General features: G+C 43.1%; 1 protein-coding gene across 2 annotated transcripts; it reads left to right on the top strand.

Annotated features, from left to right (window-relative positions):
• The first annotated feature begins 31,294 nt into the window (after positions 1-31,294).
• Positions 31,295-126,692, top strand: RDX (radixin). Of its 2 annotated transcripts, none has more exons than XM_030561241.1 (14): positions 31,295-31,383; positions 49,679-49,753; positions 71,170-71,253; positions 79,345-79,440; positions 96,466-96,740; positions 102,070-102,153; positions 102,614-102,760; positions 104,323-104,419; positions 105,616-105,779; positions 110,210-110,340; positions 120,409-120,569; positions 122,475-122,567; positions 122,986-123,237; positions 124,289-126,692. In XM_030561241.1, the coding sequence occupies exons 2-14, from the start codon at positions 49,742-49,744 to the stop codon at positions 124,451-124,453; spliced, it is 1,761 nt and encodes a 586-aa protein (XP_030417101.1). In that variant the 5' UTR covers positions 31,295-31,383; positions 49,679-49,741; the 3' UTR covers positions 124,454-126,692. The 2 variants fall into 2 exon arrangements, with proteins under 2 accessions (XP_030417101.1, XP_030417109.1); XM_030561249.1 differs by lacking the exon at positions 31,295-31,383 and adding an exon at positions 44,288-44,404.
• Positions 126,693-144,179: the final 17,487 nt, after the last annotated feature.

Below are 144,179 nucleotides of genomic sequence, written 5' to 3'. Positions count from 1 at the left end.
TTTCACAGGCCTTGGGTGGCAGGCCAATCCTTGCCCACAGACAACCTGCCAACCTGAAACATATTCTCACCAGTAACTGCACACCACACCATAATAACTCTAGCTCAGGAACCAATCCATGCAACAAACCTCGATGCCAACTCTGCCCACATATCTACACCAGCGACACCATCACAGGACCTAACCAGATCAGCCACACCATCACTGGTTCATTCACCTGCACATCCACCAATGTAATATACGCCATCATATGCCAGCAATGCCCCTCTGCTATGTACATCGGCCAAACTGGACAGTCTCTACGGAAAAGGATAAATGGACACAAATCAGACATTAGGAATGGCAATATACAAAAACCTGTAGGAGAGCACTTCAACCTCCCTGGCCACACTATAGCAGACCTTAAGGTGGCCATCCTGCAGCAAAAAAACTTCAGGACCAGACTTCAAAGAGAAACTGCTGAGCTTCAGTTCATCTGCAAATTTGACACCATCAGCTCAGGATTGAACAAAGACTGTGAATGGCTTGCCAATTACAGAACCAGTTTCTCCTCTCTTGGTTTTCACACCTCAACTGCTAGAACAGGGCCTCATCCTCCCTGATTGAACTGACCTCGTTATCTTTAGCTTGCTTGCTAGCACACATATATATACCTGCCCCTGGATATTTCCATTACATGCATCTGAGGAAGTGGGTATTCACCCACGAAAGCTCATGCTCCAAAACGTCTGTTAGTCTATAAGGTGCCACAGGATTCTTTGCTGCTTTTGTGAATGTAAGAACAGCCATACTGAGTCAGACCAAAGGTCCATCTAGCCCAATATCCTGTCTTCTGACAGTGGCCAATGTCAGGTGCCCCAGAGGGAATGAACAGAACAAGTAATCATCAAGCAATCCTTCTGTGGCAAACACAGGCTAGGGAAACCATCCCTGCCCATCCTGGCTAATAGCCATTTATGGACCTATCCTCCATGAATTTATCTAGCTCTTTTTTGAACCCTGTGGTAGTCTTGGCCTTCACAACATCCTCTGGCATGGAGTTCCACAGGTTGACTGTGCCTTGTGTGAAGAAATACTTCCTTTTGTTTTAAACCTTCAGCCTATTAATTTCATTTGGTGACCCCTAGTTCTTGTGTTATGAGAAGGAGTAAATAACACTTCCTTATTTACTTTCTCCACACTAGTCATGATTTTATAGACCTCTATCATATCCCCCCTTAGTCGTCTCTTTTCCAAGCTGAAAAGTCCCAGTCTTATTAATCTCTCCTCATATGGAAGCTGTTCCATGCCCCCTAATCATTTTTGTTGCCCTTTTCTGAACCTTTTTCAATTCCAATATATCTTTTATGAGATGGGGCAACCGCATCTGCACACAGTATTCAAGATGTGGGTGAACCATGGATTGATACAGAGACAATATGATATTTTCTGTCTTCTTATCTGTCCCTTTCATAATGATCCCCAGCATTCTGTTAGGTACTGCCGCTTCACATTGAGTGGATGTTTTCAGATAACTATCCACAGTGACTCCAAGATCTCTTTCTTGAGTAACAGCTAATTTAGACCCCATCATTTTATATGTATAGTTGGGATTATGTTTCCCAGTGTGCATTACTTTGCATTTATCAACATTGAATTTTATCTGCCATTTTGTTGCCCAGTCACCCAGTTTTGTGGGAAACTGTGGTACTTAAGAGCTCTTATGAGTAGAGCGGTATCTTACTAGGGTGGAGAGAATCCTTAACTTTTCAGTTATGCAATGAAAAAGTTAAAGGAATCAGATCACAGAATCCAGAAATCAGATCACAGTGATTTTTGTTGTCGGCTAGCATTTCTATACCTTTCTCATCCCATTTCACCTTGAGTACCTGTTTATGATTTGTTAGGGTGTAGACCAATAAACGTATCTGTTTGGCTATTTAATAGTGGATTAGGTCCTACTTGAATTGCAGGATGATTATCAAAAAATGGCAGCTGAGTTGCAAACAGACCATGGAAAATTGCAGAAAAGTAATAATGAACCTTATTATATGCAGTAATAAAGTTCATTATTATTTTTCTGCTGTTGACTGCCCAGGGCTCAGAGCAGGGACTTGGGGCTGCCAGTGGGAACACAGGGCTGAGACCAGGGCTCCCACTGTCGGCCGCCTGAGGCTGACATTGTCCACCTGGGGTGGAGAGTGGGAGCCCCTGCTGTTGGCCGCTGAGGACTGAGAGCAGGGGCCTGGGGCTGACAGCAGGAATGCAACAACTCGTCCTGTTGGCCACCCAGGCTGATAGTGGCTGACAGCAGGGTTTCCAACTGAGAGTGCCAATTCAGGACAAATCGCTTAAACAGGGCAGTTACAGCCCAAGGGTGGGGTTTTTCCACCCTAAGGCAAACCAAATCAGCTGGACAAAGAGGACTTTGGTTTCACCCCACTGGCTAACCACAAGTCACACGAGCAATTTCCTTAGACACTCCAGTCTCCCAGTATCACCACCAGTCTCACTCGTCCTGGGGATGAATGGTTATGAAAACCAACACCCCAATAAAAGAATATGGTTCTCTCGATCCCAAAGAATCAAGCCGCAGACCCAGGTCAATATACAAAATCAGATCTTACCCACAAATCACGCTGTTGCCAATCCTTTAGAATCTAAAATCTAAAGGTTTATTCATAAAAGAAAGAAGATAGAGATGAGAGCTAGAATTGGTTAAATGGAATCTATTACATACAGTAATGGCAAAGTTCTTAGTTCAGGCTTGTAGCAGTGATAGAATAAACTGCAGGTTCAAATCAAGTCTCTGGAGTACATCCCCCACTGGGATGGGTCATTCAGTCCTTTGTTCAGTGCTTCAGTTTGTAGCAAAGTCCCTCCAGAGGTAAGAAGCAGGACTGAAGACAAGATGGAGATGAGGCATCAGCCTTATATAGACTTTTCCAGGTGTAAGAATCTCTTTGTTCTTACTGTGGAAATGTACAGCAAAATGGAGTCTGGAGTCACATGGGCAAGTCCCTGCATACTTTGCTGAGTTACAAGACGTATTTGCCTTCTCTCAATGTGTCAGTTGTGTAGCTGATGGTCCTTAATGGGCCATCAAGCAGGCTAGGCAGAGCTTAACACCAAGTTGTCTGGGGTGTCACCCAGAAGCACAGCACAAATTTGAAATACAGACAGTATAGAGCCAATACTCATAACTTCAACTAAAAAATGACACATACACATACAGAGAACATAATTATAACCTGCAACCGATAACCTGGTCTTAGACACCTTAAATGACCTCCTTTACATAAGATTTGGTGCTACTACAGGACCTTGGTTGCAACTATGTTCTGTGTGGTCCCAGATTATATCAATAATGTCACAGGCTCCCACTGTCAAAATTGCAGTGGAAACCTAATATTGTGAAAAGTTAAGTAGGGCATTAATAGTGGATTAGTTTCATTCCATATCTTTTTGCTGGGTTACTGGGCTGGCAAAATCTTTGTCTTAGTTTCTCCGGGACATTTGCAACCCGTCTGTCTCTTTTACTTGTCTCTGTAGAGATCAACGGGGGGTATTTGTACCAGGCCAAAGGCTTGATCATAACTAGATTAAAGCAGTGAATTTCAAGCAAAGGCGATGCATGGTGGAGAGGGCATCAAGTGACCCCCCCCAGACTGGCCTACTCAGGGTGGGGAGAGAGAGGGACTCTGACAACTTCCATTCGAGACATTAGCAAATTTTCATGATTCATCTATTATCCCCACTTACACCATCTTATTTTAAGATTTGCTTTTGTAAATGTTGTACATTGGTATTAACTTTATAACATGCAGTACTTATTAAGACTGAAGCAACTGACTGGTTTCCTATAAACCAGCTGGGATATGTCTGCTCTTGTCTCAATACATTGTGTCTCCCCACCCAAACATGCCTTCAGATATGTGAATCTGTCAGATGACACTTACTATGATTCCTGATCCTGGCTACTTCACATTTTTATCTCATTCATGATTATAATTTTTCTGACAAATGCTAATTGTCCTAAAGTGACTACATTATTTATAACCACAAAATGATGTTCAGGTGCATAGCACTGAAATTAAAGTCACTGGCTTAGAGACATACAGCATCATTGTGAGAGTAGTCAGATCAAATATGCCATACAGTTATTTAAAACAGAAGACAACTGCATGTTTAAGTTCATACATTCATAGACTTCTTTAAACATTCAAGCACTTAGTGACAAATAATACAATGAAGCAGAACTAAAGTAATAGTGAGAATAAGGTTAATTATAGCTATTAATTCAGGAAGTATACTCTTTGGAGGAGGCTACTTTCTTACGTGAAGAAAGGAAAAAGCACGTGAACAAGCTGTTAGTGTATCCTTTCCAAGCTCCAATACAAAATCCTTATAGGTAACGCACAGTGTGCCTGTCCAGGCACACATGATAGCATTATAAATGGGACAAAAGTTTTGTGAATAAGCAAAGGCATCTTTAAAAAAGAAAAACATCAATCCACTCCTTTACAGTGAGTCAGTCAAGATATGAGCATAGGACTGAAGTCCTTTAAAATCTTGACTACTGTAAATATCCTGGAAGGCAGAATCAAGTATATGGAGTCCAAAAGACAAAGGGAAAGTGCAAGAATGCCCACCTATAAATCATTTCAGTTTTTCAGCCAGGTCATATTGGGCAAGGCTTTGTCTGGATCCCTTTATTCCTCTGAGGAAGTATATGTCAGAACCATAGGGATTCCCAAAATGAGAGAATCAGCCACCTTTTCTTCTTCCTAAGTAGAGCAGTCAAAAAATGCACCTTGTTTTAGTTGAAAAGCCATGTTTAGTTCAAAAAAATCTTCCCAGAAGTATCTGACAATTTTTCCCCACTAGTTTTACTCCTGAGCTACAACAAGCACAGCACAGAATCTGCTCCATGAACACACAAAGCTGCTCTGAAGAATACAGCTGCAGTCTGCAGAGCAAAAAAGATCCTGTCATGAATACTTGCTTTATATTAAGAAACAAATAAGTAAACGTAGGGTACCCAACTGTTCTGATGTAGTATGGCTATTTATACCTATGTAACTTCATTGATTTCAGTGGAGTTACTTCTGGTTTCTGCTGGGGGGATTCTGTGCCACTGCATGTGCACAGAATTCATGTCCCCCTCAAATTTCTTTCTGCAGAGGACTTTCTGACAGGGAAGCAAAGGGAAGCTGCAAGAGCAGTCACACACCACTTTCTAGCAGCACAAGTACATCATTTCAGGCACCCGGAGCAACTGTTGGAGAGGTAAATCACAGCGGGGTTGGGGACACCTCAGCCAGTGGCTCGTACCCTGAGCCAAGATCAACTGCTAGTCCTGGCTGGGCTGGAGCCAGGAGAGGACAGGACTTCCTCTTCCCCTGCAAGGAGTGACTGGGGCTGTGTTAGGCCCACCTCCAGAAACTTCCCCCAGCTGCAGGAAGCTCAGTAGCCTCCTCTGCTTTTTTCTCCCATCATTCCTCAGCTGTGTGGGTAGGAGTCACTGTATGCGGAGCTGCTTCCCCATCCACCCAACCCTCGGGCATCCGGATCTCCCACACGCAGACACTCCTGCCAAGCCTCACCCAGTACATCCAGGTTTCCATACCAAAACCTCACCCCACTGAATCTGAACCCCTGCATCTGAGCTCCCCTGCACCCAGACCCCCTGCCTCCAAACCCCCACCCCTGCACCCAGACTACCCTCTATTGAGCTCCCTGCACGCAAACTCCCACTCTGATGTCCCACCCCCTGCACCACCCTGAACCCCCACATTCAGACCCCAATCCCACCAAGCCCCACTCCCCCAGCACCCAGACCCCACCCCGCTGAGACCTCCCCCACACACCCAGACCCCTCTTCTGAGCCCCAACCACCTTCACCTGGAAGCTCCTACAGAGTCCCATTGCCCCTGCACCTAGAACCCCCTCAATGAGCCTCTCTGCATCTAGATTCCCCCACACCTAGATCTCCCACGGAGCTGCCTGCACCCAGACTGTCCTGCACAGAATCCTCTCACTCCACACCTGGATCCCCCCACACTGAGCCCCTCCACATTTGGATCCTACCTGGTTGAGGCTGCCTGCCCCACACCTGGTGCACCAGTCCCAGAGGGGCATGGCCCCAGGGTGTTTCTGGGGCAGGTCCAGGCTTTGTGCTGTGTCAGGGTCAGGTGCAGCCTCGCTGCTGAGTTCATGCCCAGGGAGTCAGGGGCTGCAGGGTGATCTCCCGCCTTCATGCAGCCAATGGCCTGTGCTCTGCACTGCCATGCTGGAGCCTCTGCATTTATTTATTGACAAATGAAACTTGCAGAATTTTTAAAATAGTGTACAGAAATTTAAGAATTTCTTCACAGAATTTTAATTTTTTTGGTGTAGAATACTCTCAGGAGTATCTGATGTATACTAATGAAGATTAAAAATCTTAAAAGATTAAGTCATCAAGCCTGGGTGTTATTCCTCCAAGAGTTCTGAAGGAATTTATCAATGAAGTGGCTGAGTTGCTAACAAAAGTATGTGTTCTCACATTAAAATCAGCTATTATGCTATTACTGACGTGAATGCTCACATGTCTTTTTTGACTTCATGAGCATAGTAAGAGAGAGGTGTACCCAGAGATTTCTTTTAGAGAGGCCTGACTAATCCTACAAATTTGTCTTAGGCTGTGTGATCTTTTACATATCTGTGTGCCTCCAGTTTCAGGACTGGAGCTTGAGAAAATAATTTAAGGCATGTGTTCACGTGTCAGTTGTCAATGTGTTGCAATTTTACATTATCAAAGTGGATCATCCTTGATCAAAGTTCAATGGAAAAGAGAAAACAGCAGCGGGGGGAACGGTAATACCGTTTGCTGTAAAAATGTTGAAAATGCAATTTGTGATTGAGTAAAAAAAAAAAAAAAAAGCAGCCTTTTCCCCCCTCATGTTGTATAAAGAAGTCCTGAGAGCTCGTCTTTTTACCTTTTTTAAAAAAAAAAATCAGTTTTTTAAAAGTTAAAATTCAGATCATTCGTATCCTGCAAGAGTGTAGATGGTTGAAGAACCACTAGATTAGTATATATAGTTACCGAAGTAGTGGAACCAGATTAACTTGACAACCCTGGAACCACAACCCTGGAACGTCTGCAGTGGCAACAGATCAAGAAGTTGATGCACTCTCCCGTGAAAGTTTCCCAGAATCAACTGGTTAAAAATTGTCCTTGCAATGTGAAGAATTTTGTAGTTGTACGTAATTAGTAGCATATGTAAGGGTGCATGTGTTTATTAATCTGTTTATTCTAGAGTTCTAGGGAGAAATCACTGCCAGTGTGGTTCCACAGTCAGCAATTTGGGGGGCGTGTCATAAACAGATAAGTAAGAGTTAATAGAACAAAAGTGCTTCATATCTCTTTGACTGGAAAGGGTTAACAAGAACAGTGAGCCTGGCTGTCACCTGACCAGAGGACCAATCAGGGGACAGGATACTTTCAAATCTTGAGGGAAGGAAGTTGTGTGTGTGCTGTTAGATTTTGGTGGTTGTTCACGCTGGGGGCTCAGACGTGCAACCAGGTTTCTCTCCAATCTCTCCGATACAGGCTCTTATAGATTCAGAATAGTGAGTACTAGGTAGATAAAGCGACTTAGGCTTATGGTTGTTTTCTTTATTTGCAAATGTGTATTTGGTTGGAAGAAGTTCAAATGTGTATTTGGCTGGAAGGAGTTCAAATTGGTATTTTGCTGAAAAGATTTTAATTTGTACTTGTATACTTAGGCTGGGAGGGTGTTCCCGGTGTCTATAGCTGAAAGACCCTGTACCTATTCCATTTTTTTTAATTTACAAAGATAATTTTTACTGTTTCTTTCTTTAATTAAAAGCTTTTCTTGTTTAAGAACCTGATTGTTTTTTTATTATGGTGAGATGCCAGGGGACTGGGTCTGGATCCACCAGGGAATTGGTGGGGAGAAAGGAGGGAAGGGGGAGAGAAAGGTTAATTTTCTCTCTGTGTTAGGATTACTTTCTCTCTCAGGGAAAATCTGGGAGGAGGAAAAAGAAGGAGGGGGGAAGTTGGATTTTCCTCTCTGTTTTAAGATTCAAGGAGTTTGAGTCACAGCAATCTTCCAGGGTAACCCAGGGAGGGGAAGTCTGGGAAAGGCCACGGTGTGGGAAAGGGTTTACTTTCCTTGTGTTAAGATCCAGAGGGTCTGGATCTTGGGGGTCCCCGGGCAAGGTTTTGGGGGGACCAGAGTGTACCAGGCACTGAAATTCCTGGTTGGTGGCAGCGCTACAGGTTCTAAGCTGGTAATTGAGCTTAGAGGAATTCATGTGGTACCCCATCTCTTGGATGCTAAGGTTCAGAGTGGGGAATTATACCATGACACCACAATACACCTCTCTGCATCTTTCCAATGGCTTCCCTTCTCTATCCTATCAAACATAAAATGCTTGTCTTCATTTTCAAGGCCCTTCATGGCCTATCCCCACCCGGCCTGTGATTTCTCATTCGCTATCAGCATGTCTACTCCCAACTCTGGCCAGTGATTTCAGCCTTCATCCAACATTTCAGGAAATCTTGTAACTATAGAAAGCCACACCTTCTGATCAATTAATGCTTCAGAAGTTAGTTTATATAATAAACAGTTTCAAGTGTTATTATACAATTGACAGAGCTTGGACCTATGCTTCAGAAAACCTTGTTAGATATGCCAAAATACTGAAACTTGAAAAAACTCATTTGGATCCAAACTTGCAACTCTACTTCAGAATTAACTGCATCACAAAGTTTGAAGTTTTACCGGCTCTTGTCAGTACTCCACCTAGGGTTGTTTAAAGTTAACTATATTTGAGAAGACAGTTTTCATTCTCCCAACCAGAGATATCAGAAGCGTTAAAAGCCTAGATTCAGCCTCAAGAAGCAGTTACAAATACATCACAGGCTGAAAGAAAGTCACAGATATATGGGTTATTTTGTAAATCAGTGTCTAACTGGTAGTTGAAGTCCATATTGTGCCATTAGGTGGTGCCTTCTTATATCCTGTTTAGGGTGTCCTGCTGGAAAAATATAGATGGAAAAACAGGCCATGAATAATATTTTGGTAATTTGTCTGTTTCTGTAGTGGTACAAAAAGCAGTAAGGAATATTAAATATAAATTAACTTAATTTACACATCAAATGACCAAATTCCTTAGACAAACATACTAGACTTTTAGATTGTAAGCTCTTTGGTCCAGATACTGTCATTTCTCTATATGCAGCATCTAATGGAGTCTTTACCTGGTTGACTCTAGCAACTACTACAATACTACACCTTTGCATAATAACCATCAGCTTTCACTCATTTTTGTTCTGACTTTAAATAGGAAAACAACTTTCATAAAATATTGCGCGCGCACACACACTTACTTGATAGGCTCTTTTAGGAGTGCCTCAGCCAGTCAGTTTTTCTAAGGTATGCAACAACTGACGCGCATGCCTTTGGCAGTCCAAAATGGCATCCTCTATGCAGCATGACCATGCATGTTCTACAAAATGGCATCCTCCACGGGGGACAGAAGGAATCATCTCATGGACCAGATGTGGCCCATGGGCCACCAGTTGGACAACACACAACTGGTTGAGCATGCAATGCATGCCTTGTATACACAGATGGCATGCGACTGGCTAAGGCTCTATACCCGTATCTTATATGTTGGCATAACTATTGGCTCAGGTGCCACTATTCCAGATGTACATTTGTGCAAATAAGAGGAAAATAAAGCATTTTAAGGTAGTATGTTGTTTTTTCAGCAGTCGTGTAGTTACACTAGTGCTATTAATAGTGCAAAACTAGACACTGGCATTTTTCCACAATGTCTTATTAGTATTGTGGTAACCTCAGTTATGGATCAGGGCCATACTGTGCTAGACATGATAAAAAACACATAAAAAAACAAAACCAAAAAAGAGAGGCTGTCCCAACTTGGATTGTAGCCTCTTCCCAAAGAGGCTATAATCCAAGTAATTTCACGTGCTCTATTCAGAGAAAGTTTAAAAGCAGTAAAAATCCTCACTTTCAAGTCTGGATCAGAGCTCACATCATTGATTGTGTGATGCAGCTGTACTGTTGAGAAGAACTGCCAGTAAGAAAATTCCTCATCTAGACAAGAGCACAGGGAGTGACCCTAAGCAAAGAGGACCAGCCTCTGTTCCAGGTGTTATGATGTACCAGGCAATTTGTCAGAGTCTCTAAATAAGCCTTTATTTTGATAACATTTTACTCCATTTTCCTGTTAACAAGATCATCCAGGACCTGCAAACTTGGATTTAAACTTATCAAGAACTGTCACAAAACTACTAGCTAGCTAGAAGCCGTTTGTACAGCACCTAGCACAAGCTAATCTTGATGGGCCTCTAGGCACTAATGCAATACAAATACAACACTCTGAAAGTCCAATCCTGCATACTCTTAAAATTACACAAGTAGTCCCTTTAGTTTCAATCAGATTTATTGAATAACTAAATATTGCTAAAGTGAATTATGGTTGTAGGACTGGCAGCCTAGTTCTTACAGGTTTAGTTTGAATTCAAGCTATTTAACCAGTATTCAGGCTATTTTTAAATTCCTGTATGCAGTTACACACTGAAGCTTTGTATATACTGTTTTGATGACTCAGAGAGCCTGCTGGGCAACGCAATTATAACAAATCTTAGTTTATTTTTCTTATCTCTATCTAAAGAACAGGTTCTCTTTGTGCAAATAAGATTAATGTAATACAATATTAAGAGTATACTTAATCTATGGTAAACAATATGTCATTAAAATAACATCTCTGATCAAATTTAAGCACTCAGAGTTTCACTGAACCAATGGAAGATCTGGGAACAGAACCCAGGATTCCCAACCATTAGCCCCACAAAGCCCTGCTTCCTACATAGCAGAAAGGCTGACTTTAGGCCCTGATCCCACAAACAATGATGCATGTGAGTAACTTTACTCATGAGAATTCCCATCTTCTGTTGTACCATCTAATTAAAACATAAAATCCTGAAAATTAAAGCAAGCCTTGTTTTAATATTTGCATCAGCCCCTGTATGATAATATCTCTCAATCAAAGTGATTGTCCAGATCATCTGTTTTTTCACACAATGAAACCAGTCATGTGAGTAAAGTTGTCCACATGCTTAAGAGTTTGCAGCATCAAAGACTTTGGCCTTTTCTACACACACGGGTTTGTACCAATTTAACTAAATTGGACCAATTTATGAAAGGATGTGATGAAAGGATGATGTTGACCTTGTCACAAGCATAGTTTTATTGGCTTCAGAAGAAAGATAAATAAGATCGGTAGTGACATGCCTACTATTTTATCCCTCACCAATATCTGTCCCTTATGATAAAGGGCAGAAGATAAACCTGTACTTTAGTTCACAAGAAGAGGAGTTCTTAGTGCTTGAGCCTCAGCTGATGTAAGTCAGCAGAGCTCCATTGATTTCATTAGGGTTGGGCTCACTTAGGAACTAACACACACTGAAGTATTAGTACTGAGGATCTGAGGGCAGTTTATAGTAAGCAAACATTTGGAGGGGACAAGCAATGGCTAGGATACTTGTAGAAAAAAAACACAGCAAGATAATCCCGCATGCAGTCTCTAACTACACTTCACTTACCACACCCTGAAGTTAGTTGTACTGCTGCCTTTAAACACGTAGGAAGAGAAAATGACAACATGATCCTATGTTAGTTTGAAGTAGTGTTCGCTGTCCACATTTACTGCCCATAGCATTCTAATCTCTCAGATACTGGTATTGTTCATCTGGAGCATACAGACATTATATTTCTTCTGTCTTTATGAGTTAACAGTTGAAGACAAGGGAAGAGATCTAGCAACAGGTGAACTAGCCAGCTCTCCACAGACCACCAGCAAGTGCTCTACAGCAGCGGTTCTCAACTGGGGTTCTGCGAGCCCTTTCAGGGAGGCCATGGAGCCCCGCAGCTGAAACCCAGTGCCCCAAGCCCCAGCGCTGAAGCCGAAACTGGTGCGGGGCTGAAGCCGGTGCCCCTCCTCAAGCCTGGGGGAAGCACGAGGCTGAAACTTGTGCCCCCCTAAACCCCGGGGTTGAAACCAGCAAACCTCCCCACCACTGGGGGGGGGGGGCTGAAGCTGGGCGGGTATTGAAGGTCACTTAAAAGGGCCAGATTCTGACACACTTATCCTGAGTGGTGCACTACTCTAGAAATGGTCCACTGACTCCATGGGACCTCTTCTAGCATAAGAGGCTACTCAATGTGAGTAAAGCTAAGGTTGTGTCATGGATATTTTTAGTAAAAGTCATGGATAGATCAGGAGCGATAGAGAAAAATTCATGGAAACCCTTGAACTGTCCCCTGACTTTTACTAAAAATATCCCTGACAAAATGGGGAGTCCAGTTATGGGGTCCCACACCACTTGCAGAAGTTGGGCAGCTGCAGGGGCTGCTCCAAGCTCTGGGTGCACCCAGCATGTGTCGCAGCTTGGAGCTCCATGGTTCCTCAGTTAGGAGCTCCAGTGTTCCCCCACCACCTGTAGAGACTGGGAACTTTGAAGGACTCCCGGTGCCTGTGGCGGCTCGGAAGGCTGCGGGGTGGGGGTGGACGGCACTGCTGTGGCCAGGATCTGTGACCCCACCGCCCGCGGCAGCTCAGAACTCCAGGGGGCCTCCACTGCCCACGTCTGCCGGGAGCTTCGGGCAGGGCGCCCACTCCCTGCGGCAGCCTTACTGCCCAGGGCAGCTGGGAACTCTGGGGGGCCCCAGCACCCGTAGCCACAGGGAACGGCGGGGGGACCCTCCAGCTTCTGTCCGACAAGGTTGAATTCACAGAGGTCACTGGAAGTCATGGATTCCATGACTTAAACATGAGTAAAGGTGTCAGTCTGAACCTGAAGTGGAAATAGATTATTATGGATAACTCTTGCAGCAGCAAAAAGCAAATTCCTTTCTTAGAAAAGAATGAGAACAGAAGTAGGACCCACAGTAGCTTTGGAAGAGGCCATATGGGGAGCATGGACAGATGGTAAATTTTATGGCCCATTCAGTGTCTCAAATGGCTACCCTGTAATGGGAGCTCATCACAGCTCCTAGGATATGCTAAAACAGAGAGTAGTCAAAGTGCAGGGTGTCTTCCTGTCCCATTAGGGACAGACATACAGAGAAGAAAGGTCCTGTCCCTTTAAGTATTTCTCACGCAACAGACCTTCCCTGGACCTTAACCTAAAATGCCTGCTAACTGCCTTTTGAGTCTCAGCTCTAAAGAGAGGTTGTTGGACAGCAAAGAGGTTATTTCATCTGCTCTTGCCCAGAATTTCTGACTGGACTGTAGGTTCCTGAATCACCCTTCCTATACTTCATTTTTTCTTTAACAGGAGGGAGAGTTTGTTTTCCTGTACCAGTCCCCAGTTCAGAGCTGCCCCCCACTCATAGATACAGAGCTGGAGACCTTGCCATCCTCAACTGGAGGCTCTGATAGGTTCTTCTGGCAAGAAGGAGAGGAATAGTTTCTCTTTCTTCACCTGTGGGTTGTTAGTCTTTTTCTGGCCTAAGTGTGTGTGTGTGTGTGTATTTATATATCTCCATCCATCCGTCCCACAATTTAATTCACATAGGTTTTACTCCTGTAAGTGTCTTAGGCCCTGATGCTGCAATTCACTGTGCCCCCTTGTTACCCACACACTCTAGGGCACGCCACATTTACCGTTCTGTGGGCTCAAGGCATAATCCAGTTAATTTAGGCACCCTCACCTTTCCCAGTTCCTAGAGCTCTGGGTGAAAGGCACCAACTCGTACCCAGTTACTATGGCTCCAGTCCACCGATAACCAGTTCCTAGGGTGTAATCTTCTGTGTGTTTGCGGGGCTTTCTACCAGTGAAAGAGTCTTATACAGTAATATCCTTAACTTCTATTTATTAACAGCTACCAAAACAGAATATGTGTGCTAAGCACACAATGCTCACCACTCCCAGTAAAGCAGATGAACTTTTCTCTGTGGTCCATCAAGATTTAGATCCTCCGGGGACTGCAGCTTCTGCACAATATGATAGACCTCAATGTCATGCCAAGCAGCTCTGATCTTGGGCTGTGTCCTGGAGCTAGGTTCCAAAGAACTGCCTTTTGGACGCCACTTTATACAGTTAAACTTGACTCCTGCTTTTATATACACCTTAACCAATCATTTTAAACTAAAGTATTAAAAAAACAGTATTTTTCAATCAATCCTAGCCCATTCTGAAACAAGTATTTAAACAATCATATCCTACACCTTAGTTTATTTAATTCTTGCAAAATTAGTTATGCAACAGACAGAAACAGAGAATCATACAGAGACCATACAGATAAACAATAAAGAAGTGGAGACCATAAAGACAAAATAATAGAAGTATAGATTTCACAATCTCAACTGTTGATAAGTGGTTCCTTGCCGAACAGAATGTTATAAAACAAAAAGTTTTCCTAAAGAAACAGATCTTAAGATGTTTAATAGGTGATGCTAGGTACTATTGGGGCAGGAGCAACTTCTTAACAGCCTGATATTACACTGTTTTGATGGAATGTGAGGATGTGACTTTCTGCTTTTTAACTCATGGCTGCTGCTGCTGCTTACTAAAGAAAAAGCACTCAGTTTACAGTCCCCTCCTTAATGACACTTTTTACTAAAGCTATCATTACTGTTCCAGGAGTCTAATATTCAGACCTGATGAGCATGTGCTTGCCTCCTAGGTATAATTAACAAGGGCCTTATTCAGCTTTGTATGTCAGCTTCCTGTATTCTCTGAACAGTTCTCTTCATCCAGCAAGCGAAAGCTATTATGCTTACAAATAAAGCCAATTGAATTGCAGTGACCACCACAAGAGGGTGAACCATTATATTGCGCTTACCATTTGCAGAAGACCACCACCCTAATAGTATCAGAGGGGTAGCCGTGTTAGTCTGGATCTGTAAAAGCAGCAAAGAATCCTGTGGAATGTTATAGACTAACAGACGTTTTGGAGCATGAGCTTTCGTGGGTGAATACCCACTTTGTCAGAGTGGGTATTCACCCACGAAAGCTCATGCTCCAAAACATCTGTTAGTCTATAAGATGCCACAGGATTCTTTGCTGCTTTTACACACCCTACCAGTGTTTCCCACCAAAAGCATTGTCCTGCAACAGCACGAGTGATTTCTATAGGATCATGTACTTTAATATGTATTTGTTCTCCTGTCTGTGCAATATATTGTAAATGTGAATGGAACATAGCATGGACCAACAATTTTCTTATCATGGTCATATTCATGCCTACGCTTACAGGTGTTACAGTGTGATACAACTTCAGTTTAAACTTCAAGTAGTTTACAGTCCATGCAGGTATGTAGTATTCAAAAAAAAAAATCACAATTTTTAATCTTTGTAATGCAAAAACATTATTAACTAAATAAGTCATAACATACTAGTCATTATCATCTACTATTGGACAATGACTCCTAACACAAAACACATCCCCTTCCTGCATACACAGCCAGTTTTTGTTCAGTGAATATATCAAACATATATCTTTGGATTCCGTTGTCTTTAACATAAAAATATCCATCTCTTTCTTTTAAATTTTAATCCTCACACACACCTCAAATTTTCATGGGCCACACACTGAAAGATTTCAGTAGTTTTCCATTGTTGATGTTCCTTATATGCCCAGGAATGGTAATCAGCAGAATATATAACCAAATTTTTTGTTAGCTGGATTCCCACAGCTAACACCGGATATATATCAATAGTGAGACTGGATGTATGAGTCCTACGTATGCTTGTAGAACCATTTGGTCTTTATTTAGTGTAAAATTTATTTAGTGTAATATTTCTCCACAACAACTTTATTTCCAAAGGCAAGTTTCCTTGCATGGTTTCCCCGAATCATTTGAATGACCAATTCCTGACTAATATCTTGGGCCTGTGTACAGGCTAATGCTAAGGACACAATTTTCTTGCATTGTTTCCATAGCCCCTGCAAAAAATAATAAATCTTTTTCACCTTGCTGTTGCCATACTGGCTGTATTTTAAAAAAATAATTGTTGCCCCATTCCTAATTTGACAAGGATGCACTGATGGGCTTCCCAATTTTTGTATTTCAGCTGTAACATAACTTTGTTTGTTTGTCAATACCTCTATGTTAGTAGCATCCAGTATTCCAACTCCTAATCCAGTTCCACCCAAAGCAGTTTTCAGTACACTCCTTGGAGGCTACCTACCCCTCCTGACTGCCACACAAATGCAGTAATGTTCAGTATTTCATACTGAGATAGTGTTAGAGCAGCTACACCTTTGCTGGGCCTTTACTGTACTGCCCCTTATAGTAGTCAGGGAAGGTACTGTAATGGCCTTCCTTTCCTTACATCCATAGGCACTAAATTCCCCTCTTTCCCATGGGTGCTTGTCCTTCCTTTTGCCATGACCCCACCCCCACTCCACCCCTTCCATGAGGCCCTGCCCATTTCCCAACCCCTTCCCTAAAGACCCCACCCCAACTCTGCCCCCTCCTTGCCAATATTCCAACCCCTTCACTGGCCCAGCCTTTTCTCCCCACTCCTCCCCCAAGTGCGCTATGTTCCCACTCCTTCCCCCACTCCTAGAGCGTGCTAATGCTGCCAAACAGCTGTTTGGCGGCAGCCAGGCGGGCAATGCTGGGAGGTACGTGGAGAAGTGGGGATACAGCATGCTCGGGGGGGGAGGAGGTGGGGCAAGGGGTGAGGGGAGCTTGGCTGCAGAACACCCACTGATTTTACCCCGTGGGTGCTCCAGCCCCAGAGCACCCATGGAGTGGGTGCCTATGCTTACATCCAATTTTATACTACATCTAGATGTATTCAGCGGGCTTACATGCTGGAGGTTGATTAAGACTTGCCAATTATTACTGATTTTTCCCCCCCAGCAACCAATGTTTTCACATGCCCTTTCTTTCCTTTCGTAACTTCACTTTGTGCTTAAAATACTTATGTTTATCCTTTCATTCCCACCAACAGATAAATCTTGTGTCCCTGTCATAGTATGATTCCCAAATCTGGACCTTAGTGTCCAAAATATGGGTACTCGCATGAATTCCCCTAAGCTTAGTTACCAGCTTAGATCCTGTACTGCTGCCACCAATCAGGACTTAGAGTTGAGCGCCTGATAGACTCTGGTCTCCCCCAAAACCTTCCCTGGGGGCCCCAAGACCCAAATTCCTTGAGTCTCACAACAAAGGGGAATAAACCATTTCCCTTCCCCTTCCTTTCTTCCTCCCAGCTTTTTCCCGCCCTGGGTACACTAGGAGATCACCATGATTCAATTCCTTGAATCACCACACAAAGAGGAATGATACCTTCCCCCAGAGGCAATCCAGATTCAAGCTCCGTGAATCTAAAACAAAGGGATTCCACCCTTCCCCTCCTTTCTTCTTCCCTGTTAAGTACAGACTCCATTCCCTTGAGCCTCAACAAGGGGGAAAAAAATCAGACAGGTCTTAAAAGCAAAACTTTTAACAAAAAGAAAGAAAAAATAGAAGGTCTATCTCTGCAATTTAGATGATAAAAAGTTACAGGGTCTTTCAGCTTATAGACAATAGAAAGAAAGCTTTCTCCAGCAGAAATACAATTTAGAATACTTTCACCCAAATACACAGTAAAACTCTACCAGCCAGATACACAGTTGCAAATACAGAAAAACAATTAATAAGACAAAATTGTCTTTCTACTTTTGTACTTACAAAACTGGAACAGAAGATTAGAGATCCTGTAGGTATGTGTGGTCACTCTCAGAGCCTAGAGAGAACAAAGCAAAATCCAAAAACTACAAACAAAGGCTTCCCTCCACCGAGATTTGAAAGCATCTTGTTTCCTGAATGGTCCTCTGGTCAGGTGTTTTTGTGGTTCCGTTTGTTAACCCTTTACAGGTAAAAAAGACATTAACCCTTAACTGTCTGTATTACAGTCCCATGCATATTTTGCCTTTAAACATGCCTTCACCATCTGTGGATGTTTCCCTGTTAACAGACTGGCATTCCTTGACTCTGTCCTTCTGCAACATTTGTTTCTGTAACTACAGTTCAAGTATCCATTAATCCTTTTCTGCCTAACACAAATAACACAAAACATGCATCTGACGAAGTGGGTATTCACCCACGAAAGCTCATGCTCCAAAAAGTCTGTTAGTCTATAAGGTGCCACAGGATTCTTTGCTGCTTTTACAGATCCAGACTAACACAGCTACCCCTCTGATACAAAACACAGAAACACAAAACATGATGTTTGTTGTGACAGTACGTCCATGGTATTCTGGGCTGCTCTTCAGCTGGCACAGCTTTTCCTGAAGTTCTGAAAGACAAAAAGATTTTTCTACCTCCATTAGGGGGCAGCAGATTATTGCTTAAAATACCGCTTCCTTTTACAAATCTCCTTGCTGATTGCAGGCAAAACAGAGGAATTACCCCCATACTTTCATGTGTTTGTCTTCTATACGCAGGCCAGGTTTTAATGGCTACCACCTTTTGAGGGTTTAGGGCAGTGATCAGTAACCTTTGGCATGCGGCTTGCGAGGGTACGCATCCTGGCAGGCTGGGCCTGTTTGTTTACCTGCTGTGTCTGCAGGTTCAGCCGATCACGGCTCCCACTGGTTGAACCTGTGGATGCAGCAGTTAAAAAAAGTGGCTCTGCCCACCAGGGTGCTTACCCTGGCAAGCTGCATGCCAAAGGTTGCCGATCCCTGGTTTAGGGTGAATTATCTCACTGTTCAGTCATGAAATTCATGAGGTGGTATACTTCAGTTTCCCTTTTTTATACAGCAGCCCTGGTTTGTAATCTTTTCTATGCTGTGCCAAGTTTTAAGTTTATTCACAGGTAATAGCTGAGAAGCATTATTACCATAAGGCTTTTTAATATGAGATATGTTTCCAGTGACCATTTCTAGCATGCTTAAAGGCTTTTCCCAAAAATCACACACATTTTACATTGTTACAGGGTTACTCATTAACATTTAAATTTATCCCAATGTTTAATATTAACAGTAATATTAGCATCAAATCTATTACAAGTGGGCATTTAAAAGTATCTTGTTATACCACGCCTTTTATTTAGACAATTTGTCTCTGAGGCCAGTGTGTTCAAAACCCTCTTGGAATCTTTGCATGGACTTTTTAATTTAAATTATATCCTTGGGGTTTTGGTGGGGTAAGTTCGTAAGGGACACTTGCCTTCTAAGGGTTAACCTGTCTCTCAGGGCTTGTCTACATCAGAAAGTTGCAGCGCTGGTGAGGGAGTTACAGCGCTGCAACTTTGAAGGTGTACACATCTGCAGGGCACCACCAGCGCTGCAACTCCCTGTTTGCAGCGCTGGCCGTACTCCCGTTTTGTCTCGGGTGTAGAGGATCCAGCGCTGGTGATCCAGCGCTGGTAATCCAATGTAGACACTTACCAGCGCTTTTCTTGACCTCCGTGGAAGGAGGAAGCCTCTGGTAATCAAGCTGGTCTCCTTTCCCGGTTTGCTCTCTCGTTCCCGGAACCCCGAGCAAGCAGGTCTCCTTCCCTGCGGTTTGCTGGGTGGCTCCGGGAACGCGAGAGCAAACCGCGGCGAAGCTGGTCTCCTTTCCCGGTTTGCTCTCGCGTTCCCGGAACCCCCCTTGAAGCCGCCCAACAGCGCTGCAGTGTGGCCACATCTAACACCACTTGCAGCGCTGGTTGCTGTAAGTGTGGCCACTCTGCAGCGCTGGCCCTATACAGCTGTACTAATACAGCTGTAACAACCAGCGCTGCAAAATTTTAGATGTAGACATGGCCTCAGTATCAGGACTGACTTGTTTCCCACCTCCCTTTTCTGGAGGGTCATAATTTGAGCCTTCTTGTTTACACAAATTTGCATGCTGGCCAGGTGTGTCCCTTATCTGCAGCCCCTTTGTGCTACCATTTTTGGGCAGTTATCACCTTCCCCTATCAGCTTGGTAGTTTGCATCAACACAGATGCCACTGGCTGTTAGTTTTTCCTTTGAGATTTTGACAAATAAATAATTTTCTAGCCCTGTTCCATGCTTTCGGTTATGAAGAATGGAACAAAATTAACCAGCGCTTGTTTTGTTTCTTTGACAAATTTATTTTTACCAAGTATACTGTTGGGCTGGTCTTTTTCTACAATGTTCACTGGGCTCATTTAAAGTATAGGTTTTACCTTGTTTTCTTTTTGTTTGTTTTTAAAGCACACAGCAATCTGAAAAAGAAAACATAACCTATCATGGCTCTTTTTAGAGCCCTTGCAAGGAACAGGTTTTGTTTAAAGTGACAAAGAGTCCTATGGCACCTTATAGACTAACACGTATTGGAGCAGAAGCTTTTGTGGGTGAATACCCACTTTGTTTTGTTTACATTTCTTTTACTCCTTCTACAGTATATACTGCATGTATCATGGGAAAATGCACATTTCTTACATAGTTTAACTTCCAAAACATTATATTAACCATATCAATTTTTACATAAGGTGTAACTGTTTATTTAGTGCTTACAGAGTATTCATGTACCCTTATTAAAGTGACATTCTGATTACTCAGAGCCACCTTAAGGCTCAGTGTTCCTAACATTACTTTTTTGTGCACTTCACCCATGCTGTTGTTCCAAAGAGGCACTGTCTTTTTAATTTTTTATTCGTTTACTGCAGCTCTTATCTGCTATTTTGTTACAAAAAAAGGATCCAGAATCTCTTCTTATTCTCCTGGTGCTGGCTTTCCCTGCCACAGTCATGGCCACATCCTCTGGTCCTTATTTAAAAAGATATTCAACTTTATAAACCATAGAAGTACCAAAGGGTTAAATGCTAAATAAAGCCAAACAACACTAGCTGCTTGTGTCAGGAAAAAGTGTAGTGTTGCAACTTTGAATGAGAGATTCAAATGGATTTTTAATGGCATTATGTTAAAAAAAAAAAAAAAAACAAAAAAAAACCAAAACCAATTCATCTTAAACCTACAAAACAGAGTTTTTACAAACAAGTAGTGTTGGTTTAGGTTCTTAAAACCTCACATATTTACACAATATATTTACACACACACACACAAATTCTCTTTTTCTTAACATCTCTTGCACTGCTTTAATTATCTGTACACAGTTGTACACAAATCACATTCTCTTTTATACATCTGGAGGCAATTAAGTTCCAATCGAAACCCCCGATGTTCTTTTTAGTGATTTTGACTAAACTGTCCATATTCAAATGATTTAAATCAGATTTTCTGTGTGTCTGCAGCAATTATTAACCATTGATTATTTACAAGGGCCCATTTTCCTTCAGAATGGCTACAAAGAAACCAAAAATTCTCCTCCTATAACACTTTCCCTCTTTAACATTTCCACAACTTAATTGTTTAATTCCCTCCAACCTCTGTGGTGTTTAACGTCTCGCTCTTTCCTTCAATCACTTACTTATCTCCCAAAATGAAACCTTCATCAGCCCAGATATTACCATTCCAAGTATCATCCCAGAGGTCTGTGTCCCTGGTGCCTATACTTATTCCTACCACTATGCCCCTCTGGGCTCCCAGCATGTTTTTGAATCTCTTTATCTGTTGCTTGCAGACTGAATGCTGCTTGTCGGAGCCTGATTCTGCTTTCCTTGTAGAACCATCCCTTCCCATGGGCACAGGCCTTGTTCCACTACCCATTTAACAAGGAGGGTAGGCTCCTCAACTAGCCCATACCTCTCCTGGTCCCTTTTCTTTGTTCCCCACCCCTCTTGTTGCTCTGGGGTGGAAATTCTACCAGCTAGCTAGCGATCCTTCCTGACAGAAGATACAGGTATTCTGCTATTATTTACTGAGTTAGGCTCCATCAGTTCAGTCCAAACAACTGTAGGCTGCCTGCCATCTTCACCAAATCTGTTACCCGCATGTTCTAGGACCCCTTTATGCCTTTACCCTTCTGTAGGCTCAAGGCATAACCCAACCCTTTCACAGTTCTTAGAGCTCTGGGAAAAGACACCTCCCTTGCCCAGTTTCTAGTGCATAGAGGGTAACCCTGGTTAATTTAAGTACCCACCCTTAACCAATTACTAGGGCTCAGAGCATAATCTTCTGCAGATTTGTGAGGTCTTTTACTAGTGAGAGTCTTACACAGTAATATCCTTAACCTTTATCATATTAACAGTTACCAAAACAGAATACACACAGTAAGCATACAATGCTCACCACTCCCAATAAGGTAGAAGAATTTTTACTGGTGGCCCGTGAAGATTAGATTGTCTGGAGACTGCAGCTTCTGCACAATATAGTTGGCAGGACTTTGAGGTTTGGCAGCTCTGATCTTGGGCTGTGTCCTGGAGTTAGGTTCCAAAAAACTGCCTTTTGGACCTCAGTTTATGTAGTTAAACTTGACTCCTGCTTATATATACCTTAACCAATCATTTTTCATCAATCCTAGCCAATTATGAAACAATTATTTAACCAATCATACTCCACAACCTTAGTTGATTTAAATCTTGCAAAATTAGTTATGCAACAGGCAGAAACAATTAAAGAATCAGAGACTATACAGATAAATAATAGAGAAGTAGGCACCATGAAGACAAAACAATAGTGGTATAGATTTCACAATTGTTGGTAAGTGATGCCTTGCCAGACAGAATGCTCTGAAACAAAGTTTTCTTCAAAGATATGTTTCTTTATCTGGTGATGCTGGATAGTATTAGAATAAGAGAACGTTCTTAACAGCCATCTAACAACCACCATCCCTGTATTTCTGTTGTCTTCTGGAATTTTTTAAAGTAATTTTTTTTCCTTGTAGAAAATATAAACCAGGCCAAGCACCTATTAATTTAAACATTTTATGATTCTTTTAACATTTTAATAAAACACTTTAGTTTTAAAGCATGAATTTGCTAATGGTATCCTAACACTAGTATTGTAATAGTTTTACATGACTGGGTCAATTTCTGCAAATATTAAGCACATTAATAGATCTCTGTATATAAATTTAGTCATGTGGATAAATATTCCCAGGATGAACAGTTAGGACTCCAATCTTGCAAATATTCAAGTACATGTGAGACTTTATTCACAGAGTAGCAGGGTCAAGGTCTAAACTATTAACACAGTAAACATTCCCATACTAGTCAAAGGCATAAATTTTGGATAACAGGATAAAATAAACTTGAAATTGTATACAACTCTTTTTGATATGACAAAACTAGGAAATGCTACAAAAGCTGTAACCGTTTACAAAAGCTGTCATCTCCAAAATGCCTTCTCCAATTTCCCTCATTAAGTCTCAGATCATACAGTAAAGTGTCAGATGAATATATTTAGTTTTAGCAAAACTAGGTCCCAATTCTGCAATGATCTGCATGGACCAACTGTTATACTTGAGCAGAGCCTCCTTAAAATCAGTGGGGCTCTGTGTGGGCACAGGGGTCTATACTAGCAGCTATGATTGGGCAAGAGTCCTCTAAATCCATTTTATACTGTTTTTTAACTGTGGAAAGACAAATGTGTTTCTTATTATCTTTATCATCCAATTATAGCACAGTAACTTCTGTTAGTACTTGTAACGTTATCTTTATAACCTACCTCTTAAGAATTGAGTAATTAGACATATATATCTGAAAGCTTTCTGTAAAGAAAATAACATGCAGTAACCACAGCCCCTCAGTAGTTTCACTTCTACTGCTAGGAAGAATGCAATCTGACTACACTTCTAATGCTTTATTGACTATAAACTGTTTTTATAGAGATATGAATGCAATTTTACAGCCCTGGAGGGTGGGGGAAGTCACTATCATGTTTACAAGGTAGATAAAACTACTTTATATACCTTGTTTATCTTTCATTAAGGGGTAATACAGCTATAAACATACATTATGTAATCAGACAGGATGTAAAGTATAAAATAAAAAAAATGACAAACAAATGTAGCTTTTTTGAAAGGAACCTATCACTACCACTTTCTATTAATCCACATAATGATGAACTTCAACTAATTCAATACTTGAGGCTGGCTCAGTGGGCTATCTGGAAGCAGCATTTGATGCAGTAGCTTGTCTCTAAAACAGCCAACCAGAATGAACACATTACACCTGTGTGCTGTTGTCAGTATTGGGTGACTGTAAAATTTTGGTCCAGTTCAAACTTCTTGCCTCCAAAACCCTGAATAGGCTAGGGTCTGGTTAGGTAAGATTCCATCTCTTTATGCTCCCCATCATACCTGCTGTTCTCAGCAGGGACACTTCAGTGGATGGGGGAGTGGGGAGCAGATCTTGTACTGTGGTGACTAACAATAAAGAAGATTAGTGAAAGGCCAATGATTTTAGAGCATGCTGCTGCAGAAGCCCAGCATTACCCTAAATTATTAGTGTAGTAATGATGTCAGATATTGGAGAAACTGATCACCCTCATTCTTTCACTGTAATGAATTGGCTCAAAAGCGGGGGGGGGGTGGTGGAAGAGAGGGCAGGAAAGAGACTTCAGCCTTCTAGAGGCAATTTAATGTATTTTTTGTAGTGTGAGGGGCTCACATTCTATGGCATTGAGTGCCAGAGAAATATCTATACAAAATATGTAATCTAAAATGCTTATTAAAAACTTTATGGGCTAACCCCCTTTACCACCTGGACTCTACAACACTATTCTCTCACAGAAATTGGATGGAAGAGACCTATTGAACTATCTAATACAGTGGTTCTCAACCATGGTCCCTTGCGGGTTTCAGGGGATCCACCAAGCAGGACCAGTGTTAGACTTGCTGGTGCTCAGGGCAGAAAGCTGAAGTCTCACTGCATGGGGTTGAAGCCTGGGGTCCTGAGCCCCACCAACTAGGGATGAAGCAGAAGCCTGAGCAACTTAGCTTCATGGTGCCCCCTGTGGCATGGGGCCTTGGGCAATTGCCTTGCTTGCTACCCACCCCTTAACGTTGGCCCTGGCCTTTATATGCAGAAAACCAGGTATTGTGGTGTAGGTGGAGCATGGAGTTTTTATAGCATGTTTGTGAACCACTGATTTAATACAGTGGTTCTCAGCCAGAGGTACACATACACCTGGGGGTATGCAGAGGTCTTCAAGGAGGTACATCAGTTCATCTAGATTATTTGGCTAGTTTTACAACAGGCTATATAAAAAGCTCTAGCGAAGTCAGTACAAACTAAAAATTCATATAGACAATTACTTGTTTATATTGCTCTATAAACTATACACTGAAATGTAAGTACAATATTTATATTCCAACTGATTTGTTTTATAATTATATGGTAAAAATGAGAAAATAAGCAATTTTTTAACGATAGAGTGCTGTGACATTCTTGTATATTTATGTCTGATTTTGTAAGCAAGTAGTTTTTTAAGTGAGTTCTAACTTGAGAGTACACAAGACAAATCAAACTCCTGAAAAGGTAAAGTAGTCTGGAACGATTGAGAGCCACTGATCTAATGCAGATCCCTCCCAGCATACAGGAATGTTCTTTACATAATAGCTCAGGGGTCAGCAATCTTTCAGAAGTGGTGTGCCGAGTCTTCATTTATTCACTCTAATGTAAGGTTTTGCGTGCCAGCAATACATTTTAACATTTTTGGAAGGTCTCTTTCTATAAGTCTATAATATATAACTAAACCATTGTATGGAAAGTAAATAAGGTTTTAAAAATGTTTAAGAAGCTTCATTTAAAATTAAATTAAAATGCAGAGCCTCCTGGACCGGTGGCCAGGACCCAGGCAGTGTGAGTGCCACTGAAAATCAGCTTGCGTGCCGCAGGTTGCCTACCCCTGTAATAGCTGTTTTGTCCAGACCAACTTTAAATGACTTAAATGATGTGGCTTCCATAATTTTCCCCAGGGAGATTATTCTACATGATTTCACTGTCAGGAAGCAGTTTGCTGCTGGTGCTGCTTCTTTTTTTGTCTGTATGTTTCGGTGTTTTTGAAAGCTTTTTTTTTTTTTTAAACTACTCTTTGAAGCAGCAGCTTTAATTAGAAATTCCTCTCTGTTCTTCCCTCAACCTTTCCTTCTTTATCAGACAGCCAGAGGTCAAGGTATATTAATAGCTGCTGCATGACTCAGAGTTGTTAACTCAAGTGGATCCCTTCATACTGAGATCTGCTGGTTGATGTTCCTGGCTATACTATTGCTCTAGGAGAGAGAACCTTTCCTATTAAAAAAAACCAGAATAAAACAGCAAAACAGACGAGCAGCTGGGTCTCCCTCAGTATTTTCATTCCCATTTTTCTCCAGAAGAATTCTCTTTTGCTCCTACTCCCTCTGCTCGCTGTGGAAGCAGGAACTGTATACAAAGAATAATATTCAACAATCGCCATCCCTACTTGAGGATTAGTCTGAGGCTCTCCTCCATACCTCATGAGTGATAGAAAAGGAGTTAGAGCCTGAGCATTCCTTTTCTTCCCCCCACACCACAAAATCTCAGAATGTGTGAAGCAGCATCCTAGCCCCTTTAGCATGTGTGTGTTCATATGTGGCAAAGAAAGGGGTAGGAGGACAGAGCAGTGTGACCTTGAAACAGTTGTGTTTTTAACCTCTGTGTTTGCTTTCTGAACCTTCCCTTTCTCCAAGAGGGATGATGTCCTACCTCTTTTTATGATGGGCAACGCTAACCAGACCATGAGGTTAAAGTCCTCACTGGTCCTGTGGGTGCTGGCTGAGGCTGGTGCACATTGGAGATAAGGAGATGGCTGGAGTATAGTGTCAGAATCCTCACTCACTTTTTAATCAAAAATATGTAACCTTCCTGCCTTGGTCCAGGGCAGTGATTTTTAACAGGAAAAATCTGTGTCAAATGACTGTCTTCCCTCCCCTTACCCAAAGTAAGTTATGTATAATTAGGGCTCCGTGTCTGTCACACGACCTCCATGATTTCTGCAGCAGCCAGTGTGGCTAACCCCAGGGCTGCCGAAGCAGCTGGCTCTGGGGCCAGCTGCTTAGGTGGCCTCAGGGACAGCCACACCAGCTGCTGCTCGGGCAGACCCCTGCAGCTGGTGCTGCTGGCCCCAGGTGCCCCCACTTTCCCCTAAGCTTTACTCACAGTTATTTTTAGGAAAAGTCATGGACAGGTCACGGGCAGTGAATTTTTATTTATTGCCCGTGACTTGTCCATGACTTTTACTAAAAATACCTGTGATTAAATTGTAGCCTTATTTATCATTCTTCTCTCATCTGTCTATGCTGTCTGTGTAATATGTTTTCTAAAGAAATTATTGGCCTGCCAATTGTCCCCTGGGTTAGGAAGTGTTAAAATTCTATTCTTCCCCTATGCCCTTAAATCTCACTTTCCCTTCTAATCTTCCATCAATTGTCTTGCACAAAGCTTACTCGGGATAGTAACCCAGCCGTATTTATATAGTATTTGAATTACTCTTTTCCGGTATGGTTACTTGCATGAGTTTCAGTTTAGTGACTAGGAAGAAATTATTTTCTCTGTTTCAAAACATATTTCATGTTGAACAGAGTCACATGATCATGGCTCTAATTCAGCAAATACTTATGCACGTGCATGACTTTCATGATACTACCCAGGTGAATAAAGTACCATTGGGCCTATGCCTTTTTTAAGGCAGTGACTTCAAATAGAAGATAGTGTGAAGTAAAGCTACAGCTTCCTATGAGAAACTACTCAAGCATGATTGTTAACAATGCATAAAATATGGTGGAATGAGAAAAATACTAAAATAAGGATATGAAAATGTATTCTGTTGAGACCACAATTTTACACTTTTTCTAGAAGCCAAAAGAATTTGTGTTCATGTGTTTGCATGTGGTCAACAGAATAGCTGTGTCCTACAAAGACTTTCAGGCCTAACTTTATACTGAAATCAATGGGACTACTCACAAAGTGTTAACCGCAAAAGTACTTGGGGACCTACATGGCAGAGTTAGTATCTGCTAGTTCCCAGTTCTGGCTCCACTTCGATCCTCAAAACTCCTGATGAATCCTGTCAGCCCCTAAACTCACTCATGGCCTAAGTTTTCAGAGTAAAAGTTCCCTCGGAGCCTGCGTTTGAGCCTCTAAGCATGCACGCTGCTGCCTCCCTTTAGGTATTCAGATGCCTATCTCCTGCCTAAGCCCCAGAGTGATCCACAAACCAGGAGAAGACAGGCATTCTGGATCCTAACTTCTATGCAGAGCCCAATGTGATAGGTGTGCTCTCTACCAGAGGGGGAGAAAAGATTTGAATAAGCGTCTTCCACCTCTCATGAAGGTGCTCTCATCACAGAGCTATGGGCTAGTCTACTGTGGAGCTTCGTTTGTTACCTGCACACTCTAGGGCACCCCATCTTTACCCTTCCATGAGTTCAAGGCATAACCCAGTTAATGTAGGCACTCCCACCCTTTCCTAGTTCCTAGGGCTCTGGGTGAAGGCACCTACCCATCAACAGTTCTTAGGGGTTAGGGCCACCCATACTCAGTTCCTAGGGCTCAGACTGTAACCTGGGTAATTAAAGTACCCACACTTACCTGGTTAGGGCTCAGAGTGTAATCTTCTGCGGGTTTGCACCTCAGGGCCTTTTACCAGTGAAAAAGCCTTACACAGTAATATCCTTAACCTTTATCTATTAACAGTTACCAAAACAGAATACACACACTAAGCATATAATGCTCACCACTCCCAATAAGGCAGATGAACTTTTCCCGGTGGCCAGTTAGGATCAGGTCATCTGGGGCACCAGCTTCTGCACGATATAGTTGGCAGGGCATTGAGGTCTGGCAGCTCTGATCTTGGGCTGTGTCCTGGAGTTAGGTTCCAAAGAACTTCCTTTTGGACCCCAGTCTATATAGTTAAACTTGAATCTTGCTTAGCTATACCTTAATCAATCATTTTAAACTAAAGTACTACAAAACAGTATTTTTCACCAATCGTAGCCCATTACAAAAAAATTCTTTAACCAATCATACCCCACTACCTTTGTTGATTTAAATCTTGCAAAATGAGTTATGCAACAGACAGAAACAATTAAAGAATCAGACACAGACCATACAGATAAAGAGTAGAGATGTGGGGACCATATAGGCAAAACAACAGAAGTATAGATTGCACAATCATAACTGTTGATAAGAGAGGAGTAATTGAATGTGAGTCTCTGATATACTTGGAGACTGCTCTAACCACTGGGCTAAAAGTTATAAAATGGGCATCACACCTGGCTGTTTTGTGTGGAGTACGGCAGGTGCCTAACTCATTTCCACAAGAAATGCTATACCTGTTGAAGTCTAGGAGGCAGGCAGGCGCAAGCCCACCTGTGTCTGAATGACCCTCTCCAGCCTAAGAAGAGGAGCTACTGAACCTGGGATTACAGGGGACAATGAAAAAACAACAAGGTCAGAAGTGAGGGTCACACGAACAAAATCAGGGATCTGGAAGGGGATACTAGGCAGAGAAACTTGGACAGCACCCACTGCTCCTTAAAGGTGTCTAGGGAACCAGTGGACAAGAAATGCTGCAGGTGCCTAAACTGTCTGTCTCCTGGTGGTAGGAGCCTGTTCATGGATTGCTAAACCAAGTTAGGGTCTCCTTGTAGCCTGGACTTTTGCCCCTATCTCAGAGACAGAGTGCTCAGCCCAAACCTCTGTTTGGCATCTCCCATGTATTAGTGCAGGTGGCTCCCTGCTAGTGTGCTAGATTTTGTAGATCGCATTCTTAGTCACCTATCTCTCCTGTTCGTTGTATAGGGAGCCTAGGGTTTTGTGGATTGCAGTGTTGTTCCTGTGATTTTCTAGGCACCTAAATGTTAGGCCCTATAACTCTTAGCTTTGCAACACCTAAGACTTTGTGGATTCCACCCAAAGTGCTTAAAGACCTGAGTCTTTGTAAGAGCAGGGTCTAAGAGTGTTAGCAATGCCCCTCCTGTACAACCCAAAGGGAACTGTGGCTTCATCTTCCACAGGCACCAACTTTCTCATTTCCCTGGGATGCTTGACCCCTACTCCACCCCTTCCCCCAATGCCCCTCCTCCACCCCTTTCTGCCCCTACTCCACTTCTTCCCACCCTGTTCCGCCCCCCACCCACAAGCATGCCCTGCCCTTGCTCCACTCCCTCTCCCCAGCACCTCCACTGAACAGCTGATCCACCATGCCTGGGAGGCAATGGGAGGGAGGGGAAGGAACTGATTGGCAGGGCCCACTGGCAGGTGGGAGCTGGTTGGCGGAGCACCTATGAAGTCGGCACCTATGCCACCCTCTTCTTGAAGTCCCTGCCTTAGAGGCAACAGCCTTATGTGACTGAATCAGTAACTCAAGTTGAGACTCTGCAGAGCCCCATTCCCTTCAAAGTGTGTGCATGGGGGGGAGGGTCTGCCTGCACAGAGTAAGTGCAGAGCAGGCATGGGCTCCTAAGGAGTAATCCAAAAAAATAAACAGATGCTTGTAACAACCTTTCCTATGACAAAGTGCTACCAAATGGAGCACTCTAAAAGACTTCGCTCATGAAACAGGTTTGTCAAGGTACACCTATGAGAGAGGAAAAATAAGATCTTTTACTGGACTAATCTGTTGGGGAAAGACATGCTTTCAAACTACACCAAGTTCTTCTTCAGGGCCCAGTAGCTTGAAAGCTTTGTCTCTAACCAACAGAAGTTGGTCCAAGCAGAGATATTACCTCCCTGACTTGTCTCTCTAACATCCGGGTCTAAACACAGCTCCTGGGAACCACCTATGCAGCCAGCTATGTATGACACAGGCAGGGGGGCAGGAACAATTGGTATAGTGGGGGTGCTCAGAACCATTCAACCGAAGGGTGAACCCTGTATATAAGGGAAACCACTTCAAGCCAGGGGGTGTGCCAGGACCCCCTAGCACCTCTGGACACATAGGCATTAGACATGTGAAAAATTAGTCTTACATCAGCTATGTAAGCCGCATCCACACATGCCAAGAGCCTGCTGGATAAACAAGGCGAGAGGAATGAGGGCTCACACGGGCTAGTCACAGCAAGGGCATCACACGACACCTCTTGCCCTCTCCCCAACATTACTTCTCACAGGGGCTAGCCCCCCCTCCGCCGCTGTGTACTTGCACGCCGGGTCTCCTCGTGCTCCCCACCTCTCCCCTACGCAACACACACACGTACTCCCGCGAAACCTCCTTTCACACCGAGGCTCCGCTCGCTCTCAGCCCCCCGCGGCGAAGAGTTGAGGGCAGCGACTTCGCTGTGACTAGTGCGCATGCTCCATTACAACGCGGAGGAAAATCTAAACGGCGGCCGCCGCCGCCATATTGAATAGCTGTCAGCGGCGCGTTGCGCGTCTCCTGTCTCGACCCACCAGCGAACAGCCCAGGGCGGCCCCCAGCGCCTGCTGCCCGGCCGCGGAGGGGCCTGCGCGGGGGCCCGGCCACAGCCGACCACCGAGAGCGCGTCGGAGACCCGGCGGGACCGAGTCCCCTGGCAGAGGCCCCCGCCGGGGAGCGGAGCCGCCGGTGAGGGGGACGCAGGGAAGAACTGGGGAGGGGGCTGGTGTCCGCGCAGTGCCCGACCGGCCGCTTACCAGGCCGCATTCGGCCCGCCCCCGCCTCCGCTGCTTCCCGCCAGGCCGGGGCCGAGGGGGGCAGGGGTCTCGGGAGCTGTCAGAGCCCGTTATCAGATTACCGGGGGCTGCCTGCCTGGTCCCTCCTCCTCTTCCCCGGGGCGGTCTGGCTCGTGCTCCCCTCGGGGCTGTGTGTGTCCCCCCCCCCACGCTGCTTTGGGCCCGGGACTCTATGTGCTCCCCCCCGTGGCCCCTCGGGGCTGCCTGTGTCCCCCAGGGCTGCCCCCCTCCGTAACTCCTTCCCTAGAGCCCCGTGTCCCCCGCAGCGCTTGTCTCTCCCCCAGGGCTGTGTCCCTCCCTGCCACCGCCAGGCTGCTTGCCCCCCTCTCCCGGTGCTGTCCCGTCACCCCGCGCTCCTCTCGGCCCCCTTCTACACTGGGTGGTCCTCCCACAGCCTCCTCTCTGCCCGCCCCCTTCGGAGACTGCAGGAGGTTATGGGGAGGAGGAGTTCGGGGGCCTGGGGGGATCAAGCCGCTGCAGGATGGGATGGGAATTGATGCTTTTCTTCCGCTCGCTCTGTCTCGTCCGCTAGCATCTAATCTTGGTTCTCGGTGCCCGGAGCCGGCGTAGCGGCGCATAATCCCGACTCGCTCGAAGCCCTGAATTGCGGGGAGGGGGTTGAGCGAAAGTGCAACTCGAAAAGGCCCCTCGGCTACTTGTTGCAATGAGGATGATACTTTGTAACACATTCCTCACGTCAGAAACAAAACACCCATCCACCCCTGTGCAGCACAGGAGCAGGAGGCGGCCCGGCGCCGTACCAGCCCGACGAGGAGTGCAGAGACGTTTTGCCGGCGCGTCAGGTTCAGCTACATTCCCCCACTGCCTCCAGGGTTTTTTGAGAGTTGAGGGGAAGCTCTGAATTTGTAAATCGCTCCAGCTTGAAACTAGAGCTCACTCCTCAGTTTTAAAATAAAAGTTTAAAATGATGTAGTCCGTAAAGCAGTCTTGGGGAGAGTGTTGGTCCTTTGCAAAAGGCAAGGTACAGCATGTAAAATTCCACTGCTATGCAACCGCTTTTCACTAACAATATCTTAAGGCTTTTTAACTCTTGATGTTCTTGTAGAACATCAGCTTGGATCAATGAATGTACAAATATGGAAGGATAATAAGGACTTACTTCATAAACAAGTGCCATGAAGCATCTGTTGCTATTGTTTACAACAAATGTACATTTTAAAGCCTCAGTCTAAATACTGATCTACATAATGGTTGCAACAGCCCTGTGCCATTGTACATTATATTATGTTGGATAAATGTCTGATATAAATAATGCAAATTTTTGTTTTAATCCTTACCATTAAAAACTAGCTAAATCAAGGAAATTTAAAGCATGAAAATATATTTCTTAACTACATCATTCCCTTGCCCTTGTTTATTATCAGCTTGGATGTTTAAAAATAGCACTTTCTCAGTGCTAATGTAACTGATTACACTAATTTTATTTAATGAACTGTGAAGCTGCATTTGTCAAACTGTAGAGCATACTGATGGAGGATTTAATATTACTACTTACAGTACATGTTCGTTGACAGGCATGTGTTGGTCTGAATCAACAAGTGCAGGGTGGGGAGACAAGAAGTCCTGAGGTGTAGTACTGTGTAACTTCAGGCAAGTCCAGTTCACCTTGCTATGCCTCATTTTCTGTATTGATCAGTTGCAGGTATTTGCCTGCCTACCTGTGTCACAGGAATGCAGTACACGTATTCAAAGTGTTACATAAGTGCGGATCCACAAAGGGGACTTAGGCTCAGTCTTGTAATGTTCAACATATAGGTGCCATATTGTCTAATGGAATTCACAGCCCCACATTAGGTACACAGGCTCCCCTATACAATGGATGGGGCGAGGTGTCAAAGAGTGGAATCCACAAAAGTCAGCAAGCTGAGCAGGGAGCTACCTAAGTTAGCCAGTAGACAGTGCTAGGTCTAGGGAAGCCTTTTTCTGTCAACCTAGCTACCATCTCTTGGGGAGGTGGCTTACCTATGCAGACAGCCTAGGTAACGTAGCATTTTAAGTATAAACAAGCCCTAAGATTCAAAGGCATAAACTCTCTCTTGGAGTTAGGTGCTTAAGCCCTCTCTTGCAAAAAACAGGGTGGAGGTGCCCCCCCCCCTTACATTTTTAGCCTGACTGATAGAGCACTCACCTTGGATAGTCATTGGCATGGGCTTGAACTTGGGACTCCCACATTTCAGGTGAGTCCCCAAACCACTAGTTGATAGTTGTTCTCACTCTTTCCAGAGAGTGTTAATTTATAAGAAGTGGAACAATTTAAACAGGAGAGGTTAAGAGGGAACAGCTCCAGAATATCCTTTTAGAAGTTAGGGCTATCTCCTGAAAGGTGGAGACAAGGGTTTAAATTCCTGCTCCACATCTAGCAGAGGGAAGAATTGAATCTGGGATTCCCATGTCCTGAGTGAGTGCTCTAACCACTAGCCTAAAACTTACAAAGGGGGCACCAGCTCCACTTCTGGCATTTTGTACAGGGCATGATCTATCAGGAAGCCATTCAGCGTGTCTATCAGATCAGACCTCACAGGTGAGGTAGGCAGGGCATTGCATAGTTTGAGGATTCTGCTGGGATTTAGGTGTGCGTTAAATGCCTGGTTGCCTGGACTGAGGTGGTTGTGTGTATGCCCAGTGGCAGATTTTTAGGGGTCTGTAGGATTTTATTGGTTGATACTTAGGTGCTTATAGGGTAAAGCAGCAGTTGAGCAGGGACTTTTGGGATCTAAATTTTGGACTTGAGCACCTAAGTGTCAACTTTGGCGGATTCAGCCCTAAATGCCAAATGTTACCAGTGGTCCTTAAATAGTATGATTGGTGCTATAGAAATATGAAATAGAAAATATGCAGTGTAAGTGTGACAAATGTGGAGCTGAGATTTGCAGAATTGAGAACAGCCGGGTCTGGACTTAAGTTAGACCTGCTGCAATAATCATGGTTGATAAACAGAGGACTGCAGTCAAGGCCCAGTCTGAGAGTGGGAGAACTGTTTGATTCCACTCTGAGATAGAGATGACAGCTAGAGGCATAAGACAGACCTGAAGAGGTTACACTCCGAGAGACCAGAAGGAGGTCAGAAGTGCAGTCCACCCGGTAACTGTGACAGAAGCAGTATTTCTTTGGGAATGAAGTAAATGAGGTTTTTTCAGATATACAGTCTGGTGATGCCTAGACATTTTTAATGACATAATCTTTTACTATTATCCAAGATTTTTTGTTTGTGAGCAGGGATGGCATCATAAAATTATAGAATGTCAGGGTTGGAAGGGACCTCAGGAGATCATCTAGTCCAATCCCCTGCTCAAAGCAGGACCAATCCCCAACTAAATCATTCCAGACAGGGCTTTGTCAAGCCTGACCCTAAAAACTTCTAAGGAAGGAGATTCCACCACCTCCCTAGGTAACCCATTCCAGTGCTTCACTACCCTCCCAGTGAAAAAGTTTTTCCTAATATCCAACCTAAACCTCCTCCACTGCAACTTGAGACCATTACTCCTTGTTCTGTCATCTAACATCACTGAGAACAATCTAGAGCCATCCTCTTTTGAACCCTCTTTCAGGTAGCTGAAAGCAGCTCTCAAATCCCCCCTCATTCTTCTCTTCTGCAGACTAAACAATCCCAGGTCCCTCAGCCTCTCCTCATAAATCATATGCTCCAGCTCCCTAATAATTTTTGTTGCCCTCTGCTGGACTCTTTCCATTTTTTCCACATCCTTCTTGTAGTGTGGAGCCCAAAACTGGACACAGTACTCCAGATGAGGCTCACCAATGCCGAATAGAGGGGAATGATCACGTTCCTTAATCTACTGGCAATGCCCCTACTTATACAGCCCAAAATGCCGTTAACCTTCCTGGCAACAAGAGCACACTGTTGACTCATATCCAGCTTCTCGTCCACTGTAACCCCTAGGTCCTCTTCTGCAGAACTGCTGTCTAGCCATTCGGTTCCTAGTCTGTAGCAATATATGGGATTCTTCCATCCAGCATATGCTGATTGGGATGAGGAGAGTCTAGCCTAGAGGTCAAAGTGGTCGTCTAGTGGTTTGATCAGGCATTGGCAACCAAGGACTAGGGTCAGTAGTCAGAGGTCAAAGCCAAGGGCCAAACTGGAAGGCAGGAACTGGATACCAGAGCCAAGGGTTGAGCCTGGAGTCAGTAATCAGAAGCCAAAGCCAAGGTCCAAACCTGAGTGAGCAGGATAGCAGACAAGGAGGGATCCAAGGCAGTGTCAGGACAGCAGCAAGACTCGGTGGAAGGCAGGGGCAGCAGGAACAGTGTAACACAGGTGCAGGCACAGTGGTGCGCATGAGCATACAGCAGACAGTGAACTATTGCTGGTGGCTTAAGAGCTGTCTTGCTGCCGCTTACAGACAATTGGGTAGTGTGGTTAATCAGGCAGTCTGCTGCAGGCCAGCTGTACTGATGAGGCTTCCTGGAGATTAGTTCTGCTACAGGCCCTAGTTCCTGACAGTACCCATCCCTTGAGAGTGCCATCTAGAGACCTTGGGGCCTCAGGGTAAGCATGGTGAAAGATGCACAGGAGATCCAAGCTGTACTCATTCCAGTCATTTAGATATTGTAGTTTCAGATCTGACTAGAATCTGCCAAACCACATATTCTTCTTGGCCCTGAATATTTATCTGTGAATGGGTAACAGTATGGAGTGGGAAGGGATTCTTGTCTAATAGCTTTAGAAGAGAGACATGGAAGACCGGGTGAATTTTGAGGGAATCTGTTAGATGTACCTTGAATGTAACTTGGTTAATCTGTTTTGTGATCTGGGAAAGGCACTAGATACTTATGGTCCAGATTCATGGAGGAGCAAGTTGTTTGCAGATTCTGGGTGAACAGCCACACCTTATTCCCTGTCCTGACGCCAGGTTTTCGCTGGTGGGACCACTGGGCATACTTGTATGTAGATTGCTTTAGTACCTTCTAAATGCCTCTAGAGTTCTTGGTGTACCTGCTGTATATAGGCTGTGAGTTTGGTAACAGCAGGCATCCAGAGATTGCCTCCAAACATCGATGAGCATGAAGATGGAAGCCATAGTTAGCAAAGAAAGGTGGTTTCTTGGTGGATGTGTGTGTGGCATTTGTTTTAAGAAAACTCGCATGACAGATTAGGGACAGCCAATCATCTTGATGATAGTTTAGGAAGCAATGTAGGTACTGTTCAAGGATCTGATTGACCCACTCTGCCTGCCCAGGGGTGCTGAAGTGATACGTTGTTGTGGTTAGGGCATCTATACTTGGACAGTATAGAAATTCTCATCAGAAGTGGGAAATAAACTGGGATCCCCAGTTAGATACTATGCATGTAGGCAAGCCAGGGAGATGAAAGATGTAGCTCGCAAATGAGGGGGCTGTCTCCTGAGCAGAGGGAAGTGCCTGATATGAAACAAAATGCCTTATCTTGGTTCAGTGGTCAACCACAATTAGAATGGTATTGTGCCCTTGGGAGGGTGGTAATTCCATGATAAAGTCTATGGAAATTATGATGGCCCTTAACGGAGGTGGACTGCATAAGGGCAGTCTGAATCCCAGCAGTCTTGAATGGGGGTCTTGATCCAGGAGTAAAGATAACTGGAATATACACAGGACGCAGCAGAGATGTGTATGGTAGGCCCTGGAAACCAGGTCTTGGGTCTTTAGAATGGCTGATGTGGCTTGCTAGGGGAGCACTGTGGCTGAGTTGTAGGACTTAAAGCCAGGTGGCCCCTTTGGGCGCACAGATGCATTCCTCGTGGTATAGATTTCTGTCCTGCAACATGAAACCTATAGTGGTCTGGTCCTCTTTGGGATCTCAGGCTTGATGAGTTTGGATGGCAAAGGGATCTCTAGATAACTGAGGGTGGATGGAGGATAACAGATCATGGGCTATGATGCCAGAAATGAAGTTTGAGGGCTTGAGAATCATGGACGCAGTCTCCGCACAAGGTTTGTAGTATTCATTCTGTTGGGACTATGCTTCTGCTTTCCTTGTCCTTATTCCTGGTTGGTAAATGACCCCAAACTTGAATTTCTCGAGAAAAGGGATCAGTATGTCTGCTGCTGATTCAGGTTCTTGGCCATTTTTAGATATTGCAAGTTTTTATGATGTCGGAACTTGGAATGGAGCCTAGCACCTTCCAGAAGATGGTGCCATTCTGCGTAGGCTGCTTTGATATCCAGCAATTCTTTGTCGGGTTGTCATAGTTCATCTCAGCAGCAGAGAGTTTTCATAAGTAAAAAGCACACTGATGAATTCAATCATCCTGAGCATTAAGTTGGGCAAGAACTGTCCCTAGTGCAAACTTTGAAGTGTCTGCCTCCACTATAAATGGTCTGGAGAGGTCTGAGTGGACCAAGATGGGAGCTGTGACAAATTTCTGTTTCAGATTATCAAAGGCAACTTGTGCCTCTGAGGTCCATGAGAACCGTGAGCACAGAGAATCCTGCGATAAATCATCTATAAAAATCAGCAAATCCAAGAAGCATTGGATTCCGCAGACATCCTTGGTGCCACCAGATCTGTGGTGGTCATCACCTTGCAGAGGTCCATTGCCAGTCCCTTGGACATATCATCTCACCCAAGAAATTCAAGGTCAAACTCGCATTTCTCCGGCTTGGCATATAGATGATTCTGGAGTAGTCTTTCAAGAACACTACGTGCCTGCTCACCATGAAAAGCTGGGTCTTTGCGGAAAATCAGAATATCATCAAGGTTGATACTGACAGAATGGTCCAGCATATCTCAAAATATATTGTTCAGCACTCTTTGAACACTTTATGAAGCGTTGCATGACTAGATCTTCATGGTGGCTATGTCAAGTATGAAAGGTGGTCATCCACTTGTCTCCTTCATACATGCGCACTAGGTTATATGCCCTGCACAGATTTAATTATGTGAAAATGCTGTGCCTAGCCAGTGTAAGAGCTTGTTGATAATGGAGAGGAAGTAGCTGTTTCATATGGTCACCTTGTTCAGGGTCAGATAGTCAGTGCACGGCTGTAGAGAGCCATCCTGCTTCTTGACAAAAAAGATTGGTGCAGACATTGGGCGTGTGGATGAGTAAATGAAACCCTTCTGAAGATTCTCTTACATGTACAGGTGGAGAGCCTGAAATGTGGGTTCAGAGAGGGCACCTCTCCTTGTCAAATGCATCTGCAAAGTCTTGGTGTTTGTGGGTGATCTTGGCCATAGCAGGCAAAGCTGTGAGGACACTGAGTGTTGAGGTCTTCCAGTGGGTGACATGAACTGCAGAGAGTACTGGTCTGGTTCTTGACGCCTGAGACGCAGGATAGTTGACAGTACCAGTGAATGTGGGGGTCATGGGTGGTAAGCCAGGGTATACCAAGGATGATGGGAGTATGAGGGGCCTGGATTAATCCATACTGTAGGTTTTTCTAGTGCCCCTGGAGGATAACTGTTACTGCAGGTCTAGTGGGTTACTGGTCTCAAGGAAAAAAGAGGCCCATAAAAAGTCTTGACCAGATCTGGTGAGTCCTTGCGTATGATTGGAAACGCATAGATCTTAGGAAAGTTCAAGTCCATAAAGTTACTTGAGGCCCCTGGGTTGACTATGGCTTATAGATGAATCTCGGAGCTTACCAGTAATCAAATCAATACAGGTGTTTAGAGTTGCATTTGAAACTGACTTGGGGGTCCTCGTGTGCTCACTGTGGCCTGTGGAGAATGAGCAAGGGTGTAGTAAGAACAGGAACTGACACTGGTTCACAAACCCCCAACCCTTGTCATGATTTCCGTCAAATTTGTCAGGCAAAGGAATCTTTTTGGCTCCAGGAAGAGCTGGATAGGAGGGGCCAACAGAGAAACCTGCACCTGCAGGACCACGTTATGTGATTGAAGGATGGTTACTTGTACTTGCAGGTTTCTGGGTGGGATCTGCCAGTTCCACTGGGACCTTAGTAGGGTCCATGCTTACGCTGAGGACACCTGGCTCTTAAGTTTATGGGTTGCTCAATCTGTCAGACAACTGGGAGAAGAGTAATCTAGACTAGCGATTGTAGCAGGCATCAGGAATCAAGGACTAGGGCCAGAACTGGAGTCGGTAGTTGGAAGCAGGAACTGAGAATCAAACCAGAGGGCAGGAACTGCATACCAGAGCCGAGGGTTAAGCCAGAGTCAGAAGCCAAAGGTTGAACTGGAGGTCATAGCAGGAAAGGTGGGGTTCAAAGCAGTGGCAGGACAGAGGCAAGGCTGGGTGCAAGAGTGGGGCAGCAGGAACAAGGTAGTTCAAGGTAGGGGAAGCAAGAACAAGATAGTGCAAGAGCAGGTGCAGTGGTGGGCATAAGCATTGAGCAGCCAGCAAGCCATGACTGGCTTAAGAGCTGGTCTGCTGGCCCCTGCAACCGATCAGGCAGCCTGATGCAGGTCAGCTGTACTGATGAGGATGTCTGGATATTAGCTCTGTTGCAGGCCCTGATTGCTGCCATACAGTGGTGGAAGTTGTTCAAGGCATTACTTTTTGGTATTGTACATTTTATCCACAGCAAAACTGTCTTGCTATCACCTTGAGTTGAAAGTGTGTGAGTGCATGAAGGGAGGCCTTTCAAGACCGTTTGTATAAACTAAAACATTGTCTGATTGCTACAAGATTTTTGGAAAAACTTCTGATTATTGAAAGGATACATACGTAGCTTAATATAGTCTCTCTTGCAGGCTGAATGAGTATACTAATATATACAAGTTTCTCTCCAAGCATCATATTCCTTGTCAGTATTAATTAGCTAGGATTACTACTGGTTAATTTTATTCTCAAGTAAGCTCATGAGCATGAATTTTGTTTCACAATCCAAAACTGTTGTTCTCCTTTACTTAGAAACTGATTGATCACTGATTACTTAGAACTGATTATTTAGAAACTGACTCATGAAGTGAGTCCAAGTTGGTTGTTTTTTCATTTCTGTCATGATATCCTATAGTACAGGGGGAAAACAAACCACTCATTGGCCTTAGTCTAAAGTGCTAGGACTAACGGAGTAATGAGTGTTAATATATAACATATTATGATTTAAGAAACCTAACACATAATAAATATACAGCGATAAACTGCTATTTGGAAAGGAAAATAATCAGGTCTGAAATGAAATGTATCCAATATACAACTTTGTTATCCCTTTAAAAACTGTGTTGACAATGAACATTATCACTTCATATTGACACGTGAACATTTAGATCAGTCATCTTTGTCAGTTTCTACATTTATTTTAAATATTAGCTCTTGTATAAGACAAATATATTGAGAGATTATACTCCTTTGTGTCCTGCTGTGAAATTTTCAAAGTTTGTAACTACTGTAAACAAAAAATCAGTGTTAATTTGGGGTTAACACGTTAACCTTACTAAAATAACCTTTATGCAAAATACATAACGCTGCTGTTAAAACATAAAGTTACACATAAAGCTAACTTACATTAATGTTCTGCTACCATTAGTTAATGAGTATTAACTACTTTATTGGTATGTGAAAATTTATTTTATATAGTCTAATAACATTAGCTATAGCTCAGAGGACACACATTTTCAAATTCTTTCAATGTATCCATAATTACATACAGCACTTAGTCTTTTAATGCATAAGAATCTTAATGGTACTATTGTATTGTATCTTGCATAAAAGTCAGCATCCTTACTTCAAAAAGTTTTTGTTTGGAAATTTCTATTTTAAAATAATTAGAAACTTAAGAGTGACAGACAGATCACTACATAAAACTTAATCTGTCTCCATCTAATTTTCAAAGCCAGAGAAGCTTCTCTTAACTGTTTGAAATGAAATTAAAATGAAATTAAAAGATGCATACAGTCCCTTGTCACCCACTAAGTGTATGTTTTAATTATTACCTGGCTGCAGCTTGGATGGCAGCCACTTCTTGTGAGTTCCCTTATGCAAGTCTCCTGTATGGTTCTCTGATACCTTGAGCCAGCAGTCAGCAGCCTTTCAGAAGTGATGTGCCGAGACTTCATTTATACACTCTAATTTAAGTTTTTGTGTGCCAGTAATAAATTTTAATGTTTTTTAGAAGGTATCTCTATAGGTCTATATATTATGTAACCAAATTACTGTTATATGGAAAGTAAACAAGGTTTTCAAAATGTTTCAGAAGCTTTATTTAAAATTAAATTAAAATGCAGATCTTATCAGTTTAGTGTGATCCTTGCCCTTGCTGAATTTTCCAATGTCTGGCATGTATTTGGATACTTTAAACTGCACACAGGCTTCTGAGTGACACCAGCTGGCAGGAAGTCAGCGGCTGGAACCCTAGATTGGCAGCTGAGTTGAGTGGAGCTGGCGGCTGGTAGGGCTGAGCAGGGCTGGAGGCCTGGACCTTGTCTGGCAGTGGCAGGGGGCCTGCACTGGAACTCCAACTGGAAGCAAGGTGAGTGGGGCTGCAGCAGGGACCCTGGCTGGCAAGGGGCCAGCAGCCGGAACCCCAGAGCAGTGACTGAGTGGCTCAGCCCACCACCACTCTGGGGTTCCAGCTGCCAGCTCCTGCCAGCCAGGGTCCCAGCCCACTGCCAGCCTGGGGGTCCTTCACCCAGACCGGCAGCGGGTGCTGAGTGGGACCAGCGGTGGGACCCCAGCTGGCAGGAGCCAGTGGTGGAATCCCCAGAGCAGCGGTGGGCTGAACCACTCAGCCTGCTGCCACGTGCCATCAAAAATCAGCTTGTGTGCCACCTTTGGCATGTGTGCTGTAGGTTGCCGATCCCTGCCTTGAGCTATTGCATGGCCCACTTTTCTCCAGATCTCTGGAACAGACATGAATTGTGAATATCTACAGACCTCCTAAAATCTGCAGTAGAGGAACTCCTCTGCTGGGGTTCAGGAAGTGTGCCATTAGGGAGCCTCTGACCTTTGCATTTTAGAAGGTACATTACTGGGGAAGATGATTGCCCTGCTGGACTAATAAGATTAACTGGAGAAAGGAATCTTCTCCTGCAGAAAGTTAAGGCCACTTAGGCAGGCATCCAACTGTTCTTCAGCCCTTCTGGGTATGTCTACGCTGCAATTAAAAATCTGTGGCTTGCTCGGGCTAAGGGGTTGTTTAACTGCGGTGTAGACATTTGGGTTCAGCCTCGAGCCCAAGCCTTGGGACCATACTCCCTTGCAGGTTCCCAGAGCTCAGGCTACTACCTGAGCCTGAACTTCTACACCAGAATTAAATAGCTCCTTAGCATGAGCTCTTTACTTGAGTCAGCTGGCACAGGCTAGCCATGGGTGTTTAACTGCAGTGTAGATATACGCCTAGAATTATAGATTCTAAGGCCAGAAGGGACAATTGTGATCTAGTCTGACGTTCTGTATAACACAAGCTATAGAACTTCCCCAAAATAATTCTAGAGCATGTCTTTTAGAATAATATCCAATCTTTGATTTCAAGATTTCCAGTGATAGAGAATTTACCATGACCCTTGGTAAACTGTTCCAATGGTTAATTACCCTTATTGTGAAACATTTGCACTTTATTTCCAGTCTGAATTTGTCTAGCTTCAGCTTCCAACTATTAATCCTGTTACACCTGTCTCTGCTGAATTGAAGAGCCCATTATTAAATATTTGTTCCCCACGTAGATACTTAGAGATGGTAATCAAATTCCCCCTTAGCCTTCTTTTTGTTAAACTAAATAGATAAAGCTCAGTGAGTCCCTCACAATAAGGCATGTTATCTAATCCTTTAATCCAGGGGTGAGGAACCTGTGGGTCGAATGTGGCCCGCTGCTTAATTTCATCTGGCAGTGTACCGTGTGGTCCAGTTGCTCTATACCAGTGACTTGTCCTCTTTGTCATTTCCCCAATTTTTCTGTCATCTACAGACTTCATCAGTATGATTGTTTTCTTTTAGGTTGTTAATAAAAATGTTAAATAGCCAAGAACTGATAATTACCCTGTCATCCTGTTTGCCCTTTTTAAGAATTGGCGTTCTTCCAATCTTCTAGAACTAACCTTGTGCTCCAGGATTTATTAAAAGTCAACTTCTTCCAAGATCTAAGGTACTTAGATACTTCACTAATAGGAACTTAAATAAAATAGAACTCTTGCCGCATAATTCACACAGAAAACTTTGTACCAGATTAGTCTGCTTTACCACTTCCTTTGTCATACTTCTGTGCTCAGTAATAGGTAAACAACTACCCTTCAGTAGACCTGCTGAAGAAGCTGCTTCCTCAGAGAGGCAGTGCCTAAGTTGTCAGACAGGGACTCTGAGGCCTTGGCTACACTGGTGTTTTACAGCGCTGCAACTTTCTCGCTCAGGGGGGTGAAAAAACACCCCCCTGAGCGCAGCAAGATACTGCGCTGTAAAGCGCCAGTGTAAACAGCGCTGTAAGCTAATCCCCATGGGGAGGTGGAGTATGTGCAGCGCAGCGCTGGCACTGTGACCACACTCACACTTCAAAGCGCTGCTGCTGGAGCGCTTCCGCGGTAGTGCTGTGCACTTGCAAGTGTAGCCATACCCTGATTCTGAATAGGATGCCTGCTTCTTACCCCAGGCTTTTAGCTTTATATATGCAAGTTTCTTTTGGAAACTAGCTGCTGAATAAAATATGCGATGACAGAATTTGGCATCAAGCATTTTATGTGTTGTCATTTTACAAAGAGAGCTTTATTTGTCAGATTTTGATAAATACCATTTTTTTTTGTTGGCTACAGTAGAAACTTTGATACATGCTAATGACTTAAAATCTGACTTCGTTGTAGTTAGATATCCTTTTTTAGTCAGGAGTCGGCTTTCTTGAAGAATTCTCACATGGTTGATTCTGTGATGTAGACACAGTTGACTGTTTTGCAGAAGGTCCAGATGACTGGTGTGGAGCATGGTTTTGAAGAATTGAAGGATTAAATAGTTACAGAGCATGAACTATCCCTTCATCTTAAAGGTGCCTCTTTCAAGTCAAGATTGAGAAAGGTAGATGATGAGCCTTTATTGGATTTTATTGGATAAAGCATAAATATTTCTTAATATTGTACTCAGTTATGAGATCATGGAGTTTGGGTGTCTACATATGGGATGGGGAGAGTTGGAGAGAGAGCAGTACTTAGAGCCCTTGGCCAATTCCGTGGGAAATCTGGTGTGGAATAATGTAACCTGAGAGGGGAAAACCCCTCCACTTTGGGTGATTGGAGGAAAGTGGACAGTTCTCTTAGGGCTGTGTTGCCAGGCTCCAGGAGAAGGAGCCTGGCCGTATGTGTCTGAGCAAGTTCTGAAGTCCCCTGCTGCACTTGTTCTCAGTGGATCCTTGGAGATGTTTACTGAACCTGGGGAGCTCATTGCCTTTCAGAGATTAAGTCCCCTACCCTGTTTCTGAAGGAATACATTTTCAGAGTTGCTGACATGTTAACATTATAGTATTTTCCTTCTGGCTCATTCCTGTAATAACGTCCATAAGAAGTGATGATCTAGTCCCAAGTTATTTCGTTTTATTTTAAATTTAAAAACAACAACACGCACTAACTACATCATCAGTGTAATGTGTGTATGTACTATCTTAATGATGGAAGGAAGAAGGCAATTAGCAAAGGTTAATTGGAACATTTTATGAATATGTTAAAGGAAGAATGGTCTGATATCAGACCTTATAAAAATGAATGTCTAGATACATGGCCCTTTCCATAGTATCTGAGTTTTACATAGCATTATAATATTGTGGTTACATTACACAGTTACAGAACCACATCTAATTTATTATAGCATTCTGTTAAAACGTGGCAATAAATCAGTGGGTTTTCTGGTGGCTTGTGTTGGATTAAAAATCTTTACAAAGGTATGACCCTCATTAAATGTGAAAACGTTACTCCTGATCTGGCTTCTTTGTATTAATTCCTTCTCTTAAAACAAAGATTACCTAAGTATGATGGTGTCAGACATTTTCAGGAAAATTTTACTGGAACTTACAAAGTACAGGAACCACTAGGGTAAAATTTTCAAAAGTGCTTAACTCACTTTGGAAAATGAACTCCTAAGTCATTTAGACATTTTTTAAAAAGTTACCCTTAGGCAAGATCTACACTAGAAGCACTTTTAATGATATTGCTATGAGATTACAGGAATACTGGCAATACACTGATAGTGTTGTGGATTAGTTTGTACTGGCAAAACTATACTTTTGTCGGTATAGCTTGTTGCAGCCTGCCCCTCTCCCCCAAATGAAATAAGCTATATGGACAAAAGCACAGTTTTCTGGTATAACTGCATCTACACTAGGGGTTTAATGATGGTTAGAGATCACATCTCTTCACAGCCCTGATTAATACAGTTATGCTATCAAAAGTTTGTAGTGTAGACTGGTCTCAGTCTCTAATGAAATTTGAAAGTGAAATTTACAATGTAATTTTAGCCCTTGAAGCAGATTAAATATTTCTAAAATCTTTTCTATCAAAGTTATCTTAAGCATATTATTGACAAAGTTGATTTTACTCTCTTTTGAAGGAATGAAATTCAAATTTAAAGAAAAACTGCAGTGACTAATTTTGTAACTGTAGATGTTTCCAGTATACTATTTAAAGAAGAAATGCATAAAAGAGTTTAACATTGTTTGCCTTTGTCACTTGTGTACTCTGCAAAGTTAACCAGGTTCAAAAGCTCTGTGGGGGGCAGAGGCTGTCATTAACCTACAATATCCAGCTAGCACAATGGGACCCTGACCTGACTGAATCCTCTGTGTGCTACTGCAATACAAATGACTGATGAAGAATCACTTTCTGAATCTTGTTAAATGATATACTGCTTAGTTATGATTAAGGTTGCCTTTTAGTCACAGGTATTTTTAGTAAAATTCATGGGCAGTAAATAAAAATTCATGATCCATGACTTTGTACTGTATACCCCTGACTAAATCTTGGGTGCTCTGGGGCAGGGAGTGGCTCAGGGGTGCTGTGGGTGCTTTGGAGGGGTTGTGTGGCCCGATAGCCACCACAGCTGCTGGGGGTGGGGGGCGGAGCCGGGCAGCAGCATGGGCCTGGGACCCCTGATGCTGCTGGGGGAGGGCAGTTGGGGGGCTGTCCGGCTCCCCACCTCACTCCATGTGGCTCCCTGGAAGCGACGACATGTCCCTCAGCTCCTAGGCAGAGGCACAGCCAGGGTTCTCTGTGTGCTGCCCCCAACCCTAGTGCTGGCTTCACAGCACCTATGGGTGGAAACAGTGTGCAAAGCTGCCTGGCCATGCCTCTGCCTAGGACCCGAGGGACATGTCACTGCTTCTAGGAAGCCCCCTGAGGTAAGCGTCGCCCAGAGCCCTCACCCCTCCTCTGCCCCAACCTCCTGCTCCAGCCCTGAGTCCTCTCCCACACCCAAATTTCTGCTGCTGCTGGGGTGGGAGAGTGAGGTGGCCTGAGACTGCCCCAGCAGTGGCTGGTGCAGCTGGCTCAAGAGATGTCCAAGCTGCACAAGTGGCCCCCGGACCAGCCGATACAGATGTTACGGGGGTCCTGGAAAGTCACAGAATCCGTGACTTCCATGACAGACTCACAGCCTTAATTATGATTGGATGAGATGACAAATTTCAGTGCAAGAGATTCTCTTGGCAGGTTTCCTGTTCAAAACGTGCAATAATCTTTTAGATTATTAGTATGATACAAAGAAGCCTAAAAAGATGTACAGACAAAAAACAAGCACAAAAATGTAGGCTATGTTTGAGAAAAAAACTTGCCAGTAGTGAAATGTGTTGGGCTGTGGCATAGTATTTTTATGGAGGGAGTGGAAATCTCATAATTTGGGACTTCTAAAATTGGATTAGATGACTAGTAAACATGGTGTAAGGAAGAAACCTTCATTGGCAGGTATTATCATGCATGTCTTCCTTAGAGACCAGGTTAAACTAATATCAGTAGTCTTAACTTTTAGTTTTCTTTTTCTCTTTTTCCCCCATGTGTCATGCTGAATTCATCTTCCTACTTGGTGTTACCGTGTCTTCTCCTCTCAGATCCCAATTCAGCAAACCGTTTAAGCAGATTTTAAAGTCTCATTGAAATAAATGGGAGTTAAAGCATGTGTGCTTAACTGCTTTTCTGCATCAAGGACTTAGTTGTTGTTTAGGTAAATAAAAATAGTAAAATTCTTTCCTAGTAAATCAGTCCTTTCAGCCCCTTGATTCTTTTGTTGCTCTTATGTGAAGTCACTCAGTTTTGTCCACCTTTTAGATCATGTGAATCTGAGAAATGAATGCAATCCACCAGCAATTTTCTGCCCTGTCTTCTGCCTTTTTTTTTCTTGCTCCTGTTTCTGATCTTTCTAGGACCTCCATATATTATTTCTTCATGGTGTTTGCAACTCCACTTAGTCAGCTTGGGGTGAGGAAGTAATTTTCCTTCTGGTCAGATTGGCAGAGAACCCTGGGTTTTTTGCCTTCCTCTGGAGCATAGGCACATGTCACTTTCCACCATTGACTCTAGTTCAAACCAGATTCTCTGTAATGTGAAGTCTTTAAATCAAGATTTGAGGACTTCAGTAGCCCAACCAGAAGTTATGGTCATCCTACAGGAGCGTATAGATGAAGTTCTGTGGCCTGCAATATGCAGGAGATCAGACTAGTCAGTGGTTCTCAGTGGCCTGATCAGGACACGTGCATCCAATATGACATCCTCCGGGACCACTGGACTAGATGATCATGATGTCCCTGGTAACCTTAAAATCTACTGAAATTCACAGAGGAGGTTCATAATGTGCGGTTGATACCTTCTACCATATTATGAATGAATATGTTAAATAAGGCTGGTTCCAGCAGTACAACGTTAGAAGCCTTCCTTAGCTTAAAATGAAATAAGTTTTTCTGTTTATCATTACCAGAACTAGCTAATATTTTTCAAATGAAAAATGGGCCTTTTTCCTTTGAAAACAACAACCTTTCTCAACCAATTTGGTGGTGAGGGAAATATTCTTTCCCAGCCTCCTCTCCCATCCCCAAGGTGACTAGTGCAAACCCACAGCAGATCTTAAAACCTGCTTCTACTCTGCTCCCATGTGTGGATGGAGAGCTGCTGATCAGTGTTTGAGAGAGAGTTCCCCTTCCTCTGGTGCATATGGTGGGTCAGTGTCCCCCTCTGGTCCAGCCATGTCCTGTTCCATTCCACTTAGGTAAGTCCGTCGCCCTTCTGCCTCCCTTGTCCTCTTTTTCCTACTGCCCAGACAAGTCACCACATTCAGTTGTGGTGAGCACATTCTTACTCACTTTTCAGAGTACAACTGCACTGAAAGTGAATGTTGTTTTTGTGGATGATGCCTTACTCCCCGTCAACCTGTACAAAATGGTCATAGCAACGACTAACATTTACAAATGATGCTATATCCAAGGGGGAGAAGGTGTCTAAATAACAATGCTATCTGATCAATGCTATAATGCGGGCAAGTTTCTTGTGGTACAGAAGAATTAAATTGAAATTCTAGAACACAGTAAAAGTAAATGCTTTTCCAGCTATGTCTATACTAGAGTGAAAAGAGGGTTTGTTTGTTTGTTTTTTTTTAAAGCAAGTGACACTATTCACTACATTGCTGCTTTGAAGTAAAATTCAGAGAGCAGATTTTGCTCACTCTGCGTGATTTCACTTTTTACCTCAACTTATATACATTTCATTTTGTTTGGAAAAGGGAATACCTGAATTAGTGCACCTGATTGGATACAAAATTAACAGGATACTCCTCCTTAAATAGATTTTAAAAGGGTATCTTAATTTTAAAAATCCTGTTTGGCCCTCCATGTTTGTATACTGTCAAAGCTTGATTAGGGTGGACAAATTAAATTATAGCAAAGGAATTCAGTGTGCAAATTTTGGTGGCGCAGGTATACTTAACTCTTATGCAGCACTCTTCAACTTTAAAGACATTTTTAAACAGTGGCTAATTTTTAGAATCCTTGGGTATTAAAAAGTCTGTTATATCAAATTTGTTAAAGCATTTTAGATCACCATTGTCTCTTTATTCACTTAAAGTTCGGCTGCAAAAAACTAATAAAATTAATCTAATTTGCTTGCACCCTGCTCTTCTAGTTCTGGTAAAAGGACATTGCTGCTTTTACCAGATGTCCCAATTGCTTTTATGTTAAGTGATCAACCATGGAGTGAAGTGTGTTTTGGGTAGGTAGACTACTTATTTGTTTACCTCTGTTGGAATTTGTACTATTTGCTATGATGTACATGAACTCTACTATGATTAATTGCATAACAGCCAAACTACATTTATCTTTAACAGAAGGGGACAAAAGAATTTGCAGAAGATTTTAACTGAACAAGAAATTCAGGGAAGGAGAGAGAAATGCCGAAACCAGTAAGTAGATGCCTCCTTGCTCTTCTAGAATTTGACATAATAATAGCCATAATGCTCCCTGGCCTGTGATCTTGTCAGATCTCATAAGTTAATAATCAAGGTTGGGCCTATTTAATACTTGGAAATGGGCAAGTGTCCAAGATAAAAATCTGGGTACTTCAAAAAGTGGTGATTAGTGTTTCATCTTGGGGGGCCCTACTCTCTGACAATACTGAACTAACATTGCAGCACAGTGTTAGGGGGAATTGTTCTTCTGGAGTTTCTATATTTCAGGTGAAACATAATGGTGAAAAGTGGCTCAGAGATGCACCTCATGTATCTATTTCATTGCCTATTTAAGTCAGTAGAAGTACTTCCATTGACTTAATGTGTATTGGATTGACCCTGTATGGGGGCTTGCAGGGAAAGGCTTGCTTAGGTGAGCAGTGAGAACAGTCCCTGTGGTATGGGGGAGTGATGTGCAGCAATGTAATGAAACTTGTATGGCAATTTAGAATGTTATGGCCTTCTTTGCACCATAGGACTGGCCTGGATGTCTTTTGGCTTGACTCCTTGGTGGGAATAACTTGGATCTTATTTGTGGTTTGGGACTGTAAATGCGATAGAAAGGCAAGCACACACTTTTCATAGTCTGATTAGCACCTCATTTGCATTGAGGTCAGGTCTCATCCCTGTTCCTGCTGAGATGAGGGACACAAACTGGTTAACCCTTAAACTTCAGCTTCTGGAAAGGTTCCAATATTCTTTAGAGAGAATATTATTGGGAGAATATTATTTAGCCACTGAATCATTCTGCCCGAGTTTTAGTAGGACTTTTAAGGCTCTCCTCTACCATCCATAAAGTGGCTTCTAGTTGTCCCTTCATTCTCCCAAGTTTCATTGACATGGAATGGTCAGTTTAAGTATAGAGAATAAGCAATGGGAGCTTGAATGCTATTTGTGCCTTGTACTCAGCCACTGGAATAAATAATTATGGTAATACCTAGCTCTATGCAGCTCTGTTAATCATTAGATTGATAAGAAATTTTGCTGTTGGTTCAGACTTGTCAGTATAAGGAGGTTGTCTTCTTTTATGGCTACACCCTTTCCATTGGGAGCTGTCTGTTAAATGTAGGAAAATACCACAGCAACACATAGACTTGTGACCCGTTGATTATTTTGATTCTCTTAATAGGGCTTTCAGTAGAGCTTCCCAACTAGGTGTTGGGAGTTTAGTGGTCCTATAAAACTGAAGAGGGAAGTCTCGGAGGCCATCCTACTGCATTACGGGGATTTTTATGCAAACTCAGATCCATGGAACTACTAAAGCAACTGGGAGACAAGTAGCTTGAGAAGAACCAAGGCTGCTACCTGTGTCTGTGGCCTGGGACCAGACCCTTGAAGTTTGGGTGGGCAAAGCTCCTTTCTGCCTTGGCTAGCCAGAGAGAATCCTGGGCAATATAGTTCCAGGGCTGCTGAGAGGAAGGGAGGAAGTAGGATATAAACTGCTTTATTCCCTCATAGCTGAGACTGAAGGGAGTTAAAAGTGCTGGCGGTCTCTCGGAGACAAGGAAAATTTGAATACGAGATCTCAGAGAAGAATCTGGACTCCTGTTAGGGAGGGGTGCAATTGTTTTATGGGGACTTTTATACAAAACTTCTCAATTTACTGTCTTTGGCTTTGCCAGAAGACCTCTGGGGAGAATGCAAAATCCATGGAGGACTAGAATCATAGAATATCGGGATTGGAAAGGACCTCAGGAGGTCATCTAGTCCAACCCCTTGCTCAGAGCAGGACCAATCCCCAGACAGATTTTTGCCCCACATCCCTAAATGGCCACCTCAAGGATAGAACTCTCAGGCCAATGCTCAAACCACTGAGCTATCCCTCCAAGTGAAATAAACACTTTAGGGAAGGGAGTTAGGGAAGTACACGATTGTATTTTGGAGAAATGCAGTGGCATTGCCTTCTATAAATTGTCATTTACTGTACCTACTGTTAATAACTAAAGCATAATGCAGGAGCACACTTTCACACAGCATTGAGAATTATACTACCTGCTCTCAAGCTTTTCATTGGCTGCTTTTGAAGTGGTGGATGGATTTCTTTTTAGTTTGTCTTTTTTTTTTCCAGCCTGAATGGCCTAAACAATGGTTATGTTCAAGACTTGTCTTTATGAAAATATGTAATATGACATCTACTTCCTTCTAGGACTCCTACTGTTGTGCGTTGGGGTTAGAATGTGATTTGTTTGTTTCCCTGTGGCCAGTCCTAAGCTGTGGAAGGTCTCTCTCTCTCTCTCTGGGCATCTGCCTCACCTCATCTCTCAATTTAAAAACAGCCAACTAACAACCAAAAAAAAATTTTCTCCCAAGTTCATTGTGTATTAAATCCTTGTATGAACCTCTTTTTCGTTGAATGACTTCTCTAACTTTTTATCTGTTCTGTGTTTGTTGATTTTTAGTTCTAATGTGTTTTAGACTTCACTCTAAGCCATGACCGGTGCCTTAATTACTGTAGAGCATCTCGTGGGTTGGCACTTAATATTATAAAGAGAGAGCACTTTGATAATACTATGCTATAGCTCTTTTTACCTATATCACTATGACTGTTTTAGCTGTCTTCTGTTTTATAATGTCTTGGTTGGAACGTGAGTGGTCTAATGTGTAGAATTCAGAGGATCTAACAAATTCTTGCAAATGTGAGAGCCTGGGCAATATAACACATTCATTGATTTCTTTTTTTTTAGGTGACCCTTCATACCATTGTAGAATAAATTTTGTCTTTGGATCTATGTATAATCAGTCATGAAGCTCATATATATTGTTTCGACTTTGAAAGACTTAGTAGAAAAGACCTTTGCCAAACCGTATTTGGCTTTAATGTATTAGCCTGTTGTAAAGAAGTATTTTGTATTTTATATTTCACTATCACCTCTAATAACAGTTGCAGATCACAGTGAAATCCAGAGGGGATCTCAGTTTCACTTTGTGTTTAGATGGAAAATAGATCAAGTTTGGCTGGAATGTTGAACACAGAATCCAGTTGACAGTTTTGTGTCACAGATGAAATTAATAACAGAACCTAGCTGGATAATTCTTAGGACTTTCTCAATACTAAGTCTCCTTCTGGGATCATGTTCATGCCACTGCAAATTACATCTTTTGAGCGGTAATTGAAAGCCATTATTTGAAAGGTGGAAGTGTTTGATCACATATACATTATTAGGCCAAATAGTTGGAGTTAGGACTTTTAAAGATATTAAGGTGATGAGTACTTTATTATCAATCCTAGATAATTCTACTTTCTGTTTGATAATTTAGCATACTTTTTCCACTGAGGCTATATTTGGGATCCAGTGGCCTTCCCATAGGCTATTTATTCAGCAGTGCTTGTACTCGTCTACATACTCAACTCTATTGAGCATCATGGAATTTAGCTCCAGATCCAGTTTTCATTGTAATATTCCAGTGATTTCAATGGGAGTTGCATCAGGCCCTTAACTCACAAAAGATAATTATTATCAATGGATGTATGACCTTTTGAAATGTTTAGTTATCTCAACGTCCTGAAAGAGCAGAATATTTGTTTAATCTTCTTTTTTCCAGTATGCTCTTCCCAAAAAACTGAATCAAAATCATTTAAAAATTTGTCATTTCCTCAGATCTTCACCTAAAGTAGAAGCATTGAGACTAAAATTAGACATGGTTACATAACTGTTAATCATTTCATAGCCTAAGAAGATTAGGTTTAATTGACTGTAGCATTTACAGAGAGTAAGAGGACTTCTACAATTTTTTTTCCCACCAGCTATTTTTTGTTAGACTTTGGAGTATGTGCGTACAGAACTCGAAGCCCTAGAAGGAGGAGGATAACACTACATAGGACACCTAATGATGGTAAATTGTGTAAATGCAGCAAAATAAAAATCAGTATATCTTCCTAAATCTTTTCAGGTATAGAATACAACCAAAAGCAGTAGACTTCAGACTGTAGAACAGTGTTGATATCCTAACATTTTCTTAATTATCTTAAATTTTGGAAGATTATAGTGAATTTTAATAATTAGTATTTAAATTTGATACTTGAATTGAATATAGTGTAAATGGACTATTTCTGGCTAGATAAGGTTTAGTTATATCATTTTCATAGGAAAATCTTTCAAATTTACTTTCCTGTTATGTGGTAGGCCTTGTGGCCTCAGGACAGCCCTGCAAGTGGCCCCTCACCTCAAGTTTTCCTTGTGAGTAACCTAGAGGACTCCACTTCAAGCTCTGACTTAAATATCATCCCCACTCCCTCCCCCCCGCCCCCCGTGGTCCAGTTTATTACAAAATATCATGCAATACTCTCTAACAAAAATCCCAACACATCATCCATATTGCCTCCGACCATACAGTCTTCGCTGTCACCATACCCCAGTGTCTTCCATCACAGCTAGGTTCCTTATCTGTCCTCTTTCATCCATCTTCCAGGACAGCCATCCCCAGTCCTTCCACCTGGGGTTGCAATTCAGCTCTTCCCGGTGGGAACTCCCATAGCCTTTCTGCCAGGACGATTCTTGCCAGGAAAGCATCCCTCAAACACCCCCTGGCCCTTCTCACTGTTCCTTGGGGTCCAGCTCTCAAGCAAGAAGATGTCAGTGGATAAGCCCTCCACTGCTGCTCCTTCTTTTTGCCCTCACTGTCCCTGGGCTCTGGCGCTCCAGCATAGAGCCAGCAGGCATCCCTCTGTTGCTCCTCTAGCCCAGGCTCTCTGGCTTGGGGGACAGCAGACCGTAAAATCCCCTTTTCTGCTCTTCTGCCTTCAGCCTTCTTGCAGGAACCACTTTGTCTCTGGTAGTTCTGATCTCCTAGGACCCTTCTTCTGACTGACTCAGCTTGCTCTGACTCACCTTTTCTGGCCCCCAGGTGCTGCTCTGATTAATTGGTCCAGCTGGGAGCATCTGGACTTGAACAGGAGAGTTGAGCCCAGTTTCATTTAATGGACCAGTTACCTTGTTATGAGTAGCTAAATTACAGTTCAAATAGTTCTATGTGGCATTTATTTTTACAGTATAAATGGATATACAGATGGCCAACAGAGGGTATGTGTACATTGCAATGTAAGCCTAGGGTTAATGAGATTTGAGTCCACAAACCCTGGGTTTGCAAGCCCAGCGCTTAAGCTTCCACACTGCATATTGACCATACGTTTAGAATTTCTGGACCAGGGCCTGTAGGCCAGGGCTTCAGCATCCACGCTGCAGTATGCAGACTGAATCAAAGCAGTTTATGCCAGGCTTCCTGTTGCTCTAACCCCTGGTTTATGGTGCAGTGTGTGAAAATTTGACTGTCCACTCGGCATGTTACAGGAGGTTATCACAGCCTGCCAGGTTTTCAATAGATCCTGCTGAGCTGTCTTTTGGGTCTGCATGCTCCCAGCAATTGGATCAAGCAGCAGGGAGGAGTCGCCATTTGTAGAGCTTTTTCTTGCACTTTTACTCCAGCAAATGGGCAGAGCAGCCATGAGATGAGGTGGGCATTCCTGCAGCAGTTTCTGACCTACCAAAGGCACCTGCTGGAGGAGGGCGATACAGGAAAATGAAGCTGACTGATGCTGCTCATGATCTTTATGTAGCCTCTGATGCAACCTACATAGACCAGTACTTCTGGTGCCGGGCTCCAAGCACAGACTGGTAGGATCACATCGTCAAACACACCTGGGATGACCAGCAGTGAATCCCAAACTTTCCCATGAATAAAGCTACATTTCTGGGAGCTGTGTGAGCAGCATGCCCCAACCCTCTAGCATTATATGACATGCATGAGGGCATCCCTAATGGCCCGAAGCAGGTTGCTGTAACTAAGTGGAAACTGGCTACCCCAAACTGCTACAGGTCTGTTGCGAAATAGTTAGGTGCTGGAAAGTCAATCAAGGGTAAAATGGTTGTGGAGGTTTCTAAGGCAATCAGGCATGTGATTTCCACAAAAGTGGTGGGCATAAACAATATCCCTGAAGTAACTGCTGGTTTTGAGGAATGGGGTTTCCAAATTATACTGGAGCCATTGATAGGATTGCTTCTAGTTTGCCCTCCTCCAGCCCAAGATTACATAAACTGCAAACTACTCCGTTACTATGTAGACCCTTGTGGACCCCAGAGGCAGATTTATGGACACCGACATGGGCTGCACATGATGCCAAGGTTTTCTGAATACTGGGAGTCTACATTCATGGACAGGTTGGGACACTATTCCCACTAAATGATATTGTTATAAATGGAGATATTGTTCACACTATTAACATGGGGAATCCTGCGTGCTCCCTTTTGCTTTGGCTACTGCCAAACATACTGATCTCAGCAGGACTGGCAAAAGAAGGTTCAGTTGAGCTTTCAGCAGGTGCATAATGGTGGTTGAATGTCTGGCTGGAGGGGATGGTTTGAGGAGATTGCATACAATGGTATACGGCCCATCTGCAACTGCTAGTAGTAAATATCCACAACAGCAAGAGATGGGAAACTAGATGGGAAAGGGATAGCTCAGTGGTTTGAGTATTGGCCTGCTAAACCTAGGGTTGTGAGTTCAATCCTTGAGGGGGCCATTTAGGGAACTGGGATAAACATTTGTCTGGGGATTGATCCTGCTTTGAGCAGGGGGTTGGAGTAGATGATCTCTTGAGGTCCCTTCCAACCCTGACATTCTATGAGTCTGTGAAAGTCTCTGAGTTACTACAGTAAATTCTTTCTCAGGTGTCTGAGTGGTGGGTTTTGTGGATATGCTTAGCATACAACAGATCATCATCATTTGGGATCAGAAGGGAATTTTCTCCCAAGTCAGATTGGCAGAGACCCGGGGATATTTTCCTTCTGCAGCATGGGGCACAGCTCACTATGCTGGTTTAAACTAGAGTAAATGGTGGATGGATTTGAAGTCTGTAAATCAAGATCTGAGGACTTCCATAACCTTCGGCTGAGTTACAGGTCTTTTACAGGAGAGAGTCAGTGAGGTTCTGTGGCCTGTGATGTGCGCAGAAGGTCAAACTCGATTATCATAATGGTCCCTTCTTCCTGACCTTAAAGTCTGAGTCTATGGTGCTGTTTACAGACCCATTTGGATGCCTGTGTCATCAATGCCATTATTGTGATTTGCTGTGCTCTTCATAATCTGTGTGAAGCCAAAGGTGAGCCATTTGCCCCTGAATGGAGCTATGACAGTAATGGATTGCTGAACTTGTACACTCAGCTAGAAAGTGCATCTGCCACAGCTAGGGCAGGATGCATCTGGGCAATATAAGGCAGGCATGCTCTGTACTCACATGTCATGGATTTTCATGGCCAATGAAATAGGGAGAATAGTATGTTTGAGTGTTATTATACAGTCCTTACAGTAACTGAGGTGCTATCACGTCATGCAGCGAAATGTAGGGGGAGAGGTAGATTGCTGTGCATTGTAATTATGAACGACATGATCGCTTATAAACTGTCAGGGACTGGATTTACTGGAGAATTGATGTAGAGCTGTATTGAGAAATAGAGTTTGCATATATCTTCTCAGTTGTCTCTTATCATGTGTTTACCTTAATTATTTGAAGCATACATTATGTAATGTGATGCAGTGATGGCAATAAAATTTCTTAGCAAAATAACCTTATTTTTTAACCTATATTAGAAAAGTACAATATTAAGTCATTGCCAGGTAGGCCAGTTGCCATAAGCGCATGAAAACAATAGTAATAAACCAACACCAAAACTTTTAACAAAGTGCATGAACAAGGCAAACAGGGCCACTGGTTTCAAACAATAAACCTTCTTACTGTTGTGTGTCTCCTGGCTGCCTGTTTTTGCTCCTTCCTATTTGTTGCTGCTTGCAGGGATTGGAGTTGTTCACGGGATGGAGCTTTGTCTGCACAGAAGTGGAAGCTTGCGGGGGGGGGGGGGCGGGGTGGAATCAGCACGGGGTTGGAGGACTGCTTTTTTCTTCCTCTGGTACTACAACTGCTTGTTGGCCTTGTCCGGAATTTCTACCATCATGGAAACGCTTCTGTTTGGACCTGTCCATGACAGTTCTGCATCCCAGGGTCCTGCTGGAGTAGGCCCACTCTACCAAGGTTGAAGGACCAGCAGAGCTCAAATGTACTAAAAGCAGAAATCAAACAGTACATTGTTGTTTCAGTGCCTCACAATAGGTTCAGTGCCATCTGCAGGCCAAAGTGCCTTGTGGAATCTCAAGGCCAAAAAATGATACTCTGTAAAACTGAGCTTCAGTATATCCTGAGGGAAATGCCTCAGCTCAGTTAATCACAGTGAAAATACTGCACAGTCAATGGCAAGGTACAGTTTACAGTTTTTTAAATAGCTGAGCTCTTTAAGAGGCATGGGGGGAGCTTACTACAGAAGCATTCGCTGTACTTTCAGACCTTGTACTTTCTGGAGGACATTACAATCCGAGAGGTGCGAGAATGGCAAAGGGAAATTTTATTTCAAGCTGCTTGGTTGCAAGCCAGCTGTGTGTGCCACAGAGATTTTCAAACTTATGGTGGAGAAGTAGCACATCTCTGAGTGAAGTGGGCTGGTGACCTACAGAAGAGGGCCCAGGAAATATGCCCTTCTCTGAAATGTGATTAGCAATATGGAGTTCCTGTTAGGTTTGCAGCTATCAGTGCCCGGGATTGGGTCAAAATTCGTGGGGGAATCAACAGAATGCTGTGTCAGCGTTCACATGGATGACTAGCTCCATACGGCACTCAATATAGACTGCTCTGAATGCATCTGCCCAGGGACTACATTCAAATACACATGATAATACAAACTCTAAAACATCTACCAAGCCATTCTTCCTCCCCAGTACGTTTCTGAACTGAATACAACCTCCTGACTGACTTTGATAATTGATTTTGTCATCCAGTTGCTCGAACAGTTTTTTCTGTTTACAGGCAGCTAATTACAGAATCATAGTGTTAAAAGTGCCTGCATGGGTCATTTAGTCTAACCTCCTGCCAAGATGCAGGATTTGTTGTGTCTAAACAGTCCAAAACAAATGACTGTCCAGCCTCCTTTTGAAAACCTCTAGTGAAGAAGCTTCCACAACCTTCTGAGGCAGTCTGTTCCTTTATCTTACTGTTGTTACAGTTAGGAAGTTTTTTTTTTTTCCATGAGATTTAATCTAAATCTGCTATGCTGTAGTTTGAACCCATTGCCTCTTGTCCTGCACTCTGAGGCAAAAGAAAACAACTTTTCTCCATCTTTTTTTATGGCAGCTTTTCAAGTATCTGAAGACTGCTGTCATATCTCCACATTCCCCCTTAATCTCCTCTCCCAAACTAAAGCCAGTTCCTTCAGCCTTTGCTCATATGGCTTGCATTTCATCCCTTTAACCAACTTTGTCGCTTGCATTTGGATACATTGTGGTGTGCCCAATTTGTAGGGTATGGCATACTAAAAGGGAAGTCTGTAAGAATGTGCATGTTTCTAGTAAAAAATTATTTTTAAATGCTTGTTTCCCTGTTTGTGCTTCATTTTGAATTCCATGTGGTAGTAGTGATGGGAAGGGGGATTTACACTAGAGCACTGGCATGCAATATGCCTTTAGTGGATACACACTGTTGCCTGTGGCTTGAAATACATTTTGGAATGGGTAAAAAACCAGAAATCCCTCTCACCCCAGTATTATTAACAAAAACCATGGAGTAAGAAACTTACCTTGTTGCCTCCATGGAGCATCAAAAAACTCCTGAGTAGAGACCCAGAATGTGATGCAGCTGCTCTAGTGGAAGTCTGCTCAGGAACTGATTTGAATACAAGAGTCACTTCACCATCCTCATCCGGCATTTGCTGACTTCTCTCCAGTCCTATACTGTATTAAAGGGTGAGAAGGTCATCATCCCAGCTAATCAGACTGTCATGAAATGCTGGTGGCTCAGTGCAGTACATTTGGTCCCTCATGAAAGGGTCAGGATGATAATGAGTTCCCAGAGGTGTGGTGGTTATCCCTGGCTTGCCAGTAGTTGTTTGTGAGCTGCTTAATCTGTTTCTAGCACTGGTCCAGTGAATCCTCAGTGCTGCCAGTTTCTTCGCTATTAGCTGCTATGCATGGTCATTCCTGGAACTCTTGCTAAAGTCAAACTGTTTGCTCGCCTTGCACCGGAGACTGATCAAAATCTGCTTGTGCTCCCATAGCCAGCTTGCAGCATGCTTGACAAAGCAGTTCTTTGTGTCAATGGCCATTACAAACAGTAGAAGGTTCACTCTGCAATTCAGTGGTCTGAACAAAATGCAAAGGTTGAAAATTGATTGGCCGGTCTTGGGATAGAAGGGACAAAGGACATTGTCCCATGGGATTGTTGGTGGATTCTCAGGACCCAATAAATGAATTTAGAGAAACTAAATGAATTCTTTGCATCGGTCTTCATCGCTGAAGATATGAGGGATATTTCCAAACATGAGCCTTTCTTTATATGTGACAAATCTGAGGAACTGTATCAGAATGAGGAGTCATTAGAGGAAATTTTGGAACAAATGGATAAATTAAACAGTAATAAGTCACCAAGACCAGATGGTATTCACCCAAGAGTTCTGAAGGAACTCAAATGTTAAATTGCAGAACTACTAACTATGGTTTGTAAACTATCATTTAAATCAGCTTCTCTGCCAAATGACTAGAGGATGGCTAATGTGACATCAATTTTTAAAAGGGGCTCCACAGGTGATGCCGACAATTATAGGCCAGTAAACCTGACGTCAGCATAGGGCAAACTGGTTGAAACTATGGGAAAGAACAGAATTGTCGGACACATAAATGAACATAATTTGTTGGGAAAGAGTCAACATGGTTTTTGTAAAGGGAAATCATGCCTCATCAATCTTCTAGAATTCTTTGAGGGGGTCAACAAGCATATGGACAAGGGGGATCCAGTGGATATAGTGTACTTAGATTTTCTGAAAGCCTTTGACAGGGACACCAAAGGCTCTTAAGCAAAGTAGGATGTCATGGGATAAGAGGAAGGTCCTCCCATGGATCAGCAACCGGTTAAAAATAGGAAACACAGGGTAGACTAAATGGTCAGTTTTCAGAATGGAGAGACAGTGATAGACCCGTGGGGTACGTACTGGGACCAGTGCTGTTCAATATATTCATAAATGATCTGGAAAAAGGAGTAAACAGTGAGATGGCAAAATTTGCAGATGATACAAAACTACTCAGGATAGTTAAGTCCAACGCAGACTGCGAAGAGTTATAAAAGGATCGCACAACACTGGGCAACTGCCCAACAAAATGGCAGCTGAAATTCAGTGTTGATAAATGCATAGTAATGCACATTGGAAAACAATCCCAATTGTCCATATAAAATGATGGGGTCTAAATTAACTGTTACCACTCAAGAAAGAGATCTTGGAGTCATTGTGGATAGTTCTCTGAAAACATCCACTCAGTGTGCAGCGGCAGTCAAAAAAGCTAACAATGTTAGGAATCATATTAAGAAAGGTCTAAATAATAAGACAGAAAATATCATATTTCTTTTATATAAATCCAGGGTACACCCACGTCTTGAATACCACATGCAGATGTCGTTGCCCTGTCACAAAAATGATATATTAGAACTGAAAAGATACGGAAAAGGTCAACAAAAATGATTAGGGGATCAGCTTCCATATGAGGAGAGATTACTAAAACTGGGACTTCTCAGCTTGGAAAACAGATAACTGAGGGGGGATATGATAGAGGTCTATAAAATCATGACTGGTGTGGAGAAAGAGAGTGAGTATTATTTACACCTTCTCATAACACAAGAACTAGGGGGTCACCAAATGAAATTAATAAGCAGCAGGTTTAAAACAAAAGAAGTATTTCTTCACACAATGCACAGTCAACCTTTGGAACTCCTTGCCAGAGGATGTTGTGAAAACCAAGACTATGATAGGGTTCAAAAAAGAACTGGATAAATTCATGGAGGATAGGTCCACCAATGGCTCTTAGCCAGGATGGGTAGGGATGGTTTCTCTAGCCTCTGTTTGCCAGAAGCTGGAAATGGCCGAGAGGGAGTGGATCACTTGATGATTACCGTTCTGTTCATTCCCTCTGAGGCACCTGGCATTGGCCACTGTCAGAAGACAGGATACTGGGCAAGATGTACCTTTGGTCTGACCCAGCTGTTCTTATGTTAAGTCTGGGTGTCACAGGCTTGAGCTGCTTCCGTACAGGGTTGCCGAGAGTGGGTTTGGGGCCACCAGCAAAGGTGGACCAGCTAAACAGGGCTAGGGAAGCCGGGCCCCCTTCCAGACCGCCTGGCCCCAGTAATTTGTACCGACTCCCCCCCCCCCCCCCGCCCCAGCCCTGCATCTGTACAACAAAATGATGGAGTTTGGGCTGGAGCCCCTGTGAGACTTGGGCTCTCAAACCCTCCATGCCTGTGAGGTCCAGGGGCTGGGTCTGAGTTAGAATTGTGGGTAGATGGAAAGGGGTTTTGGGCATGAGTCTGAGCATGAGTTTACGTTACAGAGTGGACATACCCAGAGAGGACTGATTGAGGTTTTAAAATGTGCGCATGGTGACTTTGTATAGCCATAGTGTTGCTGTTGCTCTTTACTCTGTCATGCTTTCCTTACCTTATTCTGTCAGTTTTTGTTACATTCACTTATGTGTTGTCTTTAGTTAGGTTGGTACAGAGACTACAGGGCCTCTGGGTACTACTGTAATTTAAATAATTCAATATGCACAATACAGTTTATAGGCAGTTGACATTTGAACTAGAATAATGGAGTGAGTGGAAGAAACTATAACGTGTAATATGTCTAGCTTAATCATTGGTTAGGTTTATACAGTTATAGTTGCTACAGATAACTGGCTGATGCTAAATATTAAATTGGGATTTTATAGAGAAACTAAGTATTTTTCTCCTAAATACTTGACTATTTTTTTTATCAAAAGACTTGTAAAATCCACCCCCAAAACAAGTTATTGAGCCTTCTGAGTGATACTGTGGTTAATTTATTAAATCCTTCCTCTTGGTACACAGTGTTTATGTGCAAATAACAGCTAAAACACAAGAGTCAAATGCACCAATTTGTATCTCATTAATAGCACCAGGTTCTTTAAACTTGATTAGCATTAGGCTGTTAAAATTCATAGTCAAGTTATGTGTTTTCTTATAACAAATCTATGATTATTAAGAGGTCCAATTTTTTTATATTGGTAGTTAGTGAGTGTAATGTCAGTATATGCCATGGTTTGAAGATGATAAACATATCAGTAGAAATAATAAAAAATGTATTTGCTTAGATACATAAAATTACAAAAGACATACTGTATTTTAATATTCTCTCTATATAAAAAAATTAATTAGGTCCTATTTAAAAAAATAAAATCTTGCACTTCACTGCTCTGGGCATCTTTACCAATCTTCCTTGCCTTACTTTTGATTTCAGTAGGTCTTTCAAGTCACCCTTTTGTAAACTACAGGAGACCCCTTCACACTCCCTGTCATCAGCCCCTTTACTCATCAGCTTCTGTACCAAATGTCATTTGCTCCCTACAAGGAGATTATATACACACACAACCCTACCTACTCCTTCACCGAGTTCAGTTATTTTAGGTGACAAATTTTAAAAATAAAATGAAATAAAATCTTATTACTAGTTTTGATTCTGGTAAGCAAAAGGTAATGATCAGAATGCAAGACTATAAAGTCTTCTGTGGTAGTGCCTGGGAAAATGAAGTACTGTTGTTTAGGAAAAGTTATCCTAATTTTTGGAGAATATTTTGTTTCTAGTTTCGTTATAAGACCACCTTGCCAGAGAAAATGGGCAAAGTCTATATTTTGTTGTAGCTATCTTAACCTCTTCCAGGCTTTTGGCAATGTGAGGGATTATAAGACCGGGTTTTGGGGTTTTTTTTTTTTTTTTTTTTTTTTTAAGAATTTTAATATGCTTAGCTTAGTTACACTTTTGGTATCAGAGATTTCCTTAAGAAAAAATGTGATGCTGTTAAACTTAATATTAGTAAAACTATGTAGGGATCTTCCAGACTTCATATTGAATGTGAATTTATTGGATTCCAGAAATCATTGCATCTTCAGTATTTAATTTTGCTTTGTAGTATTATATGCCAAGCTTTGAGTCCTTGAAGTCTTCAGTAAAATAAATTTTAAAGTATGCATGTTTGGAATTTCAGATACTATCCCTCATCTGTGTGCCCTCATTTCTTGTGTCTCGTCCCTCCCCCCAAATCTCTCCATCTTCTTTTCCAGTTGAACCTAGTCAGTCCTGTTTTCATACTAATGTATGTGGCTTCCAAAACAAACAAGTACATGAAGAAAGGCATTATTAAATGAAGATACTAATAAATGCAAAATAAAGCTGTTCAAAAGATTTCATTTTTCATCTTTTTTTTCAAAGAAGGCAAATAGAAAATTGTCAAAAACATGTTTCAAAATTAGGTGTGGTACACAGTGGGGTTTGGTCTACGCATGGGATGTATGTCGTTTTTACAATGTCAGTCAGGGGAAAATCTGCACCACTGAGCAACGTAGTTATACTGACCTAACCCCTGGTGTAGACAGCAATATGTCTCCTGTTGACATAGCTACCGCCTCTTGGCAAGATGGAGTATCTGCACCAACAGGAGAAGTTCTCCTATTTGGTGTAGGCAGTGGTGTCTTCACTAAGTGCTGAAGTGGCACAGCTGCAGCACTGTATATGTAGAAAGCTCTAAGTTTACTGCTTTCTCTAGATATATTAAAATTAACGGGTGAGATGAGCCCAGTGGCATTTACTGTATATCAGCAGGTCCATTACCTATTCCCCCCACACTTCCTGTATTTTTTTCTTTTGTAAGCTAAATGTACTTACAAGTAAGTCCTGATTATGTATGCTAGATAACTGTATTTGTATTTAGAGGAAAAATGTTATTCTGTGCTTAGTTTATATGAGCAGAGTAGTGAGATACTGCAGTTTAGGGCAGAGTGGTAAGCCAAGCCTATTAGGTTATGTTAAAGGCTAAATAAGTGACAAAAGAACCATGACCTAACTTGAAAATAATTGTATTGCAAATAATTGTATTGCTATTTTAAGCTATATGCAAAATTTTTATACTTCAGTGTGCATAGAAGTTTCATTGTTGATGGGTAATTATTATTTAACATTTATCTGGTGTTCTAAATCTATTTGTCCATTCATTGTTGCAATATATTGAGAAAAAGCATTCTTTAGAAATAAAAAAGAAAACTGGTAGGTGCTGGGTAAGAAAGAAGATACAGTGCTGAGGGACCTCTCCTAGTCAGAGCCCTGATTTATTTATTTTTTAACTTAATTTCCTCCAGTGGCTCCCTCTCCACTTTAGCCTCCAAGTCCCAGAATTGGTAAACACCCCCTTTTTTCTCTTAGGACTAGTCTACGCGAGGAATTTACATCAGTATAATATCTCTCAGGGGTGTGAAAAATCCAGAGAATTACAGACCCAGTCACCTTAACTTCAGTACCCAGAAAGATAATGGAGCAAATAATCAATGAATTTGCAAACACCGAGAAGATAATAAGGTGATAAGTAACAGTCAGCATGGATTTGGCAAGAACAAATCATGTCAAACCAACCTAATAGCTTTGTTTGACAGGGTGACAGACCATGTGGATAGGAGGGAAGCAGTAGATGTGGCATATCTTGACTTTAGTAAGGCTTTTGATATTGTCTCGCATGAACTTGTCATAAGCAAACTAGAGAAATACAGCCTAGATGGAGCTACTATAAGGTGGGTGCATAACTGTTTGGAAAACCATTTCCAAGGAGTAGTATCAATGATTCACAATCAAGGTTGTAGGGCATATCAAGTGGAGTCCCATAGGGGTCAGTTCTGTTCAATATCTTCAATCAATGATTTAGATAATGGCATACAGAGTACACTTTCAAAGTTTGTGGACGATACCAAGCTGGGATGGGTTGCAGGTACTTTGAAGGATAGGATTATAATTCAAAATGATCTGGACAAACTGGAGAAATGGTCTGAAGTAAATAGGATAAATTCAATAAGGACAAATGCAAAGGAAGGACATGCATACAAAATAGGAAATGACTGCCTAGGAAGGAGTACTGCAGAAAGGGATCTGGGGGCCATAGTAGATCACAAGCAAAATGTGAATCAATATTGTAACACTGTTACAAAAAGCAACATAATTCTGGGATGTATTAGCAGGGTATTGTAAGCACGACACGCTCTACTCTGTGCTAATTAGGCCTCAGCTGGAGTATGGTGTCCAGTTCTGGGTGCCACATTTCAAGAAAGATGTGGAGAAATTGGAGAAAGTCCAGAGAAGAGCATCAAAAATAATTAAAGGTCTAGAAAACAAGACCTATGAGGGAAGATTGAAAAAATTGGGTTTGTTCTTCTGGAGAAGAGAAGACTGAGGGGGAACATAATAGTTTTCAAGTACTTAAAAAGTTGTTACAGGGAGGAGGGAGAAAACTTGTTGTTCTTAACCTCGGAGGATAGGATAATAAGCAATGGGCTTAAATTGCAGCAAGCATGGTTTAGATTGGACATTAAGAAAAGCTTCCTAACTGTCAGGGTAATTAAGCACTGAAATAAATTGCCTAGGGAGGTTGTGGAATCTCTATCATTGGATATTTTTAATAGCAGGTTAGACAAACACCTGTCAGGGATGGTCTAGATAATACTTAGTTCTGCCATGAGTGCAGGGGACTGGACTAGATGACCTCTCGATGTCCCTTCTAGTCCTACAATTCTATGATTCTAAAGCCCAAAGAATTACATTATGTAGGTATACATCAGGAGTAGGCAACCTATGGCACATGTACCAAAGGTGGGGCATGAGCTGATTTTCAGTGGCACTCACACTGCCTGGGTCCTGGCCACCTGTCCAGGGGGCTCTGCATTTTAATTTAATTTTAAATGAAGTTTCTTAAACATTTTAAAAACCTTATTTCCATTATATACAACAATAGTTTAGTTATATATTGTAGACTTATAGAAAGAGACAGTCTGAAAACATTAAAATGTATTACTGGCATGCAAAACCTTAAGTTAGAGTTAATAAATGAAGACTTGGCACACCACTTCTGAAAGGTTGCCGACCCCGGTATACACCTTTTAAAAGCTGTGTTAATTTTTTTTTAAGCAATACAATTAATTGGAATGCATCCAAAGCCACCCAGCTGCCAGCAGGCTTAAAATAGAAAACATTTTAACAATGAACTCCTTTTCTTAGTCCTTTCCTTTTATAAAAAAACAATTTATTTTAAGAAAGAGAACATATCTTCCCACTCAACATGAATGTCCTGTTAACAGAGGCAAACACACAAATGTTCTGTGTAGTTGACTGACTGTTTTTTTCTTTGACTGTTGCTATAACAAAGGTTAGCGCAGGGGTCGGCAACCTTTCAGAAGTGCTGTGCCTAGTCATTTATTCACTCTAATTTAAGGTTTTGCATGCCGGTAATTCATTTTAATGTTTTTAGAAGGTCTCTTTCTATAAGTCTATAACGTATAACTACACTATTGTTGTATGTAAAGTAAATAAGGTTTTAAAAATGTTTAAGCAGCTTCATTTAAAATTAAATTAAAATGCAGAGGCCCCCTCGACTGGTGACCAGGATCCGGGCAGTGTGAGTGCCACTGAAAATCAGCTAGCAGGCCGCCTTCGGCATGTGTGCCATAGGTTGCCTGCCCATGGGCTAGTGTAATGTGTCTAAACGTATGTCTACACTGCAGTTAGACACCTGTGGCTGGCCCATTCTAGCTGACTTGGGTTCATGGGGCTCGGGCTAAGATGATGTTGAATTGTGGTATAGATGTTCAGGCTCAGGCTGCAGTCTGAGTTCTGGGACCCTCCCATCTTGCAGGATTCTAGAGCTGGGTTACCAGCCCAAGCCCAAATGTCTATACCGCAGTTAAACAGCTCCTTAGCCCGAGTCCTGTGAGCAGGGGCGGTTCTAGACATTTCGCTGCCCCAAGCATGGTGGCATGCCGCAGGAGTCGCTCTGTCGGTTGCTGGTCCCGTGGCTCTGGTGGACCTCCCGCAGGTGTGCCTGTGGAGCCGCGGGACCAGTGGAACCTCCGCAGGCATGCTGCCAAAGGCTGGCTTTCTGCCGCCCTCCTGGTGACCGGCAGAGCGCCCCCCGTGGCATGCTGCTCTAAGCACGTGCTTGGCGTGCTGGGGCTGGAGCCGCCCCTGCCCATGAGCCCAACTCAGCTGCCACAGGGCCAGCTGCAGGTGTCTGATTGCAGTGTAGGCGTACCCTAATTGACCTGGAACTGCTAATGTGTGTGTTTTGTAAATCTCTCCCAGTTGTACTTGTCAGATACTGTTTCAACACATCTCCCGTATCTGGACCTCTATCAATCAGAAACTTTATCTGAATTAAAAAACTTGTTCTTGTACAAACAGAAGATTCAAGTTAGATGTTCAGTTTTTATATTTTCCACTTATTTTAATGTCCTTTTGATTGTTTATATCTTGCAGATAATGCACTCTGTGAACAAATGACTTCTTGATTTGTCAGGTGGTTGTCACAATAGAGGATTTCTGTATACAGATCAATGCTATTACTTCAGAGAACTTCTAGAAATATTTTAGAAAACTAATCACTTAAAATGCAGTAGGTTATACTATTATGATGTTTTTGTGGCACTTTTTCTTTGGTAATAGTAGTGGTATTTTATATTAAATGTCAATGTGTATTTGTTTGCTAAAATCTGATCCAGCTTTATTCCTTTTGCCTTCTGAGTCCAGCTGATAAAAGGTTGATTAACTTAAATTGGTAGGTCGATTTCTTAGTATTTAATTTGAAAAATAAAGCAGTTTCGGAAAGGTTTAAATTTTAACTTAAAATTGATGAATGTGTCCTGCTGATGGTTTGGTTTGGTGTGTTTTTTTGTTAACCCAATCAAAAAGCCACTCCACTGGTTTCAAGTTTACAATAAAAACTCTTTTTTTTTTCCTCCAAAATCATCTTCACTCCCTCTAATCTGTCACTATTGACAAAAAGCACCATCTTCCTTTTCACCAAAGCCTATAAGTCACCTGTACTTCCTCCCTCTCTCTTGCCTCACACATCCAGGTGGAGTACAGATTTTCTTCCTGCATATCATTTAAGATTTGTCCACTTCTTCTTTCTTTTCTATGCAGACAAACAAAACTCTCATCCAGGGCATTATTTGCTCTCCTGATTATGGTAACCTCCTTCATGACACCCACATCTCCCCTCCAAATAAATCAAAACACAGCTACTAAGATAACTTTGCCTTGTTCATCACTGTAACCATGTCAGCCCCTTTAGAATCCTTTATTGGTTCCCGCACTTTCCCTTAATCAAGCTTAAACTACTTGTCTTCAGCTTCATGTCTCTTCACAATTCCTACACCTTACTACTTGTCCAGCTTTTTCTTGCTGCATTTCGCCCACACCCTTGACTTTTTCAGTCTACCAACAATGCCTTGACTGCTGCCCATCTGTCAGTGTTTGTAAAACAAATGTATAGGCGTGTTCTTCCATACTATACTTTATGCATAGAACTACACTCCTGAAATCCATAAGACTATCTCCTTCAAATTCTTCCTGTAGACCCAACTATACTTTAGTATGTGTAAGAAATGTAGCCAATTAATGATGGTGTCTAGTGAGATAGAGGGCAAAGAGGGACAGCTAACGCATAGTTTAATCTGCTCTTTTTTCCTCTTTCCTCACCGTTCATATTGTCTTAAATTTTACTCAGGGTAGGGAACATGTCTTGGTATGATTTTGTACAGCACCTAGCACAAGGGAATCCCTGTCCTGGTTGGGGCTTATGGGCACTACTGAAGTACAGATATTAAACAATGATATATACCTATGACCTGATATAACACGAATTCGGATATAACGCAGTAAAGCGGCGCTCCGGGGGGGTGGGGCTGTGTGCTCCAATGGATCAAAGCCAGGAGCGGCGCCAGGGTTTTTGTCGCCCTAGGCACAGGGCCGGCTCTAGCCATTTCTAGTCCCGCGGCTCTGGTGGACCTGCCGCAGGCGTGCCTGCGGATGGTCCGCTCGTCCCGCAGCTCCGACGGACCCACCGCAGGAACGCCTGCGGGAGGTCCATCGGAGCCGCACGATCGGCGGACCCTCCGCAGGCACGCCTGCAGGAGGTCCACAGGAGCAGCCTGCCGTCCTCCCAAATCCTGGTGCCCTAGGCGACCGCCTACGTTGTCTAAATGGAAGTGCTGGCCCTGATCAAAGCAAGTTCAATATAACTCGGTTTCACCTATAACATGGTAAGATTTTTTGGCTCCCAAGGACAGCATTGTATTGGGAATACAGGTGTATATATTAGGTTACTGAGACTTGACTTATTTCCTTCTTAAAGTACTCCATCTAGTGGCAAAACTAGAGTAATGTGTCATGGAAGTGGGTTTATATAAGAATTAGTGGTGTAGTATTTATGTTCCAGGAGCTCATCAAAAAAAATTGTAAATTTTGTGAGGGAGAGGGAAACATTTATGCCTTTAAGTATGGTAAAACACAAAATCAGAAATACGAAGTTATGCAAAAATAATTCTGCTTCGTCTGCTATTTATAGCAAAATATAGTTGATCTCTCAAACTGTTTAAACTTTTTCAGGTTTTAATTTTATTTCTTTTAAAATGCACTATTTTTCCAAACCCATACTTAGTCTTGTTTCTCACAAGTTACATCATTTAACAACTGTAATTCAGAACTGCCACTCCTTTTTAGATATAGTTTTTAATGATACTAGAAGAAATATAGGATTTTTTTTCATTTCCTTTTCATAGTGCATGTAAGTGCTTCTAGAAAATATCAGAAAAATAAATGAGAGTGGTGATGGTCTCTTTATTCTCCAGACAAGTATAACATGAATAGTGGTGGTGCCAGCTTCTGCACACTGCTGTCTAATTCTTGGAGCAGGACCAGTTCTTGGAGTGAGAAGGCAATTCTGTCTCTGTACCCATTCAGTCCTTGGCTACTCTCATCAAAGGTCCCAACTGCAGGTGCATCAGTACAAGAGGAATTGAATACAGACTGCCAACTCGCCTAATGTATCCCCAAACATCCATCAAATGGTGCTAGCATTTGACTGCTAACATCCCGAACAAACTGAAATGGTGACCAGTAGCTGACTGGCTCCATATTCTATTTTTGGTTAGTTTAGCTGTGCAATTGCATAATAATTTTTTAAACTTTGTTATACCCTTTTGATTTTCAAATTCTGACTTAAACTATATTTAGTGCAATATTTAACACTGAATGAATGTAAATGTCTTTTTATGCTATAGATTCACCTTTGGCCATTTGTATATTTCCTATGTCTTGTATATAAGTAAGATCAAAGTGATATTTGCTATATGGTAAATAACTCCAATATACTAACATTTTTTCTTATAAACTTGCCATTAGTTGTATGAAAGCATTGTATAACACATACTGTCTAAGAATTTCATTTTTTTCTCTCCATAGATAAACGTAAGAGTTACCACAATGGATGCAGAGTTGGAGTTTGCCATCCAACCCAATACAACTGGCAAACAGCTCTTTGACCAGGTAACCCTTTATTATATGTAATAATCATGGATACAATGCTAGTCTTACAAAACATTATAGTGTTATAGATTTCTGTTCATGCTTTCCAATTAATATCTTACACTGATCTAAGCCATACTAATAATCAACTTGAGCCACGTCTCCTCAATTCAGAAGCAAAGCATTAAGCACAAGGACAACATTCCATAAATGGATAAGCAGTCAGGCTTCAGTTGTCAAACCATCTTGAAATTAATACTATATTTTATAGATATTCTCAATCATATACTCCACACAGGAATTACTAAGTGTATTCATTGTATGTTTATATAACTTTAAATACCCTTTAATAATAAATCTAAGACAGAAAATGTAACATTAAAAAACAACTATAGACTACCTTCATTTCTGTCCAAGTAAGGAAGCAGCAGTATGACACGATTCTTTTGAGGAATGGAATCTCATTAGCCACTTTTAAATAAGTGATTGCATGCTTTCTTTTCTTTACCCTCCTCCGACAACCAAGTCAGCTAAAAAAGTGATATGTCTTAATCCACAAAGCAGCAAGTAGATTAAAGACTGTTATTTATGGTAGGTGTATAAGCAAGCACCTTCTTTTCCCTCCTAGTCTATTCTTTTCTTAATTTGTTTTTGCCTACTTGTACTGGAATTTGTGGAGTCATATTTCCGCCTTCATGCTCTCTTTCTTCTAGTTCACAAATAGAGAATCAGGGAAACAAAACTTCTAGAGGAAAGAAAAATGGAATTAAAAAGTGATTTAAATCTAAAAATAGTTCACAAGTGTTGCAAGGCAGAAAAGTTTTGGGGACAGGGCAGCCATCTGGCCTTCTCCCCAAGATGTATGAGTGAGCTGCGAACAAGAACTCAACAAGTAAAAATTGTGCCATCTTCTGATATGTGAAGGCAGCTGTGACTTTTCTTCTGCCAACCTCTGCTCCTCTTGACATGCGGTATTGGGTGGAGGTGATCTGCTGCTGCATAAAGTCTTGTGCTCAGATGATCAGTTTCACCCATTCTGTAGCTTCTCTGAACAAGGGATAAAAGATATAGATGCAAATTCTCTCCATCGAGTTGCCTCAGTTCCTTGCATGGCTTTCAGGCGGCCTCAGCAGTTCTTACGATTAGCCTGTAGATGTTTAAATTGAGAAATTATTAGCTTAAGTCCCTTGGTTCATGTGCCATGCCTGTACATGAGGGGAGAAATCATTCAGACATATCCTAAACCCACACATGGCTTCATAGACCCAAATCAGTCGCTGAATTGCGGTGTGAAACAAATATGAAGTTTTCAGAGAAAAGGTGTAATATTTCTCTGTGGTTATTATTGCCAACAAAGTGAAGTGACGTGTTCTAAACTAGCTTGATTAGTCTACATGTTTAGCTCTATGTGTTGTACATTGCAGTAAACTTCTGTCCTTTGTAGTTATTGCTCAAAGCAAGTTACCTTGTCACAGCATTATCTCTCTTGTCCCATGATCCCAAGGATGTTTGGATGTCAGCAAACCCCTTTCTTAGTCAGTGGTGGGAAGATTTAATGTGAAAGGCTTTGTTTCACACTTTAGTATGATCCTTTCTCCAAGCTGCTCTTTGTTTCCAGACCAGGGCATTTCCCTTCGCTCTCCCTATCTGCTGGTAAATGGGAAGTCTAAGAACTCAGCGTCTATGGCTTTCTCCTTCTTTCCTGCTGTCATGAAGCTCAGTGAAGTCCTCCCTTATCCCACCAACAAGATGGTGGAGGCCACTTGGATATTCTGTTTTAGCAGGCATCTCTCCATCATCACAAAGTTTTTCTGTCTTCTCATCCATTTGGAGGCCAAAGTGGAGGTGAAAGGCTAATATTGTGGGCCTTAACTAACCTGCCTTTTCCCTACTTCTTTCATAGGAGACAAAGAGCATCATGAAGTATATTTGTTATCCACAAACTGATTTTTGTCAAGTTCTCAGAATTTGCTGCTGAAGCACCTGGACAGAATAGTGTAGTCCCAATTCAGGAAAAAATTAGGGTTTTACTCACCCCATCTCATCAAGTTATAGCCTTATCCTCCTTGCCAAATATCTCCGAAGTCCTCTACAAGGTTTAGCAGGGAAGACCCAATGAAATCTATTTATTTGGTTGCCTAATAGAGAATTCTTGTTCTGAAACTTTATTGTTTATTGATTTGTTGAAGTATCAATCCATAGCTCTGAGTAGCTTTTTTAAAACACTTTTTAAACATGCGTTATAAAAGTCAAAATACATCCCTACAACCTGAAATAAAAATTAGCTGAAACCACAGTAATAATTATAAAAGCCCTATATTATAGGGGATCTGGCATCAATCTCTGTTTTTAGGGCTTATCTACATTACCCCTGGATCATCGGGCAACGATCAATCCAGAGGGGGTCGATTTATTGTATCTAGTCTAGACGTGATAAACCGACCACCAAGCACTCTTCCATTCACTTGGGTACTCCACCAGGGCAAGAGGCGCAGGTGGAGTCAATAGGAGAGTGTCAGCCGTCAACTTACCGCAGTGAAGACACCACGCTAAGTAGATCTAAGTACGTTGACTTCAGCTACGTTATTCATGTAGCTGAAGTTGCATAACTTAGATCGATCCCCCCAGGGTAGACCAGGCCTTAAATTGCTAAATGCTTCCCATTATTAAAAGATTCTTGTGACATTTTCTACTTTTTGAGAAGGTCTAGCATCCAGTTTTTGCAGCAGGGCTTTGTTCTTCAGCAAGGGAAAGCTATGGGGCCAGGGAAGTGCCTCTGGCTTCATCCCATGAAATTTCATTGAGATTTGGCTGAGTTACTAGCTGATGAAAATCACCATTTCTTTGCTATGGCATGTGGTGTTACTGCTTAATTTTAACAAAATGTATAAAGCTTTGGGCAGCTGGAAGAACACATCAAAGGGCTGACTGAAATAATCCCTCAGCTGAATACTAGTCAGTGAGGGAAAACTCATGGTACTTAACAAAATAGAGGCATGCAAATAGTGTTCCAGAATAGACAGGAATGACAGAGCCTTCATAGAATCCATAGACTATCAGGGTTGTAGGGGACCTAGGAGGTCATCTAGTCCAACCCCCGGCTCAAAGCAGGACCAATCCCCAGACAGATTTTTACCCCGATTCCCTAAATGGCCCCCTCAAGGATTGAACTCACAACCCTGGATTTAGCAGGCCAGTCCTCAAACCACTGAGCTGTCCGCCCCCCTTGTTTGTGCCCTTAGCTACATCTGAATTCAGATTCAGATGGATAAAACCTTGAACATACTCAGACTAGGCCTCCACTGCAGTGACAGAATGCACTGCACTTGGAACCCCTAGGAACAGAGACTCAACCTGGCTGCTGCCAGAGCAGCTGTCCTGGTGGTGTGGAATGGGTGAGAACTGGGTCAGGTTTCCCCAGACTCAGTACATGGACCCAGCTACCCATAACTCTTGTGAAGCCATTATCTAGGGTAGGAGCCAATCTCTCAAGGTGTATAGTGCCAGGCTGGGCTACCCCTTGCAGCGTCCATAGCCCAGCCCCAACAATCCATCCAGCCCATTGGGAGCACCATATATGGCAGGAGCCCCAGACTTCCTGGAGCAGGACAGCAACCCCTGGGGTAGAAGTGAGTACAAATACCTGGAAATCAGGACAGCATGAGTTCTTGACTTGCGTCTTCTGCTGCTTGATGTTAATAAGTCTGTATTATGCATAATGCTTGTTATTAACCATATCTGATAACCAACTGAGAGATTACACTAGCTGGGACTAAAATGCAACTTTCCAACATGGCAGACCTGTAGTCCATCTACTTAGCCATTCTGTCCCTCAGAAAAAGCCTGCCAAACCTTTATTCTTGGCTGTGTGGTCTGGAAAATTGGGTTACTCATGCATAGGTAAGCTTAAAAAAAATAATAAAAAAAAAATAATAATAATAATAATAGTGAGATACCCTATCTTCTAGAACTGGAAGGGACCTTGAAAGGTCATCGAGTCCAGCCTCCTGCCTTCACTAGCAGGACCAAGTACTGATTTTACCCCAGATCCCTAAGTGGCCCCCTCAAGGATTGAACTCTCAACCTTGGGTTTAGCAGGCCAATGCTCAAACCACTGAGCTATCCCTCCTCTACTGATAGAAGTACTATTAACCCCATTTTACAGATGGGAAAACTGAGCGACTTGTGAGGCCACACCATTGAATCAGTGGCAGAGCCAGGATTAGAACTCGACTTCCTGAATCCCAACTACTCATTCCTCCAGACCACAATGCCTTACTAGCCCAGATGTTGAATATCTACAATTTCCATTGACTTCAGCTGCAGTTGTGAGTGCTTATCAGCGCTTCTTAAAATCAGGGCAAAAGGGGTTCAGGTTTGGCACTCAGAAAGTGAAGAACACACAAATAGGGGCCATCTACCAAAACTTTAGTTGAAGTTACTTGCTTAGCAGCATACTGGAAATTTGTAGCAGAGGAAGGGCTAGAACTGAGTTACCACATGTGGCATTCAACCCTTACAAGATCCTGCTTTTTTCTTCTTGCATACCCTGCCTCATTCTTTAAACACCTCCCAGATTCTAGAGCAAATGAGGCAAGGGTTCAACTGTCATAATATAATTACCAATTCTGAACCTTAGCGTCCAAAATATGGGTATTAGCATGAATTCCCCTAAGCTTAATTACTAGCTTAGATCCTGTAGTGCTGCCACCAATCAGGACTTAGAGTAGAGTGCCTGATAAACTCTGGTCTCCCCCAAACCTTCCTTGGGGACCCCAAGACCCAAATTCCTTGAGTCTCCCAACAAAGGGGAATAAACCATATCCCTTCCCTCCTCCTTTCTTCCTCCCAGCTCCTTTCCGCCCTGGGTACACTAGGAGATCACCGTGATTCAAACTCCTTGAATCACCACACAGAGAGGAATGATACCTTCCCCCCTCCTCTTTTCCCTTCACCCAGAGACAATCCAGATTCAAACTCTGTGAATCTAAAACAAAGAGGAAATTCACTTTTCCCTTCTCCCCCCTGCTCTCTTTCCCTTCTCCCCACCAATTCCCTGGTGTACACAGACTCAGTTCCTTTGAGCCTTAAGTAGAAAAAAAAATCAGACAGGTCTTAAAGCAAAGCTTTTAATAAAAAGAAAGAAAGAGAAAAAAGTTTATCTCTGTAATTTAGATGGTAAAAAGTTACAGGGTCTGTCAGCTTATAGAAACTAGAAAGAAGCCTCCCCCCCCAGCAAAATACAATTTAAAATACTTCCAGCAAACTACACATTTGGAAATAAAGGAAAACAAATAAAAAGACTATACCGCCTTTCTACCTTTTTACTAACAAAATTGGAACAGAAGATTAGAGAGCCTGTAGGTACGTATGGTCACTCTCAAAGCCCAGAGAGAACAAAGCAAAACCCAAAAAACACAAACAAATGCTTCCCTCCACCGAGATTTGAAAGTATCTTGTCTCCTGATTGGTCCCCTGGTCAGGTGTTTGGTTCCCTGTTTGTTAACCCTTTACAGGTAAAAGAGACATTAACCCTTAACTATCTGTTTATGACATCAACAGACAGCATTTCTGATTACTACTGAACTCTGATTCTGTTTCTGAGCACTGGCCATCCTGTGCGCTGACCAGGGTCAGATAGGAAAAAAATGGTATGTGATAATTAGACTGATCATAGTGCATGTGCATGGGGGAGGTGAAGTAAGGTTGCACAGGCATCCTTAATTATGGAATTATCTAACTTTCGAGTGTTTCATTTTGCAACTTAAACAATATTCTTTGAATGTAGGCCTTTTGTGTATATGTATGTAATTCTATATACCTCAGGTGGATCTGAACACTTCCTTAAAACATAAGCTCCTCAATAGTTTGACTGCTACCAGAGTCCCATTTGGGTATTTTTTATTTGAACTTACTGATTTGATCCCTTGGCAGTAGGGTCAAAAATATCTCCAGATGTTGAGGAAGAAGAGTTGTGTTAAACATCTTACTCCTCTCCCTAGTACATGAGAATGTCCAACATCACTAGTTTGTTTTTCAAGCTTCAGAGCTCTGGCTGGGATTTGTCACAGCTACAAGTGAGACTGGCTCTTTTCTTTGCCCAGAGAGGGAAAAGTTCAGACTTCTGGCAGCATAAATATATGACAGCCCAAGAGAGCGTGCAAGGATCTGCAACTAGCATGTATCTCGAATTTGTGAATCTTCAGTAATGAGATATGATCGGAGAATTGTGACATGAGTGCAAAATGCATAATATCTCATATCTTGGTGAAATAGGTTTCACTGTCAAAACTTGAATCTTTACTGTCTCTGCATTTCAGTAGACCACCTAATCAAGAATACTGACGATTACTGTTGTCCTTACAAGTCCTTATATCTAAATGGGCCAGCCTTTAAATTAGCTAATAGGAAGTTGATTGTGATTCCCCTGTTGCACTAATTTGAAAAGCTGTCCCATAGTAAGTTCTAAATTATTTCCCAATTCAGGTTGATGAACCTGCTGGGTTATCCTTACACTCTGAGGATGAACTTGGATCAAGGTAACTTAATTCTTTAGGCCAGTCATAGAATCATAAAAGATTAGGGTTGGAAGAGACCTCAGGAGGTCATCTAGTCCAGCCTGCTGCTCAAAGCAGGACCAACCCCAACTAAATCATCCTAGCCAGGGCTTTTTCACGCTGGGCCTTAAAAGGAGATTCCACCACCTCACTAGGTTACCCATTCAAGTGTTTTACCACCCTCCTAGTGAAATAGTGTTTCCTAACATCCAACCTAGGCCTCCCCCACTGCAACTTAAGACCATTGTTCCTTGTTCTGTCATCTGCCACCACTGAGAACAGCCAAGCTTCATCCTCTTTGGAAGCCCCCTTCAGGTAGTTGAAGGCTGCTATCAAATCCTCCCTCACTCTTTTCTTCTGCAAACTAAACAAGCCCAGTTCCCTCAGCCTCTCCTCGTAAGTCATGTGCCCCAGACCCCTGATCATTTTCATTGCCCTCCACTGGAGTGTCTCCAATTTGTTCACATCCTTTCTGTAGTGGGTGGGCCCAAAACTGGACACACTACTCCAGATGTGGCCTCACCAGTGCCGAATAGAGGGGAATAATCACTTCCCTCAATCTGCTTGCAGTGCTCCTACTAATGCAGCCCAATATGTCATTAGCTTTCTTCACAACAAGGACACACTGCTAACTCATATCCAACTTCTCATCCACAGTAATCCCCAGGTCCTTTTCTGCAGAACTGCAGCTTAGCCAGTCGGTCCCCAGCCTGTAGCAGTGCATGGGATTCTTCCATCCTGACAGCATGACTCTGCACTTGTCCTTGTTGAATCTCATCAGATGTCTTTTGGCCCAATCCTCCAATTTGTCTAGGTCACTCTGGACCTTATCCCTACAGACCAAGCAAAGCTTCTGACATGTAAAATTTTCAGAAAACAATCAATTGTATTTGTCTCTAGTTAAATGAATGATTCCATTGTGTAGCTTCTAAAAGGCTGGTATTAGTCTTCTGGTTTAGTTAAAATTAAGACATTCTACTTCTTGCATTTTTGGCTAGAGCATCAGCAGAGATCTGGGAAGTGACCAATAAGACAATGCCATTGACATCACTTTGAATGCTCTCCTCCAGTACTGGTACTGCTAGCCATATCCATTGGTTATGGGATGCAGGAAGAGGAGACATTAAACAATGAATTACTTACCAATAATCATGTCTGTTGTCATCTTTCCTCCCCATCCTAATCCCATTGTCTTCTCCTTTTGTTGTTTGGATTGTCTTGCACTAAAAGAATGGAGTTATTTGGCTTACACGTTCTTAACTTGAGTAGTTCTTTTTTTTCCTCTTCAAATATCTGCTTTCTGATGGGTGGAGACATATCACTTCATGCTGACTGGTTGTGTATGGAGGAAAACAATACTATAATTAAGAGTAAGGTATTCCTTCTTGCTCTGTCTGTCTTGTGTACAAATCTTTTATGGCTCTATTTGCCTAAGTTGGTTGCTCACAAAACCTTGCTGTATATTGTATCTGAATCTGAACTGGCGTTTGAACCATTACACCAAAATCCAAGTGCCCTTCAGGGTTTATTGATTTAATGACTCATTTACTTTTAGGTGGTGAAAACAGTCGGTCTACGTGAAGTCTGGTTTTTTGGGTTGCAGTATGTGGACAGCAAAGGCTATTCAACTTGGCTGAAGCTGAATAAAAAGGTAAAATATTCTTGATTGTTCAGTTGAACTTTCAATTTGAAATAGTTTATATGCAGACTTGCTACTTGTGTATATTATGTTACAAATTTTAATCTAATGGACACATTTCGTTAAAGGTTAGTTCAGCTCAACTGTTTATAAACAAGTGGAATCTTACTGCACAATTGTATCGGCATTTTATTTGACTCAGATGAAGATATGTTTTCCTGTACTTCAGTTACTGTTGTGATTTGTATATTAGAAAAACTATCATATTTCATTATCCTTGATCACAAAATGAGCTTTCTCCCTCTGTCCCTTTCATGCAGCAGAAATTATTTTTGGGGAAGAAAAGTTAGGAATAGGTTTTAATAAGCAATGCAGTATGAGTATGGCTATGGAATTTTCCCTTTATATTGCTACCTAGGCCAGGATTTTCAAAAATAGGTGCCATCAGAAGGTGCTACTTCAAACAGAGGCAAATGCCTTTTGGTTGTAATTTTAGCCTAGAATGCCTTTCATTTCATGTTTTAGAGAAACCGCCATCCCTGCATGGTGTAGTGATTCTGTTTTTTAGGAGCAATCCTTAGACATAGAGGTGGGTGGGAAATGATGTGCTCATCTCATGAAAACTTTTGAGATTTCAAAAATTTTCCTAGTTCATATCAGAATGAAATAGACCTTTCTAGATTTTTTTTCCTTTTTGGAGGGGGGGAGGGGGGACACAGATATCCACCCCAGAATAACCAGTAACCTGGTGATTAGATGGAGGCCAAGGACTTACACCTGAATCTCCCACATCCCAAGTGAGTGTAGGGACTGGGGTGTAGGAGGTCTGGCTGGGCTGGATAGTCCCTGACTTGTGGTGGTCAGTGAGCAGGGGTGGAGGAATCAGTAGAGTCAGGTTGAATAAACAAGAGTTAGGGTCAAAGTAAGGACTAGGTTGGAGACTGGAGAACAGAGGTAGTATCAAGCTAGTGTCAGGAGGAAAGAGTCAGTGTCAGAATCAGGCTGAGATTGGAGGCCAGAAATCAGAAGACAAGGTGAGCTCTGTAATCACAGCAGGTCTGAACTCTGTGATGTTGCCTAGACAACTTCCTGGGCACCCAATTAAGTTAAATAGAGTGGTTGGCCAATCAAAGGACCGCAGGTTAATGTCACTCTGGTTCCCTTGGGCAGTGCTTCTTGTGGCACTTATTCTTCATGGTGCTCCCTGACTGTGTTTCTGCATGGCACTGTGGGAATGTTAGCTGTCCAGGCTCTACAGACCTGGGTTCAAGTGCCCACAACCTTATAGTAAGTGTCTTAACCACCAGCCTACTGGCTCTTCTGGGTGACTTTCTCTTCATATCTCCTGTTGGAGCTGTTCCACTTTGTATAAATAAATATTCATTGAGCCAAAATTGACTCCATTGGGGCACTCATCTGCTATGTAGGTGACTCAGGTTCAAGTCTGTTCAAGAAGTGGATGGGTAGGATTCTGTGGCCTGCTTTGTGCAGGAGGTCAGACTAGATGATCATAATGGTCCCTTCTGACCTTAAAGTCTATGAGTCTAAGTCCCTGCTCTGGCTATTATGGCATAGTTTCTCTTTATGGTCTTGTCCAGAAATTCCCTCCTGAACCTTGAGGGCATATCTGTACTGCAATAAAACACCCGTGGTTCCGAGTCTCTGAGCCTGGGTAATTGACTCAAACTCATAGGGCACATGCTAGAGACTTGGGTTCTGAGGCGCATCCTTCTTGTGGGGTTCCAGCCTGAGACTGAATGTATACTCTGCAATTTTTAGCCCTACAACCTGAGCCCTACAACCCTGAGTTAGCTGACCCAGAGCAGCCCTCTCTCTCACAGATCTTTGGAGACAGATCTGTCCTCGCTTACAGACAGCCTCCCAACCTGAAGCAAATACTCACCAGTAACCACACACCACAGAGCAAAAACACTAACTCAGGAACCTATTCTTGCAACAAAGCCTGATGCCAGTTCTGTCCACATAGCTATTCAAGCGATACCATCATAGGACCTAATCACATAGCCACACCATTAGGGTCTTATTCATCTGCACATCTACCAATGTGATATATGCCATCATGTGCCAGCAATGCCCCTCTGCCATGTACATTGGCCAAACTGGACAGTCTTTACTCAAAAGAATAAATGGACACAGATCTGATATCAGGAATCATAACATTAAAAAACCAGTAGGAGAACACTTGAACCTCTCTGGCCATTCAGTAACAGATTTAAAGGTGGCAATTTTGCAACGGAAAAGCTTCAAAAACAGACACCAACGAGAAACTGCTGAACTTGAACTTGAATTGATATGCAAACTAGATACTATCAATTTAGGCTTAAATAGGGAATGGCTGAGCCATTACACACATTGAATCTGTTTCCCATGTTAAGTATCCTCACAGCTTCTTGTCAAACTGTCTTAAATGGGCTATTTTGATTATCACTACAAAAGTTTTTTTCTCCTGCTGACAACAGTTCATCTTAATTAATTAGCCTCTTAGTTGGTTTGGCAACTCTCACCTTTTCGTGTTCTCTGTATGTATATATATATATATATATATATCTCCTCATTATATATTCCATTCTATGCGTCCGATGAAGTGGGCCGTAGCCCACGAAAGCTTATGCTCAAATAAATTTGTTAGTCTCTAAGGTGCCACAAGTACTCCTGTTCTTATTTCAATGTAGATGTTCCCTGAGAAATGTTTAGTCATATCTGGTATGTTCCTATGAAAAGTCATGGGTTTGACAAGTGTGCATTTTCCAACAAAAAATTAAATTGAAAAAAATTCCTAACTAGCTGTACTCAGAGGTTCCCATTTATTCAGCCTTTGCCCCACATTGTGGTAGGCATGATGAACTGAATCTGTTCACCTGGAAGGTTATCTAGGAGATTTCAATCTCCCAGAAGCTCACTTTCAAATAAACGTTTTAAAGCTTACAATTCTTTTTGGTTAGTTCTGGGAGCTTTCATCCGGTGTTGGAGGAATCTAAGACTTAATGGATAACTTGGCAGCAGTGTTCTATTTTTGTTTCTAGGTGGGAGCTAAGCAAAATATAGTCTTGGGAGGCAACTTACCTTTTGGAATAGGCAATAATTTACTAGAATTTTCCCTTGTTAGTTCACTTGATGAGAAGTAAACACTCTAGATAACCCATGTCATGGTGGTTCTTTCTGAACCTTCAGTTTGTAGTGCACATAACATTTTAAGAATGGAGTGCTTTTCAGGTCTGTCTTGATTAGAAGCATGTATCCAGTGACTTTTTTGCTTTGTCTTAAAGGTTGAAGAAGAGAAATGCTGTTGAAGGATGTATTTCTGATACAGTGATGAAATAATTACCTTTATACGGTCCTCCTATCTCCCTTGATTCTAAGAGCACTTTAGAAAGCAAGACCGGTTGAGGCATTTAAGCGCTCTCAGACTACAAATAATAAATAGTAATGGTGTGACTCTTCTTGATCATTATGTTCCCCAGCCCCAGCTGGCTTTGGTTCATCACTTCAAATATAAAAATATATTTGAAAATTTCCTTTATCTTTGAATGGACATAATATTATGTTGGAAATTGAAATTAGTTTATCATATATTAATTAGGCAGATTCCACTACACAAGTAATAGAACTAGATATTTTTCTTTTATAAAACAGTGTCCGTATTGATTCTTTGGGGGGTTGTTGGGGGAAGAGGTGACTACATATTTCCTTAACTGTTGGGTACTCTTTACTTTTTAAGCCAGTTTGTACACACTCTTTTGGGCAACCTACAGTTTATTGAACTTTAGCTAAGAACTTGTAGGGTAACAATTGGTCTTTAAAAATATTTACAATAAAATACCCTAGATTTCATTTGTAAATTACTACATATATATATATTTGAGTTTAATGTAGATGGGGTTGATTGGATGTCAGTGTTAAAGGGGGAATCCTGACTTTGCCATGGCAAAAAAAATTCAAAAATCATAATATCTTAAAATAAAATAGTTTTCACCCTGCCATACTATTTTAATTATGTGTATTTTTCATTGAAGAATGTTAACATCTAGTAAAACACCAATCAGAGTCAAATATAGATGTTAATGAAAGTCTTGCTCAAGAGCAGGCAGGCCAGGATGGAAAAGACCATAAGTGAAATCCTGGCTCTATTTCATTCAATGGCAAAACTTCCACGGAGCACACTCCATAACTTTTATGGACAAAAAACCTCTCAATCATGGTTCTTGTCACAGAAATCATGGACATAACAAGCATCTGGCCTTAGGCATACATCATGCAGCCATCTGTTGGATGCATAGTTCTCAATAATTTAGATATCTCCTTATTTAAGTTCCTCCGAAAAGGACTATAAAACATAAACCCAAAGATTTTTAGAATTTGGGATGAATTTTATTGAGATGAGAATGAGAAGGGAAAAATCTACAGATTTTTGTTTCATGTCCTGCAAGCAGTTAAGCACATTTAAATTTTATGCACTAAGAATAGTCCCATCGAGCTCAGTAGGACTACTCACAATGCATAAAGTTAAGCATGTGAAGGATTGGGGCCTTTGACAGTGTTTTTTCTGAACATTTCTATTACCGTTTGCTACATCAACAAATTTTACTGTACATTAATTTTAACCTGTTTGTCTCAGCAGTGGTTAGTATTGGAATATAAGTAGAACCAAGGAAAATAAGTAAAATCCATTTATTTGTGTCATATTGGTGATGACAGCAAAATTTTCTGAAACCTTCTCAATCCATCTCTGGCTTCAAGCACTCAACATCTGACCTCTCAGTGATCTGCCTCATAACATCTATCCATCTTCTCTCTTGTCATCCCCTACTATGCTGACCTACCACCATTCTTCCGTGATAACTTTCTCAGGGTTATTTCCATCTCTACCCCTGGTGTGACCAAAGTATGTAAGCTTGTGCCTGTTGATTTCTTAGAGCAGATTCTGCTTCTCTCCAATAATACTTTAAACATAAGCATTCATCATCTTTTCTATACAGGAGATACACAAGAGTCTTTGCCAGCACCATATCTCAAAAGCTTCAGGTTTTGTTTGTCGGTTGCCTTAATTTTCAATTATGCACATCCATAAGTCACCGTGGAAAAAATTAAGCTTTCACCAAACAACCTTCATACAGTTTGAGATGCAGCGTTGTTTCCTCACTTTTGTAAGGGAGGGCATGGCTGAGCGAACCATTCTTAATCATTTTCCAATTTCTTAGGGCAGCCTCTTTGGTGGGATATGTATGATCCCAGACAGAGGCAATAGATTAATTCAGTTATCACTTGATTATTAATTATGATGTCCACTTGCATCCTTTTTTTGTTGTTAATGTCAAAGTGGATGGATTTACATTTCACCTCATTCAGGGATAGTCCATGTTCCTCACTAATTATTTTTACAGACTTCCAACTTTTGTTGCATTACATTGATAGTTGTGGCAAAGAGTGTCCGGTCATCCGTGTATCTGAGGTTAGTTTAAGAGGTGTTGACCAATGGAAATTCCAGCTCCATCCAGTTTGTCAAAATTTTCCAGGGCTTGTCTCAGGATAAATTCTGCATACACGTTGAAGAGGCTTAGGGATGCAATACACTCTTGGCTCACACCGTGCCTGTCTCATGACCAGGACTTGGACAGTCAGGCCTAATGATCAGAATAGGAGTGACATCTAGTGGTTAGATCAGGAGTCGGCAGCCAGGAATTGGAGCCCACGGTTAGAGCAGGAGCTGGAGCCAAGGGGTCAGAACTGGGAGTGGGATTCCAGATGTCAGAAGTGAGGAATTGGATATGAGGACTAGAATTGAGTTACCTGGAGTGAGGCAAGGAAGGGGGAAGGCTGGGGTTGAGCCCAAAGTGGAAGCAAGGCTGGGGACAAGCGGGCACAAGGGCTAGCATAACCACCGATGAATCTTTGAGGAGCAACCGAACTACTGCGGCTGTTGGGCTTGGAGCTGGTCTGCTGCCTCCTCAAACGAATCAGATGGTGTAGCCACTCAGGCAGCCTACTACAGTCTAGTTGGTCTCATTAGGTTGCCTGGATACTGGCTCTGCTGCAGTCTCCGATTCCTGACACGGCCCAGTGGAAAACCACCAGTTGTTCCCTGCTGCTGTTTTCACCGTGGTCTATTGTTGATGGTACAGATTTGTGATGAGTTCAAGGAGATGCTGTGGAATCCCCGTGTCTGCCAGTATCCTCCAAAGATGGTTGTGTTGGATGGAATCAATTCATTCCTCTACACTGCTTTTTGAGTAGTCAATCAAACACATGATCAGTGGGTGACTATATTCCCTGTATTTTTCAGTTATGTGACTGATGTTTGCGATTTGATCATGTGTGCCTCATCCTTCTCTGAAACCAAATTGTTGTGGTTGTAATTCTCTCCTATCATTCATTTCATGCAATCCTGGATTTTCTAGAGTAGAACTTGGCTTGCATGTAATATCAGGGAGATAATATGCTTGATACTACACTGTTATGTCCCCTTTCTTTGGTAGGGCCAATGGATTCCCTTCGTCCAGTCTTCCAACCAATTTCTAGTCATCCATATATCACTGCAGATTTAACTGCTGTGCTGGTTTGTTATCTACCCCTGGTTCTTTCCCAGCCTTCATTTTCATAATAGCGTACAGCATTTCCTCTTGTAGGATAGATGGCACTGGCTCCGTACTCTCGTTTCTGTTGGTCTGTATCGTAAGAGGCATACAGATGGACCCAGTAATCTCCACTAGCATTTGACATCATCTTCATTGAGGACTCTGCCTTCATGCTCATTTGTTATGTTCGATTGTAGGGGAAACTTTTTGTTAATAAGTCTGACCAATGTAAATATATCTTTTATATTGTTACTTTTTGTAACTCTCATGTTCCATGCATTTTGTGCTTATGTATTTGCTCGTCTCATCTAGTCTGCCTTTGGATCTGTCTGCTTAGTTCCTTATGCTCTCTCCTGTATTCCTCTGTCTCCAAGCCATTCTCTTTCACTCTGCATCATTTTTTCACCAGCTCAAATGCCTTCTCAGTTAACTATAGTGTAGTCTGACATCAATTTTTTGGAATGTGTGCTGTGGATGCTTTGAGTATGATAGTTTTCACTTTATTCCAAAGTTAATTTAGGTTGTTCTTTCACTTGTTGCATGCCTCAAACCCATTCTGGACAGAAGTCATGCATTTTAGTTGATTTTAGACAAGTCCAGATATTTTAGAACTGATGAATGTCTTAAATTTCAATGTAATGTTTGAGGCTAATGTTGGTGGTCTGACCCTCAGTCTGCACTTGAGGAAAGTCTTTGTCCATTACTCATTTTCCAGCATTGCTGTATCTTTATATAGTCAGTTTTTGGTTCTTTGTCGTGCCCTCTGATGACTTACATGTATATCAACTTTTAGGATGTTGGGTGAAAGAGTTTGTAATGACCAAGTGATTAGAGCAGCGCAATTCAACTAGATGTTGTCCTCTCTCATTTTATAAACCACAAAACGATTGTTTCCTATTACTTCTTTGAGACCCTACACTTTTTCAACTTTCACATTCAGGTCCCCAATTACAAGAGTGATATATTTGCTTGGTCTATGAATAAGTGTCTCTTCCAGCCGTTCATAGAATTCATCAATCTGTGGCAGCAGCTGTGATAGGAACTTAAACCTGTACAATCAACATACTGACTGCCTTTGCTTGAAGGTGAATAGTGATGATTCTGTCGCTGATTGGATTGTATCCAAGCACAGACTTTGTCTCCTTGGATAAGTTTTATTCAACCCCATATTCTCTTGTTTTCTCAGATCCTGAGTGTAGTGCACTATGTATCTATCCCTAGTCATGAAATTACCCCTACCATTCCATGAGAGCTCTGAGACTCCACATACATCTATCTTACATTTTTCCAGTGCTTTAGCCAAAGTGGTAACATTGTCTTCATGCATACTCCTCACATTCCATGTTCCATTCCATCTTTCTGATGATTTATTTATGAAGGTTCAAGGCATATACGTCCCAAAGGAAGTAAGTGCTTGACTAGAAAGGCCAGGCTGCATTGATGCTTGCCACCATAATGACAGTAGTCAGTGCCACTTAGGCCTGGCCGATGACAGGTGTAAAGTGACATTCAGGTAATTTGGCAAACCTTAGGAAGTCCAATGGCTTCGAATGGATGAGCATTTGGGGTGAGTAGTGGGAGAATCACTGGAGGAAACAATATCAAAAAGTGGAAGAGTTAAACCTATAGAGTTAACCAAAGCAGCCACAAACTGGAGGGAAACCTACTTTCTCCCACAAGAACTATGATGATGGATAAATGTTTTGCTTTTGTTCCATGTATGTTACTAAGTGGTGAAACCCCCAGGCCAGAAGGCATGATAGCAGGAACCACCTTCCCAGTATAATCTATTACGTGTACAGATTGTGATTATGATGGTGCTGTATTGAATCCTTTGGGAAGTACAGTGCCTGATGTTTGCACCAAGTGGAGCAGAAAACTCTGCACAGAAATACAGCTTTTTGCCAAAATGCTAAATAGGCGTCTATTAATTGAGTTTATAAGGTAAATCTGTGTAGAAATGAAAGGTGGCATTATATGTAGTATGTTAATGATTTGTAACAAAATGAAGTGATTGTTGGAATCAGATTAAACCCTTAGACATCAGGAACAAAGATTTTTGGCACATTTATAGCAGTCGACTGAAGGTTTTTAAAAGAACCTGACCCTATGCCATAAAAAGGGGTAGCTTCAAGAGTGAATGTGCCACAATTCTTCGAGTGATGGTGCTGTAGATGCTTCACTTCAGGTGTTGGTGCATCCCTGTGCCTTTGATGGGAGAATTTCAACAGCAGTGCCAGTCCAGGTCGTACATGCGCGGTTCCTGTCTTGTGGCGCTGTTGGCACCTCACCTAGCGCATGTACAGCTCGACCCCCCTCAGTTCCTTCTCAACTGTGCTCTGCCTGAAATAGAACTCCCAGCAGTGTCACAAAGTTAGCTTGTTCCACGTTAAAATAGTTTACTTAGCATAGTTTTTTAAGCTTAGCAGTTCAGTTACTTACCCTTTTCCCCATATTTCTTCCTAGTTTAAAAAAAATTGTTTTTCGTAGACTGGTTAAGTTCACCCATGAGATGAACCCACCATCTTTACAGTTATGCCTGGTTCACCAGGCTTTAAGCGCTACCTGTCATGTCAAGATGCCATGCTGTTATCAGATGGACACTCAGTTTGTCTACTGCTTGGGTGAGTTGCACATCCCTCAGAAATGCACTCACTGCAGCATCCTAAAGGTTCAAGCTCGGAGAGACAAGGATGCGTTCCCCAAGCTCATCTTAATGGAGAAGTCTCTGCCCAGCTTCAGACCCCAGCCAGCAGACTACCTCTGGAAAAATAGCTCCAGGGACTTCACCTTCTTCTCAGAGGAAGGCTCATTCCTCTAAACAAAAATCAACGAGAATGCAATCACCGACTTCTCCTCAGAGAGAACTGACCAAAAAGAAGCAATCTCCAGCTCGGTCTCTCTCCTTGATACCAACCGCAGCACAGCTAAGTACCTATGAAGCACTGGGATCCTCCAGCACTGCCTGCACAGTGACCTTTGCCAGTACTCCTGTGCGGAGTCGAGAGGCAAAAGCAAGCCTACCTCCTCCGCTGCACTACCGTTGACACTGCTGAAGATGTCACCAAGACCTCCAACACAGGCTATGCCTGCTCCATCAGCTTCCTCGGCACTGACTGCATCGACAGTGATGCCATTGGTACTAGCAACTCTATTGCCAAAACCATCAGCACCAAGATCTTCAGCAGTGAGGCCATGGCACCATGGCACTTCCTTCATCAGAAAGACCTATTTGTATTGGCGATGCCAGACTCAGCATTTTTTAGCACCAATGACTCCATAGTGCACTCACCATCTGTCCAATAGTCCCTCCACTTTCCAGCACAGAAGAAGAGGATAGTTTTTTCCTCACACCACTCCTCACCTGTACAACCGGACCCAACCCCTGGACCTCCGTGATCGAGGTCTCATTATAGGCAAGACATTGAGCCATGGTATGGGAACTTGTGGATGGCCTCACCCATGCCATTCCCCATACAATGCCTTACTGGGATCCCTGGGCCGCCTATAGAAGGTAGAACAGCAGGCTCCCCAGTCCCTATAGGAAGGGGATTAGATTGCCACCATCACCCTCAAAGCCTGCAACATCAGAGCCCCATGAGGAAATTGTCAACAGGAGGAGAGCATAGAGCAAGACACCATACCACGTACTAATAATTCCTCCTCAGATGAGACCATAATGTCTCCACCACCTACAGCCACTGCCGCCTTTAAGCAATTTCAAAAACTTTTTAAATGTGTGGTTGATGGATTCAGGATCTTTCTTGAGGAGGTCCCAGAGGCCCAACGTAAACTGCCGGCATCCTACAAGCCTCCTCAACTTCCAAAATAGCGCCCCCATTTAATGATGCTCTAATGGAGCCAGCAAAAACAGCTTGGCAGATGCCAGCTACCCCATACCACCCATCTGCAAGAGGGCTGACAAAATGTATTGTCCCCTCAAAAGGTATGGATCTCCTGTTTTCCCACCCATCACCAAATTTACTCGTTTTCAATTCCGTCAACCAGCATGGTAGACAGCAACAGTACAAGTTGACACCCATCGAGAAAGAGTGGACATGGATAGACCTTTTTGGCCACAAGATCTGTTCTTCATCAACCCTACAATTCCAGTTCATCAACTCTGCGGCGTTACTAGCAAAATATGATCACTGCAACTATTTAAAATTCATGGACTTTATTAATATTCCAGAGGATGAAAGGTATCACTTTAGAGCTCTTGTGTCTGAAGGCCAGCTTGTGGCCATCTTGCGGGTATCTTGAATATGGTCAACACAGCAGGAAGTTCCATGGCTACCACCATGGTCATGTACCATGCATCCAGGCTGCATTCCTTGGGATTTCCCAGGAGATACAGTCCACAGTGGAGGACTTTCTGTTCAACAGACAGAAACTTTTCACCGCCAAGATGGACCAAGTCGTCCACGTGATGAAGGACTCAGGAGTGACTCTCTGTCCACTAGGGATTTATACGCCTGCCACAAAGAAGACAAACCAGATATCAGGCTTACCAGCGCAAGAGGTATGCCTCATATACCCAACATCAGTGGCAGTCCAAGATGCCAACTACTACCACCATCAGTGTCTCAATCTTTCTCCTTGAAGCAACAATTTTGAGGGCTTGGTTGAGGGTCTGAAAGACCTTCCCTACTCTACGGTGCTAATGACACCATCCAACTTTCATTTCAGATACTGTCTGACTCCCTTTTATTTGACTTGGTCTTCCATCACCACCACCAAGTGGGTCCTAGAAATAGAATCATAGAATATTAGGTTTGGAAGAGACCTCAGGAGGTCATCTAGTCCAATCCCCTGCTCAAATACACATGGGCTAGTTGACTTTCCTTTACTTCCATCTTTCCCACCCAACCCCCCTCCGTGTCCCCCTTCAGGGACCCTTCTCACAAGCACTTTGTACAACAAGAAGTAAACCATCTTCTATATTTAGGTGCTGTGGAACAAGTTCCTCCACTACACAAGAGGAATGGTTTCTTCTCCCATTACTACTTAGCCCAAAAGAAAAATGAAGGATGGAGACCCATGCTACATCTCACAAACCTCAACAAGTTCATGAGGGTTCAATCATTCAGGATGGTCACATTAGCAATTATTATACCAACACTGGAACTCCGCTAACAGGAAGTTCATCAGGTTTATCCTGGAAACGGACCATTATTAATACAAGGTCCTACCTTTCAGCCTTTACACAGCACCACAAGTTTTCTTCAAAATTCTTGCAGTAGTAGCAGCACACCTGCACAAGCAGGGGATAATAATGTTCCCTTACATGGACGATAGTTTACTAAAAGCTCCCACCCTGGCAAGTGTTGTTGACAGTGCTTACAGGGTGATTGCCCTTTTCCAGAATCTGGGGTTATAAAAACACACAAAAATTGACTTTAAAACCTGTTCACCAGCTAGACTTTTTATCAGGGCCCATCTCGACCCCCTGGAAGCCAAAGCATCATTACCAACCAACAGGTTTATTACCATGACCAACCTCATCTCTTCAGTAATGAACAGTCCACACATATCAGCACGCACCTGCCTTCAACTCTTAGGCCACATGTCTGCAACCACATTTGTGGTAGGACATGTGCGTCTCTACATGCGCTGTCTTCAAGACTGGCTCAGAACCATCTACATGCCACACAAACATGGCCTAAACAGACATCTTATGATGCCAACCAAAGTCAGATTCTTTACACTGGTGGACGCAACCCAACAACGTGTGCACAGGGATTCCTTTCACTCAGTCATAGACTTTAAGGTCAGAAGGGACTATCATGATCATCTAGTCTGACCTCCTGCACAACGCAGGCTGCAGAATCTCACCCACCCGCTCCCACAACAAGCCCCTAACCTATGTCTGAGCCATTGAAGTCCTCAGATCATGGTTTAAAGACTTCAAGGCGCAGAGAATCCTCCAGCAAGTGACCCATGCCCCAGGCTGCAGAGGAAGGTGAACCCCTCTCCCCCTAGGCCTCTGCCAATCTGCCCTGGAGGAAAATTCCTTCCTGACCCCAAATATGGACATCAGCTAAACCCTGAGCGTGTGGGCAAGACTCACCAGCTAGACACTCAGGAAAGAATTATCTGTAGTAACTCAGATTCCACACCATCTATTATCCCATCACAGGCCATTGGGCATATTTACTAACTAATAGTCAAAGATCAATTAATTGCCAAAATTAGGCTATCCCATCATACCATCTCCTCCATAAACTTATCAAACTTAGTCTTGAAACTGGATAAGTCTTTTGCCCCCACTGCTCCCCTTTGAAGGCTGTTCCAGAACTTGCCTTTTCTAATGGTTAGAAATCTTTGTCTCATTTCAAGTCTAAACTTCCTGGTGGCTAGTTTATATCCATATGTTCTTGTGTCCACATTGGTACTGAGCTTAAATAATTCCTCTCTCTCCCTGGTATTTATCCCTCTGATACATTTATAGAGAGCAATTATATCTCCCCTCAGCCTTCTTTTGGTTAGGCTAAACAAGCCAAGTTCTTTCAAACTCCTTTCATAAGACAGGTTTTCCATTTCTCTGATCATCCTAGTAGCCCTTCTCTGTACCGGTTCCAGTTTGAATTCATCCTTCTTAAACATGGGAGACCAGAACTGCACACAGTATTCCAGATGAGGTCTCACCAGTGCTTTGTATAACGGTACTAACACCTCCTTATCTCTGCTGGAAATACCTTGCCTAATGCATCCCAAGACCACATTAGCTTTTTTCATGGCCATATCACATTGACGGCACATAGTCATCCTGTGATCGACCAATACTCCGAGGTCTTTCTCCTCCTCTGTTATTTCTGACTGATGAGTCCACATCTTATTACAAAAAAAAATCATATTAATTCCTAAATGCATGACCTTGCACTTTTCACTATTAAATTTCATCCTTTTACTATTACTCCAGTTTACAAGGTCATCTAGATCTTCCTGTGTGATATCCCAGTCCTTCTCTGTATTAGCAATACCTCCCAGCTTTGTGTCATCCACAAACTTTATTAGCACACTCCCACTTTTTGTGCCAAGATCAGTAATGAAAAGATTGGTCCCAAAACTGATCCCTGAGGAACTCCACTAGTAACCTCCGTCCAGCCTGACGGTTCATCTTTCAGTATGACCCGTTGTTGTCTCCCCTTGAACCAGTTCCTTAACCACCTTTCAATTTTCATATTGATCATCCCATCTTTTCCAATTTAACTAATAATTCCCCATGTGGAACCGTATCAAATGCCTTACTGAAATCAAGGTAAATTAGATCCACTGTGTTTCCTTATCTAAAAAAATCGGTTACCATCTGAAAGAAGGAGATCAGGTTGGTTTGGCATGATCTGCCTTTTGTAAAACCATGATATATTTTGTCCCAGTTACCATTGACCTCAATGTCATTAACTATCTTCTCCTTGGGATCCATCCTCTATGATACTCACTCCTTGATAGGCTGGGGAATTCATCTGCAACACCATAAAATTCAGGACACGTGTTCTCCCTCCAAAATAATAGTTACACATAAATCTATTAGAACTCCACGTAGTTCGCAATGTGTGCTTCCACTTCCTGCCATTGATAAGAAACAAGACTATGTGAGTAAAGACTGATAAGATTGCTTGCATGTTTTATATAAATCGACAGGGAGGAGCCCGATCCCACTCCCTGTGCATCAAAGGCATGTAACTGTGGAATTGGTGTATCTGACACAATATCAATTTCTCAGCCTCCTACCTGCCAGGCTGTCAGAACATTAGAGTGGCTACATTAAGCAGGGAATTTTCTCACAATCACAAATGGGAGCTAAACGACATGGTCCTGCAGAACATATTTCAACAGTGGGGACCCCATCAGTCGACCTCTTTGCAACATTGCAGATCCACAAGTGCCTACAGTTCTGCTCGAGAGCAGTTCTGGGACCCTAGTCACTGGGGGATGCATTCCTTCTCAAATGAGAAGTGCCATTTCTATACGTGATCCCATTGATACCATATTATTGAGGGTAGTAAACAAGATATGAATGGACAAAGCGAAAGTCATAGTGATAGCCCCAGCATGTCCCAGACAGATTAGGTACTCTTTCCTGCTGCAGGTGGCACTATATGCACCACGCACACTCCAGCCGGACCTTCTGTTGAAGAATGATTGGCAAGTCCACCATCAGAACCTGGAAATACTGCACCTGAGGGCATGACTCCTACATGGTTCCATCATTACAAACTAGCCTGTTCAGTAATACTTGTTTAACCTGTTCCAAACGGTAGGAGGTCAGCCATGCGCCAGACTTACCTTCAAAAATGGATGACGTTCGCTATGTGGTGCCAAGTCAAGCAAGTCAATTTCCACACCTCTGCTCTGGATATTGGACTACATCTTGAAGTTAAAAAACTTGGAACTATCCACTAGTTTGATCAAAATCCATCTTGCAGCTATTAACACCTTCCATCACAAGATTGATGGCATGTCGTTGTGCACTGGATTACCAAACGCTTTCTTATGGGCATACAGAATGTTTACCCTGAAGTACGCGCACCCACACTGCCGTGGGACTTAAACCTGGTATAATACTGCCTCACTGGGGATCCATTCAAACCTTTAGAGACATGCTATCTGATACATCTGTCAATGAAGGTAGCATTTTTAGTAGCCATTACATCAGCCTGCCATGTGGGTGAGTTAGGGGCTCTAATGGCTCACCCACCTTCTACCATTTTTTTTCCAAAGACAAGGTCACCCTAAGACCACATCTGAGATTTATATCTAAAATATTTTTATCCTTCCACATAAATCAACCAATCCACCCCTGTATAATTTCCCAAACCTCACAAGATCACATAGGACTCAGGACTATATACCCAGGGCATTAGACTCTCACTAGAGTTCTACCTCAGTAGAACTAAGCCTTTCAGAAAGTCTCCAAGGCTGTTTGTCTCCACTACCAAATGCTCTAAACACTATGCAATCACTCAGCGCTCAAGTTTGAATGCACTGCTAGAGCTAACAGTGCTGTCTACACTCACTCATGCAACTCTGAAGCCCCTTCCATCCAACGTGGGGCACTGCTTTACAGTCACATGAAGTTGAGCACCCATAGGGACATCACTCGAAGAAGACAAGGTTACTCACCCTGTGTGGTAACTGAGGTTCTTCGAGATGTGTCCCCCTGTGGGTGCTCCACTATCTGCCCCTCCTCCCCTCTACTTTGGAGTTCAAATTCCGGCTCTACAGTAGAGAAGGAACTGTGGGGGTCAGGTTACCGCGAGACGGGGACCGCACATGTGTGACCTGGACAGGCACTGCTGCTGAAATTCTCCGATCAAATGCACAGGGATGCACCAACACCTGAAGTGGAGCACCCACAGAGGCATGCATCTCGAAGAACCTCAGTCACTGCACAGGGTGAGTAACTTCTTCTTGCTGAAGGGAACCTGTCTCTTGAAATTGCAGTGCAGCCAAGTCCATTACTTTTCTGTGACTTCTGTAGGTTTTGTTTTATATACGTTGTAAAAATGATAATTTGAAAAAAAAATCATGGTGAGAAACTAAAATTACCACGAGCCTCCAGTAAATTTAATGAGGCCTTGAGTAGTCTTTGAAAGCTGTTATGTTTGCCTAATTAAGTGTAAATTATTCATAGTGCTGTGTGACTCACAAGTCATTGCTACGGCTACATTTTAGTCACGGTATTTTTAGTAAAAGTCATGGACAGGTCACGGGCAGAAAACAAAAATTCACGGCCCGTGACCTGTCCATGACTTTTACTATATACCTCTGACTAAAACTTGGGGAGTTGGGGGGTATGCCTCGGGGGGTGCCATGGGTATTTGGGGAGAACACGGGTGCTGGGAGGAGGGGTTGCCTGGACTGGGGCAGGTTCCCTACACGGCTCCTGGGAGCGGCGGCCTCCAGCTCCTAGCTCCATGTGCTACCTCTGCTCCAATCCCAAACCCTGGTTCTGCAGCTCCCATTTGCTGGAAACACGGCCAGTGGGAGCTGCAGGGGTGGTGTTTGCGGGTGGATGCACCACGTGGAGATAGGAGCTGAGGGAGTGGAGTTCCTGTCACCCTTCCGGGGAGCCCCATCAGGTAAGCACCGCCGTGCACCCGAATCCCCACCACTGAGCCCTCCCACCCCCAAACGCCTGCTACTGCGGGCTGGAGGGAGGCCCCGAGACTGCCCCAGCAGCAGCCAGTGCGACTGCCATCGGGTTGCCTGAGCTGCTCAGGTGGCTCCTGGGCCAGCCACATGGGTTGCTGCAGAAGTCACAAAGGTCATGGAAAGTCACAGAATCCATGACTTGTGGGAGCCTTAGTCATTGCTGCTAATTGGATTGCCAGGAAGAGTTGGATTACTCTGTGTTATTGCCAGTTAATTGATTGCTACTGAAGTAAATACACTAAACACTATATAGAGCTCCTTTAAAGTCTTTCATTTATATTTGCAGGTAACACAGCAAGATGTAAGGAAAGAAAATCCTCTACAGTTTAAGTTCAGGGCTAAGTTTTTTCCTGAGGATGTATCTGAGGAGTTAATTCAGGAAATTACTCAGAGACTGTTCTTCCTGCAAGTCAAAGAAGCCATTTTAAATGATGAAATCTATTGTCCACCTGAAACTGCAGTTCTACTGGCTTCCTATGCTGTCCAAGCCAAGTATGGAGATTACAATAAGGAGATTCATAAACTAGGCTACTTGGCCAATGACAGACTTCTCCCCCAGCGGTAAGTGGGAAACTGCAGCTGCTATATGGATGCTGCAGAGTTGTAAACGTGCTAATAAAAATGTTCTTAGCTTTTAAATCTGAGTATCAGTTTCTTCAGTATTATAACTGATCTTCTCTTTAATGTTAAGCCATATGGTGGTGGCGGTTCTCTGAAGTGAGTGTTTGTTTCATTGGTGAAATTTAAGAGTGAAGGAGGAGATCATTTGGGCTTTGAATAGTGAAGAGTAGGCATCAGAACTGTACAGTCCTCGTGAGAACTGAATTTTTTTGTAACTCTTTAGCTCTGTCTTAAGGTAATTGCACATATTTAGTCAAGCAACTTCCTCTCTGTTCCAATGAGTTAATATTAAAATGGTATATAATGCACATTCCTACCTCTTCTCTGAAATCAATGCCTTCTGTGAATAAATATTGGAACCATCCAGTTCGCTAATTAGTGTGGATTCCTTAATAGAGCTGGGCAAAATATTTTGAATAGTTTATTTGCCAAAATAATAAGTTTTGGTAGACCTGAAACTACTAGTGAATTTGATATGAATGTGCCAAAAAATGTTGAAAGGGGACTAGACACCATTCAGAAAATGATGGTGATGTCCACCTTATAACTTTTAGCCCAATGTTAGGGCACTCACCTGGGATGTAGGAGACCTGTATCCCTCCTCTGCCTGATGTGGATGTGGGTCTCCTACATTGTAGGAGAGTGCTCTAGCCACTTAGCTATGGAATTTGCTAGCGTTGGTCTCTCTGCCTCTCCTGTTGAAGCTGCTTCACTTTCTAAAAATAGAGTAGTTCTTGAAGCAGCGATGTGAACTTCTCCCCCATCTTAAGTGAGTGCCTTAACCATCAGCCTACAGATATTCTGACCCTTTCCCTAGCCCAGTAACTATGTATTATTGTTCATATACTCCAGGGGGAATTCTTCGCATGCACAGAATTTGTCTCTCTCACAGATTTCTTTGCTTCCCCTCAGAAAAATGATTTTCTGAGAGGGAAGCAAAAGGAAGCCACAAGAGCAGTCAGGCAACCCTCCCCAGAAGTATGTTTTGGGTACCCAGAGCAGCTAACAGAGAGGCAAATCACTGTGGGGCACAGCGTGGGACTGGGGAAGACCCAGCTGGTGGCTCTTACCTTTGCGCTGGGCTCAGCTGCTAGTCCTGGCTGGGCTGGGGAGGATGGGATTTCCTCTTTCCCTGCATGGCATCTGGAGCCAGTCAGACCCATCCCTAGATTTCTCCCCCTGCTACAGGATGCTCTGCAAACTTCCCTTCCCTCCACCCCCCACTTTCTGCACCCATCGCTCCTCAGCTGCAGGGGGAGGGATCCCTGTACAGGGAGCTGCTCCCCATCTGCCTGACCCCCCTCATATCCAGACTGTCTTACCGAGCCTCATTCCCCTGCATTCAGAACTCCCTCCTGATAAGCCTCACTCCCCCTGCACCTAGACCACCCTGACGAGCCACCTGGATCCCTTCCCCACTCCCCCAGTATCTGTACTCCACCCCTCCCTGAGCCCCAACCACCTTCACCTGGACTCCTATGCAGAGTCCCATTACTGTTGCACCCAGAACCTCCCAACAAGCTCCTGTGCATCCGGATCTCCCCCACACCTGGATCCCCCACTGAGCTGCCTGTGCCTAGATTGCCCCACATAGAACCCTCTCAACCCACACCTGGATCCCCCCACACTAAGCCCCTCCACACTTGCATCCTGCCTTGCTGAGCCTGCCTGCCCATACCTGGTGCACCTGTCACAGAGGGGCAGGCCTGGTCCTTGCGCTGTGTCAGGGTTGGGTGCAGCCTCACAGCTGAGTCCCTGTCCTGGGGGAGAGCTGCACAGTGATCTCCTACCTCTGTGTGGCCTGTGCTCCCCAATGCCATGGTGGAGCTTCCACATTTGACAAATAAAGTTTGCAGAATATTAAAATATTGTGTGCAATTTTTTTTTTTGGCGCAGAATTACCTCAGGAGTAATTCATAGTGGCAACTCGTAGTTATTCAGAATGACAATGTTTCAGTCTCCTCAAAACAGATGTTTTTGATTCATCAAAATGTTCCACAGTTTTTTTTGATTGTTTGAGCTGAACAGAATACTTGTTCTCATTTTTCAGAACTACCAGTGAACTGAAAAAATCAATTTGCCTGACTCTCTTCGTTATTTCACATTTATTTTACGTCTTGAAATTTTTGATTTATTCTGGTACTTCTTCCCCTTTTTTGTAAATTACATGAAGTTACTTAACACTTATATAAAAACATATTTTTCCAACGAAATCTAAAAGCTTTCTCATAAAAACACAAGGCTAGACAAAGTTTAACAATCTAAAAGAAGAGATGTTCTTCTCCTGGCATCCTACCTAAAAATTTAGGGCCTGTTAAAATCGAGATTATAATATGGTTTCTGAGCATGACTATAGCATTGTGTTTTCCTGTACATAGTAGCAATCAAAAAGTATTAGAACATGAATGCCCATAACTATAATATAATATACAGTTATGTTAATGCTCTTTGTGTGTATATGTAGCACAGGCAGATTCTTACTACTTCTACCTAAAACAGTGCAGTAAACAAGTGTGTACTTGGAGATAATGTTCCTGTTCATGCCACCAAATTGGAGGACAGGAGAGTGCTACAAGCTGTAAGGTGAATAAAAATCTGAGTTCAGTTGGCTAATCAACAATCAAGCCAGGGTTTATTTTTAGTTACATGTTTGTGTGACATTATCACGGGTATGTATGTTTCTCAATATCCCTTTACTCTGCCCGCTTTGTTCTCTTGAGCGGCCAGTTTCAAATGATATTTACATGAATTCTGCTATTAAAGTTTGTGGAAACTTTAAATTGTGTTAGAGCAAGCAACGGAAGTATGGTATGAGAGGGCAATGCCAAATGGGCCTGTGAAACGAAACCAAGCGTGTCTGTCTAATTTTAGGCTTTCTGTTCTTAATAAATAGTAGTTTCAACCTAGAAAATATGGAGCTACTAGGACTGCTCACTTGCAAGATTTCAGTGATTACCTAGGATATTTTTGGCCAGATTGGCACAGTCAAGGAATTTCATGCTTCTTCTCTGTATGTACTATAATGGGTTTCTCCAGATTTTGTGTTAAGTTCAAGGCCAGACTTAAAGACAATGACAAGGGACTGCTTGTCTCCCTGTACTTTTTAGACTCTTAAGCTATATAAACCATTTATGGTTTCAGATAATTTTAAAGGGCAAAAGAAAACAACCTACTGCCTATGTGTGCCCCACTTACATTTTGAAAGGGTAGGGATAAGAAGGTTGTTGGAGAGCTGGAGGTTGTATGTTGAGAGACAGTAAGTAAAAATATCAGACTGCTGCCATCTTAAATAGATTTGAAAAGTGTATGCTTAAATAGGTGTGTGCACAATGCATCCAGTTGTTTATCTCTTGACCTAATAAAATATATTGTCCATGCCCAGAATTCAGTTTTCAAATGCTTCTATTTTCCAAATCATTTTTTTCCCCTGAAGAAGTAAAAGGATCTTTTTTAAGTAGCTAAAGTTGCTTTCAGTTTCCCATAATTCAAAATCAGCTGGCTGGATTTTGCTTTAATTTTTACAAACAAATTTGTTTTGGGGAAGAGATCACTGTGATGGAAACCTTGTGACCTAAACATGAAATTCTAGTGTTTATGTCAGCATGTAAAAACCAGAAACTTAACAGAAAGTGTCTTGCAAGCATAATAAGAATAGCCACGACTGGAGCACACTGTAGTAAAGATCTGTTACTTAAATTGAAAGCTGTTTGGGGCAGAGCTTTTGTGTGTGTGTGTGCGCACCTGCGTGCATGTGTGTGTGTGTGTGGTGCCTTGCACAATAGAGACCTGGTGTGTATGTATTTCAGTAGTCCCTAGGAGTCTCAGCACATACTTATCTGACCGTTTTAAATATTCTAATATTGAAAACCTTTCTCAAAAAGAAAAGCAAGTTTGAGTATGTTAAAGTTTATTTTGTACAAGACTATAGCTTGGACAAACTTACTACTCAGACTTTAAAGTATGGTACTTTAAAAAAAACTGTGGTAATTGGATTGTTTTGTATCAGTTTTGTCTGTAGATGAGCTCCTGCTGAAATATGCTTAATTTAGAATTCAGACATCCTGTTTGTCTTAAGTTCAGATGTACTTTTTAACAGCCAGCACTGGAAACTCTGCCCTGGGTATTGTGGTCAAGTTCTGTTTTATTCTCACTTCTGTATTGTCACCAGCAAGGGTCTGTCCTTGAATTGTATTGTATGAATTAAATTATTGGTGTATGAGGCAAAACAGAATCCAGTTCACTCACCCATTGTTGAATGGTGCTAGAAAGGGGGGGGGAAAAGGTAGTAAATGTTACTTTTGTCAACAATAAGGAAGAGCTGGAACTCAATTGATCTCTTAAGTAAGATCACTTCTGCACTCCCTTGTCTGACCAGTCACCCTTTAAAACAGTTTCTACGGGAATGTTAAAAAAAAGTTAGCTACGTGGACTAAAAGTGAGAGAGAACTTTCCATAGTTTAACTTTAAGAAGACATACAAACAATTTTTAATCTTAGTAACTAACTAATATAAACAAACAATTCCTTATATTGTGCACTTGGTTTCTTGTGCTGCTATACCAGGTCATGTTGCTGTACTATTCTGATACGTTCTAACAGGTTGAAACACATGTCCCTGGCTATAGCTAACATGAGCAAACTTTATGTTTTAAAAACTGCTTGTGACATTTTTAGTTTAAATCCTGAAACCTATTCTTGTTTCTTTTGCAAGTAACCCCACATTCTCTTCCCACTAACAGCAGAACTGTTGGTTTAGTTCTAAGAATAAACTGAAAAGTTTGAGTGTATTTGTGGGTGTATAGAAGTTCTTTAATTCATGCTACAGGAGTTGGAAAGTTTTCTGTGATTCTGTATTTTGTCTAGTTCGTTTTCAAACATAGTATTGTTATCCTACAGATTTAAATTGCTGAAGCTATGAATTAAAATTATGTATGAATGTGTTTGGGTAGGTATTGGCTTGTGTCACAGTGAAAGTTTAAAAACTATTGTTAAAACTGAAACTGCAGTGGTTTTTTTCCCTCTAGTGATTTATTTCACGCATTTAGACCTCTTGGAGTACTTTGAAAATCAAATTGTATAAAGTGTTTATTAATGAAAATGCCAGTTAAATATTTTACCCTGAGTCTGTTCAATTTTTTTATTTGGCATAAATATTATTATGTATTTGTTATAAGCTCTATACCTGAACCTATTTGTGTATTTTATGGTTATTGTGTACTTATTTCTGTAATTTGTCAGTTTAATTTCATAGCAGCCTCTTTTATTGACAGTGTTCTAGAACAGCACAAACTGACAAAAGAACAGTGGGAAGAAAGAATACAGAACTGGCATGAAGAACACAGAGGGATGTTAAGGTAATTATGCAGAAATTGTCCCTTGTAGCTTAATTTTTGTGTGTGTGTGTGTGGGGGGGTATTTCAAATTATTTTGGTTTTGTTTAACACTCCCTCCTTCCCCCCCCCATCTACGTTAGATAGGAAGAATGGCCTAGTGGATAGGGCACTAGACTTGGGTGTGTGATGTTGGACAAGTTAGTTATCTACCCTGTGCCTCCATTCCCCATCTGTAAAATGGATGTAATGCTTCCCTAGCTCACAGTGGTGTTTGAGGATAAAATTTAATGATTGTGAGAAACTTGATACTATGGTGATGGCAGCTGTATAAGTACCCGGATAGAATTCCAGATGAATTCCTCAAGAGGAATTAAATAAAATTATTAACTTGAAGTGTCAAATTTAGGCATTCTTTAGTTTCTCCACTCATGTACATCATTTATTTTTCATTTGTCTTAGTTCCGCTATTTTCTCTCATCAGGGAAGATTCTGTGATGGAGTACCTCAAGATTGCACAAGATCTGGAAATGTATGGAGTCAACTACTTTGAAATAAAGAATAAAAAGGGGACTGAATTGTGGCTAGGGGTTGATGCTTTGGGTCTGAATATTTATGAGCACGATGACAAGTAAGTTGTTTTTATTATGTTTATTATAATAATAGTGTCTGAACAGAGATTAGGACCCTGTTGTGCTAGGCAGCGTACATACATGTAATAAGAGACAATTTTGTCCCAAATATGTTGCAGACTAAATAACACGAGAAAGAAAATTGGAAGAAAAATTCTCTTGTGGAGGTTTTTGAATTCCTCTCCAACTAAAGGGGAATTTACTCCCATTTTGTGGGTTTCAATTTGGACTTCCACATTTTGAAGATGTGGCTTACAAAGTTTTCTTTGTATGGATGCTCTCTGTGCTTCCCAGTCTTGGCTTCAGTGAGAGTAAGAACAATGACCATATCGTATTAGTATGGCAGAAGTGGAAGAACTCTTTTAAAATAGGAAACATTTTATTTGTAATAGCTGCAATTAGAAGCACAGCTTATAGAACAAAGCTGCGCTGGTACGGAGTGTAATTTTTTTATTCTTCAACGAAAACTGTTAATAGATTGAAACTTCTTGTTCTGTTTAGGAGGTCAGAAAAGCTTCCTGTCCACCCATTTCTCCTTTGTTCTCTTCCACATCACTTCAGATATGGAAAGAATATATAATAAAATAACTCCTTAAGAATCACGATACTAGCAAAGAAAGTCATCATGAATTTTCTAACTTGAACATTGTGAACTCAGCATCAGATAGCCAATACCATCTACATTCAAAATACATGCCTTCAAACTAATAAATGTAGTCCCTGAGAGTTTCCCTGGCAAACCTATATTGCCATTAGATGGCATTGTAGCTTCTAAGAGTTGGAGGAAATATTCATTTAGGGTGTTGAAATAGAAAGAAATACTCCTTTCTGATGTTCTGAAATACATCTTCATTTGCTAACTGCTGCTAATGTTTGTAATTGTGATACTGTAATATAAATGGAAAAGACTTCTAGTCCAATTGAGAAAAATATTCATCATTGATGTAATGTAATGCACAACATGTTCCAACTATTTCTGGTAACAATTATATCCGAATGTTTAACTGAAAACAATGCAGGGGATGAAGTTTAGATTGAGTTATGGGAATCAGTGTAGCAACTCAAATTGCACAGCTAACTTTAATCAAAATGCAAAATTACTTAAGGAAGGTGATTTAACTTCTGTCTTTGTTATAGTGACAGACTTTTGAGTGTTTCTTTTGTGAAAACAGTCACTCATATTATAAAAAGTGTACTTCTAATTGTTTATAAAGGATCAATAAATTATTGATTTTTGTACCAGGCTTATAACACGAATAGTATGTGTTAAAGATTGAAGGATATGAGCATGTGAGTAGAAGGTGCTATAGTTAGTTATAAGGCAACTTTTGACTCCCTACGCTGTATAACTATCTGTAACAATTAAACATTTAATTTAAACATCTGTTAACTATTTATCATTCCTTCATTAACTAGTTGGTAATGAAACCATAACATATAATGGGTGACTGAAAAAACAATACAAAGTTAATAAAGATGGATTTAAATATTTGGTGGAAATACATATATTTGTGCCTTTGATTAAAAAATAGCTTTTTTGGTTTTGTTTTGTTTTTCGAAGGTTGACACCCAAGATTGGTTTCCCTTGGAGTGAAATCAGAAACATCTCATTTAACGACAAAAAGTTTGTCATAAAACCAATTGACAAAAAGGCCCCTGTAAGTAAAGTCTGTGGGATATTTTTCTTTAGGTATGAGGATTTTAAATATGATCTAACTTGCTCTGACACTTTTGCATAAGCGATAGCCCTTTTCTGCTGTGTAAAATGGCACCAAGGACCTCTCTTAATTACTTAGACGTCTCAGTTGTGGAATAACTGGTAATCAAAAAAATGTTCATTTTAAAGTATAGAGAATATGCAATTTTTATCTTGTATTATCCACATTTTGGATGTTGTTTGGATGATTTTTGGATATTTTTCCACTAATACATTTACTAGTGCAGGTTGGACAGCTGCTGTACAAGAAAAAAGCAGATATGTAACTTTAAAGTTTTCTTACAACTTTTTGCTGCTGTCCACCACTGCAGCATCTTCCTTCTGAAGTATAGGTTGGGGCACAAAATGAAACTTCATGAATTAGCCGAAATATTAAAGTAAACAATAAATATTCTCCCACCATTTTCATGAAATTGATAGTTCTTTCGATTGGTAGTCCTGTAGATCAGTGGTTCCCAAACTTCTTACTAAGGTGACTGATGAACTGCTTTTTTTAAGAGAGAGAGAGAGAGAGAGTGTGTGTGTGTGTGTGTGTGTGTGTGTGTGTGTGTGTGTGTGTTTTTCACCCAGGGTCCAAATTTGAGGGTTGAGGTTCCAAAATCATAGGCCAGCATCCTTCTCCTTGTCCCTATGAAGGGGGCACCACAACCCTAATACCAGCCCAGTGCAGAGGGGAGGCCCATGGGGTTTGAGTCGGAAAGCAGATCCAACCCACACTCACTTCACAGTGGAGGGGTGGCTGGGCCAAACTGAGTGGCGCTGTGACCCTGTAGATCAGGTTGCAATGGCCAGAGCGGGGAGCTGAGCCCAGCCATGTAGGACAGGAGCTTCCATTGTAGGGTGAGTGCAGAGTAGGATCACTTTCCCCTCATCCCCTGGGTCTCCTTTCTATGCCAGGCCCATGACTCATTTTATAATCTTCCTTCAGCTCACTTGTGGGGATCGGGAGACATCATTTGGGGAACACTGCTGTAGGTTTCTGCCATTGCACTGGCCAGAGATAAATGTCAAGTTTGCGGTAAAATTTTATTTAATCTTACAAATCCAAACATATAACGTATTGATTTTAGCTTAAATTCTAGATTTTTTGACTCTAAGAGCTGCACTTTAATTAAACTTAAAATATTTTGTTGCTAGGATTTTGTTTTTTATGCACCTCGTCTGAGAATTAATAAGCGGATTTTGGCACTGTGCATGGGAAATCATGAACTGTACATGAGGAGGAGAAAGCCTGATACAATTGAAGTGCAACAGATGAAGGCCCAAGCTAGAGAGGAGAAACATCAGAAACAGTTGGAAAGGTATGACATTAACAATCTTCTGTGAACCAGAATAAAGTACATCTAAAGCATTTTGCAAGAACATGGCCATGGAATCACAAAGTACCTGGGGTTCCAGAAGGCAAAACTCTGCCTGTCCACTTCTGAATATGTAAATTAGATCATGGATTGTTATGGCTCATCTGGCTTTAATAGAAAACCTTTTCTTTGACAAGTAGTGTTTCTATGGGTGCTTCACTCTCCGTGCGCTTGCACCTCAGATAGCAGATTTTAGGATATGCTGAGGGCATGCCTGATTCTCCTGGGTTTAAAAGTTGCCTTTTGTGCTGAGAGGCTGTCCCAGTCAGTGTGTCCGTTGTCTTGGGGAGTCGTGTTCCCCAAAAGTGTAATTTCTGCCTGAAATTTAAAGAACCAGAAACCAGAAAGAACCAGAAACTTAAACTGTCTCCTTATGATGGAGGGTTAGTTTCAGCCAGTTGCCCCCCTCCCCTCCGTACAATGGTCTTCAAACAGGTCAATCACTTAAACCTCCTCGATACAGCACGCTTCTAGAGCATTGAAGAGGAAATCTTTGGGATCCTCTCAAAAAGACTCTAGAAAGTGGTCTTCAAGTCTTCTGGATAGAGAATCCACCTCAAAGAGATGGTCTCAGATTCAGACAATCATTTTGGCACCTACTGATTTTCTGACAAGGCTGCAGGTACTGTGACCACCAGCAAGTGTAAGGTCTCTAGGGGTTCCAGCTCAGGAAGATCTGTGCCATCAGGTGATAGGAGTGGCAGAGAGAAGATGACCAGCTCTTCTAAATTGGTACTGACAGAGTCTACTAGGACCTCAGTACCCAGCACTTCAGCTCCACAAAAGACCAGACTGACACCTTCTGGTCATTCATCGGAGAACGTGAGACCTTTTGGTACTGTCGGTGCCTTCTGCCACAGTTACCTCTGCCCAACTTGCCTCATCGGTACCATATGCTCTTTGGTACTGCAGGAGTTTTGATTTTCTTGGGACTTGGGTAGTAACAAACACTCAAATCTCCCCTGTTTGGCACCAACCCATTCCCAGTACCAGTCACTTCTCATTCCCAGAGATTTGCCCGTTACTGATGGAGTTTATACCTATCTCTACCAAGTGAAGAGGAAGATGATGAGGAGGAGGAGGATGGGGACTTTTAATCATTTTCTTACATTTCTGGCTGGGGCTTTCCCTTCCATTATCAAGGAACTTGCTTTCCTGAGACCTCTAAGGTGTTGGACTATCCTCGTGAGAGATGCGCTCCACCATGCTGGTATGGAGACAGTTGGGTGCCTGCACCCATGCCTTATATACCACCTCAGTAGCCATACTGTGACCCTTGAACCCAAACAGCAATTCTCCAGGGCCCCTAGTTTTTCTTGCCAGGAGAAGAGCAGACATTTCCCCCGCCCCTCCCCCCCCGCCTCTCTGTCTAAGGTTCCTGATCCACAAGAGGAGATCTTGGAGGGGCAGGAAGCAAGATTAGACAAAGAGATTGCCCCTACAACTAATATCTGTTCTTCCTCCTCAGATGAAGCTGTCATGCCTTCTCCATCGTCCTTGTTTGATGATTTTAAGCAGTTCCAGGGCCTTTTAAAAAGGATAATGGCCCCCTTGCAAATTCCACTGGTGGAGGTTAAAGAGTTCCACATAAATTATGTGATATTCTGCATACTTCATCATCTGCCCGCATTGCACTATCTGTTTCTGAGGCCTTATTAGACCCTGAAAAAATAATTGGGCATCTCCTAACCACAGTACCATCCACCTATAAGAGGACAGACAAAAAATTGTGTTCTGTCCAAGGACTCTGAATTTTTATTTTTCGCACCCATCCCCCAACTCTCTTGTGGTTGATGCTGTGAATAAACATGGCTGAGAACACCAGGCTAAATTGACACCGTATGATAAAGATTTAACACATCTTGATTTATTTGGCTGTAAGTCCTACACATCGGCTACCTTACAATTTAGGATTGCCCATTATCAAATCCTCAAGGTGAAATACAGCTATACTAACCATTCAAAGTTAAATGCCTTTATTGAGCATCTTCCAACAAACCAGAAGAAGCAATGCCAGGTGATCATCACAGAGAGCCAACTGTGCTTTAGAGCCACCTTGTGCTCTCTCTGAAAATTTACACAAAAAAGAAATTTTGATAGGTCCCAGGTGGCAGAGAGATCTGATCCCTCCCAGAATCATTATGAACCTGAACATAAGTGGAATGGTTCCAGAAGAAGAGGCCAACAGCTTCTCGGGCATCAACCTCACAACCCACAATTTCAAAACACTAGATTTGACTGATTAAACATAAGAGCGGCCATACTGGGTCAGACCAATGGTCCATCTAGCCCAGTGTCCTGTCTTCTGTCAGTGGCTGATGCCAGGTGCTTCAGAGGGAATGAACAGGACAGGTAATCATCAAGTTAGGGGAAACCCATGTTAGTGTTAAGTGACTTATTTGCAAGAGCTTCAGACAGTGGACCAAAAAGGAGCAGGGCATTTGTCTCCAAATGCTCCTTGCAGAGTCAACCTTTGCACTAGCCTCAGAGCTGACCGTATCAGACTCTGCTCATAGCACCGTGGCCTCAGTGCGCAGCATGCCGCCAGCACCGGTCTCAGTCCGACCCCGATTCCCATCCTTGGTACTGGCTAAAAGGCAAAGAGAGGCTGGGAGGAGACATTCTCCTATGTCCCGTAAATGGAAGGAGAGAGCTGGAGGAAAGCAAGGACCCACACAGGGCAGCTCTTCCCCTCTGGACAGAGGTCGGGCCCTGACTCCCACTGAATGACTGAGCCACTCCAAGACCCTCCTCCCACCTCGGGGAGTAGCAGAGGCACTTCACACATGGTGGTGCCATCCATACCTGAGGCCTTTTCAGGCCACTAAGGACATTCTGTGCCTGCCGGTGCTGCCCATACTGTCCAGTGAGGTGCCCCGTTCCAGGGGTAAACCTGCATTGGGACCCTTTCAATGGTCCCCATCAGTGCAGCACTGCTCCCCGCCACAGGGGTTGCCCCCTCAGAACATGCCTGAACACTGGACCCCGGACATGGGTCAGCTTGCCTGCCAGAGTTCCCGGTGTCAGTCCCTGGACTCCAGGCAGTGTTCTTCGGGCTTGAGGCATCGATCATGCTACCATTTGTTCTCTACTCTGTGCCCAGAGTGTTCTCAAAAGTTCTTTCTGTGGTAACAGCTCATCTTCACAAACAAGGAACTCTGATTTTCCCATATTTCAGTGAGTGCTTGCTCAAAGGGCAGTCCTTCAATGAAGCTTCGATGGCCACTCAGGGCTGTAGACCTATTTCTCAGACTGGGATTACAATTAAACATCCAAAAGTTCACCTTAACTCTAGTACAACGACTGGAGTTTGTAGGAGCTTACCTCAATGCTGTAACAGCCAAAACATTCCTCCCTTCTTACAAGTTCATAGCCCTGGCCACTTTAGTCACTACAGTTCAAGTCAGCCCTCAAACATTGGCTAGAACTTGTTTTCAGCTATTGGGACATATGGCGACTGGCGCCTTTGTAATAAATCATGGGACGCTTCACATGTGCTGCATCCACAGGTAGCTCAGAACTGTGTACTCACCAAGCAAACAGTTTAAACAAACTGTTCTCCATGCCTTCAGTAGTCAAAAAATGCCTCGACTGGTGGAAGAACCCTCACAATGGTTTCACAAGGATCCTCTTTGCTCAGCCGTCTCCAACATCAGTAATAAGGAGGCATCCTTACTGGGATGGGGAGCTAATCTAGACACTAACACTGTTCAAGGCAGATGGCAGTCTCCCAAGTCTACTCTCCACGTCAACTTGTTGGAATTCAGAGCAGTCAGAAATGTCTGTATCCATTTCCTCCCACAGATTAGGGGCAAATACATAAAGATCCCGATGGACAATGTGTCAATGCATATTTTTCATAAACCGCCAAGCGGGAGTGAGATCACCTTCCCTCTGTGCCAAAGCAGTGGGATTTTGGAATTGGTGCATACAAAACCAGATCAGCAGCTTACCTTTTGGGCATACAGTGGATGTCCTAAGCAGACATTTCTCACAAGATCACGAATGGGAGATAGATCCCACTATACTCCACCACATATTTCAATGTGGCATCCCACAGATAGACCTGTTTGCCAGGAAGTGGACAGTTGTGATTTTCAGCAGAAATGAAAATCTTAACTTTGGCCATAACAGCACTAAACCCTTGAATGTAACTTGGTCAAGCCTTGGTCAAGCCAGGTTCTGAAGCTCTATTGTGTTAAGAGGCTTTCTATATTCCAGATTGCAATAATGTTATAACTGAGTTATTGACACTTATTTGTAGGATAAACTGAATCTGAAACATTTAGTACTAAATTCTGCTCTTGCTTACACATCTTTGTGAACTGAGAATAAGTTTCATGACTTCAATTGAGTTTAACTGGTGTTTTTAGAGCACAATTAGAAAATGAGAAGAAAAAAAGGGAAATAGCGGAAAAGGAAAAGGAAAGAATAGAGCGTGAAAAAGAAGAATTAATGGAGCGCTTACGACAAATTGAAGAACAGACAATGAAGGCCCAGAAAGGTAAACTCATTCATCATGTAATCCCTTTTATTTCAATCCTTGCAGAAGTGTTGAATAGTTTAATTCCATAATTTAGGATTGTTTATAAAAATTACAAAACTTAATGACATTGTTATTAATGGACATTTTTGTATACAGCTTTGATTTTAACATTCACTGACATTTGTAGTTCAAACACTGCAGCATCTTTTTTAGAAGTTGAATTATATGCCACTTGAATTGTGTACTGTTGAATTGTTTAAAACAATGAATAATTTCACTTAAAATGATGTATAATTTTCTGTGTTCTTAGCTGCACATTTGTAGAATCTTTGTGTCATAGGTATATAGGGCAAGCTGCACTTCAGAACCCTTTTAGTTCCTCTCAAGGACACCCCTTTGTGGATAGGTTTCGCTACCTTCACCCCATCTAGGTGCAACCATGCAGTTCTACCAGTGGTGAAAGTTAGTTAAAGGACTTACTGGTACTCTGGAGTGCTGAGGAGGAGGAGGGGCCTCAACCAGAAGAGGCGTAGCCTCTACCAGAAGAGATGGGGCCTTTAAATCCCAGGGCTTTTAAATCAGGATTTAAAAGGCCAGGACTCCAGCTGAAGCTGGGAGCCCGGGGCCCTTTAAATCACCCTGGAGCTACCAGCTGCAAAGGCGGCTGGGAGTCCTGGGGTTTAGGCAGGGGTGAAAGTAATTTACATTTGTTACCCATATGTTCTAATCGCAAGCAACCCACCTCTCCTACATACTTCATGGATCCCTCCCATTGCATGACATAGATATAGAAAATAAAACTACTACTACCAGTACTGTCTGTAATAAAACTTTAATATTGGAATAAGCCTGAAAAAGTGAAAACTCACTGTCACATTTTTCTCTCCATGTCCTCGCTCCTCCTCCAGCCAGGCTGCAGATGGGGCTAGGCTCCGTGCTTCCGCTCCACCCCCAGCACTCAGCAGTGGCTGCAGCGGCTCGCCTCTAGCTTGCAGCAGGGGAACTGGCTGAGGGAGAAGTCTGCCCAGGATGCCTGCTGCCTGCATAAAAACAATTTAAACTCAGCTGTTCCCTCCACGGTTCAGCCTGTGGGATTAGGAGTTGTTTCTGGCATCCTTGTTAATTTCATTCACAGCTGTTGGGGGTTGGGGTGTGTGATGATGGCAGGGGCAGTTCTTCGAGTGCTTGCTCATATTGATTCCAGTTAGGTGTGCGCACACCGCGTGCATGTTCATCGGAAGATTTTTATCCTAACAACACTCGGTGGGTCAGCTGGGTCGCCCCCTAGAGTGGCACCGCCATGGCCCCGGATATATACCCCTGCCGACCCAACGGCCCTTCAGTTCCTTCTTACCACCCGCGTCGGTCATTGGAACAGTGAAGCGTGGCTTAGCTGATCTCCACTTCCCTAGCTACTCGTAGTTCTCTTATATTTTTGTGTATATGTTATAATTTCTATAGTTGTAGTTAGTTTTATTCATTCTATAATATAGTTAGTGTATATAGTTGACAAGGGTTCGGGGATTAGCTCCTTCCCTGCACTCAGTACCGGTGCCCATGCCTGGTTCACCTGGCTTCAAACCGTGCTCGGCCTGCCACAAGCCGATGCCAACAGGAGATCCCCATGACTCCTGTCTTAAGTGCCTTGGGGAATCCCATCTCTCGGATAAGTGCCGGATCTGTAGGCCTTTAAGCCGAGGACGAAGAAGGAGCGGGACTTTCGTCTCAAACAGCTCCTGATGGAGGCAGCTCTTACTCCTCCGCCCTCGGCACCGAGCACCGGACAGTCCGCACCAGGAAGAAGCGCTTCTTCGGCACCGGATCACACTGGTACTGCTAAGGCCCCTCGGCACCAACTGTTGCCGGCACAGATGTCTGCTCGGCACCATTCCCTCTCCCCGCAGGTTAAGAAACAGACTCCTTCTGCTTCTGTGCTGCGCGCACCACAGTCGGAGCTCCTGCCTAAGTCGGAGCGCCCGGCACCGACACCTGCTGTGGCACCACCAGCTTCGGCACCGTTGATTCCGGTCCCACAGGGCCATCAAGTCCGGTGCCTGAAAGCTCCCCGGTGCACGCCGTTTTTGAGCTCACTATTCCCTCCATGCCGGAGAGCACATCCATGGCGAGGGAGCTGATTGCGCTGATGGAGTCTGTGCTGCCTCAACCCCCGGCACCGCCGGTGCAGGTTATACAATCGATTGGCAAGCCTGCCCTGCTGAGACCATCCTCGGTCGGCACCGCTGAGAGGCATCGATCACGATTGCGGTCCCGCCGGTGCTTTCGGTCCTGTCATCGATCTCGGTCCCGACGCCACTCGCAGTCCCGGCACTGCTATCCATCTTGGTACCGGTCGCACTTGCGGCACCGTTCAGCGTCCCATTCGCCGACCCGGTACTCTCGGCACCGATCCAGCTCCTGGCACCATTCCCGGCACCGTGACTCTCGCAGCCGCTCCAGACATCAAGTGTCGATCTCAGTCGACCTCCCGGCACCGCTCTGGTTGCAGGTCCTGGTCTTGTTCCCGGTACCGGTATGCCACCCAGTACCGCTCTCCGGTGACGCAGAGAGATATCTTTTAGAGATGGAGACCCTTCCCAGGGCATTTCAGCTCTTCCGTGGCCGTCTCAACACACATCGGTGTCATCTCGCGCGGACAGTGCTTCCTATGCACAGGACCGTGACTCAGATGTGCCCAGCCAAGTCTTCCAGGAGACCTAGGCCCAAGAACAAGACCTCATCAGTGGTCATTTTGGACACCTTGGGCATATCACCAAGCCCAAGGTGCGCCTCCAGTGCCATCACGCTCCGTAACATTGGAACACCGGGTGCCGGACGTGACGGTCAGCCGCCCCCCTCCTGCTGGTACGGAGGAAGCTCCCATGCAATCAACAGACTCTCAGGTCCCACGAACAGGAGCCCGCGCAGGACCCTCTTGTCCCTGGCCTTTCCTCTTCCTTCTCTCCTGATGAAGCGGTGGTGGGGCCCTCCTCCTCGAGCCCTCCTCCAATTGACCTGAGGGCACATCAGGACCTCCTGAGACACATGGCCCTGAATATGAATCTTCAGGTGGAGGAGGTCCCGGAGACAGAGGGACCCGGTGGTGGATATTTTGTCAGCTGACAGCCCAACAAGAGTGGCTTTGCCATTCATTCGCACGATCCAGGCAAATGCCGATACCATCTGGCAGTTTCCAGCCTCTATTCCACCCACGGCCAGGGGAGTTGAGCGGAAGTACATGGTACCCTCTAAGGGGTACGAGTACCTGTACGTGCACCCTGCTCCCTTGTTGTGCGATCAGTCAACGAAAGGGAACGCCATGGCCAGCAAGCTCCGGCTCCAAAATCAAAGGAGTCTAAGCGCATGGACTTATTGGGCTTCAAGGTATACTCTGCGGGGGCCCTCCAACTGAGGGTGGCAAACCAGCAAGCCCTGCTTAGCCGGTACAACTATAACACCTGGGCGGCGGTTGGAAAATTCACGGAGTTAGTCCCCCAAGACTCCCGTCAAGAGTTTGCTGCCCTTTTGGAGGAAGAGAAGAAGGTGGCGAGAACTTCTCTCCAGGCCTCACTGGATGTAGCAGACTCCGCAGCCAGAACTCTGGCCTCAGGTATTGTCATGAGGCAAATATCATGGCTTCAGGTGTCAGGCCTTCCACCTGAACTGCAACACACAATACAGGGCTTGCCCTTCAATGGCCAAGGTTTATTTTCTGAAAAAACTGGTCCTTTATGCTTTGCAGCCAAGGGTAACAGGGTGATCATGCGCTCACTCGGGATGCACACACCGATGACTCAGCGCAGATCATTCCATCCCCAACCTCACCGCCCTTACCCCCCGCCTAGGCCACGACAGGACTTCGGCAGAAGGCGTGGCTGAGGCAATTGCAGACGGCAGTCGGGACCCCAAGGGGGTCAGAATCAGGGTCCCTCCAAACCACCCGCGGGACCCAAACCAAACTTTTGAAGGCACGCCCAAGGACGGCATACCGGTTGTTTCCCAGGATCCTTCCCCTCCTTTTTACAACCCTCTCTCCCTTTTCCTCCCTGCATGGACCCAACTAACTTCAGATCGTTGGGTCCTACGCATGGTAGAATTCAGATACCACCTCCAGTTTATTTTGCCCCTCCCACCCCCCATCCTTGTCCTTCAGGGACCCCTCTCACGAGCAATTCTTCTTGCAAGAGGTACAGACGCTCCTTGCCATGGAAGCTATAGAGGAGGTACCGAAGGACTCAAGGGGCAAGGGTTTCTATTCCTGCTATTGCCTAATCCCCAAGGTGAAGGGAGGTCTCAGGCCTATCCTAGACCTGCGAGGACTCAACAAGCTCATGATAAAGTTGAAGTTCGCATGGTATCCCTGGCGACCATCATCTCATCCTTGGATCCCGGAGACTGGTATGCTGCCCTCGATATGAAGGACACGTATTTTCACATTGCCATTTACCTTCCGCACAGACGGTACCTCCGGTTTGTGGTCAACCATCACCATTTCCAATTTACAGTCCTTCCTCTACAGCCCCGCAGGTATTCACAAAATGCATGGCTGTAATCGCCACCTCCCTCCGTCGTCGTCAGATACACGTCTTCCCGTATCTCGACGACTGGCTCACTCGAGGGGCCTCCGAGACCCAAGTCACCCGTCATGGACCTATTCGAGCGACTAGGCCTGATGATCAACATAGAAAAATCCACTCTTGTTCCCACACAAAGAGTAGAATTCATTGGGGCCATTCTGGACTCCAATCTCGCCAGGGCCTGCTTACCACAGCCTCGGTTTCAGGCGATGGTATCAATTATACAAGGCCTACAAAACTTCCCGACAACTTTGGCTCGCACTTGTCTTGGCCTCCTGGGTCACATGGCTGCCTGCACATTCGTGACCAAACACTCCACACTACGTCTTCGTCCCCTTCCAACTTGGCTCTCCTCGGTTTACCACCCGGGCAGAGACAGTATAGACACGATCCTCACGATCCCCTCGGACATCCTAGGCTCCCTGGATTGGTGGTTGACGCCTTCCCTGGTCTGTGCAGGGATGCCATTCCATCCGCCTCAGCCTTCAGTGACCCTGACAACGGACACGTCATCTCTTGGCTGGGGTGCCCACCTCGAACATTTCCGCACTCAAGGCCTTTGATCAACTCAGGAACTGGCCTTGCACATTAATGTCCAGGAGCTGAGAGCAGTCCGCATGGCATGCCAGGCGTTTCAAGGGCAGTTACAAGGCCGTTGTGTCTCATTGTTCACAGACAACACAATGGCCATGTTTTACATAAACAAGCAGGGAGGAGCATGTTCCTCCCCCCTTTGTCAGGAAGCTATTCAACTCTGGGACTTCTGCATAGCCCACTCGATAGACCTGGTAGCGTCTTTTCTCCCAGGGGTTCTGAACACTCTGGCGGATCAACTCAGCAGATCCTTCCTGTCTCACAAGTGGTCGATTCGTCCGGAAGTTATCCATTCTGTTTTCCGGAAGTGGGGCTTTCCCCGCATAGACCTCTTCGCCTCCCGCGAGAACAGGAAATGCCAGACGTTCGGCTCCTTCCAAGGTCTCTCCCAGGGCTTGATCTCAGACGCATTTCTGATACCTTGGATGAGCCATCTGCTTTACGCATTCCCACTATTCCCGCTGGTTCACAGGGTCCTGCTCAAGCTCCGCAGAGTCAGCCCATCTCATCATGATCGCTCCAGCCTGGCCGAGGCAACACTGGTACACCATGTTGCTCAACCTCTTGATAGCCAACCCAATCCCTCTACTTCTTTGCCCAGGCCTGATAACTCAGGACCACGGCAGACTTCACCACCCAGACCTGCAGTCTCTTCACCTCACAGCATGGTTACTGCGTGGTTAAGCCAGTCTGAGTTACATTGCTCTGCCTCAGTGCAACAAATGCTCCTGGGTAGTAGGAAACCTTCCACTAGGTTAACATATCTGGCCAAGTGGAAGCGCTTCTCCTGCTGGTGTGACCAACGTAATGTTATTCCCACCGAGGTTCCAGTCCCTACCATCCTGGACTATCTCTGGTCTCTCTAAAACAGCATGGCCTAGCGGTATCTTCATTGAAGGTGCACTTGGCGGCCATCTCTACCTTCCACCCAGGAAAGAGCGGCCAGTCGGTGTTCTCTCACCCCATGGTTTCGAGGTTCCTCAAGGGCTTGGAGTGATTATACCCACAGGTACGTCGCCCCGCCCCAACTTGGGACCTCAACCTAGTTCTAGCCAAACTTATGACTGCTCCCTTCGAGCCGCTAGCAACCTGCTTACTGCTGTACCTGTCCTGGAAGACAGTCTTCCTCGTAGCCATTACATCGGCAAGACGAGTTTCCGAGCTTCGGCCTCTCATGGTGGACCCCCCGTATACAGTGTTTCATAAGGACAAGGTACAGTTACGACTACATCCGGCCTTCCTCCCTAAAGTGATGTCGGCCTTTCATATCAACCAGGATGTCTTCCTTCCGGTCTTCTTCCCAAAACCACACTCATTATACCGGGAGCAGGAAATGCACTCCCTAGACATCCGTAGGGCGCTCGCATTTTATATCGAGAGAACAAAGCCCTTTTGTAAAACACCACAACTCTTCGTTGCGGTGGCAGACCAGATGAAGGGCCTATCTGTCTCCTCCCAGAGGATTTCATCTTGGGTGACATCATGCATCCGCACTTCCTATGACTTGGCTCATGTTCCAATGAACCACCTTACCGTCCATTCTACCATGGCCCAGGCTTCATCTGCCGCTTTCCTGGCTCATGTACCCATCCAGGAAATATGTTGGGCAGCTACCTGGTCCTCGGTCCACACCTTTGCATCACATTACACATTGGTTCAACAGTCCAGAGATGACGCGGCATTTGGATCAGCAGTTCTACATTCTGCAACATCTCACTCTCTGACCCCACCACCTCGGTAAGGCTTGGGAGTCACCTAATTGGAATTGATATGAGCAAGCACTCGAAGAAGAGAAGACAGTTAGTCACCTTTGTAACTGTTGTTCTTCGAGATGTGTTGCTCATATCAATTCCAAACCCGCCCTCCTTCCCCTCTGTCGGAGTAGCCGGCAAGAAGGAACTGAAGGGCCGTTGGGTCGGCAGGGGTATATATCCGGCGCCAGTCCAGGGGGCGACCCAGCCGACCCACCGAGCCTAACACTGAGATTGTTAGGGTAAAAACCTTCCGACAAACGTGCATGCGGCGCGCGCACACCTAATTGGAGTGGATATGAGCAACACATCTCAAAGAACAACAGTTACAAAGATGAGTAACTGTCTTTTGTTTTCTGCCCCCTGGATGAGTTGATCTCCAAAAGTATAATATACAAAAAATACAATCAAAATCAGGAACCATTTCCAAGTTCAAATATATCCCATTCTCTCCCCAGCAGAGGATTATGGTTGTGATGACCAAACTGCTTGCAGATCCTCTTTGAAATGTTACTGTTTAAAATTTTTAAAAAAAAAGAACAGAAAAGGAAACTATGGAGAACATGGTGAGAAGATGTGTCATGATGATCGGGGTTTAGTTTGGGCAAAGCAATTTTGCTAAAGCAGCTAAAGATTCACAGGGAAAGCAAAAAGCCCCGATAGAAAAACCACAAAGGGATTGGAGGGGAAAACTGGATATTCAGGGAAGTTATTGTGCCTCCTTTGAAAGAAACTGTAGTTTTCATTCTATCCTCTTTATATATAGAATTAAACAGCTGAAATGTCTTTAGGACATAGGGATGCGATCTCAGATCTCTTTATTTTGTCAGTGTCCTATAGAGTGCTGCGGATGAAATTGACAAAACTTTCTTTAAGTATCTTGTATATTTCATGAAGGCGATTCCAGTTGTCCTTCATTCACCCCTGCCTTCCCCTACTACTAGCCACCCATTGGTGTGCCCCCTGCACCCTTTTATGTGCCTGGAAGGGTGATTAAATAATCCTTGATATCTGACTTGCTAGGAAATAGGGAGGGTCCAGGGAAAGTGGGGCACTGGCGGACATGGTGCAGCGCAGCCCCTTGCCCCTCTGGCACCTTCCCCCTGGCTGGCTGACTGTGGTTTTTGCCTTGGTTACTTACTCCTTTGGAGATCACCTCATCCAGGGGGCAGAAAAGAACTGCCCCAGCCATTGTACACTCCCTCCCCTCCCCCCCCGCCAACAACTGTGAGTGAAATTAACAAGGATATCGGAAATGTCTCCTAATCCCCCAAGCTGAACCGTGGAGGGAACGAACAGCTGAGTCTAGACTGTTTTTATGCAGGCAGCAGGCATCCTGGGAAGGCTTCTCCCTCAGCCACCCCCTTGATCCCTGCTGCAAGCTAGAGGGGAGCCGCTGCAGCCCCTGCTGAGTGCCAGGTAGGAGGAGGGGAAGCAGGGAGCCTAGCCTAGTCCGCAGCCTGGCTGGAGGAGGACGGAGGAGAGAAACCAATGTGACAGCGAGTTTTTTTCCCCTTCCACTGGCTTTTATTAGCTCTGGATTTAAACTATGCAGCCAAATGCCTATTGTATTTTTTGTGTATTATAGTATTGGAGATCTCCTCATCCAAGGGGCAGAAAAGAACTGCCTCTGCCATGGTCTGTCTCTCTCACACTCACTCACTCGCGCACGCACACACCTGTGAGTGAAATTAACAAGGATGCCAGAAACTGCTCCTAATCACCGGGCTGAACCGCGCAGGGAACAGCTGAGTTTAAACTGTTTTTATGCATGCAGCAGGCATCCTGGGCAGGCTTCTCCCTCAGCCAGTCCCCCTGCTCCCTGCTGCAAGCTAGAGGGAAGCGGCTGCAGCCCCTGCTGAGTGGAGGGGATGCAGAGCCTAATTGCATCTGCAGCCTGGCTGGAGGAGGAGAGGAAGAGAAACAACAAACAAATGTGACAGTGACTTTTCTCTGTCCAAACTTTTATTAACTCTGAGTTTAAGCTGTTTGTTATGCAGCCAACAGAGATGAAAGTAAGCCAGCACTGAATGCTGCACTTTCTTGCCAGTATGCTACTGCACCTTTTCTTACCAGTATGCCATACCGGCCCGTACGGGCTTACTTTCACCTCTGAGTCCTACCACTTTTAGACTGGTTCTCGGGGCTGCAATCCCCTGTTTACTAACCACGTTAATCTGACAAACCCAATTGTATTTGGCAACTGTAGGCTCCTTTCCTCTGAGAGCCTGTGACAGCAGCTGATTAAAGTGACTCAAAACAGCTTAAAGAAACAAAGCATTATTTATGCACCCAAAGGTACCTAACATGCAGAGCAAAGGGATATAACAAATGTCTGTACATTTTTCCCCTTACCTGAACACTAACCTTTCACTGAAAACTTTCCTGCCCAGCTACTCCATCTCTAAGCTGGAAGAGACAGCCTGCTTGCTGCAGGTTGTCTCTTTCTTAGTGTCTCTGTCTTCTTTGGGCTGCAGCTGACAAGCCGCTCAGCCCCACAGTCTTTCCTAGGCCAGCATCTTTAAGGTTTTATTCTGACCTAGACTCAAGTCTGGGAAGAATAAACCCTATCAGCCTGGATGAAGCCTTATCTCACTGAATGAGCCATTTTTTAATTCTTTTATTCTCATGGATAAAAGAGTGTGGCCCTTAGCCTTATTTTCTGCACGTGATTCAAACCCTGCTCTGAAGACAGAATTATTAATTTTTTCATAGGCTTTTCTGTGAGGCTTACCACTAGTGTATCTGTATGCTTCACAAACATTAATCTCCACAAGACCTGTTAGGTGGTGGTATTATCTCAATTTTACAGGTGAGGAACTGAGGCAGAGAGAAAGTTAAGGTCAAATGTATGTACTAAATTTGGGTGTCCAATTTCAGATGCCTAGGACCTGATTTTGCAGAGTACTTACCATTACCTTTATATGCTGAAAGTGCAGCACCTATTGATTTCAGTTGCAGCTGAGAATACTCAGTATTTTTGCAAATCATAACCCTAACATCTCAGTTGGGGCACCCAGAAAATGAGGAGCACAATTCACCACCATTTAAATAACTTACAGTTTGGGTACTTATTGACTTCATAGAGAATATAAACTTTGTTACATTTACATTTATCAGTACAAAAACCAACTAACAATGTCTTCTGTGAACCTTCCTTTGGACAGAGCTGGAAGAACAGACAAGAAAAGCTCTAGAACTGGATCAAGAACGAAAGCGAGCAAAAGAGGAAGCAGAGCGCCTAGAAAAAGACCGTCGAGCTGCAGAGGAGGCAAAAGCTGCTCTAGCCAAACAGGCTGCTGATCAGATGAAGAATCAGGAGCAGCTAGTAAGCAGTTGAAATCAAGCTACAGTTATTTCAACAAGTTGAAAATACAGCCTTTTTGGGTTTGACATTAATTACTTTTTTGTTGAAAGAAACAGATACTCTTCCTTGATGGAACATAGGTACCTGTAAGTTACCTTGAACATTAGTTTCCGGCTTTGATAAGCAGATACCTTTTACATAAGTGGCAATCACAATAGTTTGACCTGTTCATTATTAATAATAAATTTAAAATGCCAACAAGTATATGAAATTGATACTGAAATATGTTACTCATAACATGTAGTGACATCCTTTGTAGGTTTTACCATAGTCAATTTCCAGGAGACATTGCAGTCCTTTAGTGTCTGGTAACATGCTATGCTCGATTGCTCATTATTGGACCATATTACGCTTGTATTTAAATAAATTGTACATTAAAATTTCAGGGTTAGGTTTTCAGGAGCATTCAATGTTGCTGAATTCTGCTGCCAGTGAAATCAACCATAAAATTCCTGTTGATTTCTTTGGGAGCAGAATTAGCCAATGCTTTTGAAAATCCCACCCAGAATGTAGAAGTATTTTTTCATAATAACTAAAATTACCTGTATAGGTGGCATAGTCTGCTATCATAGAGATCATTGCTGAGAAGTTGCCAGAATATGGCTATCTCCCACTGTATTGCTACCCACAGCAAAAAATAAGATTTGGGGGCGGGGAAAGAGAAGCCATAGTATGCTTCCCTCACAGATATATCCTATATAGCCACTCTGAAACAAACCTTCCTCCTAATATTTCAGGTTCATCTGGTTGAGAACCAGAATGGCTTCCCTTAGTTTCTTTCACTGTAAGATGGCCAGTCATTTTCATCCCATTGGGAGGCTGAGCTTTCTGTTAAATGGAAAAAAAATTAAGCTTAAGAAAATATTATGTTTGACTACAACTATGTAAGTTTTTTCCCTTTTCAATCACTTAAGGTAGAAAGTAAGAAAATATAGTAGGTTGATTCCAGGCCCTGGTCTGTACACGCTGTATTATAAAGGAACCATAATTGTCCAGGGAGAATTCCTCCAATATAGGAGCAACCCTACCCTGACCCCCTGCAGTCCGCATCTGTAACAGATAGGGCTGAGAGTGAGAAGGAGGGTTACCATAGCACTGAGGGCTGGTCTTCACTATCAGGGGATTTAGATTTGATTTAGTTGGGCTTGGTCCTGCTATAAGCAGGAGGTTGGACTAGATGACCTCTTGACGTCTCTTCCAACCCTAATCTTCTATGATTCTATGAGATCGGCGCTGCTGCAATTGATGCAGCAGGGGTCAATTTAGTGGGTCTTGTGAAGACCCACTAAATCGATGGCAGAACACTCTCTGGTCAACTCCGGTACTCCAGCCTCTGAGAGGATTAAGGTAAGTCAACGGGAGAGCATCTCCTGTTGATGCAACACAGTGAAGACACCGCGGTAAGTCGACCTAAGCTACGTTGACTCCAGCTATGTTATTCATGTAACTGGAGTACTGTAACTTAGGTCAGCTTACCACTGTAGTGAAGACAATCCCTGAGATTTTGGGCTGTGGTACCAGCATGTAGGTAGCCCAGGTAAGGCTACTGTAAATGTCAGGATCTCCTGGGGCTGTTCTAATTCATACCTGGGGCTGTATCAGCCCCAGACAGCTCAGAATCTGGGACATACAAAGGTGACTTAAAGCCCTCTTCACTAAGCTATGCTTCCTGTGAGGTACAGCATAGAATGTCTCCTAGCTCATGTATATTTTTTGTACCTTTTTAAAATAGTACTTTTAGTGATTGAGCTCCTAGTTAATTAATTCTTCTAGCCCAAAGCATAGCAAAGGCTTTGCTCTTCCACTACAGAGCCAAAAATGGGTAGCAAATTAACCCTTCTACTTGTTTAATTCTCTTCTTTTTAGGCAGCAGAACTTGCTGAGTTCACTGCCAAGATTGCACTTCTAGAGGAGGCCAAGAAGAAGAAGGAAGAAGAAGCCTCAGAATGGCAGCACAAAGTAATAAACTCTTATTGTGTATTAAGTTGGGATTTTCAAAGCAGGAAGTTAGGTGTACAATTCCCATTGAAATTTAGTCAGGCTGGGTGCATGTCTGCCTTTGGCTCCTTTGAAAATCCCATCCCAAAAGATCTAGTCCTCCAAATTCTTCAAACCATACAAAATACCAGTTTAATTAATTTCAGAATACTGAGTGATTAAATCAATGTGGAGAAAAAAATACTCTCATCAGAACTCCTTTCTGCTCTGGCTTATATCCTCACAGGTTTCAGTCTATAAATGACTCTGCTAGTGTACAGAAGGAGTGGTTACCATATATGTAGACATTTAAACTATTTTCTTTTTAATTCTTAGATTGTTTTTAAATCACTTTGAAGGTGAAACTATATAAATGCTAAGTAGCAGTATTATTTTTTAGGCTTTTGCAGCCCAAGAGGATTTGGAAAAGACCAAAGAAGAACTGAAGACTGTAATGTCTGCTCCACCACCACCACCACCACCACCTCCACCACCAGTTATTCCTCCAACAGAGAATGAGCATGATGAACATGATGAGAACAATGCTGAAGCTAGTGCAGAACTGTCTTCTGATGGTGTCATGAACCACAGAAGTGAGGAAGAACGTGTAACAGAGACACAGAAAAACGAACGTGTTAAGAAACAGCTCCAGGTAATGAAGGTTTGTGGTTGCATTAATGGTATAATTAAGCCTTCAGTTTTTCATTCCTTAATTGCTGAAAATCTTGTGTATTTAAACAGAACGTTTTAGTGAAACTCTGTATAGTTTCCTTTGCATATTTTATCACTTACTAGATTTGTAACTAAACAGCACAAAACTGAGTAAATAAGACTTGGAGTAGACTAACAAACTCTGTGTGTAGTTTAAAAAGTGCACATATCAGTTTGATACCGCACTACCACAAATATTTATAATCAAATATTAAAAATGTAAATTCACCTGTAGTACCTGGTAATCCTTAAAACTTAATTCTTCAATTTCTGAACCAAAAATTGTTGTGCCATACTAACTGGTGTTTTGTCCAGTGAGTATTATTTGGGTTTCTCAGCAGCAACTCACAGTATCTATAAATGTAAAAAGCAAAGTAAAAATATAAACCTGTTATGACATAATTTATCTCCATTCAAACGGTTAGACTCTAGAAGGTAATGTTTCATTTTTTTCTGTTCTTTTTTTTTTTTTTTTTTAAGTGATCTGTCATTGGACAATTTACTAATACAACAAACGGATACCATTTTTCTATGATGATACTAAAATGAATGTGAGCGCCTATTTTTTCTCAGTATTAGTATTTTACAAATAAACAATATTTTCTGAATTGTGTACATATCCTGGTCATGGTACTCAAGCAGAGAAGTAAATAGCTGCAACCTTTCAGTTAAGTAGAAACTAGAGTAAAGTCAAGCCCTAGCTTCTCCTACCAGACTATGTTCCCTTGCTCTTATTAAAATTCTCCTCCTGGGATGCTAGAATGTGAAGAACCTTTATCTACAGGTTTGTTATCTCCTCAGTCTGCATGATGTATCCAACAGCTTCAGCACAGTCGGATATTTTCACTTTTCTTGAGCACAGCAGGAAGCATTCCTATGGTTGGAATTTAACAAATCCCTGTTCAAGACTGTAGATCATATGTTGTCAGGAAATCCTTAGTCTTGGTGCCGAGTAGTGAAAAAGCTGAAACTCAAATATTTTATTCCCACAGACACTAAGTTCTGAGTTGGCCCAAGCCAGAGATGAAACCAAGAAAACACAAAATGATGTCCTCCATGCTGAGAATGTTAAAGCTGGTCGTGACAAGTACAAGACTCTTCGACAAATTCGACAAGGCAATACAAAGCAACGTATTGATGAGTTTGAGGCAATGTGAAAGCTGTTATTTTGCATATATGTTCTTCGTAAAGCTGAACCACCAACTGAGAAACGAGCGGGCCTTTGCAGATTTGAAGTTTGCACCCCACTTTGCCAAAGCATTTATACCAGTTTGACTGTGATGGTAAAAAGACAAATTTAGGGGAACCCATTCAACAATAAGGCAGTCTGTCTTCTTTGGCTTTTTTGGGGAGAGAGAAGGGAATGGGGGCAGATGGTTTCCCTTGTTTCACATTTTATTTTCCATTTTCATAGTTTGTGCCACTTGTTCTCTTGAAGACTGGCGCTTACTATATCACGGCTGTCAAGTGTGTATGTGTTACCAAAACACAGTCAGAAAGGACATTAGATCTGAACCTAAAATTGATGGATACTATTTCAGTGTGATGCAGTTGGAAATTCGATTTTCCCATGTTGCCACATTTCCTTAGGAGTTTGGTATTGCTGACTTTATCATTTTGTCACCAAGCTGAATTCTTTGGGCGTTTCATGTCCTGTCATCATTGATGGTTTTCTTTGCCTACCTGTTCACAAAGGTCTAGATGGCAGGTCGTAGGTTCCAGCAGATGTTTTAAAATGGAACACTACCTGTGGCAGCGGTTGTTGGCAATTGGCCTAAATAAGTATTGTTTTTTTCACTTTAGATATGTAGAAATGTTCTAATAAAGCAAAGCAAAGAAAAACAAAATACAAGAATCTTGTATCCTGTTTTTTTTAATGATTATTTTGATTGCAATAAGAAAAACCTGGACCTTTCTGGCAAGGGAGCATATGAAAACATCAGTCCCAGGGAGGGGACAGTATCCTACCTCACTACTATATACATGATGACAGGTCCTTCAAACACCATGTAAACTTGAGTGTGTAAATTGACTTTCATCTTCTGATAATACTATAGAAAGATAGGAATCTTTACTCTTAACATTTTGTTTTACTTCAAGATGGATTTATAGTGCTAAATACTGCTTAACTGCCTTTTTGTTGAGTTAAATTATAGAATGATATGATATACATTAAAACTGTAACCTGTCACTGGTATCTTACAGGAGGGGTGTGGAATGTGTTTGACTTAATGTGTTTATGGGTTTCTCTGTACCAAATGAAAATTCCTGTAATTGGGGGGGAAAAAAAGAGGCTTGTAGCTTCATTTCTCAGTGATGCCCGTGTGTAATTGTTGTTGTATCTGATGTCTAATCATTGTCACTCATTTGTCTCAAACTCTGGAAAAGGAGATTTAAACGAGATTTTTTTTTTTATTTTATTTTAGAGGGTCAAATAGTTCATAGAAAGCGAGTCTTTCTTTTAAGAAATTATTTTACAACTGACGTGGACTGCAGTTATTCTTCACTTTATAGTACCTTGGTTAGTGTCTAGTTGGAAAAAGCCCTGCTTTCTCTGAGGATGGTTCAGCAACCTTCCATTTGGTATTATGCACTCATAAATTTACACTTATCTATTAAAATATGCCATTTTATTAAACTTTTTTCAGGCACAATAGGTTCAAGTTATTTATGAACAGTTCAGCTGAGCTCTTTTTGATTTTGCTCAGTTAGACACACTATGTGGGATGATATCATGAGAAGGGTATAAAGTTGATTTAATATATTTTGGGTTGTGGAGCTAAAAATAGATGGCTAACCTTGAGAAGACTGGTGTGCAAATGTTGTGCACATGCTTCAAAACACAGGTTGGTGGAAATTTATTGTTTCTACTTGCAGTGCATTGAAAGAACAGTTTATGTATCTCAGGCTTCCTGCATTGAAGCATGAGCATTTGAATTTCCAGAGCATTAGAACCACCTGCCATAGCAGATGAAATACTGTGCTTTCAATGGGTTTTTATGATTTTTCCTGAAATGTGTGCACTAACATTACTACATCAGTTTATCAGTATTGATAAATACCAGTTAAATTTGCTGTTCATAAATCTACGATATATAGATTAGAATTAAAATGGATCTAATCCATTTATAAAGCTGTGTGAATTTTTCTAAATAACGAGGAACAGCAATTTGAAATGTGGATTTTCACAATGAACCAGAGTGGTTATTACCAATAGTTGGGAAGACTTATTGATGCAGAGATATTATGAATGCATTTAATGAGTGCTTGGTGAAGCAAATTTCAACATGCTTTCCCCTTAGCATCATGTTTTGTGTTGTACAATTAAGCTACAGTTACATCTGCTATTTTGGATAACATTAATTGGTTAACAATAAAGAGATGCAGTTAATTTCTTTGAGGTCCACTGTTGTTTAATATATTTTACTCTGGCAAACTCATTGCAACAGCTTTTTTTCAGAGCAATGAATTCTGGATCATCATCAGTCTTAACATTTCACATTGTAGTTAAAGTAAAATAAAAATGGTTTTAAATTAAATTCCCGAAGAACAGTAGTCTGCGTCAGAAATTACTGCCTACAACTGGGAGGAAAAACTGGTGATTGCTGATTCAAGAGAGGATATGAATCATCAGAATACATTGACTCTTTTGAGACAAGAAGATAATTTGGCCACATAAGAGCTGCATGGGGTAATGTAAGAACTTTCAATCACTGCCTGCACTGTACTTAGCCTCAGGCAAAGTAAAGTTTAGTTTAATTGGTTTTTGGTTTGTCTTTAACATTTTGATTATTTTTAATGTTATTTATTAAAATGCCATATATTATCTGGATAGTTCTTTCAAATACAGAGGTGCCTAAAGATGCTTTTTATTTATAAGCAAGCTTGCCTTTTCTACCCATCCTCTTCACTGATGTGGAGCACATGCACTGCTTCTTGCTTCTTCCAGAAAAATGGCTAGACAAAGTAATCTGCTAAAGAATTTGCACATGAATCGGGCTTCCTCTCAGTTGACATACAGTTCAGTCTCACATTTCTCTTTGGCTTTGCATGGGCTCAAACACAGAGCCCTCCGTTCTGTTAGTTATGTCAGAGTTGTTAAAATAAATGAAAGGACATACAATACACCTTATATGCTTTTGGCTTTCTACCATGCATGTAGATTGATTTTTTTGTCCTTTCCCCCTAACTCTAGAGCCCTTTCTGATGAAATGTTGGATTCCAAAAGCCCCGTTTTCAGAGTATTCGTGCATAGGAATGCCAACCTCAGAGAATATTTTGGTTGAATTGGGAGGTAAACGCTATGAAGGTATTTTTATTTCATGGGGAGGAGAGAACAGGAGGCTAGAAACATTCCCATGCTCCCTGTGCACTATACGTGCCAACTTTCTAATGTGCTGGGGGGTGCTCCCCTCCAGCTCCACTCCAGCCCCTGCCTCCACTCAACCTCTTCCCCCAAGACCTCACCCCTGCCCTGCCTCTTCCCACCCCAGCTCTGCTCCCTCCCACGAGTGCCCTTCCCTGCCCCCAGTGTCTCCTGAATGCTGTGAAACAGCTGTTCAATGGTGGGCGGGAGGCATGGGTTGTGTGTGTGTGGTGGGGGGAGCCACTGATCAGTGTGGTCCCCAGCTGGCAGAAGGCACTGGGGGAGAGGGGAGGTCTGTGCACCCATCTTCACCCCTTTCCCCCCCATGGGTGCTCCACCCACAGAGTTGGGGCCTATGCTGTGTACCAAGTTAATTTACTTATTAGGGGCTTAATAGATCCCCAGTTTGATGGAGAGGGAAATTCAGCTATTCAGAAGTATTCTCCCCTTCATAGTTATATTTCCAAAACATAAATTTTCTCTTGTTGACAGGTTCTCCAGATTCACATTCATGCATTTTTATTCATTTTATCCAAAATGGAGTTACGGCAGAAATCCAAGACCATATCATTCTATAGCTCATGTCTCTGCATGTTTAGGCCCCTGTTCAGAAAAGCATGTAAGCATTGTGCTGAAGTAAGTTCCCATTTCAGGAAAATGCTTAGGTGCGTTCTGAACAGGGATGGTATCCTGAAACAGCAGCTTAAAAGCAGGTTTCTCCTCATTCTCAATGTATGGTCTCCAGAGCAATTTAAAATAACTTGTTCAAACCTATCCATGAAAGAGAGAAAACTGTTTCCTGATTCTTAATGTCTTGTCTCAAAGTAATTGAAAGCTTCTAAGGAGAAACTCCTCCATTTTCTAAAAATCATATTTAAAGTATTGGACTTAAAATCAACAAAATCATCAGTAAAACCTGTTTTCTAAAGGAAAATTACTAGGAAATTTTTTTCCACATCTATTCAGATTTGGAGAAGCTGAATACCTGGTCTCTTCTAAGTGTCAAAGAAGTTTTTGTTAATATTTCATTTCTGGAGAACTTCAACAAAAGATGTAACTGAGCCCTAGCTCCTAAAGCTGTTTCTGTCCTTCATAAAGAAATCTATCCTTGAGACTATAACTCTTTAAAATGTGATAGAAAAATGAAAGCTTCCTTACCAATGGCCTGATCAAAGGCTCATTGAAGTAAATGGGAACAGCCCAATGCATGTAGTTGAACATCTCTACAAAGCGTTAATATTACTTTTTAGAAACATGGGACTTTTCATGATGAATGAGACCTATAATCTAAGTGCTTTTGTGGCATCTCTAATGATGGTATCTAAGGTGAGTATCTTTTATTCAACAGTAGCCAATGACTGATTCCTCAGGGAAGTAAAATCCCCATAATTCACCTAATCTATAGGGGAAGGGAAAGAAATATTTCTTCCTGACACCAGCTTATAACATGAATCATGATTAATAATGAGTAATAAAGCACTAATTTGCAGTTCATAGTTTAATTTGTTAATGTAACTTTCCAGAGGAACCAACAAAACAATTGGCCCAGTTTTATTTTTCTGATGGTCTATTTAGGCAGGGCTTCTTTTGTGAGAGGAATTGTGGCTCAGCTGAGTTTGTTTCAGCTGAAGAAATTTGTCAGATAATTGGCGATCCCCTATTGACTGATTTGCCTCTTGACCTGGCAGTGTTCTAAGGAATACGTCATAGGTGGAGTAATTCAAAAGAACTATGTTTTGGACTTCTTTTCAGCTTCTTCACTTCCCTTTCTTTTTTAGTATTAAAGCGCAAGCCCAGGTATTCTGTGGGTAGTAGTGAAGAAAGAAATTTGTAGTTTATTGGCATTGAGAGTCTAATCCAATGATTAGGCTTATTTGCTTATGTAGCACCTGCAATGTGCTAGGCACTTTCTAGACAGAAAGATATAGTTTGTACTCAAGTTGCTCACATTCTAAGGACAGACAGACAGAAGTTAGGAAAAACAGAAATAGTTAAAAGGGAATTTTATCCACTAATCCAGAGAATCCCTTGTGGAGTTTATATTAGCTTTATTAAATAACATGTCAGTGAGTGTTTTTGTGCATAGGAGTAGTGTTTAGATACTAGAGCAGAAACAAGTGGAGATGGAAATGTACATCAACAGAGAAGACCTGGTTAGTGCAAAAGCTCCTAGCACAGATTGGTCATTGTGTGTGAGAACCAGCAAAGAGTTTGGAACAATCCCTGTGTTCTGAATGGGTGGATCACATGTGAAGACTTGAAATTTACAGGTAGGATAACCATTTTGCCTTTTCTTTTAAACATGCTTTTCCAGTTATACCTGACCTCTAACTGGGATCTGAGCTTTCTAGGAAAGCCTACAGTCTACTTTTCAACAGATATTAAGATCGTTCTTAATGCATTTTGGATATAATGAACAAATCTGTGAAAGATTTCTTTTTCTATCGCAAAGGTAAAATAACATTAAAATTCAACTAACAATTTAATATTCACTCCATACAGTGAATCCAAATACATAGCCCTGTCTTCTGTAATATTGAGCTCCTTCTGATGTGCTGTTGTTCATACCTCTTCAAACTACACTTCTACCCCGATATAATGTGACCTGATGTAACACGGGTTCGCATATAGCGTGGTAACCCTGGGACTCCGGTAGCGGGGCTTGGGCGGCGCTTTAATGAGCCCGGAGCTCCGGCTGCTGCGGGGAGCCCTGGGCCCTTTAAATCACCACTGGAGCCCTGCCGCCACTACCCCAATATAACGGTGTTTCACCTATAACACAATAGGGATTTTTGGCTCCTGAGGATCGTGTTATATCAGGGTAGAGGTGTATTCCCGTCTGTTCTATTTCAGATTGTGCTCTGAGCTATCCAGGGTCCTAATCCTTCATGAGTACCTACATGCAGCACCACTGACATAGATGGGACACAAGCAGTTACAGCAATGCATGCATGTAGAACTCTTTGCAAGATCTGAGAGCAAGTCTGCTACCTCCTGTGTTCTTGACCTTTGTTTCCTTCAATTGCTTCATTTCTTCCTTTATTGTTAAGAACAGAAGAGCTGCCATATTGGGTCATGGTCCATCTTGCCTATAACCGCCTTCAGGGGCAGTACAACAGGGCAATTATGGAGTGATCCACCCGTTTTCCACTCCCAGCTTCTGGTAGTCACAGGTTTAGAGTTGCCCTGAGAATGGGGTTGTGTCCCGGACTTGAATATTAGCTGTTGATGGACCTATCCTCCATGAACTTAAGCAGTTCTTTTTTGAACCCAGTTATATTTATGGTGATCATAACATCCCATGGCAATAAGTTCAACAGGTTAGCTGTGCATTGTGTGAAAAAGTACTTCCTCTTGTTTGTATTAAACCTGCTCCCCATTAATTTCATCGGGTGATCCCTGGTTTTTGTATTGTGTGAAAGGGTAAACACCGTTTCTCTATATTCACTTTTTTCACACTATTCACGATTTTACAAAATTCAACATTAATTATTTGCAAAACCTGGAAAAATGCAATATTCCGTAGCAGAGAGTTCTTTGTGTATGAGGGAGGAAATGCAGATATCCATTTTCTCAAAATAAATCTTTTAGCCACTGAAATAGTTACTACAATCTAATTCTTAATGTTAACTGGTAATACCAATTAATCCAGCACACTTAAAATACGCAAGCTTCAGAAGGAAAGATAGCAACACTTGAAGTGTTTGAGAGAGCACTGGATATGGTGTACCAGAACACTTGGTTGGTTGGTTTTTGTTTGGTTTGGCTTGGGGTTTTTTGGACAGATATAGAGGATGTGTGAAAAGTTGGCATGTGGCTGTTTGCATTGCTGCCATTCACTCTTTTGTCAGTCTACCCTTAAATGTCCTGGAATCCAGTAGTACGTTTTTATTATCTTGTTCTGGAAGAATTGCAAGGATAAAGAACTTAAAGTATCTTTCACATTACATGAAGCCAGATATCCTCCCAGGTTTTTGTTGTGATAGTAAGGCAAAGTTGTTTGGGTTTTTTTTCCCCGCCTCATTTTTCATTGAGATTGAGAAGATAATACACAGCATTAAGCCACTTATAAAGAATTCTTACAAAGTGCCTTTGTTTCCATACTGAGATATAGTTGAAACAGATCAATTATCCCCCTTCCTTGCATGAATCCTTGAGCGTAGCTGCTAAAAGAAAGAAAACTGAGATAGTGGATATTTGTTACACATGTAATTGAAGGAGGGCAGTCTATCATCTTGTATTCCATTTTTAATTTTTGTTAAACCTTTTTCTATCCAAATTATTTTAAGCATGGAGTTGACCTTGATGGTGAGGCATGGGTTATACCATAGTGGCACAGGAAGAGAATGGAAAAGTTCTGATTTGCTAGGTGTGATTATCCTGTTTATATGCCTGTATCATCTTTGTATTTGAAGTTATAAATATTGGCTGTGTGTTCACATCCTATACATATGCTGTATTCCTGGTTAACACCCACCAGTTGGTAGTTACATTAAGGACAGACAGTTGTGTATCGATGGCCCACCAAAAACATTTAGCTCTCACAGTGGGCCATAGAAGAAACTCGTTCTGCCCAGATAGCTCTTCCTGCAGATGCCTTAGACTCCAAGGGGCCAATGACCCCACCTCCCCCCGTGGTTCAGTAAACTATGTAAGGACATGTGATGTGGTCATGTGACCCTGGACTCCATCTTGGGCCAGTACTTTTTCAAGCACCAGGGATGTGAGCTTTGTTTGAGACAGTAGAATTCAATGCACATGGAAGAGGGTATAAAAAAGCACGCGAGACATCTCCATTTTGTCTTCATTTCCTGCTTCATTTCTCTGGACTGGATTTCTACCAAGGAAGCTCTAAACAAGGACTTATGACCCCCACCCTGTTTGGATAATTCCAGAGAAGTTTTTGCAAGCTAGCAGTTTATTCCATCACTGCTTCAAATGTGATATAAGGAATTTGCAATCACTTGTATGTATATGATCTATTAACCATTTATAACTGTTTCTCTTGTCTTTTATTATTGAACCTTTAGTTTTTAGTTACTAAAGGATTGGCATCAGCATGATTATTGGGTAAGATGTGAGTTATATACTGACCTGGCTAAGCGGTTGCTCTTCTTCAAATGCTTGCTTGTGTCCATTCCATTGTAGGTGTGTGCAATCACCACATGCACCGGTACTGGAAGTTTTTCCCTCAGTGGTATCCATAGGGGACTAGCTTTGGTGCCCTCTGGCGCACATATGCACCAGTATAAGAGGTGCCACCAGCTCCTCCCTCAGTTCCTGATTACCACCAGTGACGGTGCTTGTACGTCTCCTTGCTTTGGCAAGCTTTCCTATCTCAACTGTGCATAGAAGCAAATTCATTGCATATAGTCGTTAAAAGTTGTATAGTTAATAAGCTCCCTCAGTGTTAAGTTAGAAGTAGTTAATTAGTCCTGTACAGAACTTAGCCTAGGAGTGGGGCATGCCCTGGTCATGGGGCTTCAAGCCTTGTGACTGCTGCAAAAAACCTGTCAGAGTCAACGATCCCCGTAAAAGCTGCCTGAAGTGTTTAGGGGAAACCCACGAGTGACAAGTGTCCCATTTGCAAGAGCTTCAGGCTGTGGACCAAAAAGGAGTGGGACATTTGTCTTTGAGCATTCCTTGTGGAGTCTGCCCTTGCACCAGCCTTGGAGCCAACAAGATCTGACTCTGTTCCAAGCACTGCAGATTCCGTGTGGAGTGTGCTGTTGGCACCACCCTCTGACTGGCGCTGATCCCCATTGCCGGTACCAGCTAAAAAGGGGGAAAAAAAAACTGGTAAAGGGCGTTGTCCTACATCCTCTATAGGGAGGGAGAGAGCCGAAGGAGAGCAAACACCTGCATAGGGCAGTTCTTCCCCTCTGGACAGAGGTTGGGCTCTGACTCCCACTGAGTGGTCAAGCCCACTCAAGACCCACCTGCCACCCTGGGGAGCAGCAGAGTCACTCGGCATCTGGTGATGCCATCCATGCGAAAGGCCTTTTAGGATGCCAAGGACATATTGTCCCTTCCAGTGCTACCCATGCTGGCCACTGAGGTGCCTCGTTTGAGGGGTAAATCTGCTGTGGGACCCTTCCAGTGGTCTCCATCAGTGCGGCATCGCTCCCTGCTGCAGGGGGTGCCCCACCATCACTCACCTGAACATCACCACCAGCCCCTAGATGTGGGTTGGCTTACTTGCCAGAGCTCCTGGTATTCATCCCAGGACTCTAGGCTGTGTTCCTCGGGGTCCCAGTGTCAATCGCCGGCGGTCTGGTGCAGATCTACAGAAGTGCGTCACCAGTCCCCAGAGCCCCGTTGCCAGGAGCGTCCGAGTCAGTCTCCCAGCCCTCAGCACTGCTCCAGAAGGTCGAGATGCCAGTCCCTGGAGCCCTGTCACTGGTGTCTAGATCGCTGATACGGAACAGCGTGGCATGTCAACAGTCTCTGAGACATCAATCCTCTTGCTCCCATTCCCACTCCTGGTCTATGGAGAGGCACTATTCTCAGTGTGTGGGGATATCAATCACCGGGGTACCATCACTCTTTCACAGAACGTTGTCGCTGGTCACCAGAGTCGGGGCACCAAGAGCCATTAGCCCAGTACAGGTCCCCAACGGAGGTCCAGGGAGACAGCCGATGGGAACAGGGTAGACAGGCAGCCTCAGTACCATCCTGGTCCCCCAGACAAGTCTGTCCCTCCTCAGGCTTTAGCAGCAAGGAGAAAGGCCTGCTCCCAAGCAAAGGCCACCCACCGGCGATATTGGCATTCCCCTCTGGGCCACGATGGCTGCATGGCCACAGGGCCAGTGGTTGGCCCCTTGGCAACTATGGAGCCCCTGGGAGTTTCCCTACCTGTCGCAGAGACATAGGTCAGTCTCGGGGGCATCTGAAAGATGGTCAGCGACTGTCTCCCTCCCGCCCTCTGATTCAGATGCGGAGTCGAAGCAAGCTCCCCAGGGACAGCCAGCCTCAGCTGAGGCTCCCCTGGCAGAAGCAGTGGAGTTGGAAGACCCACCTGTACCTGTCTCCTCCTCGTCTGTGCCCAATGAGGTGATAGCGGGGACTTTCTCACGTGGTCCCCCAGTACGATGCAAGGGCCCACCAGGAGCTTTTGAAGAGAGTGGCATCACACCTGGGGCTGGAAGCTGAGTAACTGGCGAAGCCCTCAGACTCCCTATTCGATGTATTAAGTGCAGCAGCCTCCTCCAGAGTGGTATTGCCAGTCCACAAGGGAGTGAACAAGGCACAAAATGAACTCAAACTAGCTATGGGAATAAAGGGAAACAAGAAGACATTTTATCAATACATTAGAAGCAAGAGGAAGACTAAGGACAGGGTAGGCCCACTGCTCAATGAGGAGGGCGAAACAGTAACGGGAGACTTGGAAATGGCAGAGATGCTTAATGACTTCTTTGTTTCAGTCTTCACTGAGAAGTCTGAAGGAATGTCTAGTATAGTGAATGCTTACGGGAAGAGGGTAGGTTTAGAAGAGAAAATAAAAAAAGAGCAAGTAAAAAATCACTTAGAAAAGTTAGATGCCTGCAAGTCACCAGGGCCTGATGAAATGCATCCTAGAATACTCAAGGAGTTAATAGAAGAGGTATCTGAGCCTCTAGCTATTATCTTTGGGAAATCATGGGAGACGGGGGAGATTCCAGAAGACTGGAAGGGGGCAAATATAGTGCCCATCTATAAAAAGGGAAATAAAAACAACCCAGGAAACTACAGACCAGTTAGTTTAACTTCTGTGCCAGGGAAGATAATGGAGCAGGTAATCAAAGAAATCATCTGCAAACACTTGGAAGGTGGTAAGGTGATAGGGAAATAGCCAGCATGGATTTGTAAAGAACAAATCGTGTCAAACTAATCTGATAGCGTTCTTTGATAGGATAACGAGCCTTGTAGATAAAGGAGAAGCGGTGGATGTGATATACCTAGACTTTAGTAAGGCATTTGATACAGTCTCGCATGATATTCTTATAGATAAACTAGGAAAGTACAATTTAGATGGGGCTACTATAAGGTGGGTGCATAACTGGCTGGATAACCGTACTCAGAGAGTAGTTGTTAATGGCTCCCAATCCTGCTGGAAAGGTATAACAAGTGGGGTTTCGCAGGGGTCTGTTTTGGGACCGGTTCTGTTCAATATCTTCATCAACGATTTAGATGTTGGCATAGAAAGTACGCTTATTAAGTTTGCGGTCGATACCAAACTGGGAGGGATTGCAACTGCTTTGGAGGACAGGGTCAAAATTCAAAATGATCTGGACAAATTGGAGAAATGGTCTGAGGTAAACAGGATGAAGTTCAATAAAGATAAATGCAAAGTGCTCCACCTAGGAAGGAACAATCAGTTTCACACATACAGAATGGGAAGAGACTGTCTAGGAAGGAGTATGGCAGAAAGAGATCTAGGGGTCATAGTAGACCACAGGCTTAATATGAGTCAACAGTGTGATACTGTTGCAAAAAAAGCAAACATGATTCTGGGATGCATTAACAGGTGTGTTGTAAACAAGACACGAGAAGTCATTCTTCCGCTTTACTCTGCGCTGGTTAGGCCTCAACTGGAGTATTGTGTCCAGTTCTGGGCACCGCATTTCAAGAAAGATGTGGAGAAATTGGAGAGGGTCCAGAGAAGAGCAACAAGAATGATTAAAGGTCTTGAGAACATGACCTATGAAGGAAGGCTGAAGGAATTGGGTTTGTTTAGTTTGGAAAAGAGAAGACTGAGAGGGGACATGATAGCAGTTTTCAGGTATCTAAAAGGGTGTCATCAGGAGGAGGGAGAAAACTTGTTCACCTTAGCCTCCAATGATAGAACAAGAAGCAATGGGCTTAAACTGCGGCAAGGGAGATTTAGGTTGGACATTAGGAAAAAGTTCCTAACTGTCAGGGTAGTTAAACACTGGAATAGATTGCCTAGGGAAGTTGTGGAATCTCCATCTCTGGAGATATTTAAGAGTAGGTTAGATAAATGTCTATTAGGGATGGTCTAGACAGTATTTGGTCCTGCCATGAGGGCAGGGGACTGGACTCGATGACCTCTCGAGGTCCCTTCCAGTCCTAGAGTCTATGAGTCTATAATCAGGGCCCTGTGGCACACCCCTTCCTCCTTGCCCCCCTCTCCAAGCTGGAGGAAAGAAAATACTATGTCCCTGCTAAGGAGTTTTAATATCTATATACTCACCCTGCCCCAAGCTCACTGTTGTGTCGGCAGCCAATAAGTGTGACAGACAGTGTTATCCGCACAAAATTCTCTGTTACTCGCACACTCTAGGGCACCCACCTTTACCCAATTTCTAGGGCTCAAGGCATAACTCTCTTAATTTAGACACCCACCCTTACCCTTCCATGGGCTCAGGGCGTAATGTTATATTCTGCAGGTTTGTGGGGTCTTTTACTAGGGAAAGCCTTACACAGTAATATCCTACTTAACCTCTATTTATTAACAGTTATCAAAAACAAGAATGCACATGCTAAATGTACAATGCTCATCAATCTGAGTCCCAATAAGGCAGATGAACTTTCCCTGCTGGCCAGTCAAGATCAGGTCATCTGGGGGACTCCAGCTTCTGCACGGTGTGATTGGCAGGGTGTCGTTCTCCACAAGAATATGCTGAGTGGAGAAATGGAAACATTTCACTTCCTGGGCTCAACACCATCACCCCCTCCTTGACATCATATCCATCCCTACCATCCAGGACTACTTCCTGGAGCTTAAGACTTCAGGTCTTACCCTTAGCTCTGTCTTTGTCCACCTGGCAGTGCTTAGTTCCTTCCTCCCCCCTGCGGACGGGTGCTTGGTATTTACTCCCCCCACCACTGCCCACTTCCCGAAGGGGCTGCTGAACAGCTTCCCACTGATGGTCAACCCTCCCACCCCCTCAGAACCTCAATCTTGTGCTCTCCACCCTCACCAGACCCCCCCTTTCAAGCCTCCAACCACATGCTTTCTCTCCCACCCCTCCACGAAGTTCATCTTGCTTGTGGCTATCACCTCCGCTCGGCAAGTCTGCGAATTGACAACCATGATGGCTAACTCCCCACCCCCCTATATATGCCTTCATGCCAAATTTCTCTTGAAAGTAATCTTGGAGTTCGACTTCAACCAGTCAATTCACCTCCCAGTCTTCCATCCTAAGGTGCATGCCACTCCTGCAAACAGGACCCTGCACTCACTCGACATCTGCCATGCACTTGTGTTTTACCTTGACAGAACCTGTGTCTTTCATGTCTCTCTATGCCTATTCATGTCCATTGCAGATGGACCCTGAGGTCAGGCCCTCTCCTCCCACTGTATCTCAAAGTGGGTCTCTGCCTGCATCTGTGCATGCTACAAGTTGTCCACCACCACGTCATTGGCCGGAGTACAATGTACTCAGTACTGGCGCAGCCAGCCACCTCTGCTTCCCTGGTGGTCGTATCCTGGCACAACATCTGCTGGGTGGCGACGTGGCATTCCATGCATACCTTCAGGACTCATTACGCCATCGCCCAGGGGGCGGTAGAAGAGCGGTCCTGTAGACTGTGATACTTCTTGCATCCATGCACCCCTCTCTGTGCTGATCACTGCTTGGAACTTACTTGCATTTGGATACATCTTGGGACCAGCACTTGAAGGAGAAGAGGATGTTACTTACCTGTAAAACGGCAGTTCTTTCAGATGTGTAGTCCCTATTTGTATTCCAGTACCTGTCCTCTGTCCCCTCTGCTGCAGACTGCACTGCTCATCAGTAAAAGGGTGACTGAGGGGGTGTCGTCCCTCAAGGTTTCTCATAACCTCAACTGGAACATGAGGCTGTGTACGACGCTTATGTGGGTCAATGGACGCTGCTACAGAAATTTTCCAGCTCTGGCGCATGGTGTGCATGCACACCTGCATTTGGAATACAATCGGGGACCTCACATCTCAAAGAACCTCCAATTACAGGTGTGTAACCTTGTCTTTTAGACTTAATAAATGTAGAAGCCTTTTCACACTTGTTTATCCCAATCTCTAACGAGGTCCCCATTCCTCAGCCAGATGCCACTGTCTTGAGTTTTTTTGTCAGTTATGTCATTTAAGTTCTAACAGCTCAAGTACAGACTTAAATTCAGATCATCACTAGCTCTAATGCTTTTAAACAATCTTTATTTCAGTATGGGAAAGGACAAATTAAAATGGCAGGGAAAGGTTTGTGAAATTATAAGCAGCTAATTTTAAAGCAAATATGCAAAAAGGTTTAATCATTAAGATCAATCTAAAGAAACATTTCATAATCACTGCATATATTTAATATGAAATAGTGACTGGTAACCTTAAATGAAGTAAATATATGTGGGAGATAAATTATTTTCTCAAAAACCCATGGGTAGCAAAGTGTTTGTTAAAATTCATTTCTTTGATTTTGCTGAATTTTATATAAAGGCTTGGAGAGAAAGGATAGCACAAATTTCCCTCTTAGCAATTTCCACTCTCCCCCAATCAGTTCTGTTTATGGTTTTATGCAATCACTTACCAGGTAAAATTGGAGCTCTCTTCCCCACCCATCCACTTCCCAATTGTTCTGTAAAATTATATTTTGCTACTGAAATCAGCTTGCATTCTGGAGATTAATGGATGGAAGAAAAGTTATTTGCTAGGGAATGTACTGTAATTTGCTTTGCATTTAAATTGAGCCTGATCATATATATTTTTAAATAGGAGCATGGTTTAAGTAGAAGGTTTCTAATATGATAAATGACAGCTAGGTCCCAGAATAGATGTATGAAATGAATCAGTAAAATATATTGATATCTCATTGGCTTCAGTGGGGATCTAATTAAACTCAATGGAGGATTGGAGCCATAATCTTTTAGAATTTCATTTACTTAAATACAAAGGGTCAATGTTAGTGGCAAGTTTTACTTTAGCAATTGTCTTATTTTAAAATTAGTCCAGTATTTTTAATGCTTCCAGGTTCTGATCATATAAAAACTTCAGTCTACTTCCGATTTCTGTTTACAGCGTTGGCAAGAGAGAGAGAAAAAAATCTTCCAACATTTTCATGGAACTTTTCTGTTTTTTGGTGAAATTTCATTCTTTCTGTGGTTTACCAAACCAGCTCTCTCCCTCTGTCACATTCTTCATTTGGTATTAAATTCAACAAGGCTGGGATCTATAATATCATGTTAAGTAAAAACTAGCAGCATTCTTTTTTATTTTGTCCTAATACTGGAAGTTTTGATAGGCAATTTGCTGGCATTGCAAGTCAGTGCTGGAGTGCCCTGAGAGTGAAATTTGATGTGAGACATTTATATACCTTACACACTTTAACTGAGTGAGTAAATAAAAGAAGTCTGCAATTTGAGAATTTTAAATTATTTTAAATAATATAAAAAAGAACCAAATTTCCATTCATTGAATGGAAGGAGCATCATTTTAATGAAAATCAATCTGATCAGTGATTCCTTTTTCAAATGTCATCTTGAATGCTAACTTTTGAATGAACAACTCCTTATCTCATATTACTGATCTATCTAAGGCTTTTATTTGAAGCTTCTCTAGTACCTGGCTTCAAGAGCTTGTCGCACGCTTTTTAAAAAAAAAATTACAATTTTTTCACATTTTTATCATTTTTAAAATCAAGTTTCCTTTTTCTTGTTCAAAATAAATATTTAGAAAATGATTTTGGTCAGCTTAGCCATGTGTGTTTAAAAATTGTCAAAATTTTAAGAAATTAAGATTGAAAAATGTTGACCAGCTCTAATAATTTCCGTCAGAGAACTTCTTATGCAAACTTCATATGGACAAACCAATCTCTAGCGGGACTCTGTAACTGAGGCTATCCTTAAGGATGCTGAACATTCTTTCTAATGAGCTTTATAGGGCAATGACTTGTATAAACTAAGAAAAGACAGTTCCCTGTTCCGTAAGTGGTGTTCTTCATGATGTGTTGCTCATGTCCATTCCATATTAGGTGTGGGTGCTCAACACATGCACCAGTGCTGGAAGTTTTTCCCTCAGCAGTATCCGTAGGGGAACAGCTCTGATGCCCTCTGGAGTGGCGTCCCATTGGCTTCCCTCACCATCAGTTCCTTCTTGCCAGAAACTCCAACAGTGGGGAAGGAGGGCAGGTTGTGGAATGGACATGAGCAACACATCCCAAAGAACACCAGTTACGGAAAAGGTAACTGTCTTTTCTTCTTGCTCATGTCCATTCCATATTAGGTGACTCCAAAGCAGTACCTATGGAGGTGAGTAGGAGTTCACGGACATGTAGATTGCAACACAGCTCTGCTGAACCCAGCATCCCTGGCCTGCTGAGTGATGACATAATGAGCCGTGAACATGTGGACAGAGGACCACATTGCAGCTCTACTGATGTCCTGGATTAGGGATGTGTGCCAGGAAGTTCACCGAAGATGCCTGTGCTCTCGTCAAGTGAGCTCTGACAATTGGTGGCGGGACCCCCGCAACGTCATAACAGGTCCTTATGCAGAAGGACATCCAATTGGAAATCCTCTGCGATGACACTGGGAGGTTCTTCATCCTATCCACCATAGCAATGAAGAGCTGAGTTGATTTATGGAAAGGCTTGGTACGTTCTAAATAAAAAGCCAAGGCCCTTCAGACGTCCAGTAGGTGAAGATGTCTCTCTTCGCTGGTCTTGTGCAGTTTGGGACAGAGCACTGGGAGGAAGATGTCCTGGCTCAGATGGAAGGTGGATACTACCTTCGACAGGAAGGCCAGGTCAGGCCACAGCTGAACCTTGTCTTTACAGAAGACCATGTACGACGGTTCTGAGATCAAGGCTGTACGTTCAGATACTCGTCTCGCCGATATCACTACCACCAGGAACACGACCTTCCATGACAGCTGGGAAAGGGAGCGGGAACACAGCAGTTCAAAGGGCGGGCCGGTGAGCCTAGAGAAGACCAAGTTAAGATCTGACTGTGGGACAGGTGCCCACACCTGCGGGAAGAGTTTCTCAAGCCCTCTCAAGAATCGGACCATCATGTCATGGGAAAACATCGACTATCCTTGGATCGGCAGGTGAAAAGCAGAGACGGCTGTAAGATGCCCTCTAATGGAAGTGTGTTCCAAGCACTGGTTCCTCAAATGGAGCAGGTAGTCCAGGATAGCCTGTATGGAAGAACACAAGGGAGAGATGCCACGTCCAGATGCCCAGTAGGAAAAACTTGTCCACTTGGCCAGGTAAGTCAGTCTAGTTGAGGGCTTCCTACTCCCCAGGGGACATCCTGGACTCCTTCCGAAAAGGTCTATTCCTCTGGATTCAGCCACACAGCATCCATGCCATGAGGTGAGGGGACCCAAGGTTGGAGTAAAAGCCAATTGTGGTCCTGTGAAAGCAGGTCTGGTTGGTTGGGCAGGGGCCAGGGAGGGGACACTGACAAGTTCATGAGCATGCCAAACCAGTGCTGATGAGGCCACGCCAGGGTGATAACAACAACCTGTGCTTTGTCAATCTTGATCTTTGCCAGGCCCCTGCTGATGAGTGGAATCTGACAGACTGCATACATCAGGCTCCCTGAACACTCTAGGAGGAAGGCATCGGGAGGGAGCCCTTGCTCAGACCATGCCGAGACCAAAACCTGTGGCATCTCCTGTTCTGTCTGGTAGTGAACAGGTGCACTTGGGGAGTTCCCCACCTTTGGAAGATCATGCAGGCTCCCTTTGGATGGAGCGACCACTTGTGGTGAGAGGAGAAGTCCCTGCTGAGCTGGTCCGCCAGCGTATTCTTGACACCAGCTTCCAGGTGGATTTTCATGACTGATGCAGAAGTCTCATAGATGGAGCACCTCCTGACAGAGAGCCAACGAGTGCGGTCCCCCTTGCCTGTAGATGTAGAACACTGAGGCTGTGTTTTCCATCAGGAATTGCACCACCTTGCCCAACAGGTGGAGCAGGAAGACTCCAGACACCAGCCAGACTCAGAGCTCTTTGACATTTATATGTAACTTTGCCTCCTCCGGGGACCACATCCCCGGAGTCTGGAAGTCACTGAGATGTGCACCCCAGCCAAGGTCCGAGGTGTCCGACACCAACTTAATGGAGTGAGGGGGGTTGTTGAACCAACCCCCCTCCAAGACTGTCCTGTAGTCGGTCCACCATCGCAGCGAGATGAGCATCACCTAGGGAATGGTAACAATCTTTTCCAGGGGGTCCCAGGACTGGGAATATACTGTCCCCAGCCGTTGTTGCAGGGGCCACATCTAGAGCCTGGCATGGCAGACCACGTAAGTGCTGTGAGCCAGCAGGTGCAGACAGACCCTGGCTGCAGTCAAAGGGAACATGAAGACTTCTGCAATGAGGTTCATCAATGTGTGAAACCTTTCCAGTGGCAATAACGTCTTGGCACAGGTTGAATCAAGGACCATTCCAATGAACTCTATCCTCTAACATCAACTTTTTGTTGTTTACCAGTAAGCCCAGAGAGCGGCATGTGGCTTGAAACACCGCAATATGCCTTTGGACTTGAGACCTGGAGCTGCCCATGACAAGCCAGTCGTCAAGGTATGGGTAGATCTGGATACTCCAGTGCCTGCGGTAAGCCACTACCACGACATGCACTTGGTAAAAACTCTGCATGCTGTCGCCAGACTGAACGAGATGACCTCAAAGTGCTAGTGGTGGGGTCCCACCATAAACTGGAGGAAGCGTCTGTGTCCTTGAAAGATCGCTATGTGGAAGTATGCGTCCTTCAAGTCGAGGGCAGCATACCAGCCTCCTGGATCCAAGGAGGGGATGATAGAAGCCAGGGACACCGTGTGGAACTTTAACTTCTTTAGGTACTTGTTGAGGTCTCTCAGGTCCAAGATGGACCATAGTCTGCCTTTGGCCTTTGAGATTAAAAAGTACCAGAAATAGAACCCCTTTTTCTGGTATTCGAGAGGAACTTCTTCCATTGCACCCAGCTGTAGTAACCTCTTTACCTCCTGTGCGAGGAGACTCTCATGAAAGGGCTCCCTGAAGAGGAACGGGGAAGGTTGATGGGGGGCGGGAGGGTTCAAAAGGAATTGGAGGATATAACCCTTCTCCACTGTGCTGAGGACCCATCGGTCTGAGGTTATAGCGATCCAAGCAGGGACAAAGGGAAAGATGGTTGGAGAACACTAGGACGGATGGATCCAGGGGATAGTCTGGTAGGTTGCCCTCGGGTGCACCCTCAAAATAACTGTTTGGCAGGTGGCTCAAGTGGTCCTGGTCCTGCTGAGGCTGGCTCCCCTGGCCCTGTGGCTGCTGCAGTTTGAACTGTTCCCCTGGGTCTTCCTCGAGCACTGGAGGGAGATGGGATACTGGAGGGAGATGTGATACTGAGGCCACTGGCCTCTCCAGGGCTCCCAGTACCAACTGAGCAGCCTGTGAAGGTTGAGCAAACCCCCAAGGGTTCCATGGGTACCATGGCACTGGCTACTGCGCCTGGGACCATGGGACAAGTTTCAATGCTGATGATGTAGGCTGCACTATGGGTACTGGGGCTTGTCCCACAGTCAGGGAATCTTGCTCCATGCCGGAAGTATAAATGGAG

This window comes from Gopherus evgoodei, chromosome 1 (assembly GCF_007399415.2).
Source record: "Gopherus evgoodei ecotype Sinaloan lineage chromosome 1, rGopEvg1_v1.p, whole genome shotgun sequence".
Lineage (NCBI taxonomy): Eukaryota > Metazoa > Chordata > Testudines > Testudinidae > Gopherus > Gopherus evgoodei.
Note: the sequence above shows the minus strand (reverse complement) of the source record. Positions and strands in the feature narration are given on the sequence as shown.

Excerpts from the sequence above, each read along its gene's own strand:
- RDX (XM_030561241.1), top strand. Across the intron at positions 79,441-96,465 it reads GGCTGAAGCTGAATAAAAAG|GTAACACAGCAAGATGTAAG; the intron begins GTAAAATATTCT and ends TTATATTTGCAG. Across the intron at positions 120,570-122,474 it reads TGAAGAATCAGGAGCAGCTA|GCAGCAGAACTTGCTGAGTT; the intron begins GTAAGCAGTTGA and ends TCTTCTTTTTAG.